Here is a 144,179-nt window from a genome sequence, read left to right on the forward strand (position 1 = left end):
CAGGCTAGTCTGCTCCCGGGATGATCATCGGGTTAGCCTGGCATCCGAGGGCCGAGCCTCGGGAAATTCCGCTCGTTGGTCGACCAAGGCTGGCGCAAGCCGAGGCGACCGGTCGGGGCTTCAGGCTAGTCTGCTCCCGGGATGATCATCGGGTTAGCCTGGCATCCGAGGGCCGAGCCTCGGGAAATTCCGCTCGTTGGTCGGCCAAGGCTGGCGCAAGCCGAGGCGACCGGTCGGGGCTTCAGGCTAGTTTGCTCCCGGGATGATCATCGGGTTAGCCTGGCATCCGAGGGCCGAGCCTCGGGAAATTCCGCTCGTTGGTCGGCCAAGGCTGGCGCAAGCCGAGGCGACCGGTCGGGGCTTCAGGCTAGTCTGCTCCCGGGATGATCATCGGGTTAGCCTGGCATCCGAGGGCCGAGCCTCGGGAAATTCCGCTCGTTGGTCGGCCAAGGCTGGCGCAAGCCGAGGCGACTGGTCGGGGCTTCAGGCTAGTCTGCTCCCGGGATGATCATCGGGTTAGCCTGGCATCCGAGGGCCGAGCCTCGGGAAATTCCGCTCGTTGGTCGGCTAAGGCTGGCACAAGCCGAGGCGACCGGTCGGGGCTTTAGGCTAGTCTGCTCCCGGGATGATCATCGGGTTAGCCTGGCATCCGAGGGCTGAGCCTCGGGGAATTCCGCTCATTGGTCGGCCAAGGCTGGCGCAAGCCGAGGCGACCGGTCGGGGCTTCAGGCTAGTCTGCTCCCGGGATGATCATCGGGTTAGCCTGGCATCCGAGGGCCGAGCCTCGGAAAATTCCGCTCGTTGGTCTGCCAAGGCTGGCGCAAGCCGAGATGACCGGTGGGGGCTTCAGGCTAGTCTGCTCCCGGGATGATCATCGGGTTAGCCTGGCATCCGAGGGCCGAGCCTCGGAAAATTCTGCTCGTTGGTCGGCCAAGGCTGGCGCAAGCCGAGGCGACCGGTCGGGGCTTCAGGCTAGTCTGCTCCCGGGATGATCATCGGGTTAGCCTGGCATCCGATGGCTGAGCCTCGGAAAATTCTGCTCGTTGGTCGGCCAAGGCTGGCGCAAGCCGAGGTGACCGGTCGGGGCTTCAGGCTAGTCTGCTCCCGGGATGATCATCGGGTTAGCCTGGCATCCGAGGGCCGAGCCTCGGGAAATTCCGCTCGTTGGCCACGCGCCTGTCGCTTGCCGCTCGACGGGATTTCTCCGTGGCCAGCTACGATCGTGTTTCTCCTATTCTCCAAGCGTCGCCTGGGGAACACCAGAAGGGTATTAAATGCTAATTGAGGCGTTACCTGGAAAATCGGATCGCCAGTTGCTGCTTGCAAGGAGTGTCAGTTAAGCGGCCGCGATACGCGCGCTCTTCGAGGCGGATGCGGCCTGGGCGCGAGCGGAGATACGTGGGCCGTGGGATACACACCGCCCGGAGTGTCCTGCATGAAGAATGCAATTAAGGAGAACGACGCTTAGGAGATCGTGGGAGGATACGCCTCGAGAGCTGGAACGGCTCCGGATTCGGTGCGCCCGCCTTTATTGGAGCCACCCGCATCGGAACGACCGGAGGGCCACAGTTTGGCTATAAATATAAGTGCAGGTGCGGTGGAGCCTCCCAAGCCGGAGCTATTCAGGTTGCCATGGATCGTGGACCTCCTCTCCGGCGTGTGGCTGGGAAACCCCTGCCGGAGGAACGGGAGGCGCGCCCCTCGCGACTTCCGCCAACTAGCCGTTTCATCTGGGATCAACAAGGAGGTTCTCTCCGGCGGAACTCCGCTCTAGGCGTTTCATCCGGGATCACATCCCCCCTCCTTTCAGCCCCGCCTCCCGATTGAGCTCTGCGCCAGACGCTTCATCCGGGATCGCGCCTCCTCGCGCTCTTCTCCCTTGTATTCCTTCCCTCCCCTTCTCCTGGGGAGGATCGGAATATCCCTTGGAGGTGGCGTTCCTCTGGAGGCAGCGGGAACTTCTTCTGCGGCGGCTCCTCATCTTTTTCGTGAGGCGTCGATGGCGCCTCCGGGGGGAAGCACCCACGCCCGGTGGGATTGCAGCTGCTTCGGATGGAGGGTTCGGGATCCCAGATCTTCAGCTCCACGGAGTCTCCACCTCTTCCTTGTTTTCTTTACTCCCAATTCCCCTCTGGGAATTCTTTGTAATCACACGAACACACCGTTGTAACCAGGAATTATTGAAATGAAAAGAATTGTACATTTTTCGAACTGTCTTCCTGGCTTTGTCGTTCTACTGGTAATACGCCCGCAGGTTAGCGGAATTTCAGCTCCTCGGAATTTCTCGACCATCTAGGGCCTCCAACTGGTAGGAGCCAGGTCGGTTTACCCAGCGAACCCTATACGGGCCTTCCCAATTTGGCGCCAGCTTTCTACCTTCCGCGGGTTGAGATGCTTTGGCTCGCCTTAGCACCAGATCTCCGATTCTGAAAAGTTTCGGTCGGACCTTGGAGTTATAATATCGGGCCACCCTCCGCTGATACATCGCCATCCGAACCTGCGCCATTTCTCTTGCTTCTTCCAAGAGGTCCAGGTTCCCTCGGAGTTGCTCCGAATTGGCCTCGGGTCAGTGCGCGGCTACCCGGGGCGAGGGGAGTCCGAGCTCCATGGGAACAACCGCTTTCGTGCCATAGGTTAGGCTGAAAGGTGTCTCCCCGGTAGGGGTCCGATGCGTGGTCCGATACGCCCAAAGGACATTCTCGAGTTCTTCGACCCAAGCTTGCCCCGTCCGACCGATTCGCGCCTTAATTCCTTAGAGGATTGTCCGATTTGTGACCTCGGCCTCACCGTTGGTTTGGGGATGCGACACAGATGTGAACCGATGCTCGATCCCGAACTCCTCGCAGAAATCACGGAAATGCTTGTTGTCGAACTGTCGACCATTATCCGAGATGAGGACTCGGGGTACCCCAAATCGGACAATGATGTTTTTCTTCACGAACTTCCGGACTTGCGCCTCCGTGATAGTGGCCAGCGGCTCTGCCTCCACCCACTTGGTGAAGTAGTCGATTGCAACAATCAAGAATTTCCGCTGGGCTGAAGCGACGGGGAATGGTCCGAGGATATCCATTCCCCACTGTGCGAAGGGCCAGGGTGCGGTGATTGGTGCCAAGGGGACAGAAGGGACTCTCTGAACGTTGGCGTGGCGCTGGCAGGCGTCGCATTTCCGTACATGATCCTTTGAGTCCTCCAACAAGGTAGGCCAATAATAGCCTTGCCTCATGATCTTGTGCGCCAAGGACCTAGCCCCCAAGTGCGATCCGCAAACGCCCTCGTGGACTTCGCCGAGGACGTAGGCCGCCTCCGAGGGGCGGAGGCACCTTAAGAGGGGGGCGGTAAACGAGGCCCGATACAGCCTCCCTTCATAGAGTACGTAGTGGGCGGACTTCTTGACAAGTCGCCGAGCTTGATCTTCGTCTTCAGGGAGGATCCCTTCGGCGAGGTAGGCGACGAGCGGGTCCATCCAAGACGGCTCCGGATCAATCGCCATCACCGCTCCAGCCTCGCCGATGCTCGGGGCCTCCAGGGTCTCCAGGTAGATTGCCCTCGACAAGTTGTGCGCCTCTGCGCTCACCAAGCGGGACAACCTGTCGGCCCTAGCATTTTCGCTTCTGGGGACCTGCTGGATGTCGACACTGCCGAGATCGGGAATGAGTGCTTGCACCTTCCAGACGTAGTTCTGCATGATCGGGCTCCGGGCCTCGAACTCCCCACGGACCTGCCCGACCACCAGCTGGGAGTCGGTGAAGACCTTCAAACGCCGGATGCCGAGCTCCCTGGTGAGTTTGAGTCCCGTGACTAGGGCCTCGTACTCCGCCTCGTTGTTGGTCACTGGAAATCCAAATCTCAAGGCATACTCGGCTATCACTCCATCAGGACTGGTAAGGACCAGCCCGGCTCCTCCACCCTCGGGGTTCGACGACCCATCGATGTGAAGCGTCCAGGTCGGGAGGTCGAGGCTGGGCGTTTCCGGCGGTCTAGGTTCCGCCTCCTGCACCGTGCACTCAGCGAGGAAATCCGCGAGCACCTGGGCCTTGATGGCGGGTCGAGGCTGGTAGCGGATGTCGAACTCACCGAGTTCTATTGCCCACTTCACCAGCCGTCCCGCATTTTCGGGGTTGCTGAGGATCTGTCGTAGTGGTTGATCAGTTAAGAGGGTGACAGAATGGGCCTGGAAATAGGGGCGGAGTCTCCTGGTCGCGGTCAGCAGCGCGAAGGCGATCTTCTCAGCCTTCGTATACCGCGTCTCGGCATCCCGTAGGACCCGGCTGATGTAGTACACGGGCTTCTGGAGCTTTGCCTCTTCCCGAACCAGCACCGCACTGACCGCGGTTGGGGAGACCGCCAGATAGAGGTAGAGCATCTCCCCTTCTTGCGGCTTGGACAGTAGGGGAGGAGACGCCAGGTATTCCTTGAGCTGGTCGAATGCTGCTTGACATTCGGCCGTCCAGAGGAAGTCTTTCGGGCGTTTTAACACCTTGAAGAATGGTTGGCAGCGTTCGGCCGATTTTGCCACAAATCGTCCAAGCGCGGCGACCCTTCCAGCGAGCTCCTGAACCTCCTTTACTTTGGTCGGAGGGGACATACCTTGGATGGCCTTGATTTTGTCCGGGTTGGCTTCGACACCCCGCTGGTTGACAATGAAACCGAGGAACCTCTCGGCCGAAGCGCCGAAGGCGCACTTCGCTGGGTTCAGCTTCATGCGAAACTTCCGCAAGGTGGTGAAAGTCTCCTCCAAATCCGCGATGTGCTGGTCTGCATGGCGGCTCTTCACCAGCATATCGTCCACGTACACCTCCATGTTCCGGCCGATTTGCTCTTTGAAGATTTTGTTGACGAGGCGCTGGTAAGTGGCGCCAGCATTCTTCAGACCGAAGGGCATTACCTTGTAGCAGTACAGCCCCCGGTCTGTTATAAAGGCAGTTTTCTCCTCGTCCTGTGGGGCCATCATTATCTGGTTGTAACCGGAGAAGGCGTCCATGAAAGACAGCAGCTGATATCCGGAAGTCGCGTCGACCAGTTGGTCTATTCGCGGAAGCGGAAAGCTATCCTTAGGGCACGCCTTGTTCAGGTCGGTATAGTCGACGCACATCCTCCACTTCCCGCTCGCCTTCCGGACAAGTACAACATTTGCCAGCCACTCGGGGTAGCTTACCTCCCTTATGAATCCTGCCTCCAAGAGCTTGTCTACCTCCTGGTCGACCACCCGGATCCGATCCGGGGCACAGTGTCTCTTCTTCTGCTTTATTGGTCGGTGGGTCGGGTCGACGTTGAGGGCGTGAGAAATGACCTCCGGGTCGATCCCAAGTACATCGGCCGCCGACCAGGCAAATACATCGGTATTGGCTCGGAGGAATTCCACCAACCGGGCCCGAGCTCCCGAATCGAGATTGGCGCCGACCCGGACCGCCCGGTCGGGGCGGCCTTCCTCGAGGGGGACTTCGACCACACCCTCGGCCGGCTCCCCCTGCCGCAAGGCCACCTCGTCTCTGGCATCAAGGGACTCGACGCTTAGGGCTTCCACGGGCTTCTTCCCTTTGAGGGTTGCTAGAAAACATTGCCGTGCGGTCGGTTGGTCACCTCGGACCTCTCCGATCCCGACCGCCGTGGGGAACCGCATGAGCAAGTGGTACGTGGAGACCACCGCGCGAAGGGCGTTCAGCCCGGGTCGCCCGAGGATAGCGTTGTAGGCCGAGGGAACACGGACGACCAAGAACCCGAGTCGCACCGTGGCTTCTGCGGGTGCGACGCCCGCAGTCACAGGCAGCTCAACGACACCTTCCGCCGGGACAGCGTCACCGGTGAATCCTACGAGGGGGGTGGACATTTTGTGCAACAACTGTCTGGACAAGCTCATCTTTTGGAAGGCCTCGTAAAACAAAATATCAGCTGAGCTTCCACTATCCACAAGAACACGCCTTACATCATAGTTTGCCATAGTGAGGGAGATCACCATGGCGTCATCGTGGGGAGTCTGAACCCCCTTTACATCCTCATCAGAAAAGGTGATTACATTGCTGACCCTCTGCCTCTTTACGACGGCCGTCCCTGACGCTTCCGTCGAGCCCCCTGCGTTCCTCACGGGCCGAGAGCAGCCCCCAGTGATAGTGTGGATCACGCCCGCAACGGGTCGATTCTGCTCCCGAGGCTCCGGAGGAGCCGGGTCGGCCGGACGCGGGTCTGCGGGGGGACGTCGGTCGCTCACATATCGACCGAGACGCCCCCGACGGATAAGAGCCTCGATCTCGTCCCGAAGCTGGAAGCAGTCCTCTGTGTCGTGGCCGTGGTCTCGGTGGTACTCACAGTACGCCCGGGAGGGCCTCTTTCCAGGGATCCTTCGTATCTATCTCGGGGCCGGGAGGTCCTCCCGCCCCTTGATCTCCATAAGGATCTGGGCCCGGGGAGTCAGGAGAGGGGTGTACCGGTTGAAACGTCGGGGCGGAGAACGAGGGCGTGGGGCACCGTGGTTCTTCGCCGGCGACGGGCTTCTGCGCCGACGCTGGGGCGTCGGGCTCCTCCTCTGGCGTGCCTCTTTCCGCCTTTTCTTCCCAAGCTTTGGAGGGATCTCGGCAGCCTCCTTGCTCCGGTGGGCGGCCGCCTCCTCGGCGTCCGCATACTGGTTCGCCCGGGACAACAGCTCTGGGAAGCTCCGCGGCAGGCGTTTGTCCAGGGAGAAGGTGAGCCTGCCCTTCCGGAAGCCACGCTTCAGGGCTGAAAGAGCTACCTCCTGACTCAGGTTCCGGACCTCCAGCGTAGCCCTGTTGAAGCGGGTAAGATAATCCCGCAGGCTTTCTCCCTCGTTTTGCCGGACGTCAAAGAGGGAGAGGAGGCCAGTCGCCGCCGGCTACTGACGGCGAAATGAGTGATGAAGAGGCGAGTGAACTGGTCGAAAGACCGGATTGAGTCAGCCTCCAGCCCGGCGAACCACGCCCTCGCCGAGCCACGGAGGGTTGCCGGGAAGGCCTTGCAGAGAAGGGGATCTGATGCTCCGTGGAGGAGCATAAGGGTCCTGAAACTCTCGACGTGATCCCGCGGGTCTGCCGCCCCGTCATAGGGCTCGATCGCCGGCATTTTGAACCCCGGGAGATTCGGGGTCCGCAGGATCCTCGAGGCAAGCGCCGGCTGGGAGGAGATCTCTAAGTTGGCGAAGGGATCTTTGGAATGGCCCTTCAGGACCTGGAGTTGTCGGTGGAGATCGTCCACCCGCCGGTCCAGGGAGCGCGACCGGTGGGTGGGAGACAAGGAGCGGCGAGTGGGGGACCGACTGGAGCGCGGGTTCCTCGAGGACTGGGGGGTCTGGGAACGCGCCCGGGCCCGCCTCTCGTACCCCGCGCAGCTCCGATGGAAAGGTCCCGGCAGAATAGACCGTGCTCGAGAATCCTCCTCGCGCCGGCGCTCCTCCCCATGGGAGAGGAAGGAGCGCGGGTTGAGGAGGACAGGCGAGCGCTCAGGGAGCAGTGGCTCCTGAGCCCGCTGCGGCGCCCGGGACATCGCACCCTGCAGATTCTGCACCGCCTCCGCGAGGGTGCGAACCTGCTGGGCTAGCTGGTCGAACTGGGCGGCTTCGACCGTCTGAATGGGCGGTGGGGTGGTGGAGTGTTGCTGAGAGTGTGTTGGAGATGCAGCGGCCTCCCGGCCGGAGGCGCGAGAGGCCCCGCGACCAGAAGCATTGGAAGCTCCACGACCACCTCGCCGTGCCATTACGATCGCTCTGAGATCCGGCCCTCCTTCTAGCGCCAACTGTTGCTGGTGGTCCAAACCGAGAACGATTGGCACAGCGGTGTGAACGGGGTTCCCTTTGAGTTGCTTTGGTTGCGCTCCGCCCTCCGCCGTGAAACCTGCAAGCAAGCCTCGCACCACCACCGGGGTAGTGGGGGCCCTCCGACGATCAAGTCAGAGGAGATCGAAGGAGAAGGAGAAGGAGAAGGTAGCAGGTGAGATGATACTCTGGAAGATATCTCTTACCCTCCCCCTTCCCCCCCAGCCTCATATATATCAGGCTGGGGGGTTTTTTCGGGGATTCGTCATCGTGTGGCACGATGGGGCTGCCACTGACATGGCCGTTATAGGGCGTCGTGGGGCAGCGCTGGGTACAGCCATGGCAGGGCATAGTGGAGCTCCACTTTGTACGGCTGTTACAGGGGATCGTGGGGCAGCGCCGGATACGGCCGTTGCAGGGAGTAGTGGAGCAGGGGGCCGCGGCGTGCCTCAGAGGAACAGTCTGCTGTTGTCGAGAGATTGCCGACTCGGGGTCGGATTGCTGGATCAAGGGGCAGCCGACTCGGGGTCGGGCTGCGGAGCCGAAGATATCCGACCCGAGGTCGGATTGCTGGATCAAGGGGCAGCCGACTCGGGGTCGGGCTGCGGAGCCGAAGATATCCGACCCGAGGTCGGATTGCTGGATCAAGGGGTAGCCGACTCGGGGTCGGGCTGCGGAGCCGAAGATATCCGACCCGAGGTCGGATTGCTGGATCAAGGGGCAGCCGTAGTCTTCCTGGGCGCGCGTGCCGGTCACGTGGGGCATGGTGGCTAAGTTCTCCCGTAACAGAGATTTAGAAGAGGAGGTGTATATGATGCAACCTGAAGATTTTATATCTACAGATGAGTCTAAGGTGTGCAAGCTTCAAAAATTCATTTATGGATTAAAGCAAGCTTCACGGAGTTGGAACATACGATTTGATAAGATGATCAAATCGTATGGCTTCATTAAGAATGAAGAGGAACCTTGTATTTATAAATGGGCAAATGGTTCAGTTATTATATTTCTTGTTTTGTATATGGATGACATTCTTCTAATCGGGAATGACATTCCTGCATTACAAGGAATAAAGTTTTGGCTATCATCTCAATTTGCTATGAAGGATTTGGAAGAAGCATCTTACATCCTAGGGATGAAGATTTATAGAGATAGATCTAAAAAATTGCTTGGATTATCCCAATCCACATACATTGATACTATACTGAAGAGGTTCAGTATGATTAATTCCAAGAAAGGCTATCTTCCGATGGGCCATGGAATTAACCTCTCTAAGAGGGATTGTCCGACAACCCCTCGAGAAAGAGAGAGTATGGATAGAATTCCATATGCTTCGGCAGTGGGATCTATAATGTATACCATGACATGTACTAGACCAGACGTGGCATGCTCACTAGGAGTAGTGAGCAGATACCAGTCTGATCCAGGTTGCAACCACTGGAAGGTTGTAAAAACCATGCTTAAGTATTTGAGAAATACTAAAGACCAGTGGCTTGTCTATAGTGATTCTGACTTAAAACTTGAGGAATATACCGATTCAAGTTTTCAATCAGATCAAGATGATAGCAAGAGCGTGTCGGAATATATCTTTACTCTTAAGGGTGGGGTCATCTGCTGGAAGAGTTCCAAACAGCATACAGTGGCAGATTCTACATGTGAAGCAGAATACATCGCAGCATCTGATGCCGCCAAGGAAGCTGTATGGTTGCGGAAGTTCATCACTGAGCTTGGAGTGACACCCTCCATTGATGGTCCAGTGACTGTATTTTGTGACAATACTGGAGCCATAGCTCAAGCAAAAAAACCCAAAGTACATCAGCGGACCAAGCATATTCTACGTCGCTACCACCTGGTTTGAGAGATCGTCGAACAAGGTGACATTGATCTTCAGAAGATTGATACAAAAGAAAATCTGGCTGATCCATTTACGAAAGTCCTCGGCATCAAAGAGTTCAACGAACACAAGTCGAAGATGGGAATTAGATACTGTGCCGATTGGCTTTAGGCTAAGTGGGAGTTGTTGGGAATTGTATCCTAAATGTCAATCGTCAGCATGTTGATGATTGAATTTTATAAATGAATTGACAAATTAATAAAGTGTTATTTAGCATTATTCATCATTTCATTGTACATCTTTAAATGAACTTTTATATGATGAAGTCCTTAAGACTTGTTTTACGATAAAGGAGGATTTATCTTCAAGTCCTTAAAACTGTTCGCGATCAAATGATATGTTGTTACTAGGACGACAGCATTATCAAGATTAGGTCGTTGTGTGACATATACATTGGTTATCCTCTTAACCAAGGAGTGTGGAGACACTGATATGTCAAACAGGTGAAGTGTAGGAGTACATTTCACTGAACGTGACCAATTCCGAAATGCTCTACTGTCAAGAGATGTTTCGAGTAGATATGGGTATAAGTTTGGCCCTCTGACCTGAAACCGCAACCTGTGACTAGCAAGCAACTCACTGTACTTTGGTACCGGACTATTTGAATTTCTAATTTAGTGACGGAAGATCACTAGGTACAGTCAAGTACTTGCGTAGTCAGTTGTGAGTCAAGATGGAATTGACCCCACCTGGAAACAGAAGATAATGCCTTGTGTTCAATTTAGCAAAATCTTGGCCAGGGTAATCCTTGTGAGGAGTCACATGATTTCTAAAGTTGAATCACATCATGGATGCACTTATTACAGAGTTGACAGAACTCTGAAGTCATCCTGGCATTTACGAGTCATAGGGATAAATTATACGGTAACCATAGTCCAAGGGTTCTTGAATGTTGCTTTGCAATCATTCGGCCTATCCGGACGTCGGATACCATTGCTAGATGGTCATTTCAATTAGTACAAGAAGTTGTTTTTGTGCTACCGGCTTATGTTCGAACCTATGGGGTCACACGCATAGAAGTTTCTAGGTTGATCAAATGGCTGATTGATGATTAAGAATCATTCAGGGGTAATTTGGTCAATTCAATTGACAAATTATCCTAAGCAAAAGTTGCATTAAAATAATTATTGAATTATTGAAGGGTTAATTAGTAATTGGATTACTAATAAATTCAATTTGATTGAATTATTGGACTTTAATTAAGCCAAATTGAATTAGATTCAATTTGGGCTAAATTAGGGTTTGACCTAATTCGATCGGGTTCGACCCAAGCCGATTGGGCATAACCTAATTGATCGGACTTGACCCAATTGGATTGGGATTGACTCAAGTCAATTAAGAGTCCTTATTTGATGAGGATTAATAGTCCAAATAATCAGAATTTATTTGAAGAAGAATTCCTAAAATTTAGGACCCTAACTTTCTTTCTTGGAGAAGAAAGACACCTCATCCTTATCCCTAAAAGCAGTGGTGCCTATCCTCTTTATTTTTGCCCAATTTTTGGCGTGAGAAAAGAGGAGGCGTGGGGCTATTTTTCAGAGAAATATGGCACCTCAAATCTTCCTAAAAAGATAGGAATCAAATCCCTAATTTGTAGGGACTGCATGACGCATCAAGCAGGGTGGCGTGCAGCTGAAGTTTGGGGTGCAATAACCTCCTGATTTTTAGGGATTCTTGGCATAATATTCAAGATAATTTGATCATCTCTTAGCAGCCGATTCACCAGAATTTTTTGGAAATTTTATCATCCAAATTCGTTTGCCAAAAGAGGTGTGAGGCGTGGGGGGTCTTTTGGCTATAAAAGGACCCCCACACTTAGGGTTTGTTAAGATGGTTTTTAGAAAGGGTTCTAAATTCTAAAAAAATTCTGAGAGCCAGCCAAAAGAGGTGTGAGGCGTGGGGGGTCTTTTGGCTATAAAAGGACCCCCACACTTAGGGTTTGTTAAGATGGTTTTTAGAAAGGGTTCTAAATTCTAAAAAAATTCTGAGAGCCAGCCACCTTCTCTCCTCCTTCTTCTCCTACATCTCCATCCTTCATCCTCTCGAAGAAGATTCAAAAGTTGAGTGTTTCGAGAGAGAAAGGTTCAGCTACTGCAGCACCTCTGCACGAGCTAGCACTCCTGCAGTTGTGGATCTTCCTAGAGCTTCGCGTGGACTATCCGTAGAGGTCGGACACGTGTGCGGCTATACAAGGTGATCAAGGCATCATCAAAGTTCTCAAAACAAAAAGGTATGAGATCTGATCTTATTAAAAATTAAAATTAGAAATCAACTAGGTTGCTGAAATTCTGCATGACTACATGTTAGACATAAAATCATGCCTACTTATTTAGGATAAATGTTTAAAGTTCTGGATCTATTTTTGTTGTAGAGATATGATCTCCAGCATGCATAAGAATTAAATAGTTTAATTCATACTTCCGCTGTAAAATTTTTAAAAATATATGCATGCGACCACCAGGGTTTCCAACAACACTAACACTATGCCATATGGAGAAGATCTTTCCTCCTGGGTTTTTTACTATTATGGTTCATCTACTCATTCACTTGGTTAGGGAAACTAAACTTGGTGGACCAGTTCACTATCATTGGATGTATTCTATTGAGAGGTGATATTCTTAAACTCGAATGTCCATATTTATATTTAATATGAATATGTATCCTATTATCTTCCTCGATGTTGATGTTGAGCATTAAAAAATTTTGTTGAAGGTATCTTGTGCGCTTAAAGAAATATGTACGCAATCGAGCCTATCCCGAGGGATCGATTGCTGAGGGATATATTGCTGATGAGTCTTTGACATTTTGCTCGAGATACCTTGAAGGTGTTGAAACTGCTTTTAATCGACCACAAAGGAATTACAATATTATACATAATGCAGATGAGTACAAGTTCTCATCTGGTGGAAGATTTGTTGGGAAAGCTGAAAGTACTGTAGTTCATCATAATTATTGGCACAGGCACATCGTTATGTCTTACTTCATAGTGACTTAATATCCGAGTATCGCAGGTTAGTATGGTTATAAGAAATCATAATTTACTATCATATCAGATATAATTTTCAAAACAAATAAATTTTTTCTCCTGCAGAGAATTTTTAGTGACTCAGCGAAGCGCCAACAATAACATTCATCCTACCCCAAGGATTGAGCAAAGATGGTTGGTTGAGTTATTTCCTGAATGGTTATTAAAACAGGTTAGACGTTGAATCCTATTAGGTCTTTTATTATATTCTACGATCAGAACTTTAAAAAATTAATTATTATCTGACTTAAATTTTTTTAGGTACCGACCATGATGGAGAGACATTGTTCCAATGAATTAATAGTCCTTGCTCGAGGTCCGAACAATATTGTCAATAGATATGATGGGTTCATTATAAATGGTTTTAAATTTCATACAAAAAAATGTGAAAAATTTAGAAAAATCCAAAATAGTGGAGTTATGGTCGAGGCGGACGGAAAAATTTATTATGGTGCCCTAATAGATGTTTATGAGTTGGATTATTACGGAAACTTTAAGGTAGTTTTATTTCGATGTGATTGGGTGAATATAAACTCATCTAGAAGTTTGAGGCAAGATATAAATGGCTTCACACTAGTAAATTTTTTAAGGTTGATACATATTGGTGTGCTATTGAAAAATGACCCATTTGTTTTTTCATCTCAAGCTCAACAAGTGTTCTTCGTGCAAGACTCGAAAGATAAAGATTGGTCTGTTGTTATTAAGACTAAACCTAGGGACTTGTATCATATGGAAAAAGGGTTAGCAGAGGAGGATGATGAGACTTATACTTAGTGTATGCCTTTTAATGTTGCGCCAATTGATGAATTGAATTCTACTAGTTTGGTTAGGATGGATGTTGAATAAGAGCTGGCTAGTTTCTTTATGGTAAACAAAATATTACTTTTATGCATTAAATTATTTTACAATTTATAAATTATTTCTATACTTTTAATATTTAACTAATATTGATTCTTTTTTGTGCATACTAGATTACTACATGCCGCAAGGAAAACGTTTCAGAGATATTGAGTTTCAGCACACATCCGTGGGATCTACTTCTGATCGTTCCTAGCAGCCTAATGAGCCCCATACTTAGTCCGGGTCCCAGTCTAAGCATGCGCCACCTGCAGCTTGTCCAGACACGGATGACGTGGACGTCCTGGGTAGTTTTTATATTAATTTCTCTTACAATCGTACTATTTTAAATTATTTGCCTTTAATGGACTTCTTATTTTATAGATGGACTGGGGAGAGTGAGGAGAACACGAGGGCGCACTCGAGCATGAGACGTATGGACCCTACCTGAGGATGAAAAGATTGTCGTCCATTGCAACAAACTAGGGCAGCCCATCAAGAATGCTGCAAGCATTTTATCCACTTTTTTAGGATCGGTTGCGCGGAAGGGACAATTGTGTCCGCTCAACTATATGAAATGAAATGAAATGCTTTCTTCGTATAAGATTGAGCTTCTTAGAGTTATTGAGGTAAAGAATTGAAGTTGCTTACTATCTTCAATTATTTTTTGATTTAACATTGATATAACATTTTTGACTTTGATGTAGAAAAAGTTTGTCCTTCCCGCAAATAGCCATGATTGGGTGCTGAAGTCCGTCAACCGCAAATGGAAAGAATATAAGGCGAAACTAAAGACGGATTGGAATTACGAGGGCATGACTGAAGAGGAGGTGGCCCGTGTTTGTCCTCCAGATGTAATCTCTCATTAGTGGAGGGAGCTTGTCCACTACTGGTTTTCCGAGAGAGCTCAGGTTGTGTATATTTTTTCAATACCTTAGATTGTATTTACTATTATTATAGATTAGAAATTTATACATTGTATAAATTATATTGTTTATTGTTTATCGGGGAAGACATATTCCAATATTGGTAGAGCTGCTCGAGCATCACAGACTGTTCCTCACACTTCAGGCTCCATGAGTTATGCGAGGCGTAGAGCTGAATTCGTAAGTTTTTTTGAAACTCTTTAAATTTATCTTAAATTATTCTATCGTGTAGCATGTATACTCTTGAAATATACTTTTTGTTGTAGATGGATGATAATAGGAGGGGGCCTGGTAGGGTGGAGTTTTATAAGATGACTCACACCCACCGAGATGGCAGCTTTGTCCGGAAGGAGTCAAGAGATATAGTTGATGTATTCATCTTTCACTTGTGCTGCATTTTTTTTTGGTTCTATTATTGGCATACATTCATTTGAATTTTTTTTTGAAAGATATAGGATAGGACAACAAATCTTATTTCAGAGCGCGTCGGGGGGTCATCATCATCCGACGCGACCAATCATATTGAAGCTCAAGTGCTCGCTAAATTGATGGGCCCAGAGCGTTATGGTCGAGTGAGGGGTTACGGTGTTGGAGTTACCCCCACTCAGTTGTCTTCAGTGGGCACATATACAAGAAATGCCAGAGAATCTAGTAATACTGCAGAAGTTCATCATCTTCAAGCAACTATTGAAGAGCTGAAACAAAACCAAGCAAATTTGTAGTCTCAGCTTACGAATATTTCATCCATGTTACAACGATTTCTTCCTTCTCAGGTAAATAACTATATATATTTGAATACTTTACATATTATCAATTATGATATATAAGTTAATGTATCACATTATTCCTAACTTCTAAGGTTTCTCTTTTTTTTTTTGTAGATTCCTGATACTTCAAACGCTTGTAGAGATGATGATGGAGCTGAATCCCGTCCCTTATGCATTCTAGATTATCTTTTATGAGTTTGATATGTATATGTTTCTTATTTTTTAAAATACATTGTAATTTGAAACTTATTAAGCAAAATTTTAATCAGATATGACAATATTCATATTTCGAATGATCGGAATGTTTGTGTCAATGTATCAATGTAATACAGGTTCATATTGTTATAATGTATGTTTTGTAATGTGTGTTTTATAATATGGATTGGTGTTTTATTTTTTTTAAAAAAAATAATTTCAGACGCTTTTAAGCGTCGGTAAAAGACGTCGTGGCACCGCACCGACATGCTTATGTCGACGCTTCAAACGCTTATGTTAGCGTCGGCAAATGAGGATATGCCGACGCTTTAAAGCGTCGGCAATTTGCGACGCTATAAAGTGTCGAGGAAAACCAGGAGGAAAACCGTGACGAAATTGTCCGTCAGGTTATCGGCGACGCTACTTAAGCGTCGGTAAAGCCCGGTTTTTGCCGACGCTTTGCTCCTGCGTCGGCAAAAACTTTTGCCACTCTGGTATCTCCCATGCTTTAGCGACGCTTGGCGTTGCGTCAGCGGTACTTTAACCGACGCTAAAAAGCGTCGCTAAAGGTCCAAAAAAGCGCCGGGATAGGTCCTTTTTCCTGAAGTGAACATATCCTTCCCACTCATCTAGTAGCCTAGCTATGGTAGGATGTAAAATAAGCTCGAGCCCGAGCTCGGCTCGGGCTCGACCTTGGGCTCATAATTGAAACGAGCTTTACGAACTCAAGCCCGAGCTTTTGCTTTGCCAAGAAAGCCCGAGTTCGAGCCTAATACAGAGCTCGGTACCAAGCCCAAGCCCAAGCCCGAGCCCAACTTATGTAAAACGAGCCGAGCCCGAGCCTGGGGAGGCTCGAGCTCGGCTTGGCTCGTTGACAGGTCCAGCGCCACTTGGGCATGGCTGTGTTATGTTTGAAAGGTACATGACAAAACCAAAATGACGCGTGAAGACCGGTCCGATCACCACCGCCTTCCAAGACTAGCCGACGATAGCGTTTAACCACGTCGATCTACAGCAACCACTGCTTTTTTTTTTTTTTTTTCCAGGTAACATACAGCAATCAGTGCTTCGAATGGGACAGAAATCTAAGTTGCTACACCAATGAAAACTAATACTCATGCAACCTCATCAAGTAAAAGAAAAAAAACAAAACAAAACAAAGCAAGATGGTTGCTACCTTCCATCAATATTAATTCAGCTGACAAATGGCAGTGGTCCTGCAAGAGTCGTAGTTATGTAGTGCATGAACTTCCAGCGAGAGCAAGCCGAAAAGAAAGGGACAATAAAGGCACTCGATCGGCCGTCGTCGCCCTTTGGACGCATGGCCACAACGAGTGAACCGCTGCTCTCCAAGAGCTCTCGTCCAGATGAGCGGAGCGAAGAGCATGGCAGCGCGATCGCCGCCGCCCATCCGTCAATGGTCTTCGTGGCAGAGATCGGAGAGCTCGGAGACATCGGCTCCATAAGAGGACCAGGAGATTTCTGGAGGGAGTTCGTAGTGGAGTCCAAGAAGCTATGGTACCTCGCCGGCCCCGCCATCTTCACCTCCATATGCCAGTACTCCTTGGGCGCCATCACCCAGATGTTCGCCGGCCAAGTCGGCACGCTCGAGCTCGCCGCCGTCTCCGTCGAGAACTCCGTCATCGCCGGCTTCTCCTTCGGCATCATGGTAACAACAGATACAAAAATATCCTATATAAGAAACGCGTAAATTAATTAAAAGTTTTACATGATCGTTGTGTGAAGTTGGGGATGGGGAGTGCTCTGGAGACGCTGTGCGGGCAGGCGTACGGAGCGGGGCAGCTGGACATGTTAGGGGTGTACATGCAGCGGTCCTGGGTGATCCTGAACACGACGGCGCTGCTGCTGAGCCTGCTCTACGTGTTCTCGGGGCCGGTGCTGCGGCTAATCGGGCAGACGGAGGAGATCGCAGGCGCGGCGGGAACGTTCTCGGTGTGGATGATCCCGCAGCTGTTCGCGTATGCGATGAACTTCCCCATCGCCAAGTTCTTGCAGGCGCAGAGCAGGATGATGGCGATGGCGGTGGTGTCGGTGGTGGCGCTGCTGCTGCACGTGCTGTTCAGCTGGCTGTTGATTCTGAGGCTGGGGTGGGGGCTGGTCGGGGCGGCGGTCGTGCTCAACGCCTCCTGGTGGCTCATCGTGCTGGGCCAGCTCGCCTACATCTTCGGTGGGGCCTGTGGCCGGGCTTGGTCGGGCTTCTCCTTGAAGGCATTCGCCAACCTTTGGGGATTCGTCAGGTTGTCTATCGCCTCCGCCGTGATGCTCTGGTAACGACCGGTTTCAAAACGCTATCATTTATTTATTTATCTTTGTTTTATCTGGCACGTCTCTTGTCGATAATTAATGTTAATTGCATACGTATATATCTGGGTTAAGGGTCTCTGCCACAAAGCGGTCCGGTGCCTTTAGATTATTTATTTGTTTGTTTATGTACTTATTTGGGTTTCAGCAACACGAGGTTGGTCATCAGGCAACTCGGATATCTTAGATTAAGAGAGCCCCGTAAGCGTAAATGGACTTTTTAAAACGGACACTGGTAATCTGAGTATATCTCAATCGATCAAGGCATCCTTGTCTTTTCTCGAAAGAAACCAGTGATGATATTAGGTTACTGGGAAATATTTTTTAATATGGGAAAGAAACTTTTGGAGCCATTGTAACGTGGCATTGGCAGCAGAGTGTAGGACAACTAAGCCCCGTTTCCCAAAGGTAGTTGGCTGCATAGCTTCCAATAATATAACTTTTTAAAATAGAATTTTTATAAAAAAATATTTACTATTTAGAAACTAAATTTTTAAAATACTATAAAATTTTAATATATATATTTAGTAAACAAACTAAAAAAAATACTTTTTGTTATGAGAAAATGATCATAAAAAATATTGTATAATACACTAGAGCAGAATAAAATATAATATGTATTAATACATAAATATATGATATAATATAATATTACTATAATATAATATAATATTATTATAATATAGTAATATAATATTATATACTATAGCATAATAATATAACATAATTTGATATTATATAATATAACATATCAATATATTATAATATAATATAATATAATATAATATAATATTTATAGTATAATATAATAATAAAGTATAAAATATTATAATTATTATTATTATTATATATTAATAAATATAAAAAAATATTTTTTGTAATTATAATATTTTATCATGAGTAGTTTGGTCTAAATAGAAAAAAAATTATAAATCAAAATAAGATAGGCTAAAAGTGCTTTGCCGAATAAGTTCTATTTTAGAATTTCTCTCGTAAATTTATTTTAGTTTTTTTGATAAAACTAAAACAGCTTCTAAATTTTTTTATTAAATATTTCTATTTTATTTAAAAATATTTTTGAACAGTCAAAAAATATTTTTTAATTCACCAAAAATCCTGTCGAACGGGGCGTAAAATGGTGCGGCTGAGGAGCCTACCGTATTAGACCTTGCTCGAGCTCCCACGTCATCAGACTGTGACAGCAGGCGACCCTTTTGTCGGAGTCCAATGACGATGAAGCGGCAGGTTAGGCCCTTTGTCTCTTTGCGTTTGGATTATTCGCTTCTTTCTTTGGTTAACAATTATTCGCTTCTTCAACCAATGCCCCCTGCGGGGATGAGAGAATTTTTGGATTATTCGCTTCCTGGACCTATGCAATCTAGGAGGACGAGAGAATTTAACCACGGAAATAATTTATTTAGCACAAGTGTCCAGCTAGAATAGATGATCGATTTGGTCGTCTCCTGTTTGATTACATTTGATTCTTGCACACAAATATCGCACAATAAGATTCACGTGTTAGTTCTTTGTCATATTTATAGTGTCATATAAGAAGAAAAACTATCTATGCACCAAAGAAGGTTGTATAAAGCGATCTTCCTTTTGTTCCACATATCTTAACTATTGCGTCCATCTTAAAGTGAAATTTGAAAAGTCAAAATTTGAACAGGAGGAAGACCTACTAACAAAGTTCATCCATTCCTCACTTAAAATAAAAAAGAAACAAAATGTGAAGCATAGTTTGTGAGGTCGTCCGTCTATCTCCGTCTCTTCTTCCTCATCAAATCATTCTTCTCTCTCCAACTATCCACAAGGCTTCCTCCTCCTTGCCATAGTTTGTGAGTCCTTTTCTTCTTCTTCGAAATATGGAGTCATTTTTCTCTCCATGATTCATGTTCACCAATACACAGTATATAACCAAGTAATACATATTTATAAATTAATCATCCAACGACCCATATATATGTCTAGGTAAATTGATACATAATTTTTAGAACATGATATTCGCCAGTACATAGTACATGTCCAGGTAATATATGTTCAACGGGTTTTTGATATACACTTTGAGTTTTTTTGATACAAACCCAACAATGGCCTAATACATATTTTCAGGTAAATCGCCACACATCCAGACAAATTAATACACAGTTTCCAAAACATTGTATTCATTAGTGCATAGAATATATCCAAGTAATACATATTCGACGGATTTCTGAGACAAACTTTAAGCTTTTCGATACATACCCAACAACGACCTATTATACACCTCCAGGCGTATTGATACAAATCTAGACAAATTGATTCACAGTTTCCACAACATTATATTTATCAGTACATAATTTATATTCAGGTGATATTCAAGCAATAAGTTTCTAGCGCATACTTTAAGCTTCTTTGATAAATACTCAAAAGCAACCTAATGCACACCTCTAGATAAATTGATACATAGTTTTAGTTTTTTTTTTTTTTTAGTACAACGGCGGCTCACACACAACGGGTGTGAATGCGGTATTTTAGTTCTTAGAATAGGATGTTCACTAATACACAATTCATAGCTATGTAATATATACTTGGAAGAAGATTTTGAGGAGGAAAAATAAACTTCGGGAGGAGTTGAAGGGCTTATGGATGGATGGAGAGGGACGGATGGCTTGGCAAGGAAGAAAAAAAGGGATACTGATAGATAGTCTCATGGACGATGCTTCACGATTTTTTTTTCTTTTTTCAAATCATGGGATGGACGGAGTCTGGCATTCCATTCAACTTTGACTCTTCGGTTTCTAGTTTAATATAGATGCTATAGGATATGCATCAACAAAGAAAGAATACTTTTGTGATCTCCTTTGGTGCATGCACTAAAAGATTTTTATTTATGATGTGATGTTTGATGCAATATGCAGTTTTTACACATGAGAATGCTTAGAATTCTAATAGGGCCTGATATATAAATGTATAGAAACTAAGGTTGAAAATGGGCCGAGCTGAGCTTCCATTTGAACTTGATCCAAAATTTCTTGGGGGACTTTAGGCCGAACTTAGGTCCAAAAATTTTAGGAATGAAAAACACTACAAATGATAGGCATGAAAAACACTACAATAGATAGGCATGGAAGACCAATTCACCAACTAAAGCAGGGGTTTGGGGTAAAAAACGTGTTGCATTTTATAATTTATATATGTAGCATTGGAGGATGTGACACAATAAGGAAACTTGTTGGCTCTTGGGCTAGCAAATCCCAATTAACCAACGACAAGTTTATCCCCCTGGAGCAGGTTTACCTCATCATAATGGTGAGCACAAATTATATAGGAATGGTAGTGATGGGGTTACAGCATGTATGTATGTATGTATGTGTGAGCGGGTAACACAAGAAGGAAACTTGTTGGTTCTTGGGCTACTAGGAGCCAATTAATCAACGACAAGTTTATACCCCTAGAGCAGGTTTACCTCATCATGATGGCAAGCACAACTTATATAGGAATAGGGATTATGGGGTTGCAACATATACACCAGGAGTCAAGTATAAAAGTTTCGAACCTAAACCTAATCCAAAAGTTTCAGTAGGTCTTACTTTGGAGTCATAACCAACCCGTTCATTGTCAGATCTGTATTAGATTCAAGGCGGGTACTGGCTTTGCAAGTTGGTTTGACAACCTTGTACACCAGATCAGCTTGGTACATTCTAAACCAGCTGGCTTATGATAGTACGGCAAACCTTAATATCACGTACATGATAGTATGAACTGCTGTAGACATGAAGACCACTTTTATCATAGGTGTTTATGATATTTATCTAGTCTAGAAGCACTCTATACAATGTTAACCATCATATAATTTCATTTACCTAAAAAAATAAATAAGCAAAAATGTATACATTTTTATACACGTGGGGCTTAGGTTGTTGCCATAATGCCTCTATTACAGCTTGTTAAATGACATCATGCTGCAAAATATCATCCATGAGAGTGTACAAGGAAGTAGTTAGAAAGAAAGTTATAAGCTTTGATTGAGATTTAATCCAGAGAAAGTACAGTTTGATCTAGGTTGTTTCATATATGTCTAGTTATAATTTATGGCCTAAATAATAATTTTATTAAGTTGTACTAGAAACTACGGGTATGATGCTAAGATTATTTCCTTTACAGTGTTTATGTAAAAAAAATTCAAATTTGATTAAATATGAGAAATTAATATTTCTAGTGGATTTTATTTTAAGACGCATGAATAGAAAGGCTCTCCACATATCCTAAGAGGTGGGTATGTTTCTTTTAATCATTTAATTATGGATTTATATTCTACTAAAGATCGTGTGGCACTACTACTAGCTACTAGAAGTATGTTAACTCCATTGGTACCATTTCTAAATGCTTAAATAAACAAAGGGTAAACATGTAGCTACATTAGTCCAACATATTATTTTAGTCTTTCATGCATTTGCTTTGAGATGCAGTGCGTATAAAACCATTACCTAGTTGTGTATCTGAAAAGAGATGTATTTTATTATTTCTATTTATTTTGCAGCTTGGAGGTTTGGTATTTTATGGCATTAATTCTTTTTGCTGGTTATCTCCAAAATCCTGAAGTTTCAGTTGATGCTTTGTCAATATGGTACGTCTCTCTCTCTCTGTTTTTCTTTCCGCTTTTTTTCAATTGATCTCTCATCCTTTTGTCCAACCTTTCTAAGACCACTTACCGTTAGAAACGAAACATCGGGATATAAGCTTCTGTAAAACCATATGAATACTAATAAACATGAATAAGTTGGTTATGTATATAATACTACCTCACTTATAATTAGCCAAATTCAATAGCAACATATAACATTCCACAGACACTTCAAATAATTTAAAATAGCAACCATTTTCCCTACATTTAATCTTGGTGTTGGAAATCTCAGGTTATATGGAAAATTGTGATTGAATACTAAAATCAAGCATTTGCCAGAGATTTTAGGAAATATTGCAATAAAAGAAATATGTGAACGAATTTAGCATGTTATATAATACCCTCATAAACTACAAATCTTAAGCCTCAAACCTGTTGATATTTTTAATATTATTTTATTTATTCTAAATTAGTAATTTTTTCTAGTTAGTTGTTTTTAACAAACGGTTGTCTTTCTCAATGGATATTTGTTAACTAAAGTACCTTTCAGAGTGTCTCCTTTTGGGGAGACACTATACCTTTCTGGGTCTATATCATTGGGATTCTATAAATAAAGCAAAATCTGGGATTGTCAGATCACTATCACAACTCGTTGGCTTTTCTTACTTGCATAAACCTATGTGTTGGAAGTTTTTTAGTGAGATGTTTGCGTGGGTTTTTTCAAGATTGCTACTTACAAATCATAGAAGGCTTTATCCTCCATGCCTTAAAGATTAATTCTCATTTTTATTTCTCACCTCATCCACCATCTCGTTCCTAACAAAACCTTCATTTAGAATTATATTACACCATAAGAGAGCAAAAGGAAATTTGTTATATTTCATTATAAATCCAAGAGTTGGAAGTTTTTGGCAAGAGTTTTTTGGAATTTTTTGAGGATTGCTACTTACAAATCCTAGAAGGCTTTGCAGTATCTTGGGGGTGTTTTACTATGTTAGCAAAGTCAAATATCTAGCATAGGCAAGTAACACCTTTAACAAATATCCTACAAGCCTTAAAACTTAGATTCTCAATTTATGTCTCACTTCATCCACCATCTCGTTCCTTAACAGAACCTTCTTGAATTACGCCATACGATTGCAAACACCAAGCAAAAGGAAAATCTTTAATTTCATTATTTTGGTTCACCACGGGATGAAAAGTCGGTGGTTGGCTGAGTGCAAGCAGGGCCCAATTGAGACGTTGCCACGTCTAGCCGCAGTCTACGACTGCCATGCCATGAGCGAACAGAGCTGTGATCATTTACGGGTCTGGAAATCTCTCTGGGGAATAATCATTTGGAGACTGCAGTTGAGATGACCTCCTCCATGCATACAATCAACCCCACTTAGATGACTCAAAATCTAGGTCTTTCTCATCCCATTTAAATTTCCACGGAAGCTGAAATCTCTCAAGTCAGTTCCTCAATATATTGAATCATCTTGAGCTCATGCCTCTCCATTCCTAGCTCCTCACATCTGTGAATAAATTTAAACTCTTGCCATCCCAACACCATGTCTTGTGAAAGTTCAAATTGCGAAGGCTATCAGCTGGACCAACAGGCCAGATGGAACCAGACCTGGATCTCACCTTTGTCTGACTTGAACATGACCTAGATAATGGACGACTTTATGTCAGGCATGAGTCCAAAGATAAACACATGAATGTTATTGTTCTGGATCCAAGTCTTGTAAAAACATTCCAAACTTGATTCAGATATGATAATTTACCATATATTGTATAATATAATTTATAAATTTTATTCTTATACTTTTCTCCTTCATAAATATATTAATAAACTTGAGTTTTTCCACCACGCCTCTTGCGTCACCTCCCCACTTGTGCAACCAACAGACCCAAACTTTCCGCCACCAATAGCAATCATTTATTATTATCTCATATTTCTTCTCCTCTTTATCTATAGTTTTTGACATGTATGCCTATTAAAACTAGTCTATAACCAATCTATACTAGGATCATAAACTCATCAGATCTTAATAGTCGCTGGATATTGGAAACATGGACCCAATGCCCTATAGGGTCCGATCCAAGTTGAATGGCACCTCAACCTGATCCAATCTAATAGCATCCCCGCAGTCTACTCTCAACCATCCCATTTTCACAAGTCCCTAAGTATCATGAGTTTATAGCCCACCATTAGCATGTCCGCGCTCTATCACTCCAATTCTCTCTGTCTCGATCTCTTTCTCTCCGCCCCCCTCACCCCTCCCCGTCTTACGGGATTTCCTTTTCTTCTTATCAATTTTTAATAATAGCTTGTAATTACTTCTACATTTCTTACTTATCAATAATTTATTTCATATCTTGATTTTCATTGTTTTCTCTTTTTTTGTATGCCTCCAACTTTAGTATTTACCTTGTAGATATAAGTTCATGGTCTTTTCTTGAACTCAAAATAAAAGAAACAATATTCTCACATAACCTTAGTGTCTTTAAACTTGAAGATGTTTGATGAATGTATTTCAGCCAAACTACATCTAGATTTGAGATTCCAGTTCATGAGTTCTTTATATCCTTTTTAATTTGTGTATTTTAGTAATTGATATTTATGCAAGACCTCAAGTGTCATGGCCACATATGCTATCTTGCACAAAAAATCTAGACAGACTAGAATTGGTCACAACACGGGAGAAATAATTAGAAAAAAAGCTAACACGTCTTCCCACAATTTTTAGGATTAGCAACTGGGGATAGGAATAGGGTTCGAGGGTTTTGGAGACAAAAAGACTTATTATGTGTTTTTGAAGGTATTTTAAATCTGGAAATGATATGCAGTATTTTGCAATCACACGTAGATTGCTCACAATTATGGTGGAAATAAAGAGTGAAGACAACGTTGGTGTATCTTGAGAAATGAGGAATCTTAGGATATTTGGGAAGCAATTATCAGGTGTAATGTGTTTCGGCAAAACGTTGACAACTTAGTAACTTAGAAAATCAGGAACAAGAGAACATGCACAACTAGGAATTAGTTTGTGATCACAATTTGATAGAATTGGTTGTTGCTAACCATAACTTTTTAAATTAGACTGGATCTTGCATGATTTGTAGAGAAGTTCTCTGCATATTAATATATCAGTAGCCTGTGATTTCATTTGGAAAAGAGATGAGAAGGAGCATTCTGAAGTCATTTATGAAGAAGTCATAATATGTTATAGTTAGTGGCCGAGGGAGTGGTTTTGGTTTTTGCTAATTTTTCATGAGTATTATTAGGTGAAATTAATTAACAAGGCCACATATATGGATTCTGGTTATGCTAAATCTTAGAAAAACATAAACTTGGAGTTCCGCCCTTAAAATAGGTATATTTTAAATTATACTATCAAACCTATTCAAGATCATTCTCATCCTACTACTACTTCTGCTAGTGTGAACTGAATGATTCTTCCCCAATGCACAACTAATATATGACTAAATGCATGATGGTGGTGAGTTACGCCCCATGCGATATGACGATCACAACGGAATCTCGCACGGGACATTGTTCATCGTATGAACACGCTACGGATCATAGAGTTCAAAAAATTTTTCTGGATCCAAATCCAAAAGGCCTTTGAACTCATGAGGAAGGAGAGATTAGGATCTGAAGGGATTAATTAAATATCACAAAACTAAAACAAAATCAGAAACAAAGGTTTGGAGATCCCATCTTCAAACTTTGTGCGGGTAGAAAAACACCGCAGCCTGATGATCTTTGGAGGTTCCTGTTGGAGCCACACACGCATTTGGCTTCTACAGGTATCCACACGAGGACTCGACTATCTGAGATCAGATCACCGGAGTGCTAGCTCCTTGCAGAGACCTCTCATGACTATCAATAATGATTAGAAGAAGATCAGCAACATACCTTCTTGAAAAGAACTCTTTCTTCTTCAACCTTACTCGTGATGGAGGAGGAGGAAGGAGGATGCTTTGCACCATGGATATTCCTTGCCTTACTACCGTAGAGGAAGAGGATGAAGAGGGCCTCTTGCTGCCATGGAGAAGGGAGGAAGAAGGCTTGGGTGTGGTAAGGAAAGAACCCTTCTTTTGGCGTGTTGGCTCCTCTCTTTGGTTCTCTTCTCACGCCTCCAATGCAACCTTGGAAGAGGAAGAAGGAGGGCTCCTTGCTGCCATGGGAGAAGAGAAGGAGAGGGAGAGGGTGGAGGCGTGGAGAAGGAGAGACTCCTATGAATTACTCTCATATGCCTCCAATGAATCCATTTTATAATTGGTGGCTTAGGGTTTTTCGAGGCTTATCAAAACCAAAAGATAGACTCTACCTTGCCACCCACCCTTGGATCAATGCCAAGTGTCCATGGCGCCATGATCAAGAGGATTAGAATCCTCTTAGGTGACGCCTCAAATCAATGCATGACATGTGTCCTTAAATCAAGAGATTAGAGCCTAATCACATTGGGCTTGGACCTCTTTCATGGTGCCTTGGATGGGTCCTAATCGCATTAGGACTTAGGCTAACTCCTAATCATATTAGAAGAATTAGATGGGGTACCATGCATCCTACAATGCCATGGAGACTTTAAAGTCCGCATGGTGTGAACACGATTTAATGCATTTTTATCCTACAATGCCATGTTACTTTAAAGTCCGCATGGTGTGAATACGACTTAAGGCATATTCCAAAAATATACCCTGATCTAATCAGGGTTAAACCAATCATGAGCCCAACTCAATTTGGGTCGAACCCAATTTGATTTGGCTCATCAAATCAACCCAATTTGCAATCTAATTGCAATCAATTCCACTTAATTCTTCTTCCATTAACTCATTAACATTTAGTGGGTTAATTCAATCACCAATCATATTGATAATTGACATCAATTATGATTCTAAATCATAATTACGATAATTTGACTAATCAAATCCTTTATGTGTACGATCCTGTAGGTTCTATTCTGTCTGGTAGTAAGACATATTGAGATCTCCATCTCAATATCACTGAAACTCCTTTTAGTGGACTGAAATAATTTCAGGTCTACTCTTAGGGTTTACTAATCATCAAGTGAATGCCTTCAAGTCTCACAATCCACTAGTGACACCTAGCAGTATGTGGTGGCAACCCAGCAGAATGGAATGTCTAAACCTCTTAGTGCAGTTAGCGCATGATACAGTCCTTTTATCATGGATCCCGACATGACAGAGGTTATGGATAACTCGTCAAACTCCATCGTCCATCATATGTCAAATTTATTTGACCTCTAGTTCGAGATATGAAAAACTCTTTTTCCAAAATATCTGGCTAGGAATTTATCGAACTGAGTCTCATAAATCACGTAGGATCACTCTTAATCTATCAAGATCGATAGATTCAATTTAGATGCAACCCTATTCCAAAATGAACCTACTATAGCCAATCCGCACCACAAGGATCCGAATGGCTAGGGTCCAAGTTTGTATACTCGTCAAACTACAGCAACCTCACAGTGAATAGTTGAGGCATCTTAGGTCCAAGAACCAGTCATACAACTGCAGCATAAGTAGTCACTGACGAGTGGATAGACATCCATGTAACTACTTTCTTCGGCCACGTTCAATACCTTGTTCTCTAACAAGTACTTGCACAATCACTCCAATGTCTCTACACTGTGGACTCGAGACTCATCCATCTGACTAAGTGATCTATGCACTAATCTTATCAGATCGATCACCGTCCCTCATGATGGATCCATCGATCAGGAACATTTAGAAATTAATCCCTAATGACACATGCCTCAAATTTTCAACTCCTTCAGAATATGTGTCATCATCTTATTAATTTTTTGGACGATTCATGGACACATACAAACATGAATGAATAATAATGTCCAATCTTATTAACAAATAATAAGGGCCAAGTACAAATTTATATCCTATATTATAAATATGTGTCAGCCATATTGGCTTCTAGGGCATACTTCTAACAATCTTCCACTTGCACTAAAGTCAATCAGACATGTATCTAAGCTCCATCTTCTTAAGATGGGCTTCAGTCTTCTGTTGACTTAGTTGCTTAGTGAATGGGTCCACCACGTTGTCTGTGGAGTCTACTCTCTGCACCTCTACATACTTCTTTTCGAGGTAGTCGTGTATCAGATGAAATCGTCGCCCTATGTGCTTGGACTTCTGATGAGACCTCGGCTCCTTAGCTAGTGATATGGTGCCATTGTTGTCGCGGTAAAGTGCTATGGCGTCTGATGACATAACACCTAGCTCTTCGACAAACTTCTTGTACCAGAATGCTTCCTTTGTAGCTTCCGATGCGGCAATGTACTCGACTTCCATGATAGAATCTGCAATAAACAATTGTTTGGAACTCCTCCAATTTACCGATCCTCCATTGAATAAGAATACATATCCTGATGTTGACTTTCTATCATTAGGGTCAGTCATAAAATCTGAATAAGTATATCCTTCTACTTTAATTCAGATCCTCCTCCAAAGACCAAAAATATATCCTTAATCCTTCTCAAGTACTTAAGAATATTTTTCACAGCTATCTAGTGCTCTTCACGTGGATTCGACTGATATCTGCTTGTGACACTTACAGCATGTGCTATATCAAGTCGAGTACACAGCATGGCATACATGAGGCTTCCTATTGCCGAAGCATAAGGGATCCTGCTCATGCGCTCAATCTCTTCAGATGTGTTGGGGTACATCTTCTTGGAAAGATTTATCCCATGCATTAGAGGTAACAATCCCCTTTTAGAGTTTTTCATGCTGAACCTCTTCAGCACTTCCTCTATATACATTTTCTATGATAGGCCAAGCATCCTCTTAGATCTATTTCTATAGACCTTAATCCCCAAAATATAAGATGCTTTCCCTAGGTCTTTCATGGAGAACTCCTTAGACAACCATAATTTGACCGATGTGAGCATGGGAACATCATTCCCAATCAGGAGTATATCATCCACGTACAATACGAGGAATACTATAGCCCTCCCACTAATCTTTTTGTACACACATAGTTCCTCTTCGTTCTTAATGAAATCAAATGATTTGATTACATCGTTGAAACGAGTATTCCAAGTCCGAGATGCTTGCTTTAATCCATAGATGGATTTTTGCAGCTTGCAGACCTTGTGATCACCATCACTGAAAGTGAAACCTAGAGGCTGCTCCATATAGATATCTTCCACAAGATATCCATTAAGAAATGCAGTTTTCACATCCATCTGCCGAATCTCATAATCATGATAAGCTGCAATAGCAAGCAACGTTCGAATGGATTTCAGCATGGCTACCGGTGAAAAGGTATCCTGATAGTCAATGCCTTCGCGCTGACTATAACCTTTTGCCACCAACCTTGCTTTATAGGTCTCTACCTTGCCATCCAAATCTAATTTTTTTTGTAGATCCATTTAAACCCAATTGGTACTATACCTTCAGATGGATCTACTAAGGTCCAAACTTGGTTGGAATGCATGGACTCTATCTCTGACTCCATTGCTTCCATCCATCTCTCGAAATCGATGTCGAACATCGCTTCATTGTAGGTTTTGGGATCATCACCATGTTCCTTTTCTTCCATGAGAAACACTTCCTTTAGATTCTCTGTAAGTATACCTAAGTACCTTTCAGGAGGATGGAGAATCCTACTAGATCTACGAAGTGGATGAGATTCTTTATGTATTGGCTCAATGTGAATAGGTTCACTAGGCTCAATCGCTCGTTGCTCTTCAGAGACTTTCTCTTCGAGCTCAGTTTTCGTCCCACTGCCTCTATCAAGGATAAACTATTTTTCCAAAAAGATGACATGTTGGCTCATAAATACTTTGTGATCCTCTAGGATGTAAAAATTGTATCCTAACGACTCTTTAGGATATCCTATAAAACGAGCACCAATTGTCCTAGCCTCTAACTTGTCCGCCTGTTGTCGCTTGACTTGGGCCGGACATCTCCAAATTTTGAGATAACCAAGACTCGATTTCTTACCATGCCATATCTCATACGGTGTGGTGGGAATGGACTTAGAGAGAACTCTATTCAATATGTAGATAGCTGTAAGTAGGGCATCTCCCCACAGAAATAAGGGTAAATCAGTGAATCTCATCATGGACCTGACCATATCCAATAGAGTCCGATTTCTCCTCTCTGACACCTCGTTGAGTTGAGGTGTACCAGAAAATGTCCATTATGAAACTATACCATTTTCTTTGAGATAATCGCAAAACTCTCTACTAAGGTATTCACCTCTAGATCTGATCGAAGAATCTTAATGAGTTTTTCTGTTTGTTTTTCTATTTCATATCTGAATTTTTTGAACTTTTCAAATACTTCAGATTTATGTCTTATAAGATAAACATAACCATACCGTGAGTGATCAACAGTAAATGTTATAAAGTAGAAATAATGACCCCTAGCCTACATATCTAATGGGCCATACACATCAATGTGTACTAGAGCAAGTATCTCAGTGGACCTCTCTCCGTGTCCTATAAAGGGTAATTTGGCCATTTTTTCTTAAAGGCAGGATTCACAAATTGGATATGACTCAGAAGTCAATAAGCCCAAAAGCCCATGTTTCTCCAATTTGTTAATTCTGTCTTCTTCTATATGACCAAACCTGAGATGCTACAATTACTTTTGATTTATCTCATCTCTAAATCTTTTGGATCCTATGGTACTCACTGTATGCTCAGATACGTTCACAGATACATTCATGTTGGGGGGAGTCTCCACTCCTACATGGGTTCGATCCTATTAAAAATAGGGTGACACCCATGTATACCTATCAGAGCACGCATCTCTATACGCCTCCGAACGGAGAGCCACGCTTCGTCACATGATCACGCGTGAGAGTTCCCGAAAATCGGTCACAACTCTTGGACCTTTGCTCTGATACCACTGTTGGGATTTCCAGTGCTGTAGGGCGCAGCGGAAGATACGGGATTATAAAATTTTCTTATAAAACCCATTATATGAAACCCTAATAAGCTAAGATCACCTTAATAGTATAACCAAATAATATAGAAAATATAATCTTGGTATAGAAGAATACCTATCACGCTATATCCAATATGTCTGAAGATGTCCTAAGGTGCCCAAATGTTCACCCTCCGATGTTGATCCACACAGGAATGGGTTCAAGACTCTAGCTCCACCAAAACTTGATTCTAATTGTTCAATCCTTCCAAAGGATTTAATTGGTTGATTTTCCTTCACTTCCTTCTTCCTTTCTACCTCTAAAACATTCACTAGCCTTTTTGTCCTAAAGAAGACCCTCTTGTCTTGGGTTAGGACAAAAGAGAGAGGCTTGTAAGAAAGAAGGGATAAGGAAGAGAGAAGGAGAGGCTTTTTCTTGGATGATCTTTAGAACCCCAAGGCACCTCCTTATTTATAAGAGATGGAGGGATGCATCATAAAGGGATGCATCCCATCCACACACCTTATCATGATGAGGCATGTGCCAAGAGAGGCATCCCATCATGATGAGGTGTTAAGGAGAAGGGTGTATCAACTTCTTTCTCACATCTCTCTCTTAAATCCTGATAATCTAAGGGCCCAAATGCAGTGAACCAAAGCCAATGGTCCAGATCTAGGTGCCATCTAATGGTCCAGATCAAGGCATCATCATCCAGGGTGCCATCCAATGGTCCAGAAGCAAGATGCCATCACCGATGGTCCAGATTATGGTGCTGAGCAACGGTCTAGATCTTTCATCCAGAGAGCCATCCAGTGGTCCAGATTCAGGCGCTGACCAATGGTCCAGATCCTTCATCCAGGAATCCATCCAATGGTCCAGATGAAGGCGCCAACCAGTAGACCAGATCCTTCATCCAGGAAGCCATTCAATGGTCCAGATGAAGGCACCAACCAGTGGACCAGATCCTTCATCCAGGAAGCGATCCAATGGTCTAGAAGTGAAGGCCCTATCAAACCCAATCCAATTGGGTTTAACCAACTTAAAGAAAACATTAAACCTAATCAAATCAGGTCTAATTAAAGCCAAATGGGTTCCAACTCTTGGCTAACCCATATTAGGTCATGATCTAATCATATTAGATTGTTGCCCAGATAGACAACCCAAGAGGGGGGGTGAATTGAGTTTTAAAATAATTTAGATAATTTAAAACGTTATGGATGATTAATTAAAAACTATTGCAAGTTATTTAATTAATTACTATGTGCTGTGAGTAATATGAAATGAGAAGAAGGAGAGACAATCAATCACAAACACAAGTTTTATAGTGGTTCGGAGCTAACCCTTGCTCCTACGTCCACTCCCCAAGTCTCACTTGGGAATTCACTATAATCCCCTTGGATTACAGGCGGTTGTTTTCCAAGCTCACAACCAAACTTGTTGTTTTACGAGCTCACAACGAACTCGGTCGGTTTTCCCAGGCTCACCGACTAGAACCACCCCCGATTGTTTTTCCGGGATCACAATCGAACCCTTACACACGTTGGTTTTAACTCGGCTCACCAACCAACCTTAATCCCCTTGATTCAATCCCCGATTGAACCAAGTAAATACAAGTTGTAGAAAGAAAACAGAAAATGAGCTTCTCAAAAAGCAGATGAAAACAATATGAACAATAAATGAAGTTAAGAAGCCTCAAACGCTTTTATATTGGAGATGAGGAATGGCTTCTTAAACTTCTGGTCTCCTCTTGAAAGAGTAGTCGACTTGAATGCAGGAGAAGGAGGCTTTAATTGCTGGGAAGATGTAGTTGGAAGCAGTAAATGCAGATCTTCCTCTTTTTCGTTGAAGAGCACGTTGCAGAGCTTGAATGCTTGATTAGTTGGAGTAAAATAGTTGTTCCCTTCTTTGCTACAGTCTTCTGTGGCTATTTAAGCCAACCCCCACGGAAACTAGCCGTTACACTGCTTTTTCTGCCCGTTCTGCACACTCTGCGCAGCCTGACAATATGACCGTTGGTGGGTTGGAGTCGACTCGCGCGATCAGGAGTCGACTCGGCAACTGTTCCAAATTTGAATTAAAGTTGCCGTCACGACCCGGAGTCGACTCGTCTTGACCCGGAGTCGACTCGCCAACTTCTGGAGCTGACCTGGCAATTTTGGAGTCGGCTCATCCACTGAAGTCCGTGGATCCAATTTTGAATTTTGTCCACTCGAGTCGACTCGACTGTCCTTGGAGTCGACTCGAATCTCAGAGCCCGAACTCCCGATTCTCTGTCTTTTGGCTCATCCAGTCTTGGAGTCGACTCGAACTTCCTTGGAGTCGACTCGGCTCTCAGTTTCCGAAAGTTGGTCTTCTGCCTTTTGACGTGAAGCTTGTCTTGGAGTCGACTCGAGCTGTCTGGGAGTCGACTCGAATCTCAGAGGCAGTAACATGGTTTTCTGTCTGTCGATGGTCGCACAGTCTCGGAGTCGACTCGCGTATTGCGGGAGTCGACTCGAATCTCAGAGTCCATAAAATGCTCTCTGACCTTTTCTTTGTGTACGGCTGAGAGTCGACTCTTGCTTTCTCTGGAGTCGACTTGCCAACCATCGGAGTCGACTCGCGTTCCACTGGAGTCGACTCGAATCTCAGACCCGAGAAACTGCTCTTTGACTTTTCTTTGTGTACCTCTTGGAGTCGACTCTTACTATCCTGGAGTCGACTCGTTGAACATTGGAGTCGACTCGCGCACTTCAGGAGTCGACTCGTTGACAGGTTCTGAGATGAGGCTTTCTGTTCTTCTTTCTGTTTTCAGTCGGAGTCGACTCGTACTAGTCTGGAGTCGACTCGAGCTCGTGCCAGTGAACTTGATACGCTTGGAGTCGACTCGTGATACTCGGGAGTCGACTCGAGTCTCAGACTTTGGTTCAGCAGACTTCTTAACTTATCCAAAATACTATGAACCAAATCTAGAGACACTTGGACAGGATTTTCACTGAAACACTCAATTGAATTCATTAGTAATCACAAGATATACTCAAATGCTTTGAGCTCATCAAAATCAAATGGGGTTTTAATCAATCACTCCACAATCTCCCCCTTTTTGATGATGACAAAACTTTGAGTATATGTAAAATGACTTGCTCAATAAATAATGAAATAAAATCCATAAATGAATTCAAATGTCTGATAATTTAATTTATCCAAGTTTGAAAGGAGTGAAACAGCAAATTTCGGAGTTAAAGCTCCCCCTTTCATTTGGAATTATATAAGCCTTCATATTATGCAATCAATTGTTTGGCTTATATGTCATTAATGATTTAGCTTGATTAAAATTCAGATTCTCTCCCTCAACATATGCATTCAACTATGTTTTGATTCTCTGAATTTTCTTTTAATGCTTTGAAGTTTTTGAACTGAATTTTTTGTTTTTAGAGGAAAAATCTGTCAATTTGTTCTTGAGTAGGATTCAACTAATCTCCGAATATCCCTTGAATAGATTCTGGAGATTACTCCATTAGGAGCCCCAAAAGAGAGATAATGAGCCTCGAGGTACCGAATCCACTTAGAACAAATTTGTGTGTCTTTTTATTGATTTTCATTGATTTCTTTTACATATTTCATCCATATTTCTTCCCTTTTACATATTTTATACATATTTCTCCCCCTTTTTGTCATCATATCAAAAAGGAGGTAATCACACACAATCAATGGCACAAATGGCACAACCAATCATCAAATGGCACAGAAATAAAGATAAGATGTCTACTCATTGTATTGATATGAATGTGAATACATTTGAGCATACAATAAGTAAAGCAAAATAATACAAAACAAAACAAAAAGAACATCTATGGTCTCCTCGAGGATGAAGATCCCCCCTCGAGGATGTATCTCCCCCTCTCGATGAGGTGGCTCCTCCTCTCGAGGATGTGGCTCCTCCTCTCGAGGATGGTGCTCCTCCTCTCAATCGGCTCTGCTCCATGAGGAGGGTGACTGCATCTGTAACATGTCCGAGCTGCGTGATGATAGACGTGGTGGCTCTGCTATGTGTAGTGGAGAGCTCTGTCACCGACGCCTGAAGCCCAGTCACCGATGTCTGAAGTGCGTCCAGCTTGTCGATGAGTACATTCGCCAAGCGCTCGGCCCCCTCGGTGGTGGTGTGCATGTCACGACCTATCTTCTCTCGCATCTGTCGAGTGGAGCTCGTGACCTCACTCATGCTGTGGAACTGGGCCTGGACCAAACTCCGGACATTGTAGATCTCTTCCCGTACATGAGCCGTCATGTCAGTCACGGCTGTCAAGAAAGGGACCAACTGAGAAGATACGGGTGCAGGAGTGGGAGCAGGCACCGCACCTCGGAGCTCCCGAAGCAGCTCATCCCTCACCTCTCTGACTATCTCCTGTCGCAGCTCCCGGAGCTGCTCAGGATCAATCCGGACCGCCATAGAGGGTGGTGCCGAGGAGGAAGGTCCGACGGAGGTGGTAGGAGCAGGAGGAGTGGATGGAAGGTCTGGATGGTCTGGACGGTCTGGGTAGTCTGAATCGGGCTCAGGACTGGGTGAAGGTCTGGTGGTCTGAGTGGTGAGGGTAGACTTCCTAACCCATACCCCCTCTCTCTTCCGAAATCCCATCCTGTGTAGGGTCCCCGCACGCGTGCGATCAGTCCATCGCAAAGCGCGAAAGGGCTCCCCCTCAGGAATGGGAACCTCGTACTCCCTAAACAGAAGGGTGAATATCATGCCATATGGGAGGGTGAGCCTAGGTCTATCTAGGGGCTCACACATGTATCGATATATGAGTTTAGGGAAGTTGATTGGGGTGTCATGAAGCATATAGAACATAAGAGCTAGGTCCCTCTCATTTACAAAATCAAATCTCCCTGTCTTAGGGAAGATGGACCTAGACAGTATACTCAAGAGGATTTGCATCTCAATCGGTAGTGAGCTGGCGGATACCTCGTCTACGGGTGACTGGGGTGGATGCCCGAGAACGGCCGTAAGGGCCTCAACTCTGTCCTCGGGATGTGTGGGAGCCACCCCTACTAGTGGAAGGTGGAGGATGTGGCCAATAAGATCCTCCGTGACAAACACAGGGACACCGGCTACTGTGCCCTCGATACCCCCATCTCCCCGATGGACGGTACCGTAAAACTCTCTAACGAGCCCTGGATATGTGGGGAGGTCCAATGTAAGGAAGAACTCTAAGCCCTGGACCCTAAGTCTTTCACCTATGGTGAACCCTTCCCGGGAGAGGAAGTCGAAATCGACATACCTCCCGGTGGAGACGACCTTCCCGGCCAATGGCCTCGCGGGAACCGCCCTAGGCGGGGAACGAGCCGGAGGTGGTTGCCTCGCGGGATCGTGCCGCGCCTTGGAGCGCCGCTCGGGACCGGCCTCGGGACGGGACCTCTTCCTAACCACGGTCTTACGTGGCATTTTGACCTAAAATGGAATGAAGAACCTAAAGGACGGAGAAGGGTCGACGGAGGAAGCTTGGGACGGACCGGAGACGACCTAGGAACGGACGAAAACCCTAAGAACCGGTGAAAAATCGACGGAAAAAGGGTTGGAGACGATCGGGGACGACCTAGGAGTCGGCTCTAGGGCTTTTTGAACAGTGGCGGCTTGAGAGAAAAGTGTTTTCGAAATGACAAATCTAGGGTTAAAAAGTCGGATCCCGACTGCGAGTCGACTCCCCTGAGTCGCGAGTCGACTCGACCTCGAGTCGACTCCAGAATATGCGCGAGTCGACTCTCCTTATGCGCCTGTAGACTTCGAGTCGACTCCCGACAATGTGCGAGTCGACTCCCCCTCAGCTGCCATCTTTGCGAGTCGACTCCCGCAAATGCGCGAGTCGACTCCCCCTTAGGAGCCGGCTCTGAAACTTACTCGAGTCGTCTCTAACCTTGGCACGCACCTAAAAGTCATACTATAACCATGCCAAATGAGGGAAAATCACCTAATTGGGATCTGATTTGATGATCATTGAATAGAAACTCTATTTTAACCGCATTCTAATCATCAAAATCAATTAATCTAGTGGAAACTCCCACTAGGATGGATCAATCACTCCTAATCCCCTCCTAAGCACGCTAAACCTCTCTTCACTTAGGGGTTTTGTAAAAATATCTGCTAATTGATTATCAGTACACACAAATTGGAGTGACACATCACCATTCAATACATGATCTCTTATGAAGTGATGTCTTATCTCAATGTGTTTAGTTCTTGAATGTTGAATTGGATTTTTAGTTAGATTTATGGCACTTGTATTATCACAATTAATGGAGATTTTATCTTGTTTAATGCCATAATCTTCTAATTGTTGTTTAATCCACAAGATTTGAGCACAACAACTCCCGGCTGCCACATATTCAGCTTCAGCAGTGGATAATGCAACCGAGTTTTGTTTCTTGCTAAACCATGAGATAAGGTTTTCTCCTAGAAATTGACAAGACCCGCTGGTACTTTTTCTATCAAGCTTACATCCAGCGAAGTCTAAATCTGTGTATCCTATTAAGTTTAGGCTAGATTCTTTAGAGTACCATAGCCCTATGTTCTTAGTTCCTATTAAGTATTTAAAAATTCTCTTAACTGCAGCTAGGTGTGTTTCTTTAGGATTAGCCTGATATCTAGCACACATGCACACACTAAACATAATATCAGGTCTACTTGCAGTAAGATACAGTAAAGATCCTATCATACCTCTATAAAGTTTTTGATCTACAGATTTACCAGATTCATCTTGGTCTAATTTGCATGATGAGCTCATGGGGGTGCTGATTGATTTGTTTCCCTCCATATCAAACTTCTTGAGCATCTCCTTGATATATTTAGCTTGATTGATGAAGATGCCTCCTTCAGACTGTTTGATTTGAAGCCCGAGAAAGTAGTTCAGCTCTCCCATCATGCTCATCTCAAACTCACTCTGCATCAAATCAGCAAACTCTTCGCAGAGGCGATTGTTAGTAGCACCGAAAATGATATCATCAACATAAATCTGTACTAATAACATATCCTTATTTTGCTTTTTCAGAAATAATGTTGTATCTACATTTTCCCTAGAGAATTCATGTTCTAATAGGAATTTGCTAAGCCTCTCATACCATGCTCTAGGTGCTTGTTTTAAACCATAAAGTGGTTTGTTTAGTTTATATACATGATTGGGATATTGATGATTTTCAAAACCAGGAGGTTGTTCTACATATACCTCCTCATTAATATACCCATTTAAAAAAGCACTTTTTACATCCATTTGATATAGTTTGAAGTCCTTAGAGCATGCATATGCTAATAATAATCTAATAGCCTCAAGTCTAGCTACGGGAGCAAAGGATTCATCAAAATCTATGCCTTCTTCTTGATTATAACCCTTTGCTACTAGTCTAGCCTTATTCCTTATAACAATTCCATTTTCATCTAGCTTATTTTTATATATCCATTTAGTACCTATAATTGGATATTCAGAAGGTCTCTCTACTAGATTCCACACTTTGTTTCTAGTAAATTGGTTTAGTTCTTCTTGCATTGCATTTATCCAATTTACATCATTTTCGGCTTCTTCTATATGTTTGGGCTCAAAGTGTGAAACAAAAGCTAGATGGTTATTCAAATTCCTAAGGGATGCTCTAGTCCTAACGGGTTGAGATGGATCATCTAGAATTAGTTCCTTAGGATGCCCATGAGCATACCTCCAAGCTTTAGTTAGCCCATGATCCACAATACCCTCTTGGCTTGATGATTCTTCTTCAATCAACTTTTGATTATTATCTTGAAATCCCATCTCATCTATCTTTTCTTCAAGTATTTCAACATCATCATCAAAATTAATCTTCTTACTAGACGAGATGTCACTAGAGTCATCAAAAACAACATGTATAGATTCTTCTATAACTAAGGTTCTTTTATTAAAGACTCTATAGGCTTTACTAGTTGTAGAATAACCTAAGAATATTCCTTCATCCGATTTAGAGTCAAATTTACCTAGACTATCTTTTCCATTATTATGAACAAAACACCTACATCCAAAAACATGAAAGTAATTAACTTTTGGTTTTCTGTTTTTCCAAAGTTCATAAGGTGTTTTCTTTATAATGGGTCTTAACAAAACTCTATTTAATATATGGCAAGAAGTATTAATGGCTTCTCCCCAAAAGTACTTAGGGAGGTTACTTTCACATAACATAGTTCTAGCCATTTCTTCTAGTGTTCTATTTTTTCTTTCCACAACTCCATTTTGTTGTGGTGTCCTAGGTGCTGAAAAATTATGGGTTATCCCCTTTTTACTACAAAACTCCTCAAATGACTGATTTTCGAATTCGGTACCATGGTCACTTCTAATAGCTATTACTGAGTTATCTCTAGCATTGGTTACTTCTTTATGGAATTTCTTAAAGACAGAAAATGCTTGATCCTTATGTGCTAGGAACATGACCCATGTGTACCTAGAATAATCATCTACAATGACTAGACCATATTTATTTCCACCTAGGCTTGTTGTTCTAGTTGGACCGAATAGATCCATGTGTAATAATTCTAGAGGTCTAGAAGTAGAGACACATTTTATGGATTTAAATGAGTTCCTAGATTGTTTGCCAAATTGACATGCTTCACATATTTTGTTCTTTTCAAATTTTAATTTTGGCAAACCTATCACGAAGTCTCTTTTAACTAGTTTAGTTATTGTGTCCATGCTTGCATGACCTAACTTACGGTGCCATAACCAACTAGCATCATTTTCTTTAGTTTCATTAACAACTAAACATTGGTTATGTTTTGCAAGATCTTCTAGGTCTATAACATATATATTTCCACGCCTAATCCCTTTAAAAACTAAACTATTATCATTAGGATTTGTTATAATGCATAGTGATGGTTTAAACATAACATCATATCCTTTATCACATAATTGACTAATGCTTAACAAGTTATGCTTAAGACCATCAACATATCTAACATTATCTATAAAAGTAGAAGGGGTGATTTGAACTTTACCAATACCAATGATGTGACCTTGGTTGTTGTCTCCAAAAGTCACAACACCTCCCTTCTTAACTTCGAGGATGAAGAATTGATCTTTATCACCCGTCATGTGCCTTGAGCAGCCACTATCCAAATACCAGCAGTTTTTGTTGACCTTGGCTGCAAGACACTCCTACACAAGCAAATCATGTCATCTTAGGTACCCAAGTTTTCTTGGGTCCTTCATGGTTAGTCAAGTTGGTTCCTTTTGGAACCCATACCCTTTTTATTTTCCTTTTTGTTTTACTTTTCCTATAGTCACATACATTTACCTTATGTCCGATAGTTCCACAACAAAAGCAGGTTATTTTCTTAGTTTTAGTTTCCCCAGCTTTAACAAAGAAGTTACTAAGAAGTTTTTGTTTATTTCTTGGTTTATATCCTAAACCCGCTTTATTAAATACGACTCGTTGATTATTAAGTATCATATTTAACTTTTCAGAACTATACGTAAACTTTTCAACTAAAGGTTTGTATTTTCCAAGTTCTTTAGTTAATGTTTGATTTTCTGCTTTTAAATCATTTAGTTCTTTTGTAAGATCCTTATCTAAGGTTTGTTTATATTTTTTAAGTTCTGAAAATTCCTTAGTTAGTTTTTCATTATCTTTAGTTAAGGTGTTAGTCTTTTGAGTTAAAAGTTGGTTGTTTGTTTTAAGTTCAATATTTTCTTTGGTGATTAAGTCCTTATCCTTAACTAATTTATCGTATTTATGTAGGTATGATTGATTAGCTATTTTCAGTTCTTTATTCTTAAGATTTATAGCCTTATATTCTACCATTAACTCATTAAATGCATCATAAAGTTCATCAAAAGAAAAATCAAGATGCGTATCGGAAGTTACCTCGTTTTCGTTGGCCATGAAGCAGAAATTGGCCTTCTCTTCTTGTTCATCATCTGATGAGGAGGATGATGAGTCGGAGTCGGATAGTGTAGTGACAAGAGCCTTCTTCTTCTTGTACTTACTCCCCTTCTTCAGTAAGGGGCACTCTGCTCTTATGTGACCCGGCTTCTTGCACTCGTAACACCCAATCCCCTCGTTTTCCCTTTCCTTACCTTTGTCCTTGCGGTAGAAATTTGAGGGGCCTCTCCTTTGATGATAGGACTTCTTGTGGTTGATGAATCTCTTGAACTTGCGCACAAGAAGAGCCTCACCATCATCTTCCTCATGTTCTTCTTCTTCACTGCTGCTACTGCAGGACAAGTCCTTGTTAGATGAAGTAGATTTAAGTGCTATTACCTTTTTCTTATGGGAGGACTCTTCTTCGCTGTGTTGCTTCATGGTTAGCTCGTGAGTCATTAGGGATCCAAGGAGCTCTTCGAGTGGAAGCTTGTTCAAGTCTTTAGCTTCTTGGATTGCCGTCACCTTGGCTTCCCATGACCTTGGTAGACAGCGAAGTATTTTCCTGACAAGATCACTGTTAGTATAGCTCTTGCCAAGGCTTTTTAGGCCATTGACAATGTCAGTAAACCTAGTGAACATGCTAGTGATTGTCTCATTAGAATCCATTTTAAATAGTTCATACTTATGAACCAATATATTAATTTTGGATTCTTTAACTTGATTCGTGCCCTCATGGGTCACTTCAAGTCTATCCCAGATCTCTTTTGCAGAGTTGCAAGTAGAGACCCTATTGAATTCATTTCTATCTAAGGCACAATAAAACACATTCATAGCTTTAGAGTTTAATTGTGCCTTCCTCATGTCATGTTCATCCCAATCCTTTTCTAATTTGGGTACCTTAACACCCTCTACATATGTGGATGGGATGTATGGGCCATTCACTACAATGGTCCACATCTCATAGTCTTGGGCTTGGACGAATATTCTCATCCTAGCCTTCCAGTATGAGTAGTCGGATCCATTGAAGAAAGGGGGTCTTTGGGTGGACTGACCCTCAATGTGAGAAGATCCAAATGGGGTTGTCATTTTGATCTTTTAACTCTTGAGTGGAAGAGTTTTTGGCTCTGATACCACTTGTTGCCCAGATAGACAACCCAAGAGGGGGGGTGAATTGGGTTTTAAAATAATTTAGATAATTTAAAACGTTATGGATGATTAATTAAAAACTATTGCAAGTTATTTAATTAATTACTATGTGCTGTGAGTAATATGAAATGAGAAGAAGGAGAGACAATCAATCACAAACACAAGTTTTATAGTGGTTCGGAGCTAACCCTTGCTCCTACGTCCACTCCCCAAGTCTCACTTGGGAATTCACTATAATCCCCTTGGATTACAGGCGGTTGTTTTCCAAGCTCACAACCAAACTTGTTGTTTTACGAGCTCACAACGAACTCGGTCGGTTTTTCCAGGCTCACCGACTAGAACCACCCCCGATTGTTTTTCCGGGATCACAATCGAACCCTTACACACGTTGGTTTTAACTCGGCTCACCAACCAACCTTAATCCCCTTGATTCAATCCCCGATTGAACCAAGTAAATACAAGTTGTAGAAAGAAAACAGAAAATAAGCTTCTCAAAAAGCAGATGAAAACAATATGAACAATAAATGAAGTTAAGAAGCCTCAAACGCTTTTATATTGGAGATGAGGAATGGCTTCTTAAACTTCTGGTCTCCTCTTGAAAGAGTAGTCGACTTGAATGCAGGAGAAGGAGGCTTTAATTGCTGGGAAGATGTAGTTGGAAGCAGTAAATGCAGATCTTCCTCTTTTTCGTTGAAGAGCACGTTGCAGAGCTTGAATGCTTGATTAGTTGGAGTAAAATAGTTGTTCCCTTCTTTGCTACAGTCTTCTGTGGCTATTTAAGCCAACCCCCACGGAAACTAGCCGTTACACTGCTTTTTCTGCCCGTTCTGCACACTCTGCGCAGCCTGACAATATGACCGTTGGTGGGTTGGAGTCGACTCGCGCGATCAGGAGTCGACTCGGCAACTGTTCCAAATTTGAATTAAAGTTGCCGTCACGACCCGGAGTCGACTCGTCTTGACCCGGAGTCGACTCGCCAACTTCTGGAGCTGACCTGGCAATTTTGGAGTCGGCTCATCCACTGAAGTCCGTGGATCCAATTTTGAATTTTGTCCACTCGAGTCGACTCGACTGTCCTTGGAGTCGACTCGAATCTCAGAGCCCGAACTCCCGATTCTCTGTCTTTTGGCTCATCCAGTCTTGGAGTCGACTCGAACTTCCTTGGAGTCGACTCGGCTCTCAGTTTCCGAAAGTTGGTCTTCTGCCTTTTGACGTGAAGCTTGTCTTGGAGTCGACTCGAGCTGTCTGGGAGTCGACTCGAATCTCAGAGGCAGTAACATGGTTTTCTGTCTGTCGATGGTCGCACAGTCTCGGAGTCGACTCGCGTATTGCGGGAGTCGACTCGAATCTCAGAGTCCATAAAATGCTCTCTGACCTTTTCTTTGTGTACGGCTGAGAGTCGACTCTTGCTTTCTCTGGAGTCGACTTGCCAACCATCGGAGTCGACTCGCGTTCCACTGGAGTCGACTCGAATCTCAGACCCGAGAAACTGCTCTCTGACTTTTCTTTGTGTACCTCTTGGAGTCGACTCTTACTATCCTGGAGTCGACTCGTTGAACATTGGAGTCGACTTGCGCACTTCAGGAGTCGACTCGTTGACAGGTTCTGAGATGAGGCTTTCTGTTCTTCTTTCTGTTTTCAGTCGGAGTCGACTCGTACTAGTCTGGAGTCGACTCGAGCTCGTGCCAGTGAACTTGATACGCTTGGAGTCGACTCGTGATACTCGGGAGTCGACTCGAGTCTCAGACTTTGGTTCAGCAGACTTCTTAACTTATCCAAAATACTATGAACCAAATCTAGAGACACTTGGACAGGATTTTCACTGAAACACTCAATTGAATTCATTAGTAATCACAAGATATACTCAAATGCTTTGAGCTCATCAAAATCAAATGGGGTTTTAATCAATCACTCCACATAGATCAACCTAATCTAAGAATCAGATTCGAATTTAATTTGAATCAGGAGCTAGGGTTTGCAACACGTGCTAGCATGTTCATCTTGCAAACATGATCTAATCCAATTAGACCCTTGATCAATATCCTTGTGTGTGACCCATTGAGTTCCTTATCTTAGCCAGCAGTAGGTGCAGGTGCAAGTTGACCTAACCTGATTAGAATACCTCTAATCCAATTTAGGTTCAATTTAGTGCTAAACCTGACTTAGCAATCAGAACCTTTCTGATGCTTTGATCTAATCAAACTCTTTGATCCGATCAACCCACAAGACATGATTGACGTCTAGCAACGTATCATGTCTACCCGGAAGATGAGGAACGTATTGGACAAATCCAAACATACCCTTCAGTGGCAAGTTACCGTGCAATTCAATTCCTCAGTCATACTACATCCTGAATAAGTGCATGAGTATGGATCAATATCAAACTCAATCACTTATTCATGTCTTTCTCAATCTTTTATATGATAATTCAAACAATGAAACATTAGAAACTCTTTCTAATATTCATTTTACTTTGATCAAAGGCTTCTTGAATCATCATAAGATTAGAGTAAGTAGGATGTTACATTCTCTTACTAGAAGTGACTGATTCCTTGTTGACCTACTCACAACCTTCGTACAAAATCCACCATATCCAAAATACCCCGTACATAATGCAATGTCGTGAATGAGGGTAAACCAAAACATAGCTTCAAGTGCACAAGGTACCATGGTGATCTCAGGTCTAAGGATCACTTGCACAACTCCCACTATGAGAACCATCTTTTGATAATTAAGTAAGAATCCATAAGATGTTCTCATGGCTGGTCATTTCAGTGAACTCATTCATCTAATGAGCATCCACATCTTTGTATTAGTGTCTCACACAAGTGATTGTGAGTTATTCACCCTCTACATCGAGCATACATAAGATGTGCCAGTCTTTCCAGTAATATTGATCCCCAACTCAATATACCAATTTGACTGGAAATATTCTAAATTAGGATTTTAGGATTTTAGGTCTCACTGGTATGATCTCATCATAACCCTAAAACCAATGTCCTAATTTATGGGGTTCATCATCCAATAATAAAACAGATAAGCAGCAAATGATGAAACACAATGCCTTTATTGATATATATCGAGTGTCAAAGTACGTGATTTGGAGGATTAAAAAGAGAAACCCATCAAATGATTGGCTTATAGGGCATCTACTCTTTCAATTCATATGTAAGTGATAGAGACTATCAATCATGAAACCACATGTAACCAATTTATTTCGCAAATAAATAGAATAATAGTCTTTATTGAAATTGAATTCAAAATGTTTCTATGCTAGACAAGATACAAAAATCAAATTTCTGCTAGCACTAGGTACAAAATAACAATATCTAAGTATCAAACTAAATTCTGATGGTAATCGCAGAGGATAGGTGCCCACAACAACAGCAACAACTCTTGCTCCATTGCCAACCTGTAGGGTTACCGTACCTTTCGTAAGCCTTCTACTTTTCTTTAGACCCTACTTGGTAGTGCACAAGTGAATATTAGAATTATAGTCTATAACCCAACTAGAAATAGAATAAACTGTTAGATTAGTTTCAATAATGAGCATATTAGACATACCTTCAGAAGGCATGTCTTCCTTCTTGCTCTTTATACTCTCCATGTAGATAGGACAGTTCTTTTTCTAATGGCCGTCCTCGTTGCAATAGAAATACTTAGCTTTGGGTTCGGCCTTCTTCTTAGGAACTTCCTTCTTCGGCTCCTTCTCGGTCTTCTGCTTCTTCGCAGGCTTCTTTTTCTTTTCAGTAGACTTTCTCTTGGAAGTAAAAGCCAGCCCAACAGCGAGAATTGTGCTCCTTAAACCTTTCAAGGTTCTCTCAGTTATTACCAACATGTTCAATAATTCAAGTTTGGTGCATTCAATTTTATTTATATTGTAGTTTATAATAAACTGCCCATATGAAGATGGTAAGGGTTGCAGGATCAAATCCGTTTGCAGATCCTTGTGCATGGTCATGCCGAGCTTCTCAAGCTCCTGAAGATCGTTGATCATGGTCAAGCCATGGTCATGGACAGACTGCCCATCGTGCATCTTGGCTTTGAAAAGCCTCTTGGATACTTCAAACCTCGCTATGCGACTCTACTCACTATACAACTCTTGCAGGTGATCAAGTATATCCTTGGCAGTCTTCATGCTCTCATACTAGCATTGTAATTCGTTGAACATAGATGCAATAATGTAGCACCTAACCTTATTGTCATCATCTAACCATTTCGCATGCGTCTCACACTGCTCATTAGTTGGACGGGCTGGTAATACTGGGAGTTCATTGGTTTAGAACATATGCTATCTTCTCACAACTCAAGACAATCTTCAAGTTGTGGAGCCAATCCTTGTAATTTGGTCCAGTCAATCTATTGTTATCTAGGATTCGAGTTAATGGGTTGGAAGCCATTATCATCTGCAGAGAGTAAAGATTCTAATTAGAAATTTGTACTTGACATTAATTTATTTTAGGAACTTTTAAAACAAAAGTGGATCAAATCCTACCACTATTTTTTGGATCTCTCAAACTCTCCGGGTAAGGATACGAAAACCTGCGACTTAGGATTTCAAGTTGGGTGCTACGGTCCCACCAATCTATATGCCACCTCACCTAACAGTTATGTGTGATATATAGACGATGAGTGTACAACTCTTGTACAATGTTTCATTAGCAAGTTACAGCTAACCTGGTTTCCAAGTCATAAGGACCTCACCTAATAGTTATTGACCCCATTTCTTAGTTAAGTCAGACCCTCGTTCCTTGGTCTCCTGATAGTCAATGTCTTCGCGCTGACTATACCCTTTTACTACTAGCCTTACCTTATAGGTCTCTACTTTTCCATCCGAACCTATCTTCTTTTTGTAGATCCATTTGCATCCAATAGGCACAATACTTTCTTGTGGACCCATTAAGGTCCAGACTTGGTTGGAATGCATGGAGTTTGACTCTGACTTCATAGCTTCCAACTATTTCTCAGAATCGATATCTGATATCGCCTCGTCGTAGGTTTTGGAATCCTGTATGTATTCTCTATCTCCCATGAGGAACATTTCCTTAGTATCCTCTTCAAGTATACCTAATTATCTATCAGAAGGATGGGAGACCCTACTAGATATGCGAGGTGGAGGAGGAACAACGTGTACTGGCTCTGTATGAATGGGTTCTATAGGATTCATGACTTGTTGCTTTTCAGAGACTTTCTCTTCAAGCTCAATTTTCCTCCCACTGCATTAATCAAGGATAAACTGTTTTTCCAAGAATATGACATGTCGGCTCACAAACACATTGTGATCCTTTGAGATGTAAAAATTATATTCTAATGACTCTTTAGGATATCCTATAAAACGAGCTCTTATGGTCCTAGCCTCTAGCTTGTCCGCTTGTAGTCGCTTGACGTGGGCCGGACATCCCCAAATTTTGAGATGACCAAGATTTGGTTTCTTACCATGCCATATCTCACACGGTGTAATAGGAACGGATTTAGAGAAAACTCTATTCAGTAGATAAATTGCGATAAGTAAGGCATCTCTCCAAAGAAACATAGGTAAATCAGTGAAGCTCATCATGAACCGGACTATATCCAATAGAGTCCGATTTCTCCTCTCTGATACCCCATTGAGTTGAGGTGTACCCGGAGGAGTCCATTGTGAGACTATGCCATTCTCCTTGAGTTAGTTCCGAAATTTTTCACTAAGGTATTCTCCTCCTCGATCTGATCGAAGAGCCTTAAGGGGTTTTCCAGTTTGTTTTTCTACTTCATTTCTGAACTCTTTGAAATTTTTAAAAAATTCAGATTTGTGTCTCATAAGATACACATACCCATACCGTGAATAATCATCGGTAAAGGTAATGAAGTACGAATAACGACCTCTGGCTAGCACATCGAATGAGCCACACACATCTGTATGTACCAGGGTAAGTATTTCAGTGGTCCTCTCCCCATGTCCTACAAAGGGCAATCTAGCCATTTTTTCTTGAAGACAGGACTCGCAAACAGGATATGACTCGAAAGTCAATGAGCCAAGAAGCCCATCTTTATCCATTTTGTTTATTCTGTCCTCTCCAATATGGCCAAGCTTGAGGTGCCACAAATACTTTTGGTTTATCTCATCCCTGGATCTCTTGGATCCTTTGGCACTCACTTCTTGCTCAGACACATTTACAGATATATCCATATGCAAATAATAGAGACTGTCAATCATAAAACCACGTGCAACTATTTTATTTCTGAAATAAATAGAATAGCAGTTTTTGTCAAATGTAAAAATATGACCTTCCTATGCTAGACATGAAATAGAAATCAAATTTCTGCTAGCAGCAGGTACATAATAACAGTCTCTAAGTAATAAACTAAAACCATACGGTAGTCGCAGAGGGTAGGTGTGTTGGAAATTGTATCCTAAATCCAATCAATTGTTGATTATAAATGTATTTGAATCAATTATAAATAACATGATATTTATTCATCACCAGAACATCTTCACAAACTCCGATGTGATGAAGTCCTTAGGACTGCTTTGTGTAATGAAATGTGATTTTGTCACACAGGTCCTTAAATGTTCATGACCGTATGATATACTATTAACAGGATGATAGTATTATCGGGCGTAGGTCATTGTGTATTGGAAGCCATCAAGGGTTGATTGCTTAGAGAAGTTCCAACCTTCAAAGAGAGGATCTCTGCAAGGGAGCTAGCACCCTGGTGAGATCAAGGTGCTTGGAGCGATCTACCTCGTGTGGATACCTGTAGAGGTCGGACGATTGTGCAGCTTCAAGCAAACCAAATCCGATAGCGGTGAAGATCTAACCGCTCAAAGGTAAAGATAGGATATTTACTTAGATTAATTGTAGATCTAAAATTAATCAAGTTATTAATTTTAATCTTTCCTTAAGATTTTATAATTTTTTGAATTAGAGAACTCAGAATTTTTTTGAAATCTACGTTTTCTAGGACGTTCATGAGATGAACGACCCCGCGCGTGCATTTTCGTTGTGATCATCGCAACGCATGTGGGGATAACCTGATAGATCAGGCCGGAGCGATTCAATCAATAAATCATAGGGCATGAACTCCATTAGGAACAAAATTAATCAACATGGTTCATCAATAAAGATTTTAGAGATATTTAATAGGGCCAGGATGATCGGTCTAGTAGGCAGCCTAAGTGCTAGAGCAGATCGGAGCCTTTTATAAGGATCAACTCGAATTCGTAGAATAGGTTGACAGGACCCAATACTGGGTTCCTTAGATCTTTTGGAGAGAGAAAGTAGAGAGAGAAGAGAGAAAGTGGACAGAAGAGAGAGAAAATAAGAGAGGGAAAGAGAGGGATGGTTCTCTCTCCTCTTCTTTTTTTTTCTTCTTTTTTTTCCTTCTTATTTTCTTTCTTTCTTGGTAAAACAGAGGAGAAAAGGAGGCAGACCGATGGCTGCCATGTCATGGTCCAGCAAGATTGCAGTAGGCTGATGGTGGCGAGTAGCCGGTGGCAACGACTGAAAGAGGAAGACAAGACCAAAAATAGGGACAAAATAGAGGCATTCTTGGTTTGGATTTCATATCCCTGCCTGCTCGCCGGTGGTTGGAGCTCTGGTGGAGGCCAAGGGCCAACACAGGGAAGAGACTGAGTCTCTTGGCGACGAATGTTGGCAGCGGCGGTGGTCAGAATGAGGAAGAAAAACTTGGCCAAAATAGGGAAAAAACACAGTCTTCTTTTGCCAGTCAATTTTCGGCCAATTTCTCGGTCAGCAGCTGCAATTCTGTCACGACCCCCGCCCTGTTCCCGGCGGGCCGCCGCGACGGTCCTAGGGTGCGGGTAGGCATAAGGCCACCAGCCACCACGTAGAACCCTACTACCTATCAATCATCAATAAATTCTGAAAAATTTTGGCATGATGCATGCACAAAATGATCACCTTTTCTATATTGAACTGTCAGGATTATCTCATTACATACAACAACACTACCTGTCAGAGCAGCAATCACATAATCTGTCACATAATGAACCTGGACAATATATATCAATACATCATCACAGGCATATAACTCATCTGTATAAAAATATGGTTTCCATTCCATCCATGGTCAAACCCATATCCACAACAGGATCTATGACTGTAACTATATACTATATACAACAGAAGATTTATAATACACCAAAAGGGTATAAACCTCTATCTACGTTATACTATACTATGGAGCGGCACAGCTAGCAGGCAACCACTAATCCTGCTCCTCTCTATACAATACCTGCCCTGCAATCAAAAACATCAAACTGGAGAGTGAGTATATCAATACTCAGTAAGTGGAGTAGAGAGTACTATGCACATGAGACAGAATATAATCATGGCTCGAGATGAAATCTCAAGATCAATAACAAGATGAACATGAACTCAACATAGAAAATATGGAGTAAATCATCAATATCACCACAATCACAATTAACTCATGTAGAGCACATATGGAATAATCAAGTAGTCATTTATGCTACTCATGAATATGCTCGACAGATCATAATACTGGAACATACAAATCGGGTGTCAATATGCTGAAACATTGATATATAGCTATCGGAAGGTGGGTCTTACGCCCCAGGCGAACCACAACAACTCCCTACTGCCATATGCATGCATAGATTATGACACCACACCAATATATAAATCCGGATGTCAATATGCAAAGTCATCACTGGACAGCTGTCGGGAGGTGGGTCTTACGCCCCAGAAGAACCACCACAACTCCCTACTGTCACATGCATATGCAGGATAAGACACCACACTGATCATGTAAATGCTGGCCAGTATCCATAACAGAAATCCATAGAAATATCTCACATCTATATACTAAACGGCACCTCGCGGGAATTCCACATCCGCGGAAAGCCATACTGCACCTCGCGGGGTCTTACTATGCCCAGCGGCAAGCAGAATATAAGTCATAGGACCGGCCGATCCTACGCCTAGGGCCGTGTCCCCCCTAGGAAGGGACTGGGTTCCGCCCATCCAGAAGGCTACTATGTGCACACAAGCCGATGTTCAACCCCATCGACTATAGGTGTCCTGTAGATACTGCCAAGCCATGCATGAATGCCATAATGCACCCTCCCAATACTCTACTAAAAAGGAGCATAATCAAGACTACCACTCACTCGGCCACGACCCAATCATAAGTAACATCAGGGTTGGGAGTGAGGAATCATGGGAGTGCAATTTAACTCAATATACCACTGAAAATGGCTCTACAAATCTTTGAAATAGAGAAAATGAAATCAATTTACAAAAGAAGTCATTTCACAATTCGGATCCAATTTAACTACTCATAAAGGAGTATAATCAAGACTACCACTCACAAGTCTTTGAAATAGAGGAAATGAAATCAATTTACAAAAGAAGTCATTTTACAATTCGGAATCAATTTAATTACTCATCTACCCCTCGTAATTCCTCTCAATGTTCCCTCAAATGCATGTACAGAATAATCAAGCATGGAGAACAAAACATAGAGGAATCTACCACAACAATTAATCAATAAGCTCAGATGGAATCAAGTCACACTTGACAACATTCATGAAAATGAATAAGGAATGTGCTCATGATGCAAAGTACATAACTCCCACTCACCTGCCGATCCGGCACGACCTCGATACGCCTCCAAAACTTTATGGTAGGCAGTAGGGAACTTCTTCCTCTAGTTCCCTAGCTTCTTGCCCAACTGATACATGCATTTACAATACATTTAGTTTTGTATCAAGGGCCATAATCTACGTGCCAATCATAAATATAGGAAACTTTAATTGATTCAACTCCTTCCTTTTTTTAAATCCTTCCCTTTTTCCCTTTTTTCCTATCAATTAATCTTCTCCTTATATGTATTATGATGCAAAAGCATCACACACACATCTTAGGCCACTGTCATAGGGTCAAGGTACGAGAAAGAGTCAAAATCCTCCTTCACTAAAAATTTCACTGAAGCGTGAGTCGACCCCAACCTCAGGAGTCGACCCCGACCACAGAGCCGTAAAACTTCATTTTCTGGACTTTCAGAGAGAGTCGACCCCTAATCTGCCCCGAGTCGATTCCAGTTGACCTCGAGTCAACTCCGGCACGTTTTGAAGCGACTCCCACCATTTTCTCACTTTTTTTCATCTCGGATGAACAGTAACCTGGACTGACAGTGGGTCACTTCATCCCGGTTTTGATCTACTTTTCGAACTCCAAATTTTATGAATTTTTACCTAACATTCTACACTCATAGAGGATTCCAAAGAGGTATCATGCATTACTATCGGAGGCCGTTTGACCTCCAAAACAATTCGCTGAAGTTGGGACTTCGACATAGTTTTTCTGTAGTGCCGGAAAAATTTGTCGAAATCCGATTCTTCCTCTTTTAACCACCTCTACAACTCTTATCCGACCCCTCTAGACTACATCCACCCTTTGTATAGCCTAATATCATCAAAAGACTAAATAGGGATGGATATTTATCTTTTTCTTTTTGGAAATCGAGGTCTTTGCGTAGAGGGGAAGGAGATCTACACTTTTGTTGCCCAGATAGACAACCCAAGAGGGGGGGTGAATTGGGTTTTAAAATAATTTTGCAATTAAAACGTTGTGGATGACTAATTAATGCTTTACCAAGATGATTAATTAATTGCTATGTGCTGTGAATGAAATGAGAGTAAAAGAAAGAGACAAACAATCACAAACACAAGGCTTTTATAGTGGTTCGGAGCTAACCCTTGCTCCTACGTCCACTCCCCAAGTCTCACTTGGGAATTCACTATAACCCCTTGGATTACAGCCGGTTGTTTTACAAGCTCACGACCAAACTTGTTGTTTTACGAGCTCACAACGAACTCGGTCGGTTTTCCCTGGCTCACCGACTAGAACCACCCCGATTGTTTTCTCGGGATCACAATCGAACCCTTACACGTTGGTTTTACACTCGGCTCACCAACCAACCTCTACACCCTTGATTCAATCCCCCGATTGAACCAAGCAAAGACAAGATGGAAATAATGACAACAAACAGAAAAACAGAGCTTCTCAAAAGCAGATAAATAACAATATAAACTAGAGAGAAGTTAAGAGCCCTCAAACACGTTTGAGTTGGAGTAGAGTAGGGCTTCTTGAACTTCGGGTCTCCTCTTGAATGTCTGGTCGACTTGAATGCAGGAGGAGATCTCTTTCAATGTTTGGGAAGAGGTAGTTGGATGGAGTTATGGCGCTCTTCCCTCTTTTCGTTGAAAAACCACTTGCAGAGAATGAATGCTTGATTACTTTGAATGGAATGGTGCGTCTCTACCTTGCTACAGTCCTCTGTGGCTATTTAAGCCATCCCCCACGGAAACTAGCCGTTAGACACCTTTTTCTGCCCGTTCTGCACACTCTGCACAACCTGACAATATGTCCGTTGGGGGTCGGAGTCGACTCGCACGATCAGGAGTCGACTCGGCTGTAGCGGGAGTCGACTCATGCTTTTCTGGAGTCGACTCGGCAACTGTTCCGGGTTTGAATTAAAGTAGCCTCTTCGACTGGGAGTCGACTCGTCTTGACCCGGAGTCGACTCGCCAACTTCTGGAGCTGACTTGGCATTTTCGGAGTCGACTCATCTCATGAAATCCATGGAGCTAATTTTCAACTTGGCCCACTCGAGTCGACTCGACAATCCTGGGAGTCGACTCGGCGCTCAGAGCCCGAACTCCCGATCTTCTGTCTTTTGGCTCGTCCAGTCTTGGAGTCGACTCGAACTTCCCCGGAGTCGACTCGGCTCTCAGTTTCCGAAACATAGGCTTCTGCCTTTTTGGTGTAGCGCTGCCTTGGAGTCGACTCGAGCTGTCTGGGAGTCGACTCGGCTCTCAGAGACAGTAAATCGGTCTTCTGTCTTTTTAGGGTCGCGCTGTCTCGGAGTCGACTCGCGCATTGCGGGAGTCGACTCGAATCTCAGAGTCCGAAAACTGCTCTCTGACTTTTGCCTTGTGAACCACTGAGAGTCGACTCTCGCTTTCTTTGGAGTCGACCTACCAACCATCGGAGTCGACTCGCGTTCCACAGGAGTCGACTCGAATCTCAGGGTCGAAAATCGCTCTCTGACTTTTCTGTCTGTAACTCCTTGGAGTCGACTCATACTACTCCGGAGTCGACTCGGTAAACATCGGAGTCGACTCGCGCACTTCAGGAGTCGACTCGCTGACAGGTTTTGAGTTGATGCTTTCTGCTCGTCTGTCTGTTCTCAGTCGGAGTCGACTCGTAATGATCCGAAGTCGACTCGAGCCCGTGCCAGTGATTCTGATACGCTTGGAGTCGACTCGTAATACTCTGGAGTCGACTCGAGTCTCAGACTTTGGTTCAAACTGACTTCTTAACTTATCCAAAATATTATGAACCAAGTCTAGAAACACTTTAGACAAGATTTTCACTGAAACACTCAATTGAATTCATTAGTAAACAAGAGATATACTCAGATGCTTTGAGCTCATCAAAATCAAATAGGGTTATGATCAATTACTCCACAATCTCCTCCTTTTTGATGATGACAAAACATTGAGTATATGTAAAGTGAATTGCTCAATAAACAAGGAAATAAAATCCATAAATGAATTCAAGTGTCTGGTTATTTGATTTATCCAATCTTGAAAGGTGTGAAACAATAAATTTTGGAGTTAAGGCTCCCCCTTTCATTTGGAATTATATAAGCCTTCATATCATGCAATCAATTGTTTGGCTTATATATATTTAATGATTTAGCTTTCTTAAAAATTCAGATTCTCCCCCTCAACATATGCATTCAACTTTGTTTTGATTCTCTGAATTTCCTTTTAATGCATTGAAGTTTTTGAACTGAAATTTTTTGGTTTTTAGAGGGAAAATCTGACAATTTGTTCTTGAGTTGGATTCAACTAATCTCCGAATATCCCTTGAATAGATTCTGGAGATTACTCCATTAGGAGCCCCAACAGAGAGATAATGAGCCTCGAGGTACCAAATCCACTAAGAACAAATTATGTTTGAATTCTCATTATTCCTTTTATGTTGATTCCATTTACATATCTGTTAAGTATTTCTCCCCCTTTTTGTCATCATATCAAAAAGGAGGTAAGCAGAACAAACAATCACTTAGAGATCAAAGTGCACACAATTGAAGAGAATATGTCTACTCATTGTATTGATGTGTATGTAAATACATTTGAGAATACAATAAGTAAAGCAAAAAAAAGGAATACATGTCAAAATAAAGCAAAAAGCAGCTAAGGTCTCCTCGAGGATGTGGCTCCTCCTCTCGAGGATGTGGCTCCTCCTCTCAATCTGTTCTGCTCCATGAGGAGGGTGACCGCATCTGTAACATGCCCGAGCTGAGAGATAATGGACGAAGTGGCCCTGCTATGTGTAGTGGAGAGCTCGGTCACCGACTTCTGAAGTGCGTCCAGCTTGTCGATGAGCACGTTCGACAAGCGCTCGGCCCCCTGAGTAGTGGTGCTCATGTCCTTCCGGATGTCATCGCGCATCTTCCGAGTGATGCCCGTGACCTCACTCATACTGGAGAATTGAGCCTGGATCAGGCTCCGGACGTTGTAAATCTCTTCCCGCACATGGGCCGTCATCTCAGTCACGGCTGTCAAGGAAGGGACCAACGCTGACGAAGGTGCAGGAGTGGGAGCAGGCACTGAACCCCGAAGCTCCCGAAGTAGATCATCTCGCAAATCTCGGACAATCTCCTGCCGCAACTCCCGGAGCTGCTCGGAGCGATCCGGACCTCCATGACCTGAGGAGCTGAGGAGGAGGGTCCGGCTGAGGTGGTAGGAGCAGAAGTGGAGGGAAAGTCAGGATAATCTGAGTCTGGCTCAGGACTAGGGGAATGTCTGGTGGTATGTGTGGAGGTGGAAGACTTCCTAACCCAGGTCCCCTCTACCTTCCGAAACCCCATCCTGTGTAGGGTCCCCGGACGCATGCGATCTGTCCATCACAATGCGCGAGAGGGTTTCCCCTCAGGAATGGGAATCTCGGCCTCCCTAAACAAAAGGGTGAACATCATGCCGTAGGGGAGGGTGAGCCTAGGTCTATCTAGTGGCTCACATAGATATCTATAAATAAGTTTTGGAAAGTTGACTGGGGTGTCCTGGAGAATATAGAACATAAGGGCGAGGTCCCTCTCAGAAACAAAGTCGAAGCGCCCAGTCTTCGGGAAGAGGGACCTAGACAGGATGCTCAGGAGGATCCGCACCTCAACTGGAAGTGAGCTAGCGGATACCTCATCCAAGGGGGACTGGGGTGGATGCCCTAGAATGGCCGTAAGGGCCTCAGTCCTATCCTCAGGGTGTGCGGGTGCCACCCCAACTTGGGAAAGATGGAGGACCTGAGCAATGATATCCTCCGAAATGAATAATGAGACACCGGCTACCGTGCCCTCTATACCCCCATCGCCCCTGTGGACGGTACCGTAGAACTCCCTAACTAGTCCAGGGTATGTGGGGAGATCTAAGGTGAGGAAATACTCTAAGCCCTGGGCCCTAAGTCTCTCTCCTATCGTAAAGCCCTCCCGGGAGAGATAGTCGAAATCGACGTATCTCCCGGTGGAGACTGCCTTCCCGGCGCACGGCCTCGAGGGAACCGCCCTCGGCGGGGAACGAGCCGGAGGTTGTGGCCTCGCGGGATCGTTCCGAGCCTTGGAACGTTGCTCGGTGCCGGTTGCGGGTTGGGGCCTCTTCCGGCTTGGGACAACGGTTTTACGAGGCATGGTCGACCTAGAATGGAGTAAAACGCTAATGGACGGTGAAAGGTCGACGGGAAAAGGCTTAGGGACGGCCGGAGACGATCTAGGAGTCGGCTCTAGGGTTTTGAACAGTGGCGGCGGTGAAAATAAGTATTTTCTAAACGATGGAGTTAGGGTTAAAAAGTCGGATCCCGACTGCGAGTCGACTCCTCTGAGTCGTGAGTCGACTCGACCTCGAGTCGACTCCCGTCTGTATGCGAGTCGACTCCCCCTCTGTTGCCATCGATCTCGAGTCGACTCCCGCAAATGCGCGAGTCGACTCCCCCTTACGAGCCGACTTTGAAACTTGCTCGAGTCGTCTCGAACTCTGGCACGAACCTAAAAATCATGCTATGTTCGTGCCGAATGAGGGAAAATCACTAAATTATGATCTGATTTGATGATCATTGAAACGAAACTCTATATTAATCACAATCTAATCATCAAAATCAAATGAATCTAGTGGAAAATACCACTAGGATGGATCAATCACTCCTAATCCCCTCCTAAGCACACTAAATCTCTCTTCACTTAGGGATTTTGTAAAAATGTCAGCTAATTGATCATCAGTACAAACGAATTGTAGTGTCACATCACCATTCAGTGCATGATCTCTTATGAAGTGATGTCTTATCTCAATATGTTTAGTTCTTGAATGCTGAATTGGATTCTTAGTTAGATTAATGGCACTTGTATTATCACAATTAATGGGTATTTTATCTTGTTTAATGCCATAATCTTCTAATTGTTGTTTGATCCATAAGATTTGAGCACAACAACTCCCGGCTGCAACATATTCAGCTTCAGCAGTAGATAATGCAACCGAGTTTTGTTTCTTGCTAAACCATGAGATTAAGTTTTCTCCTAGAAATTGACAAGACCCGCTGGTACTTTTTCTATCAAGTTTACATCCAGCAAAGTCTAAATCTGTGTATCCTATTAATTTTAGGCTAGATTCTTTAGAATACCATAAACCTATATTCTTAGTTCCTATTAGGTATTTAAAAATTCTCTTAACTGCAATTAGATGTGATTCCTTAGAATTAGACTGATATCTAGCACACATGCAAACACTAAACATGATATCAGGTCTACTTGCAGTAAGATACAATAAAGATCCTATCATACCTCTATATAGTTTCTGATCTACAGATTTACCTGATTCATCTTGGTCTAATTTGCATGATGAGCTCATGGGGGTGCTGATTGACTTGTTCCCCTCCATATCAAACTTTTTAAGCATCTCCTTGATATATTTGGCTTGATTGATGAAGATGCCTCCTTCAGACTGTTTGATTTGAAGTCCGAGGAAGTAGTTCAGCTCTCCCATCATGCTCATCTCAAATTCACTCTGCATCAAATCAGCAAATTCTTCGCAGAGGCGATTGTTAGTAGCACCGAAAATAATATCATCAACGTAAATCTGCACTAATAACATATCTTTGTTTTGCTTTTTCAGAAATAGTGTTGTATCTACATTACCCCTAGAGAACTCATGTTCTAATAGGAATTTGCTAAGTCTTTCATACCATGCTCTAGGTGCTTGTTTCAAACCATAAAGTGCTTTGTTCAATTTATAAACATGATTAGGGTATTGATGATTTTCAAAACCAGGGGGTTGTTCTACATATACCTCCTCATTAATATACCTATTTAAAAATGCACTTTTTATATCCATTTGAAATAGTTTGAAGTCCTTAGAGCATGCATATGCTAATAATAATCTAATAGCCTCAAGTCTAGCTACAGGAGCAAAGGTTTCATCAAAATCTATACCTTCTTCTTGATTATAGCCCTTTGCTACTAGTCTAGCCTTATTCCTTATGACAATTCTATTTTCATCAAGTTTATTTTTATAAATCCATTTGGTACCTATAATTGGATATTCAGAAGGTCTTTCAACTAGATTCCATACTTTGTTTCTAGTAAATTGGTTTAATTCTTCTTGTATTGCATTTATCCAATTTACATCTTTTTCAGCTTCTTCTATGCGTTTAGGCTCAAAATGTGAAACGAAAGCTAGATGATTGTTTAAGTTCCTAAGGGATGCTCTAGTCCTAATAGGTTGAGACGGATCATCTAGAATTAATTCCTTAGGATGCCCGTGAGCATACCTCCAAGCTTTAGTTAGCCCATGATCTACTATAGTCTCTTGGCTTGATGATGCATCTTCAATTAATTTTTGACTGTTATCTTGTAATGTCATCTCGTCAATCTTTTCTTCAAGAATTTCCGTATCATCATCAAAATTAACTCTCTTACTAGAAGAGATATCGCTAGAATCATCGAAGACAACATGTATGGATTCTTCTATAACTAGGGTTCTTTTATTAAAGACTCTATATGCTTTACTAGTTGTAGAGTACCCTAAGAATATGCCCTCATCAGATTTAGAATCAAATTTTTCTAGATTATCTTTCCCATTATTATGAACAAAACACCTACATCCAAAGATATGAAAATAGTTTACCTTTGGTTTTCTGTTTTTCCAAAGTTCATAAGGTGTTTTCTTTGTAATAGGTCTCAATAAAACTCTATTTAATATATGACAAGAAGTATTAATGGCTTCTCCCCAAAAGTACTTAGGGAGGTTACTTTCACATGACATAGTTCTAGCCATTTCCTCTAGAGTTCTATTTTTCCTCTCCACAACTCCATTTTGTTGTGGTGTCCTAGGTGCAGAAAAATTGTGTGTTATCCCCTTTTTACTACAAAACTCATCAAATAAATGATTTTCGAATTCGGTACCATGGTCACTTCTAATAGCTATTACTGAAGTATCTCTAGCATTGGTTACTTCTTTATGAAATTTCTTGAAAACTGAAAAAGCTTGATCCTTATGAGCTAAGAACATGACCCAAGTGTATCTAGAATAATCATCTACAATAACTAGACAATATTTATTTCCACCTAGGCTTGTGGTTCTAGTTGGTCCGAATAGGTCCATGTGTAGTAGTTCTAGAGGTCTAGAGGTTGAGACACAATTTATAGATTTAAAGGAGTTCTTTGATTGTTTGCCAAATTGACATGCTTCACATATTTTATTCTTTTCAAACTTTAATTTTGGCAAACCTATCACCGAATCTCTTTTAACTAGTTTAGATATTGTGTCCATGCTTGCATGACCTAACTTACGGTGCCATAACCAACTAGCATCATTGTCCTTAGTTTCATTAACAACTAAGCATGGGTTGTGTTTGGCAAGATCCTCAAGGTCTACAACATACACATTTCCACGTCTTATTCCTTTAAAAACTAAACTATTGTCATTTGGGTTTGTTACGATGCATAGTGATGGTTTAAACATAACATCATAACCTTTATCACATAATTGACTAATGCTTAATAAATTATGCTTAAGACCGTCAACATATCTAACATTATCAATAAAAGTAGAAGGGGTAATTTGTACTTTACCTATACCAATGATGTGACCTTGGTTGTTGTCTCCAAAAGTCACAGCACCTCCCTTCTTAGCTTTAAGGGTGAAGAATTGATCCTTGTCACCCGTCATGTGTCTTGAACAGCCACTATCCAAGTACCAGCAATTTTTGTTGACCTTGGCTGCAAGACACTCCTACACAAGCAGATCATATAATTTTAGGTACCCAAGTTTTCTTGGGTCCTTCATGGTTAGTCATGTTGGTTCCTTTTGGAACCCATACCCTTTTGATTTTTCTTTTAGTTTTTCCTTTCCTATAGTCACATACATTTGCTTTATGTCCTACAGTTCCACAACAAAAATAGGTTATTTTCTTAATTTTACTTTCTCCTGCTTTAACAAAGAAGTTACTAAGAAGTTTTTGCTTGTTTTTAGGTTTGTATCCTAGACCTGCTCTATTGAATACAGCTCGTTGACTATTAAGTATCATATTTAATTTTTCAGAACTATATGTAAATTTTTCAACCAAGGATTTGTATTTCTCAAGTTTTTTAGTTAGTGTCTGTTTTTCTGCTTTTAGATCATTTAGTTCTTTTGTGATACTCTCATTTATATGTTTATAGTTTTTGGGTTCTAATGTTTCTTTGTTCAGCCTTTCATTTTCTTTAGTTAAGGTATTATTCTTTTGTATCAAGATTTGGTTGCTTGTTTTAAGTTCTGCATTTTCTTTGGTGATACAATCCTTATCCTTAACTAACTTATCGTATTTATGTAGGTAAGATTGATTAGCTATTTTTAGTTCTTTATTCTTAAGATTTATGGCCTTATATTCAATCATTAATTCATTAAATGCATCATACAATTCATCAAAGGTAAAATCGAGATGCGTGTTGGATGTTACCTCATTTTCATTGGCCATGAAACAGAAATTGGCCTTTTCTTCTTGTTCCTCATCCGATGATGAAGATGATGCGTCGGAGTCCGATAAGGTGGTGACAAGGGCTTTCTTCTTCTTGTACTTGCTGCCCTTCTTTAGTAAGGGACACTCAGCTCTGATGTGCCCCGACTTCTTGCACTCATAACACCCAATCCCCTCATTTTCCCTTTCCTTACCTTTATCCTTGCGATAGGAATTTGAGGGGCCTCTCCTTTGATGATAGGACTTCTTGTGGTTGATGAATTTTCTGAACTTGCACACAAGAAGAGCCTCATCATCATCTCCCTCATGATCTTCTTCTTCACTGCTGCTACTGCAAGACAAATCTTTGTTAGATGATATAGATTTGAGAGCTATTACCTTTTTCTTATGGGAGGACTCTTCTTCGCTGTGCTGCTTCATTGTTAGCTCGTGAGTCATTAGGGATCCAAGGAGCTCTTCAAGTGGAAGCTTGTTCAAGTCCTTAGCTTCTTGGATTGCCGTCACCTTGGCTTCCCATGACCTTGGTAGACAGCGAAGAATTTTCCTGACAAGATCACTGTTAGTATAGTTTTTGCCAAGGCTTTTTAGGCCATTGACAATGTCAGTAAACCTAGTGAACATGCTAGTGATTGTCTCATTAGAATCCATCTTAAATAGTTCATACTTATGAACTAATATATTTATTTTGGATTTTTTGACTTGATTCTTACCCTCATGGGTCACTTCAAGTCTGTCCCAAATCTCTTTTGCAGAATTGCAAGTAGAGACTCTATTAAATTCATTCCTATCTAATGCACAGTAAAGCACATTCATTGCTTTAGAATTGAGTTGTGCCTTTCTCATGTCATGTTCATCCCAATCCTTTTCTAGTTTAGGTACAGTGACACCCTCTACATAGATGGATGGGATGTATGGTCCATTTACTACAATGGTCCACATCTCATAGTCTTGGGCTTGGATGAATATTCTCATCCTAGCCTTCCAATATGAGTAGTCAGATCCATTAAAGAATGGGGGTCTTTGGGTGGACTGACCCTCAATGTGGGAAGATCCAAATGGGGTTGTCATTTTGATCTTTTACTCTTAGGGTAGAAGAGTTTAGGCTCTGATACCACTTGTTGCCCAGATAGACAACCCAAGAGGGGGGGTGAATTGGGTTTTAAAATAATTTTGTAATTAAAACATTGTGGATGACTAATTAATGCTTTACCAAGATGATTAATTAATTGCTATGTGCTGTGAATGAAATGAGAGTAAAAGAAAGAGACAAACGATCACAAACACAAGGCTTTTATAGTAGTTCGGAGCTAACCCTTGCTCCTACGTCCACTCCCCAAGTCTCACTTGGGAATTCACTATAACCCCTTGGATTACAGCCGGTTGTTTTACAAGCTCACAACCAAACTTGTTGTTTTACGAGCTCACAACGAACTCGGTCGGTTTTCCCTGGCTCACCGACTAGAACCACCCCGATTATTTTTCCGGGATCACAATCGAACCCTTACACATTAGTTTTACACTCGGCTCACCAACCAACCTCTACACCCTTGATTCAATCCCCCGATTGAACCAAGCAAAGACAAGATGGAAATAATGACAACAAACAGAAAAACAGAGCTTCTCAAAAGCAGATAAATAACAATATAAACTAGAGAGAAGTTAAGAGCCCTCAAACACGTTTGAGTTGGAGTAGAGTAGGGCTTCTTGAACTTCGGGTCTCCTCTTGAATGTCTGGTCGACTTGAATGCAGGAGGAGATCTCTTTCAATGTTTGGGAAGAGGTAGTTGGATGGAGTTATGGCGCTCTTCCCTCTTTTCGTTGAAAAACCACTTGCAGAGAATGAATGCTTGATTACTTTGAATGGAATGGTGTGTCTCTACCTTGCTACAGTCCTCTGTGGCTATTTAAGCCATCCCCCACGGAAACTAGCCGTTAGACACCTTTTTCTGCCCGTTCTGCACACTCTGCACAACCTGACAATATGTCCGTTGGGGGTCGGAGTCGACTCGCGCGATCAGGAGTCGACTCGGCTGTAGCGGGAGTCGACTCATGCTTTTCTGGAGTCGACTCGGCAACTGTTTCGGGTTTGAATTAAAGTAGCCTCTTCGACTGGGAGTCGACTCGTCTTAACCCGGAGTCGACTCGCCAACTTCTGGAGCTGACTTGGCATTTTCGGAGTCGGCTCATCTCATGAAATCCATGGAGCTAATTTTCAACTTGGCCCACTCGAGTCGACTCGACAATCCTGGGAGTCGACTCGGCGCTCAGAGCCCGAACTCCCGATCTTCTGTCTTTTGGCTCGTCCAGTCTTGGAGTCGACTCGAACTTCCCCGGAGTCGACTCGGCTCTCAGTTTCCGAAACATAGGCTTCTGCCTTTTTGGTGTAGCGCTGCCTTGGAGTCGACTCGAGCTGTCTGGGAGTCGACTCGGCTCTCAGAGACAGTAAATCGGTCTTCTGTCTTTTTGGGGTCGCGCTGTCTCGGAGTCGACTCGCGCATTGCGGGAGTCGACTCGAATCTCAGAGTCCGAAAACTGCTCTCTGACTTTTGCCTTGTGAACCACTGAGAGTCGACTCTCGCTTTCTTTGGAGTCGACCTACCAACCATCGGAGTTGACTCGCGTTCCACAGGAGTCGACTCGAATCTCAGGGTCGAAAATCGCTCTCTGACTTTTCTGTCTGTAACTCCTTGGAGTCGACTCATACTACTCCGGAGTCGACTCGGTAAACATCGGAGTCGACTCGCGCACTTCAGGAGTCGACTCGCTGACAGGTTTTGAGTTGATGCTTTCTGCTCGTCTGTCTGTTCTCAGTCGGAGTCGACTCGTAATGATCCGAAGTCGACTCGAGCCCGTGCCAGTGATTCTGATACGCTTGGAGTCGACTCGTAATACTCTGGAGTCGACTCGAGTCTCAGACTTTGGTTCAAACTGACTTCTTAACTTATCCAAAATATTATGAACCAAGTCTAGAAACACTTTAGACAAGATTTTCACTGAAACACTCAATTGAATTCATTAGTAAACAAGAGATATACTCAGATGCTTTGAGCTCATCAAAATCAAATAGGGTTATGATCAATCACTCCACAACTTTTTCCTTCAACTGGCAGCGCAACCGGAATTCCCTTCCCTTCCTTTTTTCTTCTTTTTCTTCCTCTTCTTTTCTTCCTTTCTTTTCCTCTTCTTCTTTTTCTTCTCTCTGTCCGTCTGAGACTCCCACCTCTCTGTTTCAATCCAACGCCTCAGCCAGCTCAAACCCATGAATTAAGTCACATCAAATACTATTCACCCTTTATTTAATATTATTAAATTCTCATTTTGCCCCTAACACTTCAACATATCTACTGTTATGCCATTAACTTTTGATTCCTTTCTAATTTTACCCTTACCACTTCAACGCATCTACAACTATGCCATTATCTTTTGATTCCTTCCAATTTTACCTCTTATATCAATTTTAAAGGACTATTCTATCCCTTTTTATATAATTTTTTTTTTTTTTTGGGTTATTACATCCTCCCCCCCTTATATAAAATTCATCCTCGAATTTAAAAAGATAAATTACCTGATTACTTAAAGAGGTGAGGGTATTTGCTATTTATTGTTACCTTGTCAATCCTCGATAACCGATACATAACCTCAAACTTCCATCTTTCTTCTTTACAAACAATACTAGAGCTCCCCAAGGTGACACTCTAAATCAAATGAGGCTTTTATCAAGCAGATCTTGCAACCGTTCCTTTAATTCTTTTATTTTAGTTGGAGCCATTCTATAGGGGATTTTTGAAGGTTGGTGTGGTATTGGGAATCAAATAAATTGGAAGTGTTTTACCTTCTATCTCTACCACACAGGTAGGATACACATATTTCGCTTCTATACTATCCCCTACAGATGTACTAATAGCTAAGGGAATATACATTAATATCTTATCCTTAGCTAACTTTTTAGCAAAATAAGGAGACACAAATGAATGGGTAGCTCCATAATCAAATAACACTCTAGCTTTAATCTTATCAATGAGGAGCATACCTGTCACAGCTGCATTCGATGCCTGTGCCTCTTGTGGATTTACCGTGAACACCCTTCCTTGCCCTCTGCCTACTGGAGCTGATGGCTGAGATGGTCCAGCACTCTGCTGTGACGCTGGTGTCTAACCTCTACCTCTGCCTACAGGCCCCCTACTACTAGACCTGTCCATCTGCACAGAAGGGTAGGATGCCAAAGGTACAAACTGCTGGGTGGCACCCTGCGGGCATTCTCTGGCAAAATGACCCGGCTGTCCACATCTGTAGCACACTCCCTGGCCCATTCTGCATCTGCCAGGATGCTGCTTCCCACATATGCCACACACTGGCCATGATTGGAACCCGGATTCAGTTCTGGCCATAGTGACTGGAGGACGAGGTACTGATGGTAGAAAAGTATCTTGTGATTGACCTCTTCCCCTCCATTTTCTCTTACGTGGGGCAGGTGGAGCTGAGCGTACAGACTGCTCCGTCGGGCCCTTCGAGAGATCTACTCCCTCAGATCTACCTCTACTGCTTTGCTCCTTCCCCACACTCATTTTCCTCTGTTCTCTTTCAGCTCTTTCCTCTTTGTTTCTAGTCTCCCACTATTTTGTTTTATCTATCAGCCTAGACAAGGTGGGGACCTCTACTGCTAGTACTGCATTATAAAGCCTGAATCTTTCTATCCTGGCAGCTTCAGTGGGAATGATGTAAGGAGCATACTTCCCCAATCTAGTGAACTCACGAGCGTACTCAGATAAGCTCATTCCGGGCATCTGCTTCAGCCTCTCAAACTGAAGAGCCCGATTTTGCCTCTCAGCTGGAGACAAAAACTCATCCATCACTGCTTGCCTAAACTCTTCCCAGGTTAGAGGATTCCTACTGTACAATCTGTCCTCCACTTGTCTCTGGTACCAGTCCCAGGCATCTTCCTTCATGGTAAGCCCTACAAGTTCTATAGCTCTTGCATCAGAACAGGGCAGTCTCCGTATCATTTTTTCAGTCTCCTCCAGGAATCTCTGAGGATCTTCACCTTCTTTCTCCTTAAACTCCGGGGTTCTGAGCCTCAGAAATTCCTGTACAGTAATCCCTTTATCATCTAGAGCTCGCCTGGCCAAACTTCTTGGCACAGGTACAGGAGGTGGGATGGATACTACTGACGGGGCAGGAGGTTTCCCCCGAGCAATCTGCTCTCTCAGAGCCTGATTCTCCGCCAGTAACTGTTCTATCAATGCATCTCTACTTCCTACCTCTCCGTGATCATTAACCCTCCGTCTATCAGCAGGAGGAGATTTTTCTCTTTGGGGCTCGACATGTGCAGAACCCACATCCAATGCTATATCTAGCTCCATCCTCCTTCCAGGATGAGCAGGTCCTCTCCTTGGAGGTATTCTTTATATGTCTCTAAAAGAGTTAAAAAGAGAGGGTAGTCGTTACACACTGAGTCATAATATATTTTACTGAATTGTAAATGACTCATAAATTAACATAAAGAAAAATCCTATGCTCCATAGTATAATCCTATACTTAATCCTGACTCACCCTATTATTCTGACAGGACTCTTTTTAACCTTTGCTCTGATACCACTTCTTTGTCACGACCCCCGCTCCGTTCCCGGCGGGCCGCCACGACGGTCCTAGGGTGCGTGTAGGCATAAGGCCACCAGCCACCATGTAGAATCCTACTACCTATCAATCATTAATAAATTTTGAAAAATTTTGGCATGATGCATGCACAAAATGATCACCTTTTCTATGGTGAACTGTCAGGATTATCTCATTATATACAACAACACTACCTGTCAGAGCAGCAATCACATAATCTGTCACATAATGAACCTGGACAATATATATCAATACATCATCACAGGCATATAACTCATCTGTATAAAAATCTGGTTCTCATTCCATCCATGGTCAAACCCATATCCACAACAGGATCTATGACTGTAACTATACACAATATACAACAGAAGGTTTATGTTGGGGTATGTGGAGACCTTTGGTGATGAAGAGAATTGAAGGAAAATCAATTCTGCATAGTTTTCTGTCTGGCGGACTGTCGGAGTCGACTCGAGCTTCAGTCGAGTCGACTCGGGAACAGTCGAGTCGACTCGAGGTCTGTCGAGTCGACCCGAGAGGAGAAAGCCGCAAAAATCATGTTTCTGTCTGGACTGTCAGAGTCGACTCGAACTACAGTCGAGTCGACTCGGAGCATCGTCGAGTCGACTCGAGATACAGTGGAGTCGACTCGAGATCGTGCCAGTTAAACTGGAAGTTGTTCAGACGTGCCAGAGTCGACTCGGACTTCAGCCGAGTCGACTCGGGCTCGCGAAAAATCGTACGGACGATTTTCTTTTGGTGTTTTTGGTGGCGTTTCGACGGCTATGATCATCTGAAGGTCTTGAGACTATATATAGGACTCATGAGAGCCCTAGGGTAAGATTATTGGCCGTATATTTGAGAGAGACTCTTGTTTGTGAGGCTAGGGTTCTAGAGAAGAAGAGGATTGGGATCCTACTTCTTGTGCAAAGGGAATTCTGTGTGAATCTCTTGTAGATCGATCGCTTGTGATCGTTCGGGTGTGTGCTATCTCTGTAATCAGTTCATCCTTATTGAGATTTGGAGCGGTGGAGGACGTAGGCTATTTGTAGCCGAACCTCGTTACATTTTTTGTGTTTGCTTTGCTATTTTCTTCCTTCTTCTTCCTTTGATCTTTGATAATCCGTTGCGGTGCTCAAGTGTTTTATCCTACTGATACCACGGGGTAATCTTTTGCCCTTCGTAGGCGGAGCGAAGAGGTGATCCTTGAGTCCGGAGTCGAGGGAGCGAGAGAGTGCTTATCCGTTTGTATCTCTCTTGCTTGTCCGACGTCGGTGGCGGCGCTGGTGTGAGTGGGTTCCGGTGCGGGGCGCCGACAACTATTGGTATCAGAGCTATTGGTTATTCTGCAATGGCGGATGAAGGGAAGTTGCGAATTGAGAAGTTCAATGGCACGAACTTCGGGTTTTGGAAGATGCAAATAGAAGATTACCTTTACCAGAAGGATCTCTATTTACCTCTTGGAGGTAGAGCAAAGAAACCAGAGAAGATGTCCGATGAAGACTGGGAGGTCCTCGATCGGAAGACGCTCGGCACCATCAGATTGTCACTTGCATCCCAAGTGGCATTCAACATCAAAAACGAAAAGACGACGATGGAGTTGATGGCAACATTGTCGCGGATGTACGAGAAATCCTCAGCATCAAACAAGGTATTTCTCATGAAGAGGTTGTTTAATCTTCGTATGAAAAATGGCGGCAGCGTAGCAGAATACCTCAACGAGTTCAATGGACTCACGGCCCAGTTGGAGTCAGTGGAGATTAGTTTTGACGATGAGATTCGGGCATTGCTAATCCTCTCCGGATTGCCTGATAGCTGGGAGGGCCTGGTGATGGCGGTGAGCAACTCTTCGGCAACGGGGAAGTTGATTTTTGATGACGTTGTGGGAGTGCTTCTGAGTGAAGAAGCAAGAAGGAAATCTTCTGGAGCTACGGAGTCGTCTGGAAGTGCACTAAACACCTCTGACCGGGGAAGACAAAAGAAGGACGGTCGATTTCGAAGCGACTCGAAGTCGAGATCCAGCAGGTCTCGAGCACCTCAGAACAAGGGAGCGAAGTGCTGGAACTGCGGGAAGACGGGGCACTTTAGGAGGGATTGCAAATCTCCTAAAGGGAAGCAAGGCGACCACACCGAAGGAGTCAGCAAGGATCTGGCAAATCTTGCTGAAGACGGTGATATAGATGCCCTCGTTCTATCTTTGTCTACCTGTGACGAGTCTTGGGTGATAGACTCGGGCGCGTCTTTCCATGCTACATCCCAACGGAAGCTTCTTGGAGGATATGAGAAGGGAGACTTTGGCAAAGTCTACCTAGGGGATGGAGAGCCTTGCACCATACAAGGAAGGGGAAGCGCGGAAGTGAAGTTGGTTTCTGGATCTTCACTTGAGCTTGAGGACGTACGGCACGTACCTCAACTGCAGAGGAATCTGATTTCTGTTGGACAGTTGGCGAGCCAGGGGTACAAGGCTACTTTCACAGCTGATCAGTGGAAGATATCCAGAGGTTCGTTGACGGTGGCTAGTGGCAAGAAGGTTGGGACACTTTATGTCACCAACGGCACGGAGAACTCTATTGGAGTTGTTGCAGCAGATGTGGACACCAAGTTATGGCATTGTAGACTTGGGCACATGAGTTATCAGGGACTGGAGGTGATGCACCAGTTGGGAAAGCTGCAGGGTCTCAGGAGTGTTGAGATGGACTTCTGTGAGGATTGTGTTCTCGGAAAGCAGAAGCGTGTTTCATTCAACAAAGAAGGTAAACCTCGGAAGCAAGAAAAGCTAGATCTCGTGCACACGGACGTGTGGGGGCCTGCACCAGTTTCTTCCATTGGTGGATCTCAGTACTATGTTACTTTTATTGATGATGCTACCAGGAAGCTTTGGGTGTTCTTCTTGAAGCACAAGTCAGAGGTATTTGGGGTCTTCAGGAGATGGCAGGCGATGGTAGAACTCGAGACAGGAAAGAGGTTGAAATGCCTGAGATCGGACAACGGTGGTGAGTATTGTAGCAGGGAGTTTGAGGACTACTGTGCAGATGCTGGGATCGTCAGGCAAAGGACAGTTCCAGGAACACCACAACAAAATGGAGTTGCTGAAAGGATGAACAGAATAATTAATGAGCGTGCCAGGAGTATGAGGATACATGCTGGATTGCCACAGCAGTTTTGGGCGGAAGCAGTTAACACTACTGCCTACTTGATCAACAGAGGGCCATCAAAGAAACTTGAATTTGGGATTCCTGAGGAAGCATGGACAGCGAAGAAGATTGATTTGGCGCACTTACGAGTATTCGGTTGTACCAGTTATGTCCATGTTGATTCCAGTCAAAGAAGCAAACTAGACGCCAAATCAAAGAAGTGTATTTTCGTTGGATACGGAGGTCAACAGTTTGGGTACCGGCTTTGGGATCCCGAACACAAGAAGATCATTCGTAGTAATGATGTGGTATTCAATGAGAAAATGCAGCAGAGCACTGAATCAGAAATAAAACCTGTTGAGCCGTGTTTTGTGGATCCTGAAGAGGAGTCTACAAATTCTGGTCAGAAGACTCAGTCAGAGCAAGAACCTGAAGCATTGGCACCCCCTCCACAACTAAGAAGGTCCACTCGTAGTACTCATGGGAAGCCTCCTCAAAGGTATGATGGGACTCTTAGTTATTTGCTGCTCACAGATAATGGCGAACCTGAATGCTTCACGGAGGCATTGGAGGTTGATACCAGGAAGGAGTGGGAGTTGGCCATGGATGATGAGATGAAGTCATTGGAGCAGAATCAAACGTGGGATTTGGTGGATCTGCCCAAGGGGAAGAAAGCACTGTCAAACAAATGGGTTTACAGGCTGAAGGAAGAGCAAGGCGGGAAGAAGCGATACAAGGCCAGGCTGGTTGTAAAAGGATTTCAGCAGAGAGCAGGTATCGACTTCACAGAGATCTTTTCTCCTGTAGTCAAGATGAGTACTATTCGAGCGGTGCTGAGCATGGTGGCAGTAGAGGATCTTCACTTAGAGCAGCTTGATGTGAAGACGGCCTTTCTCCATGGAGATCTCGATGAGGAGATATATATGCAGCAGCCGGAGGGATACATTGCAGCTGGCACGGGTGACTTAGTCTGCAAACTAAAGAAAAGCCTCTATGGTTTGAAACAGGCACCCAGACAATGGTATCTCAAGTTCGATAGTTACATGCTTGAGATAGGATACAGGAGATGTCAGGAGGATCACTGTTGCTACTTCCGGGACTTCGGTACATCTTACATTATCTTGCTATTGTATGTTGATGACATGTTAGTTGCAGGAGCTAGCATGCATGAGATTGCAAAATTGAAGCTGAAGCTGTCAAGAAAATTTGCAATGAAGGATCTAGGAGCAGCAAAACAGATCCTTGGGATGCGGATCAGTAGAGATAGGTCTAAACATATCCTCAGACTATCTCAGGCGGAGTACATCAGCCGAGTACTCAGGAGATTCTGCATGGAGGGTGCCAAACCTGTTGGCACACCGCTGGGTGCCCATTTTAAGCTCTCAAAAGGGTAAAGTCCGAAGACGCGGGTGGAGGAGCTTAATATGTCAAAAATCCCGTATGCATCGGCAGTGGGGAGCTTGATGTACGCTATGGTGTGTACGAGACCAGACATTGCTCAAGCAGTGGGAGTTGTGAGTCGCTTCATGAGCTGCCCAGGCTTGGAGCATTGGCGCGCAGTCAAATGGATACTGAGGTATCTGAAAGGCACTGAGCACATGTCATTGTGCTATGGAGGTTCTGAGATCCGGTTACAGGGCTATGTGGACTCAGACATGGCAGGGGACTTGGACGGCAGGAGAAGCACGACAGGGTACTTGTTCACCTTGGGCAGTGGAGCCGTCAGTTGGATTTCCAGGTTGCAACCAGTTGTTGCATTGTCGACTACGGAGGCGGAGTATGTGGCAGCCACAGAGGCATGCAAGGAACTAATATGGCTTCAAGTCTTGATGAAGGAGCTTGGGAAGGAACAGAAGGATTGCATGTTATATTCAGATAGTCAAAGTGCAATTCATCTGGCAAAGAATTCAGCTTTCCATTCAAGGACGAAGCATATTGACATACGGTACCACTTCGTGAGGTCATTGCTCGAGCAGGGACTCGTCAAGTTGGAGAAGATTCATACAAGTCAAAATCCTGCAGATATGTTGACGAAGGTCGTCACGGTGGAGAAGCTGAGGAGTTGTTCAGCTTCTGCTGGTCTTCATGCTTGAAGACGTTGAGGAGGCATCGTACCTATTTCACTAGGATGATTTAGTTTCAGTGGGAGCACAGAGGAGAGCCAAGTAACAAGAGGATATACCCAAGGTCTCCAAGTGGGAGATTGTTGGGGTATGTGGAGACCTTTGGTGATGAAGAGAATTGAAGGAAAATCAATTCTGCATAGTTTTCTGTCTGGCGGACTGTCGGAGTCGACTCGAGCTTCAGTCGAGTCGACTCGGGAACAGTCGAGTCGACTCGAGGTCTGTCGAGTCGACCCGAGAGGAGAAAGCTGCAAAAACCATGTTTCTGTCTGGACTGTCAGAGTCGACTCGAACTACAGTCGAGTCGACTCGGAGCATCGTCGAGTCGACTCGAGATACAGTGGAGTCGACTCGAGATCGTGCCAGTTAAACTGGAAGTTGTTCAGACGTGCCAGAGTCGACTCGGACTTCAGCCGAGTCGACTCGGGCTCGCGAAAAATCGTACGGACGATTTTCTTTTGGTGTTTTTGGTGGCGTTTCGACGGCTATGATCATCTGAAGGTCTTGAGACTATATATAGGACTCATGAGAGCCCTAGGGTAAGATTATTGGCCGTATATTTGAGAGAGACTCTTGTTTGTGAGGCTAGGGTTCTAGAGAAGAAGAGGATTGGGATCCTACTTCTTGTGCAAAGGGAATTCTGTGTGAATCTCTTGTAGATCGATCGCTTGTGATCGTTCGGGTGTGTGTTATCTCTGTAATCAGTTCATCCTTATTGAGATTTGGAGCGGTGGAGGATGTAGGCTATTTGTAGCCGAACCTCGTTACATTTTTTGTGTTTGCTTTGCTATTTTCTTCCTTCTTCTTCCTTTGATCTTTGATAATCCGTTGCGGTGCTCAAGTGTTTTATCCTACTGATACCACGGGGTAATCTTTTGCCCTTCGTAGGCGGAGCGAAGAGGTGATCCTTGAGTCCGGAGTCGAGGGAGCGAGAGAGTGCTTATCCGTTTGTATCTCTCTTGCTTGTCCGACGTCGGTGGCGGCGCTGGTGTGAGTGGGTTCCGGTGCGGGGCGCCGACAACAGTTTATAATACACCAAAAGGATATAAATCTCTATCTACATTATACTATACTATGGAGCGACACAGCTAGCAGGCAACCACTAATCCTGCTCCTCTCTATACAATACCTACCCTGCAATCAAAAACACCAAACTGGGGAGTGAGTATATCAATACTCAGTAAGTGGAGTAGAGAGTACTATGCACATGAGACAGAATATAATCATGGCTCGAGATGAAATCTCAAGATCAATAACAAGATGAACATGAACCCAACATAGAGAATATGAAGTAAATCATCAATATCACCACAATCACAATTAACTCATCTAGAGCACATATGGAATAATCAAGTAATCATATATGCTACTCATGAATATGCTCGACAGATCATAATGCTGGAACATACAAATCGGGTGTCAATATGCTGAAACATTGATATATAACTATCGGGAGGTGGGTCTTGCGCCCCAGGCGAACCACAACAACTTCCTACTGCCATATGCATGCATAGATTATGACACCACACCAATATATAAATCCGGATGTCAATATGCAAAGTCATCACTGGACAGCTGTCGGGAGGTGGGTCTTACACCCCAGGCGAACCACCACAACTCCCTACTGTCACATGCATATGCAGGATAAGACACCACACTGATCATGTAAATGCTGGCCAGTATCCATAACAGAAATCCATAGAAACATCTCACATCTATATACTAAACGACACCTCGCGGGAATTTTACATCCGCGGAAAGCCATACTGCACCTCGCAGGGTTTTACTATGCCCAGCGGCAAGCAGAATATAAGTCATAGGACCGGCTGTGCCCCCTAGGAAGGGACTGGGTTCCGCCCATCCAGAAGGCTACTATGTGCACACAGGCCGATGTTCAACCCCATCGACTATAGGTGTCCTGTAGATACTGCCAAGCCATGCATGAATGCCATAATGCACCCTCCCAATACTCTACTAAAAAGGAGCATAATCAAGACTACCACTCACTCGGCCACGACCCAATCATAACTAACATCAGGGTTGGGAGTGAGGAATCATGGGAGTGCAATGCAACTCAATATACCACTGAAAATGGCTCTACAAATTTTTGAAATAGAGGAAATGAAATCAATTTACAAAAGAAGTCATTTCACAATTCGGATCCAATTTAACTACTCATAAAGGAGTATAATCAAGACTACCACTCACAAATCTTTGAAATAGAGGAAATGAAATCAATTTACAAAAGAAGTCATTTTACAATTCGGAATCAATTTAATTACTCATCTACCCCTCGTAATTTCTCTCAATGTTCCCTCAAATGCATGTACAAAATAATCAAGCATGGAGAACAAAACATAGAGGAATCTACCACAACAATTAATCAATAAGCTCAGGTGGAATCAAGTCACACTTGACAACATTCATGAAAATGAATAAGAAATGTGCTCATGATGCAAAGTACATAACTCCCACTCACCTGCCGATCCGGCACGGCCTCGATACGCCTCCAAATCTTTATGGTAGGCAGTAGGAAACTTTTTCCTCTTGTTCCCTAGCTTCTTGCCCAACTGATACATGCATTTATAATACATTTAGTTTTGTATCAAGGGCCATAATCTACGTGCCAATCATAAATATATGAAGCTTTAATTGATTCAACTCCTTCCTTTTTTTAAATCCTTCCCTTTTTCCCTTTTTCCCTATCAATTAATCTTCTCCTTATATGTATTATGATGCAAAAGCATCACACACACACCTTAGGCCACTGTCATAGGGTCAAGGTGCGAGAAAGAGTCAAAATCCTCCTTCACTAAAAATTTCACTGATGCGTGAGTCGACCCCAACCTCATGAGTCGACCCCGACCACAGAGCCGTAAAACTTCATTTTCTGAACTCTCAGAGAGAGTCGACCCCTAATCTGCCCCGAGTCGATTCCAGTTGACCTCGAGTCAACTCCGGCACGTTTTGAAGCGACTCCCACCATTTTCTCACTTTTTTTCATCTCGGATGAATAGTAACCTAGACTGACAGTGAGTCACTTCATCCCGGTTTGATCTACTTTTCGAACTCCAAATTTTATGAAACTTTTACCTAACATTCTACACTCATAGAGAATTCCAAAGAGGTATCATGCATTACTATCGGAGGCCATTTGACCCCCGAAACAATTCGCTAGTTGGGACTTCGACATAGTTTTTCCGTAGTGCTGGAAAAATTTGTCGAAATCCGGTTCTTCCTCTTTTAACCACCTCTACAACCCTTATCCGACCTCTCTAGACTACATCCACCCTTTGTATAGCCTAATATCATCAAAAGACTAGATAGGGATGGATATTTACTTTTTTCTTTTTGAAAATCGAGGTCCTTGCGTAGAGGAGAAGGAGATCTACACTTTTTCCTTCAACTGCCACCGCAACCGGAATTCCCTTCCCTTCCTTTTTTCTTCTTTCTCTTCCTCTTCTTTTCTTCCTTTCTTTTCCTCTTCTTCTTTTTCTTCTCTTTGTCCGTCTGAGACTCCCCCCTCTCTGTTTCAATCCAACACCTCAGCCAGCTCAAACCCATGAATTAAGTCACATCAAACACTATTCATCCTTTATTTAATATTATTTAATTCTCATTTTGCCCCTAACACTTCAACATATCTACTGTTATGCCATTAACTTTTGATTCCTTTCCAATTTTATCCTTACCACATCAACGCATCTACAACTATGCCATTATCTTTTGATTCCTTCCAATTTTACCCCTTATATCAATTTTAAAGGACTATTCTATCCCTTTTTATATAAAAAAGAAAATTTTTGGGGTTATTACAAATTCCTAGTCATTGGAAGAAGATGAAGAAAAGTGGAGGAAGGACAAGGCGTTACGTTGGCTTCAACGGCATCTGGTAGCCCTGATCTCCGGGGAGCACAATAACAGACAACCGTGAACTCAATGCGAAAAGGATGATGAAGGAGAGGGAAAGAAAGAATAGAGCTTGAGGTAGAGGGCTAAGGTGGGTGGGGAGGTGGTTATATAGAGGAAGCAAGCCTCCCTTGCTCTCAGAGGTCGAGTACTATGAGGAGTCAGATGGAGAAGAAGACTCCCATCCAGAGTCTTCCTCTTAGTTTTACTCTTTCCTTTTTCTTTGTGATGTGAGCTTGAGTTGGGCTAAGCTCGGGTTACACTACAAAAGAAGGAATAAATTTCGGCGGTTTTTTTTGTCTCTACCGATGCTTATAAGCGTCGGCGAATTCCCAGCCCGCACTTCACAAAGCGTGGGTCAGACGTCGGGCAGGTGGGCGTGGGTCGGGTTTAACCCGACGCGTCAAAAAAGCGTCGTCGGTCTATGCCGACGCTTTTAAGCGTCGTTCCTTTTATAAGACTCCGACGCTTAAAAGCGTCGGCGTACCTCAACCGACGCTTCCCACCGTAGTTTCCGTTGGGCTATGCCGACGCTTAAAAGCGTCGGCCTAATCTGCTTTACCGACGCAATAAAGCGTCGTTAATGGCGTTTTGCCAGTTCGTATTTCCGATGCTAAATAGCGTCGGCAATGGCATTTTTTTTTTAAAAAAATTTTGTAAATGCAATTTTTAATTCTCTGTATACATTAATTTCTAACAAAACACATACACTAAATCACATAGATAACAAATACACAACACAGACAAGAACTTTTCATTCAAAATCTCAATATTATCATATTTGATTACATTGTACTTCAAAAACATTCTAAAAACATCCATCTCAAATTCCTAAGTACACAATCTACGATGTATCAAGAGTCGACGGCATCATCTCTACGAGTAGATGAAGTATCAGCAACCTACAAGAAAAAAAATACTTTAGAAACTAAAAATACGAAAGTCATCACGCTAATACAAGAATACATTATAATTATATAAAATATTCAAATATATTTAGTTATGTACCGGAGGAGCAAATCTCTGCAAAAAAGATGAAATTTGGTCAAGCTGATCCTGCAAAGATTGTATCTTCAACTCTTGGCTCTGCTTCAACTCCGCCATATCAGTCATATGACTCTGCCTCATCTCCTCTATCCTTGTCTCATATGACTGCTTTATCTGTGCCATCTCTGTCTTCAAACTACAAATCTCTGCAGTGCTAGTACCTTGTCTGGCATCTTGGGTATATCGGCTCACTGCAAATAGCTGAGTGGGGGTAACTCCGATACCGTAACCCCTCACGCGACCATAACGTTCTGGGCCCATCAATTCGGCATAGACCTGAACCTCGACGCGACTGGCCGCGTCGGATGATGATGACTCCCCGACGCGCTCTGCAATAAGATTTGTAGCTCTTTCCTATATCTCTCTCAAAAAAACAAACAATCACATTAATAATTTAAAAGAAGTAAAATTAATTAAAAAATTATGATCAAATAAAAATGAATACATACAACTATATCTCTCGACTCGTCCCAGACAAAGCTGCCATCTCGGTGAGTGTGGGTCATCTTATAAAACTCTACCTTACTAGGCTCCCTTCCATGCTCTACTATTTACACATACGGAAAGTATATGGGCAAACTATATATCATGATATGTGCTATATGTTAGTAGAGTTTCAAATAGTTTCAAAAGAACTTACGAATTCATTTCTACGTCTTGCATAACTCTTCGAGCCTGAAGTATGAGGAACTGCTTGAGATGCTCGTGCAGCTCTACCAATATTAGAATATGTCTGCCAAAATAAAAGCACACAGTATAATATGATTCAATGTATATATTTGCAATCTATATTAATAATAAAGATAATAGAAGATATTGAAATAATTTACGTGACCTGTCCTCTTTCAGAAAACCAGTAATGAACAAGCTCCCTCCACTGCTGAGGGTATACATCAGGAGGAGTCACACGAGCAACCTCCTCCTCTGTCATACCCTCGCGCTTGAAGTCCGTCTTCAATTTGCTTTATATTCTTTCCATTTGCGATTGAGGGACTTTAGCACCCAATCATGGCTCTCTGGAGGGAGTACAAACTTACCCTACAACAAGATTCAAATATTTCAAATAATAATATTAAACATCTAAAATAAAATTATGATACTAAGCAAATTAATATACAGAAGGTGTCGAATTAAAAAGAATAAATTCAATTCATTACCTATATAAGTTTAAGAAGCTCAACCTTATACGAAGGAAGCATGTCATTCCACTTCGTATAGTTGAGTGGACACAGCTGACTCTTGCGTGCAACCGATCCTAAAAAGCTTGATAGTAGACTTCCAGCTCTATTGATGGGCTGCCCCAATTCGTTGCATCGGATGATGATCTTCTCACCCGGAGGAAGCTTCCACACATCCTTTGCTTGAGTGGGTCCCCATCTCGTCCTCACTGTCCCTTGTCCATCTATTCAAATTAAATAAAATGTCTTACAAAGTTGAAGACAAATATGAACATAACTTTAAATCGAATTACCCTGGATCCGGAGCTCATCCTCCGGACAATCAGCAGGAGGCTCGCGCTGAGATTCTGACTCGTGCTGCTGGTGCTCACATGACTGCTGGGACTGATCAGAAGTAGATCCTACCTGAGAATGCTGGAACTCCACATCTCTAAATCGTCTCCCTCGGGGCATATTGTTACCTGGTATGCATAAAAAAGAATCAATATTTGGTTAAATGATAAATTTATACTAAATAAAGGGCTAATAAACCCATCCAAACCCATCCACCAATATATTAACTCTTCATTAACTCTTCTTCGCTGTATGGCAGACAAGGTCCCTTTTTTAATCTTTGGGAATACAAGGTTTGGGGCCGCTAGATTAATACAATTCACAGGTTTTTCCACCATATTAGAAAGAAAATAAACAAAGGGATCAAGCTAAACATCAGCTGCTTGGTGACGATGCAAACATGAAGAGTCCTCCCAATGTCAAAAACTGCAATCACAAAGAAACAGGGATGAAAACCGAGATAATCCATGACTATGACATCAGAAAATCGGTAAATCTTAACACAATGAAGGTATCAAGGTCTGAACCTTTTAGTGGGGTTACTCCTGCTCGCGATCATTCAGGAAAATGTTGCAATGAGGAACCCCTTGTAGATGCTCATGAACTTAGCCACAAATGCTGTGGAAGACATTGTTGGAGAGATGGAAACAATAAAGAGTTACAGAAGGGTCTAAAAGTATATAATAAACTCACATACACATGGTGTAGCATAAAAACCAGGGGCATATTGTTACCAAACCCATCCACCAATATATGGCATCATACTTGGTATGTCAGTCCACTTACTCCTTGGTCATGACAGCATAGAAACTCGTGATGGGACAACTCCTAAACCACCTTCCATATGCAAATCACCAAACTCAATTTCCTTGTATTGCAGTCCACTTACTCCTAAAATCATCTAAGGTCCTCAAGTTTAATTACTTTTAAGTTCTCTAGAGAATCTGATGCATTATCAGAATCGCTTCTCATTGCAGACAAAGTTGCATCTCTGTTCTTTCACTTCGATCTCAGTCTTTTAATACCTCAAGCTCAGATCTTATATACACTGCCATCAAATCCCAAACCATCACCCTCGAACTTGACCACCACATATATATCAAAATCTAACACCTAAGTTTATGATATAATATTATAAAAATTATAATAATTAATATTATAGTAATTAATATCTTTGATCAATGCATCTGTGATTAGGCAAAGCACCATATTGCTTTTGTCAGTGAATTGGCACTACTTGTTTCCTTCAGCTGGGGCTACAAGGAGTGAGATTTTTCTTGCTTATGAAAGGCTTTGGCTGGAAAAATGGAACGTAGATCAAACCTTTTCAGGACAAAGTGCAAAGACCAGTTTCAGCCATCCCATAGCATGCTAAGATAAAGCCCTACAGCTTTAAGTTGTGTTTAAATAGAGAGACCAGTTTGTGGGTCAAAAGTTTGTGCTTTTGTTTGGGGTCAAAGCTATAGTACCCTACCACCCCTTCTCAAAGCCAACAGTTTAGGGCAGTTCCAGGTTTCCACCCTTCAAGAAAACAAAAGAAAAAATAAAAAAAAAAAATCAGAAAGTGGCTGGAATTCTTGACAATAAGTGTTATTCTCCATCATTATCCCAAGTTTCAAAAATCTGCCACCACTGCTAGAATTGGAAGGCATGTGGAGGCACATGCAATGATGCATTCCAAGATCCACAACCATTACACCAACCCCTTCTTAATCATTAAAAATCCAGCACCATCAATTATCCCCTAGTCCTCTCAATCCCTCCTATAGAAATCCATGCAATGGAGCTTTTTCAGCTATACACACAGTCATAGGGCCCTTCAAACCAGTTCTCACACACAAAAAAAAGAGACAATTTCAGAAACTAGTTGGAGATCAATACTTCCACCTCCTAACTTTTAAAGACAGAGCTACACCATTGGTATATTATTAACTTCAAACATTTTCTAAAGCCCACCAGTGCTCCGAAGACAGACAGCACGCAAGGAAAAAGGAACTATGCATAAAAAGAAAAGAAGCAAAGGAACTAGCTAACCATACTATAGACATGACCTAATCTTAAGATCTAGACAAATTCTTTAAAACCAAAAATTAGACAGAGTCTGCCATCAGATTTGTGGCATGTCAAATGGACTCATGAACAAGAAGAAGAATCATCTTGCACATGACATAAAAAAGCAACCCTTAAAAGGAAAAGAAGAAACAACCAAAAATTTAAATAAGAAGAAACCGGATCTTTCTTGTTCATACCAATACGAAATTAGGCTATCATAAAGTTGTGAGACGTATAAAAATGAATTAGAAATGAAATAATACACGAAAGCTTTGCGGAGGCCTGTTACTGGCTGCAGACACCAAATGTACAAAAATGAATGGGTTATTGCAGGTTGGTAATTTCTAATTTGTTGAAAGAAAATGTTGTCGAGTGTCATTAATTTTTGAAGAAAAAGGATCACTTACCTCAGACGACGGCGAGGTTGACGGTGGCGGAGTAGCTAGGTCTCGGGATGGAGGTCAAATGTTGGCACGCAGCTAGGGCATCGATCGAGAGGATGAGGAGAGGGGGCCGGGCGAGCGTTAAAAACAAGAAGAAAACAAAGAGGAGGAGGAGGAGGAGGAGGAGGAAGAGAAGGAGAAGGGGAGGCTTACCTCAGACGGCGGCGAGGTCGACGGCGGCGGAGAAGCGGAATCTTCGATCGCCGATCGGGGCTAGGGATGGGGCTCAACCGAGAGAGTATGAGGAGAGGGGGCCGAGCGAGCGTTAAAAACAAAGAGGAGGAGGAGGAGGAGGTCGACGGCGCGTAGCTAGGGCATCGACTGATATAAAATGAGGAGAGGGGGCCTGGTGACGGGTTGGGGTTTTATGTTTTATAACGACGCTTAACAGCGTCGTTGTGTCTCAAAGTTGTCACGACGCTCTAAAGCGTCGTTATTGTTGCAGAGTTACCGACGCTAGATCAAAGCGTCGGCAAAGGTTGGCGCTGAGCCAACCTTTCCCGACGCTTTTCCCTAGCGTCGGGAAAACATAGTCGGCAAAACTCACATTTCCTGTAGTGTTAGGCCGGTCAAGCAGATCGGGCCTTGAGTGGGCCATCACACTATATATAAAACTAGCTATTGTTTGTCTAAGGAGGCATCATATATTAGCCATAACTATCCAATCTTGCCCTAACTATTTGAGATAAAATTTATTGAGTCTTATTACCTAACCATTTGTATTAATTGCATTCTCATATGTTATTCACGCCATTCCATATTTTACTCTTTCATAACCTCTATCCAAGCTAACTTTGGTCTTCCTATCCATTTTTGACATCTTTCAACACAACATAATGTACTCCTTATTAGAGCCCCTTCGTATCTTTGTAATATATGGCCTAGCATCTATCTTAATTAGTTCACCTTTTCTTTGTTCTTAATTTCTGCAGCATCCTTGACTCCTCTTGAGAGGTTCAATCACCAAAAAATTTCATATACCTTTTTCTTTATAAATGCAAATCATACTAGATGATTGGGTATCCAAGTTTGCTTGCCTAAGATGAGTAACTCTATTGCTTTCCTTTAATAGAGAAAGTAGGCCTGTTGGATTATAAAAATGTCATGATAGATCCAAAATTTATATGGAAGGAGATAAAAGGAGGGAGGACAAGAAGATACAGAACTTCGAAAGAATAAAAGAAATAGAGTGGTAAAATGAAAGGATAAGAATGAAGAGAAAAAGGAGGTTCACTAACTATTTTACCAAACTTTATATTTCCTTATATAAATAGTAAAGAAGAAACCAAAACCCAAGACTAAATAGGCTTCAATGTGGTGCCATTGTCAACCATATTTATTTGTTACAATTTCTATGTTCAGATTCGAATACAAAGTTTTTATTTTGTTTAATATGATATCAAATTGACTTACCTAATCTCATATTTGAAACTTTGTTTGTTAACAGCATGAATATTCTTGGATGGACTATTATGGTTGCTATGGGAGCTAATGCAGCAACAAGGTTTGAATTTGACCATGATTTTTAAATCAAATTATGTTAGAATATTTATGTTTAATTCAATTATACTAATAAACATTTTTTCTTTTTCAGTGTTAGGGTGTCTAATGAACTTGGGGCAGGTCATCCAAGAACAGCAAAGTTTTCTGTTGTTGTAGTTGTTATAACTTCATTCTTCATAGGTGTTTTCCTTTCTCTTATCTTGATAATCACAAGGAAGCAATATCCGTCGGCATTTACAAATAATAATGACGTGAAAAGACTTGTTTATGCTCTCACTCCGTTGCTGGCAACATCTATTGTAATCAATAATGTTCAACCTGTTCTTTCAGGTATTTAACTAACTTTATCAATTGCAGAATTTCTTAACTTCCTTTTATTTGCACTTTATGTGACAATTTTTTATGCTTATGCCATCAAGCATTAACTAATATTAAGCCATCAAGTATTGGATTTTATAAAAAAAATCCAAGTTTTAGAAAAATTGTAAGGTAAGTGCAATGCCCATCGGTGAGGAAGGTGAGGAAAACAAAATTACATCCAAAATTCTTGCTCTGCTCATGGAACAGTGATTTATGATTTCCATGAAAACTTATCAGTATATTCTTTTCTATCATGATTTCTTTCTTTTGATTGATCAAATTTTAACATCACTATCATAATCATTGCAAGATAAATTTTGTTAATAGAAATACTAGAGAAATGTGGATTACCAAAATTGCCCTATATTGACTTATGCCATAAATTGAAAGAAAATAAAATATAATAATCAAAATATAGAGTTTATTTTTTCATATGTATCCAACTATAAGTAACAAAAAAAAATTTCTGACACAAACAAAATATCATATGTATCAAAATATCTTTACTTGACACTCATTAAAGTACACTAAGATTAGGAAGAATTTTTGGATTGAAGACAAAACTAGTCTCCTTTTTTTTTGTGGTAAAAACGGCTACTCATTTCATATAACTCTAATGTGAGTACATCCTGCCAAATCACAGAAAAATAAGAAATACAAAGGATAGAAAACATCCGAAGTAGATGTCCAAAGAAAATCTCCGGAGTGCCGAGCGACATAAGAGGCGACCCAGTCTGCTGCCCTGTTCACCTCCCTACACATGTGTGCTGTCTGAAAGCCGCCCAACATCTGAGCCATCCTGCGAGTCTCCTGGATAAGGGGATTGAGGATGATAGTATTATTTCGATGATTGACACAACCATTGAGGAAATATCAAATTAGAAATACAATTTAATGTGATACATTTAGAGAATGAGATAGAGATGTCTTCCAATGATTAATAACGAGATAAAATTTATAATAGAAAAGGGATAGAGAATTCTTAATTCTAATTCAGCAAGATTTCAAGTGAAATATACTCTTAAAGGAAAAACAGTGATTTTCATTATTAAAAGTATGTAGCACTACCATGGCATACACTCAAAATTACTTGAAATATATTTCATTGATTATATGGATTCCTCTAACCCTAAGATACAGCAAAGTGTGGAATGAGTGGACCCCAACATAAGTGGAGTCGACCCTGGTACATCATGAAACCATCTGGCACACCCCTGCAAAAATGGCACTGATGAACAGTAAGTGGAGTCGACCCCATGTATGCTGGAGTCAACCCCAGGAGTGGAGCCAACCCCAGAGAACCTTGAGTCAACCGCAGCCTCAAACCTCAAGAAAACAACTCTCTGGAATTTACTGAGAGAGCCGACCCCAGAAATACTTGAGTCGACCCCAATAGAGCCGACCCCAAGTGAACATGAGCCGACCCCAAGGATACATTGCTCAAAAACCATGTCTCTGGAATTCCTGAGAGGGTCGACCCTAATGGAACTTGAGTCGACCCCACTGTAGCTTGAGTTGATCCTAAGAAAGGTTGAGTCGACCCCAGTGAAAGAAGCTGAAAATGCAAGTTTCTGTGGTTCCTGAGAGGGTTGACCCCAGAGGAAGTTGAGTCAACCCCAAGCCCAATATACAGTAAGTTGAGTCGACCCCAGTAAAGTTTGGATCGACCCCAGCACGGGCAAGGGCATAACGGCTAGTTCTGCAGAAGTACCTTTTGACCTCCCAATAGCTAGTAACGGCTAGTTTTTGAAATCTAACCAATGGGGGGTAACCAATAGATGAGGAAAAGTATTTAAAGTGACACTATTCATCAGAGGAACATACACTTTTGCAAAAAGATCAAAGCTCATTCAAGAAAGAAAAAGCCCTAGCATTCTTCATTCAAGTGCTTCATTCAAAGAGCCAAAAGAAAGTGGTTGAGCAGATTCTGAGAGACACTAAGAGCTCCACCAACCCTTGAAGAGTGAAGCAATCTTGACAAAGAAGAAAAAAGTCTTATCAAAGCGATAACTATATTCTAAACTCTTCTTTGTAGTTCATAATTATTATATTTGCTCATCTAGGAGTTTCAACTTTCTTCTTCTTAATCACCTTGTAAGATTTGTTGGTGAGCCCGTAAAACCAATGGTGTAGATTTGTTGGTGAACCCGTAAAACCAACGGTGAAGGTTTGTTGGTGAGCCCGTAAAACCAACATAGGTTTTTGGTGATCCCGGAAAACCAAAGTATAAAGGTTTTTAGATTGTGAGCCCGGAAAACAATCCAACTGTATTCCGTGGGATTATAGTGAATTTCCAAGGGGACGCTTGGGGAGTGGACGTAGGTGGTTAGGAGAACACCGAACCACTATACTTCTGGTGTGTTTGCTTTGTGTGTCTTTCTATTTCCACTACATGCACTTAATTAGTATTAACTAAGCGATTCAATCTCCTAATAATTTAATTGAAAAATCAAAAATTTAGAAGAACCAATTCATCCTCCCTTCTTGGCTTGTCACTTTGGGCAACAAGTGGTATCAGAGCCCAGGTGCTCTCATAGTATTCGTTGATCTTACGATCAAAAGTCAAAGATCATGACAACTCAAGTAGGATGTTTTATGAATGAGGGACAATCCATAAATAGACCATCCTTGTTTAATAGCACTAATTACACTTTAATATATTGGTACATAAGTATGAATTGTTTAATGGAGTCCACTGAGTCCATAACTGAAATGTTCACTAGATTCACGGAAATCATAAATGGATTAAAGAGTTTAGGTAAGTCTTATACTAACTCTGAACTAGTGCTAAAAATTCTCAGGTCTTTACCAAGAGTATGGAATGCCAAGGTAACTGCAATTCAAGAAGCAAAGGACCTCAATACACTACAATTGGAAGAACTTCTAGGATCACTCATGACCCATGAGTTGACCATGAAGCAAAATTCAGAAGATGGGGTCAAGAAAAGGAAGACTATTGTCTTGAAGTTTACAACTCCAAAACAGAAAATTGAATCAGAAGAATCTGATGATGAGGAGGAATCTGATGAAGAAGGAATGGCTATGCTCGCAAGAAAATTCAGAAAGTTTATGAGAGAAATGAAGAAATTTCATAAAAGGAAGACCTTCCTCAAAGGTAGCTCGAGTAAGGAAAAGGGAAAGGACAAAGAAAAAGAAAGGAAAACGCCAATCTGCTATGAGTGTAACAAGCCCGGGCATTTTAAGATAGATTGTCCAGAATTGAAATGGATGGCAAGAAAACATAAAAAGAGGAACCTTATGGCTAGATGGATTGAAAGTGAGCAGTCAAGTTCGGAAGAGGAAGATCAACAAGAGACGACCCAAATCTGCTACATGGCTAATGACGATGAGGTAGATTCTAAACTTGAATGTGATTTTTTAGTAGAAGAGTTACATGATGCATTTTTAGAACTGATGGAAGAACACAAGAAGCTAATCAATAAAAATAAAGTTCTAAAAGATGAAAGTCAATCTCTTATCAAAGATAAGCTGAAACTATCTAATGACTATGAAACATTAAGTAGGAGGTTCACAAATGAAACCAAAAATCTAATTGCTGAAAATGTCAAGCTAAAAGAAGATGCAAAAAAATACAAATCCTTAGTGGACAAGTTTACACTTAGTTCAACTAAATTAAATATAATTCTTGATAGTCAAAAAGCTGTATATGATAAGGCTGGTTTGGGATATAAAACAAATAGGAAGCAAAAATACTTAAAGAACATATTTGTGAAAGCCAAAACTGAAAATATAACTTGTCATTGCTGCAATAAAGTAGGACACAAAGCATATGAATGCAATTTTAGAAAGCTTAGCTATAACAAACTGAGTGATAAGAGTAAGCTAAAGTCCAAAAAAATTTGGGTTTCAAAAGGAACATCAAGTATTAACCTTAAAGGATCCAACATGGTTTGGATACCTAAAGCACATTCTTGACTTTGATTGTAGGAGTGTGTTACAGCTAATAAGAGGGATAAACGATGGTATCTAGATAGCGGCTGTTCAAGACACATGACAGGTGACATAGAACAATTTGTCACCTTGGAATCTAAGGAGGGTGGAGTGGTAACCTATGAAGACAATGGAAAAGGACTTATCATTGAAAAGTATAAAATCTATATTACTCCATTCACATTTATAGAAAATGTTTTATTAGTTAATGGTCTGAAACATAACTTGCTTAGCATAAGTCAATTTTGTGATAAAAGTCTTAAAGTCACATTTGAAGCTTCAGTATGCGTAATTACAAATCCAAAAGATAATAGCATTGTACTTATGGGACATAGGCATGAAAATATTTATATGGTAGATCTTCATGATTTAGGCAAAAAAAATGGATTATGCTTAATTACTAATAAAGAAAGGAAAAGTGAAACAAGTTGGCTTTGGCACCGTAGACTAGGAAATGCTAGTATGGACTTAATATCAAAACTAGTTAAGAAGGATCTGACAAAAGATGTGCCAAAATTGATCATTGAAAAAGACAAAATCTGTGGACCATGCTCATTGGGAAAGCAAACAAAATCATCCTTCAAATCAAAGAATATAGTATCAACTACTAGGGCCTTTGAACTCATACACATGGATCTATTTGGGCCTACTAGAACTGCAAGTCTAGGAGGAAAAAAGTATGGACTAGTTATAGTAGATAATTTGTCAAGATATACATGGGTTTCATTTCTTACACATAAGAACGAAGCATTTTCAGCATTCTTGAAATATTATAAAAATATTATAACTGAAAAGAAGCTCTCCTTAATTGCAATTCGAAGTGATCATGGAACTGAATTTGAAAATCAACACTTTGAAGAGTTTTGCAATGAAAATGGTATCTCACATCAATTTTCAGCATCTAGAACGCCTCAACAAAATGGGGTTGTTGAAAGGAGAAATAGGACCTTGGCAGAAATGGCACGCACGATGTTGTGTGTCTTCCAAAGTACTTTTGGGCTGAAGCTATAAGTATTGTTTGCCATATTTTAAATCGTGTTTTAATACGACCTATAACCAAGAAAACTCCTTATGAACTTTGGAAGGATAAGAAACCAACTGCTAAATATCTTAGAGTATTTGGATGTAGATGTTTCATTTTAAACAATGGCAAAGAGGATCTAAGTAAATTTGATGCCAAGTCAGATGAAGGTATCTTCTTAGGATACTCTACATCTAGCAGGGCATACAGAGTGTTCAACAAAAGAACTATTGTAGTTGAAGAGTCAATTAATATCATTTTTGATGAGTCTGATAGTGAGTCTCTTAGGAAAGAAAATACTCTTGATGATGATGCAGGAATTATTGAGTTTGAAAAATTGAATCTTAATGACGTGCCAAATCAAGAAAAGGAAGATGATCGTGTGCCACCACAATCTCAAGACTTACCAAAGGAATGGAGGTATGCACATGGACACCCTAAAGACTTAATCATTGGTGATCCATCTCAAAGGGTAAGAACTCGATCCTCTCTTAGAAATTTAAATGACTATCTTGCTTTTGCTTCACAAATAGAACCTAAGACTTATGAAGAAGCTGAAAATGACATAAATTGGATTAATGCTATGCAAAAAAATTAAATCAATTTAAAAGAAGCAATGTTTGGACATTGACTGAGAGACCAAAGCATAACTCTATAATTGGTACAAAATAGTTTTTTAGAAATAAATTAGATGAAAATGAGGTAGTTTTAAGAAATAAAGCTAGACTTGTAGCTAAAAGATACAATCAAAAAGAAGAGATAGATTTTGAAGAAACATTTGCTCCCGTGGCTAGGTTGGAAGTTATTAGATTACTTCTAGCATTTGCATGCTTCATGGACTTCAAATTATATCAAATGGATGTAAAAAGTGCCTTCTTAAATGATTATATAGAAGAAGAAGTGTATGTAGAGCAACCGCTTGGTTTTGAGAATCATGAATTCCCTGATCATGTATTTAGATTACATAAGGCACTATATGGATTGAATCTATTAAATAATGATTTCAGTAGAGAAAATATAGATAAAACACTTTTTCTCAAGAGAAAAAAAATAAAAATTTGTTAGTAGTACAAATATATGTAGATGACATAATTTTCAGTGCCACTAATAATAGTCTTTGCAAAGAATTTGCTGAATTAATGCAAGGAGAATTCGAGATGAGTATGATGGGAGAACTGAATTTCTTTCTGGGATTGCAAATCAAACAAACCAAGGAAGGCATCTTTATCCATCAAACTAAGTACACAAAGAAAATATTAAAGAAATTTGAAAATGAAAATCACAAGAAAATAGGCACTCCAATGAACCCCACTAGTAAGCTAGACAAAGATGAAAAAGAAAAAAGTGTAGATATAAAGCTCTATAGAAGCTTAATTGGATCTTTGCTTTATCTTACTACTAGTAGGCCAGACATAGTATTTAGTGTGGGAATATGTGCTAGATACCAATCAGATCCTAAGGAGTCACATCTAAGTGCTGTCAAGAGAATCCTTAGATATTTAAGAAGAACCACAAATATTTGATTATGGTACTCAAGAGACTCCTGTCTAAATTTGCTTGCATATTATGATGCAGATTTTGCTGGATGCAAATTAGATAGGAAGAGCACTAGTGGAACATGTCAATTCTTAGGAAATAACTTAGTATCATGGTTTAGCAAAAAGCAGAATTCAGTAGGATTGTCAATGGCTGAGGCCGAATATATAGCTGCCAGGAGTTGCTGTGCTCAAGTACTATGGCTCAAGCAACAACTAGAGGACTATGGTATTAAACTAGATAACATTTCTATAAAGTGTGATAACACTAGTGCCATTAACCTTACCAAAAATCCGGTTCAGCACTCTAAAGCCAAACATATTGAAATAAGATATTATTTCATTAGAGATCATGTACAAAATGGGAATGTATGTATTGAACATGTATGTATCGAGAAACAATTAGCTGACATATTCACAAAACCTCTAAGTGAAGATAGATTCTGCATGCTTAGAAGGGAATTAGGTATATGCGACCCCTTTGATTGAAAACAATGAAGAGAACAAGTTGTCACGTGATACTCTCCTCTCATTTTGAAAAACTATGAAACATTAGTCAAATCAGTTATTTATAGATTCCTTACTCATATATCAGTGTCCCACAAAGATTTGGTAAGGATTGGAAGAAAGGAAGAATTTAAAAAAAAATAAAAAAAAAGCCTGAACTGGGCCCGACTCGAGCCAGAATGGGGTCGACCCCACGTTGAGTCGACCCAAGAAAAATCTGGGGTCGACCCAACGGCGGGACCCTGTTTTTAAAAGAGGGACCCAAGAGCCATTTTAGGACACTGTTTTCATTTGTCCTCTTCCTAAAATTCTATTTTCCACTTTTCAATCTCTTCCAATCACCTCCAAACAGTAGAAGATTGCTTTTCCAAGCCATTGGATCAAGACCTAAGGAAGCATTTGGTGAAAATGGGACCCAAGCGAGCCGTTGCTAAGAGATCCAGGAGAGTTTCACGGCCAACCCTTGTAGATAGACATGCTAGAGATTCTTCTACAGTGCCCCACAAGGTGAGACACGTGTAGAGTCTCCTCCTCCTCCTTCCCCTTCAGTTCAACTTGCAAAATATGCAGGAAGACCGGTAACTATGGGGAGAAGGATCCACTTCGAATTTTTGGATCAAGAAGGGTTCCGTTTGGGGGATTGGATCCAAAGGCAAAGATGGGAGTATCTTTGCTCCCTACATTTGGTGACCGACCCGGGCTTGGTTCGTGAGTTCTACGCCTTCCTAAAAGTTGGACCGGGAGGGCTTGTGTCTGAGGTCCGAGGAGTAAGGGTTAGGGTTTCAGAAGAAAGTTTGAGTGAGTTGCTTCAACTCCCCTACAAAGGAGCCACACTAGAAAGACAAGAAAACAAGTTGAGGGCTCTACAGATAATCTTTGAGAGAGATGACTTTGACTGCTCCGAAAATGTGATTGCTAGCTCTCTATCAGCTGAGATGAGGTTATTGCACAACTTCATAGGTCGGATTTTGTTTCTGAAGAGTGGAAGATTTGATCACATATCTGAGCGAGACATGGTCATTATGGAGCATGTCATTCAGGGTATTTCCTTGAATCTACTAGCTATGATGATCAGGCAGATGCGAGAGGCTATATGCAAACCGAGAGTTTCTTTGACCTATGGTAGGATACTCACCCTGATATTCAGGCATCATGACATATCTGTGGAGGGAGAGATATCTAGGCATCTGCTATTTACTGACACCTACACTGCACGGTCCCTAGTTCGCATGGGTTATGAGAAGGTGAACGGGCAGTGGGTGCGTGAAGGAGTAGGGATACATGCACCAGAGATTGGAGACTCTGTCCCTGAGCATGAGATACCTGCAAATCATCCTACGGCACCTTCAGAGGCTGGACCTTGGTCATCCGTACCTACGGAATGCACAGAGGAGTTTTAGAGTAGGATGACTGAGCTTGTGTCAGCTCAGGTGAGGACTCTTTCTGATGGGATGATGAGCAGGATGGATATTATGACTGCTGAGATTAGAGACCTCAGAGACTAGGTAGGAGCATTAGAGAGAGAGAGAGAGGCTCATGGTCCATCTGTGCCCCGAGCAGCTGAGTCGGAGGTTTCGGCACAGAGTCATCCAGCTCAGCAAGGTCCACGCCAGACTCAGTCCCATTAGGCTCGACCTCCCCTCGCCACTTATGCTAGGAGGATGAGGACTAGATCACAGCTCTTAGATTCTCCCTAGGCCCGATGTTAGCACTACAGTAGTCTATCATGTCTAGTGCCTAGGATTTATCTAGTTCTTATATGCATTTTACCTGATTGATGTATTTTATACCTTAATTGAAGAATATTGTACTTTTGGCATTAATGTACTACAATGTTCCATTTTGATCAATGAAATTTGAATTTTTATTATTTACTGCTTCTACTTATCTATTGCTATACACTTGTTTGATGATAACAAAAAGAGGAAAAAGTAAGAAAAGAAAAAAGTTGCAACATAAAGGGACAAATAAGTTTGAAAATAATAGCAAGAGATAATATTCATTTAAGGGGGAGCAATATGTAACAATGAAATTTCTGAATTTGGCATATACTTCTCTTGCCTCGATACATAACCTGAAACTCTTGCTTTATCTTAAATTTTTGAAGTTTCATCCTTAATAAAATACAAAAGAAAGGGGGAGAAAATCAAAAGTTCTAATTGGCAATATTTGGATGAAAGAGCGGGAGTTTTCACCTTCAAATTTGAAAAGCTGAAATTCAGCAACTTGAGCTCCTTCTAAAACAAAACTCCTAATTTCAATATAAGTATCAATCTGTTCATACTCAATATTTTATAATTATCAAAAAGGGAGAGATTGAGGACGATAGTGTTATTTCGATGATTGACACAACCATTGAGGAAATATCAAATTAGAAACACAATTTAATGTGATACATTTAGAGAATGAGATCGAGATGTCTTCCAATAATTAATAACGAGATAAAATTTTTAATAGAAAAGGGATAGAGAATTCTTAATTCTAATTCAGCAAGATTTCAAGTGAAATATACTCTTTAAGGAAAAACAGTGATTTTCATTGTTAAAAGTATGCAGCACCAAAATTACTTGAAATATATTTCATTGATTATATGGATTCCTCTAACCCTAAGATGCAGCAAAATGTGGAATGAGTCGACCCCAACATAAGTGGAGTCGACCTTGGCACATCATGAAACCATCTGGCACACCCCTGCAAAAATGGCACTGATGAACAGTAAGTGGAGTCGACCCCATGTATGCTTGAGTCGACCCCAGGAGTGGAGCCGACCCCAGAGAACCTTGAGTCGACCCAGCCTCAAGCCTCAAGAAAACAACTCTCTGAAATTTATTGAGAGGGTCGACCCCAAGCTTCCTTGAGCCGACCCCAGATGGAGCCGACCCTAGAAATACTTGAGTCGACCCCAATAGAGCCGACCCCAAGTGAACATGAGCCGACCCCAAGTATATATTGCTCAAAAACCATGTCTCTGGAATTCTTGAGAGGGTCGACCCCACTGTAGCTTGAGTCGACCCTAAGAAAGGTTGAGTCGACCCTAGTGAAAGAAGCTGAAAATACAAGTTTCTGTGGTTACTGAGAGGGTCGACCCTAGAGGAAGTTGAGTCGACCCCAAGCCCAATACACAGTAAGTTGAGTCGACCCTAGTAAAGTTTGGGTCGACCCCAGCACGAGCAAGGGCATAACGGCTAGTTCTGCAGAAGTACCTTTTGACCTCCCAACAGCTAGTAAAGGCTAGTTTTTAAAATCTAACCAATAGGGGGTGACCAATAGATAAAGAAAAGTATTTAAAGTGACACTATTCATCAGAGGAATATACACTTTTGCAAAAAGATCAAAGCTCATTCAAGAAAGAAAAAGTCCTAACATTCTTCATTCAAGTGCTTCATTCAAAGAGCCAAAAGGAAGTGGTTGAGCAGATTCTGAGAGACATTAAGAGCTCCACCAATCCTTGAAGAGTGAAGAAATCTTAACAAAGAAGAGAAAAGTCTTATCAAAGCGATAACTATATTCTAAACTCTTCTTTGTAGTTCATAATTGTTATATTTGCTCATCTAGAAGTTTCAACTTTCTTCTTCTTAATCACCTTGTAAGGTTTGCTGGTGAGCCCGTAAAACCAACGGTGTAGGTTTGTTGGTGAACCCGTAAAACTAACGGTGAAGGTTTGTTGGTGAGCCCGTAAAACCAACATAGATTTTTGGTGATCTCGGAAAACCAAAGTATAAAGATTTTTGGATTCTGAGCCCGGAAAACAATCCAACTGCAATCCGTGGGATTATAGTAAATTTCCAAGGGGACGCTTGGGAAGTGGACGTAGGTGCTTAGGAGAGCACCGAACCACTATACTTCTTGTGTGTTTGCTTTGTGTGTCTTTTTATTTCCACTACACGCACTTAATTAGTATTAACTAAGCGATTCAATCTCTTAATAATTTAATTGGAAAATCAAAAATTTAGAAGATCCAATTCACCCCCCCTCTTGGCTTGTCACTTTGGGCAACAGGAATGACCATCACCAAACCTATCCGCCACTCGGATCCAATCAATCACCATGGAGGAGGCTCCCTTGGGGTACATCCGCTTGGCACCAAGTACCAACCTCGCATAGGATATACCCTCCCAGGCTGCCTGCAGCTAAGCCCCCACTACTATAAGTCCAGGCGTGCGCCGTCCTCCTACTGCTATCATCCTACCAAGATGGTTCCTGATCACGAAACCAACCCCTCCAATCACACCATCCACTGACCTACTATGGTCGAAGTTTACTTTGAGATAGCCAAGGGGTGGGGTACCCAAGAAACAAGGGCAAACTGGGGCGCTGAAACATCATGAAGAGTACCCCAAGTGTCCTTAGCCATCCTAGAAGAAAACACATCGGCAGCCACCAAAACTTCCCTCGCATGTAACACTGCTCTATCCACCACCATCCTCGGTGACATCCTCCTCCCCTCAAACAGACCAGCATTCATGTCCAACCAAATATAGTAGGACAGGTATGCCATTAGAATCCCTGCCTCCGCAGACCAAGGGCTCCACATGGAATCTCTCAGCATGCGAGTTAGGTCATGCACCGAAACCACCGCGTCGGGAAGTGGGACCGGTGACCTCCTTCATATCTTTCGGGCTCTAGGGCACTGCACAAGAACATGCTCGATGGTCTCCTCAACATCTGCACAAGCCTCACAACACTGAGAGATCCGCATGCCACGTCGAACTAACAAACTCCTGGTCGGAAGGCAACCCCAAGCCACCTTCCAGATGAAGAGCGCCACACGGGGATGAATCCGCAACCTCCATATCCAGCCACCCTCAATCTGCCGATCTGGCTTCGTACTGAACATGGCGTGAAGATCTCTCGCTCGCACCCGCGACCGTCCCGTCGGCATCCATACTAGCCTGTCAGACTCCCCCCCGGTAGATACCAGTAGAGTCAAAACCAACTCTGCCAACTGCTCCCCAAAAGTCTTCCGAATCAGCACCTCCCACCAGCCAGCCCCCTCTGAGTCCAGTAAATTACTCACCCTACAGCCTGCTAATCTTGCCAAATCCACCATGGTGGGCATACAGCACATCTGCTGCTCGGTCACCCAACTGTCCTCCAGCACATCGATAGATCATCCGTCACCAATGGCCCATCTGATCTCCGGGAGCACCACCGCAGCTCTAGCGCACATCTTCCTCCAAACCGAAGAGTGGTGACGCCCAGCTCGCACACCTGGTACTAAGGCTCCATACTTGGCCCTCATCAACGAGGACCACATACTCTTCGGCTCTAACACAAATCTAACTGTATGTCTGGCCTCTAGGGCCTCCCGTCTCGCCACCAGGGACTGCACCCCCAGCCCTCCAGACCCGGTCGGCTGACACACAACCTCCCAAGCCACCAGATGGATGCCATCTCTACCACTGCGCCTCCCCCATATGAAACTCCTGAAGAGCTACTCAAAGGACCTCAAGACCACTACTGGAATGATGGCGTTAGAGAGTAAGTAGATAGGGACCGAAGTAAAAACTGATTGAACAAGAGTGATCCTACCCATCATAGAAAGTGTATGCACCTCCCACCCCTCCAATCTGCGTCTGATGCTAATCTCAAGAGCAGTGCAGTCCCTACTCCGAAGCCGCCGGCCGGAAATAGGGATCCCCAAGTATGTCATAGTACCCTCTTGCTCTCCCACCCCTAGAATCTCCAGTATAGAGTTTCTCACCAGCAAACTAGTCCTCGGGCTGAAACTAATAACTGAATTGGTCAGATTGACCCGCTATCCAGACACTGCACAATAATCTTGAAGAATCCGACCTATAATCCGGCCCGCCTGCCGAGACGACCTGACTAGAAGCAAACAATCATCAGCAAAAAACAAGTGAGAAATCGGGGGGGCCTCCGCCACCGGTCTGTAGGCCTCCAACTCCTGAGTGGCCACAACCTGCCTCAGGGATCTAGACAATACATCCGCACAGATAATGAACAGTAACAGAGAGAGGGGGCATCCCTGGCGCAGCCCTCCTGACGACACAAAGAACTAGGATGGCATGCCATTCACCAAAATAACAAAGGAAGGATCATGGATGCAGCCCATAACCCATCTGATCCATGTCTCATGAAAACCAAACCCCTGCATAGACTCCTGTAAAAAGTCCCACCTCATCCTGTCGTAGGCCCTCTCTATGTCAAGTTTGATCCCCATCAGACTCCTCCTCATCGGAGCCCTACCGAGATCAAACATAAACTCTTGGGCAATAAGTACATTGTCAGATATACTCCGCCCCTCCAGAAAAGTCCCCTGCTCCGGACTAATAAGTCTAGAGAGAACACCCCTCAACCTGATGGCGGGGATCTTCGTCGTAGCCTTGTACAGAGTCGTACAAAGGCTGATCGGGCAAAAATGATTCGGCTCTGTAGCGTCCTACTGCTTCGGTATCAAGGTGATGAAAGTCCTCTGCTAATCTGCCGCCAATCTGTCTAGTCTCCTTGACTAGACATAATTTGTTGACAATGATAATATTATACAGTTTTCAAACTTGCTGATTAATGCATTTTTTTTCTCCAAGTAAAGAAAGTTTATAGCTTCTGCGGGAAAATTTTAACCTTTGGATGATAAATTTGATGTCCCGAGAACTTTAGATAATACAAGTGGGTTTTATGTTGTCATAATGTTAGATATTAATAAATCTTAGAATGATATTTGTCACCATTGTAAGGGCAAGGAAACTGAAACTAATCTTATACTGGTTGAAAGGCATGGGTTCCAGTATCATTGATCTAGCCTAAACATGTCAAAAAATTATGATCTTATACCCATATACATATGCATATACATCATATTTGCATTTATGTGTATGTAAGTACACATACATGCATGAGATGACATACTTAGGAACCTTACATGCAAGGTAGATTGATAAGCCCATGGTAGAAATATTTGGTGGCATGCGATTCATTAGGTAGCAAGCCCCGTTCAAACTACTTTACTGCACTATAGAGATCCTATAAAGCGAATTTAACATTTTAATATGGAAGCAGATAGCAAGTGATGGTAGGGTCACCTCTACCTTTATGAAGAGCAAACCAAGGTAGTCTAGAGCCAAGCATCTTCAAAAAATTTGTATGTGTAATAAAAGTAAAGGGCTGCAACTCATTTGGTTCACTTAGAATCTCTATCAACAATACGGAAAAAGTAATAATAGAAGGTAAGAAAGTAGTACGTCTTCATCCATCTGGATAAAAACTTTGGAGAAGCTTAACATGAATGATAACAGCGGCCTCTATTTCATACTAGACCTATTCAGTCCTCCAAACTAGAGTCAGATTCTTTTATCGTTATAGAGATTGGTTTAACTACATATTTTGGATATCTAAATTGGGAGCGTGGGAGAGGATGTGGGTGAAGAGATGTGAAGCTACACGAAAATTTGGGGTATGGAAGTGTACGAAGCGAGCTTTCTAAGAGATTGCAAAGCAAGTGCAGCACCTTTTCTCAAAGATTCCATCCAGTAGGTATACATGGTAGAATGGATATAATATATGTAGTAGGAGGGTGTGCTCGGTATCGAAGTCAGCCAGGGCAGCTAGATGACATTTTTATCCACTTTCATTTCTTGTAATATCCTTGAATCCCTTCTAAATTAGGACTTGTGTTCCAGTCAAACTTAACAATGTGCAACAAGTGGAGTTTGACCGGCATTTTGAAACAACATGCTAACCCAACTGTGATTAAAATAACACCAACAGGTTTGCAGAATTGATATCATCATGTTGCTCGTTGAGGTCACTAATTGATACCTAGAGTGTCAAAATCAGATGTTGTGTAATAATGTAATGGGATATCCAGAAGATGCGCGCACCGGTGATCAAGGGCTTGATGTGCTACATCTTGCTCCTGGAGCCGTTCCAAATATGTATGATGTATTCTAACAGATCGAAAATAATATTATTCTCCTAGATCAGATTATAACACTTTGTTAATTATTTTAAATAAACAATACAAGACTAAATTTACAGTATTGAAGATGTTGACGACTTATAATACCACTATGCCTATTCTAGTTGTATCATATCTGATGCCACTGATGTGGGAGCCTCATAACCCTTTTACAATGAATTTTATTGCTAAAATCTTCAAAAGCAAATGACATATTACTGCCTTGATCTTCAAGTTTTCTATACTTTGATATGCAGGTAAATTCCAACTGGGGAAAATCATTTGTCAGGAACATAAAACACAATGAAGCTCTACATGAATCTTTTTGTCATTTTATTTGTGACGAAGAACTTTAATACGTATAGGTAAGAGTGAAATACAAGGATATACATCCCATGCACAAAACCAATCTTCAAGATTTATTTCTAATCCTATCAAGTCCAAAGGGACCAAGATTTTATCAATAACAGGGAGATGTGCAGAGACCTAAATGGATTAAAATGACATGGTGAATTGGTTAAACAATATAGAAAAAAAAAACTATTATGGGAATAAAGATGAACAGGCAAATGTATAGGAGGTTTGCTTAGGTAGAAAGTTAAAGGTTGCTAGAAGCTTTTCTTCCTACATCTGAACCTGGACAAATTATATACTTGCCTTGAAGTCTCTGGAAATTTATGTTAGAGAACATGACTTTAAAATTTCTAGAAGCAGCAATACATTGAATAGTAGTGAAATGTGATAACATCATACAAAATATCCTAAGAGATCTTTCAAGGTTATCTCATTGGACTTCTACATTTACATCAATAAAGAGGTATGTAGCAGCTGATCATCAAGCAAGATACAAATGACTAATAGATGAGACTGCATGATAAATGTGACTCGTTAAGATCTTCAAACAAGTACTTGACAAGATTATATAGTCTGTGCTGAAACTTATTTTGCATCTTTTCTTTTCATCACATAAGTGCACCTTTGTCTCTTGCAAACTTATCATGCATGAGAAAGTATCTCCTGTAGTCAACTTTGACAACCTAATCCATTTCTTTACTATATTGAATAATCTCATTACTATCCGATTGAACTATTCATAAAAATGGTCAATCATGTAGTTCTCTAACAAACATTTGTTTTAAACAATAGTATTAGGAAAATTGTTAAGTTTCTTATGTAGATATCATCCATGTTTTCCTTTATTCATTATCATATCATTTACCTAACGATAGTAATAACCGATGATAACAGGTGTGGCCATTGGAGCTGGATGGCAAGCATTGGTTGCATATGCGAACATTGCTTGTTATTATATATTTGGCATTCCCCTAGGCCTTATAATGGGTTATAAGCTTGACATGGGTGTTCGGGTAAATACTCTTCTCTTGCTCCTACTGTTGCAACTGGCTATTAGCTCACAATCGGTAGCAGTAGATTTCAAGACTTGAACGTATTAGCTTCCTCCATTATTGGGCCTCTAGCTCAAACAGTATGTAACATGAAAGAAACTAATGATTGTTACCTCAAAGAATTTCCAATTTATACCTTATCGACATCACTCTAACTGTGAGGCATATCCCAGTATTTTCTTATTTTTGCTTTTGATTAACTTTAATTTCAGGGAATTTGGTTTGGAATGTTATCAGGCACTATCGTACAAACACTAATCCTATTCTGGATGACATATCGGACAAATTGGAACAAAGAGGTACATAGCTTACATAATTTTTTGTACTATCAATACTGGTGTTCTTTAATATTTTGTCAAAAAATATATAAATTGAGATCTTATCTAGTAGCAGATCCAGTAGTAAGAGAACAAACAACACATTAATTTTATTCAAAGGTAGATGATTCAGTTTGGCCCTCTAAGTCAGCATGCAATGTCTGGTTTCTCACACAATACAAAGTAATCATCAAGTTGTTCTATTTATGTTGATATTTCATTATCAATTCACATCGATATATCAGGTTCTGTAGAATCTCATGTTTACCAGATATATGTATCATCAAAAATGATATTGCATTGCAGGCTTCAATAGCTGAGGAAAGGATAAGAAGATGGGGTGGAGAACCAGAAGTAAAGACAATGCTCTAGAGGATTGAAATAAAGGGCAAATAAGGCACATGAGTGGCCTTCAGGAATTCTCTTTAAAATTTTAGTTTATTTTTTTGAGTAGCAAACAATGTGTAACAAACATTTCGTTCACTGATCTGATTCTTACAAAAGGAACAACTTCTTTTTGGACTTCATCTCCTCCTTATACAAGCAGAAAATAGGCAAATATGTTCATAAATAACTTTCACGCTTTATATACATACATATATGTACGTATATATGCATATGTATATGCATGTTTTATATATATATATATATATATATGTATGTATGAATGTATGTATGTATATGTATATGTAGATATATAAATAAATACTTACATACACACACACATACATATACATACATACATTCATACATACATACATACATATATATATATATATATATATATATATATATATGAACATACATACATACACACATATATACATATACACATATATACATGCAAGCATATACATATACATATACATACATATACATATAAATAAACACACATACATATATACAGACATACATAAACATATACATATACATACATATACATATACATACATAGATAGATATATACATACATAGATATATACATACATAGATATACATATATACATGCATATATACATATATACATGCATATATATGTACACACATATACATACATATATACATTGTTGACTCATGGATTGATTTTGATGATTACAAAATATTCGAATAGGTTACGAATGATTGTACGTTGTAGAGCAGTTTAAGTTGTTTTTCAGGGAAGTCTTAGAAGATTGAATGTTTAGGAAAGTATGGAAAAGTTTTAAAAACTAAATTTTCAAGTTAGAGACAAGTTTGAAGAAGTTTGGAGGCTGCTAAAGCACAAAAACGGATTCTAGTTGGCTAAGAGTCGATTTCAATGTGTTCACCAGACGAAATGATGAAGAGTTAACACTTTGATCACCCAGAGTCAACCCAGGGTCTAGGAGTCAACCTCCAGGTCAACTCTAGCACTTTGGAGATAAGCAGAACACCTGGCACAGACAAGGAGTCGATGTGCAGGTCGGCTCCTTACATGCCATAGGAGAGAAATAGAGAGATAAAATTTCTGGTCTCTTTAGGAGTCAACCTTGAGATCGATCCCTAGAGCAGGAGTCGACCTGCAAGTCACCCCTCTACTCCAACAGTGTAACGGCTAGTTTTTTAGCAAGAAAGATGTGCATTTAGTAGCTTCTAACCACTCTCTAATGATCATCAATGACTAGTAATCACTCTCTAGCAACTTCTCTTTGTAAATAGGCTTCCAAAGGTGCAAAATAAGGAGAATTAAGAGAGAAATCATTCAAAGCAAGAAGAGCATTCATTGAGTGAGAGGCATTCAATGCAACTTTAACAATTACTTCAAGAGCATTCATTGAGCATTCCTGACTGAAGTGCACACCAAAAGGCTTCTTCTGACGATTCTAAAGAGCTTTAATGGGTTTTATTTCTCCTTATTAAGGAGTTTTTATTGTATTCATTATATATTCACTCTTTTATTATTGTATCTCTTTCTATTTGTGGGGATAAGTTTTGGTTGTGCTGAAACTTAGAAAAGGTTGATCCATACCTGAAAAAAGAGTGTGTATGGTTTTCTTATGCCCGAGAAATAAGTGATAGTTTGGAAAGAGCTAGGTTATTTGGTAGGTGATATCGAATGTTGTAGTCATTTGCAGACATTTAGTGGACTAGAATTCCTAAGTAGGGAGCTTGAGGAATGGATGTAGATGTTAGGTCTTGCATTTGTGGTGTTTTGATTATTTTCATTATGTATTTCATTTATTATTTTGATTATCATTTATTCTATTCATTGCAGATCACATTCACATTAAAAAGTTATTATTCTATTGCACTTATAGTTCATAAATTTTTGAAAAGCCCAATTCATCTCTCCTCTAAGGTTGTATGGTTGGGCAATAAGTGGTATCGGAGTTTGGTACTCTAATCCCACGTTGACCTAACCGTCAAAAGTAAAAGATCTATAACATCCCTAATTAGATCCTCTCTGGCCGAGGGACAGTGCACTAATAACCTCCTCTCTTGAATAGCCAAACTACACTTATTGGAAAGCACGTGTGAAAATCTTTATTCAAGCACTCGATTATGATATATAGAGTATCATAATTAATGGACCACACACACCTACTAAGTTGATTAATGGTGTGCACACTCCCAAGTTTGAAGGTGAATGGGATTAGTTTGATAAAAAAATGGCTCAGCTCAATGCTAAAGCTATGAATATCTTGTATTATTCTTTGGATGCTAATGAATTTAATAGAATTTCAACTTATAGTTCTGCAAAAGAGATTTGGCATAGACTGGAGGTAACTCAAGAAGGCACTAACCAAGTTGAAGAATCTAAAATTAACATGCTTGTACATAAAAATGAACTCTTTAAAATGAAATCTAATGAGTCAATTTCTAAAATATTTACATATTTTACTGATATTATTAATGATCTTAAAAGTCTTGGCAAATCTTACTATAACAGTGATCTTATGGTACTTAGGTTATTACAAAGATTATGGAAGACGAAGGTCGTGGTGATCCAGGAAGCAAAGGATTTTAACACTTTGCCATTGGAGGAGCTCCCTGGCTCGCTGATGATGCACAAGTTAACCATGAAGAAGAAGCAAAGAAGAAGACTATTGCTCTCAAGTCTACAGAGCAAGAAGAAGACGAAATGAATCAATTGAAAATGGTGATGATGATAAAGAATTGGCTCTAATCACCAGAAAATTTAAAAGATTCATAAGGAGAGGAAGACAAGAAATGAGAAAGAGGCCTATGGCTAAAAGGGAAGCCTAGCAAAGAGAAGGAGGAGTAGTCATTTGTGTCCTATAAATGCAAGAAGCCTGGTCACTTTAAAGCGGACTGCCCACTACTCAAGCAAGTTCCCAAGAAGTCAAGGAAGAAGGCAATGATAGCTACATGGAGTGATAGCGATGATTCTAAATATATTAATGATTTTACTTTTGATGATTTATTAAATTAATTAAAGAAGCTAGGACTAAAAAATAAAGATCTGAAAATAAAAAAATCAATGTTTGACAAATGAAAAGATAGAAATTTCAAAAGAAAAGATATTGTTAATAAAAGAAAAATAGAACTTAAAGAAAGAAGTAGATAGGTTTAAACCAATTATGAAAAAAATTATTTTTAAGTTTGGAAAAGCTACAAATTGTCACGCCCCGGACCCGGATCCATGACACGGCCGTGCTATTGCCGACTATCGCCCACAGTAGCACGCAGCCTCATACAGGGGTAACAGGTAGCCAAAAGGATTCAAACTTATATATATATATTAAAAGTTTGCAGTACAACCTTCAAGTTTGAAACCAAAAAAAATACAGAGCTTCTATGCTATTCAAATGTACAAAAGTATATAAGCTTCTCCAAAAATACGAAGCTCTGTAACAAAATAAAAACATATCTGATGGCGATCACTGATGAGGATCTGAAAGAAAACGAAGCATAAACAGATGTGAGCTACACGGCTCAGTAAGTAATCCTGCATAATCCTACCGGATCAACCAGTAGGCTAAACATGTAAATCAGGGTTTGAGAAGCTGACATGCATGTTTATCTAATAATCATCATGGCATAACATGTAAGCAAATTAAACAAAGCAGTAGTGCAAATCACAAAAATTTTCATAATATATGCATATCAAACCGTGCCCCCGGCATGCCGTGGTCTTTTTTCTCTCGGATGCTACTACGAAGTCAGACTCGACCACTGGCGGGGCCAGCTCAGTTACTATTCAGCCACTGGCGGGGCAGGCTCAGTTACTATTCAGCCACTGGCGGGGCAAGCTCAGTTACTATTTAGCCACTGGCGGGGCAGGCCCAATTCCAATTCAGCCACTGGCGGGGCAGGCTCAGTTACTATTCAGCCACTGGCGGGGCAGCTCAGTTACTATTCAGCCACTGGCGGGGCAAGCTCAGTTACAATTCAGCCACTGGCGGCTCAGTCATTCTCAGTAGCATCTTTGAGCCCATTATAGTGCCTCTGGGCTAGCTAAGACTTTATAAACTTACATGCATGATTAAAATATCAGTATCATCATGTTGCATACATAGCCATAGCTTCTGGGATCATGCAAGTTACTTATGCATTGTAACATATCATGCATGAAACATATATACTTAAAATAAATGCGTAGGAAACATTAATGACATGATCCATAACAGGATTAGGACAGGTTACTTACATTCTTCACTAATCATGCATACAATTCAAATTGTATAAAAAAATACTGGTTCATCTTATAAAACGTAATACAAGATCTACGATAGGATTAAGACAGATTACTTACAGCAAATTCGTTATCCAAGGTCTTGGTGGCAAATCGTTGATTCCTAAAACCACATTATAGGAATCATATTATTCTCTATTTATTATAGAATTTGGTTTATCTTATCATGGACTTGCTTGGGTCCCAACCAAGGATCTTAGCCCATTTTAATTTAGCCAATTTGAAGCCCTTGGTGTTCATTTAAAGCCATTTGGGTCCATATGGTTAATTGGGCTTTTTAATGACAGGGTTGGGCCTGATTTAAAACTAAGTCCAGCCTCTTTCAGCCAATTAGGCCCTCTGCCAATTTAATTAGCTTGGACTGGGCCTGATTTACAATTAATTGGGCCTGCTGGGATTACTATTGCATAAATGGGGGTTCAGGCCCAGCTCAATTGGGTTTAATTTAACCCATTTCATTCAATTGGGCTTGGTTCAGTTCCTATTGGGTTTGGATTTAGCCCAATCTACTTAATTCGGGTTCAATCAGGCTTGATTGGGTTCAGACTCAACACCAATTAGGCTTAATTGACCCGTTTAACTCGATTGGGCTGGAATCAATCCCTCATCGGACTCACCCAAATCGAATTAAAGGATTTAGGCCTAACGGGTTTTGGATCCGGACTCGGATCCGACCCGCTAGGCAGACCCGTTAAGGGCCTTTTCCAGGGGGTTCCAGAGGCTTCCGCCTCTTTCGCGCGCCCCTCTCCCTTCTTCGGCCTCCTCCGCCTCCGGTCCCTCCCGCTCTGGCCGAAGCCCCTTCCCGGCCTCCTCCGCCTCCAATCCCTCCCGCTCTGGCCGAAGCCCCTTCCCGACCGTCTTCTCTCCTTCGCGGACGACCGGGGGATGCAACGCCCCCCGATCCACCGGCCGAAAAAGGGTGCTCCTCCCTCGGGCAACGGCGGCGGGAGGCCGGCCCCTTCTTCCCTTCTCCGAAGTGTTGCCGGAGAAGAGGGGGGAAGGGCCGGGAGGTGAGATCGAGGCCGGACCTCCTCCGAGGGGGTCTTCACCGGCTCCGACCACGGCTAGGTAAGGCCGTGGCCCGAGGTAAGTATTTTAATATTTTTTTTTTTGTCTTTCTTCTTCTTCTGTTTCCCTCTTCCCCCTTTCTCCTTTTTCTTGTGGGGGTCTCGCCACCACCTCTCGGCCGGCGGAGAGGTGGGGCTCGGCTGGGGCTGGCGGCCTTGAGGCCGCGTTGTCGCCGGCACGGCAGACCCGGCGGCCCTTGGCTGCCCCTCAGCCCTAGGGCAGCCATGGCCGGGGCCTGTCACCCGCAGGCTGAGTCCGGCTGGGCTCGGCCCGGGTGGCGTTGGGCTCGGCTTGGGCCGTTCTCAGGCCGGCCCGCGGCCTGTTGGTCCGGCCCGCAGCCCGTGGGTCCGGCCCGCAGCCCTCCTCCTGTTTTTCTCTCCCGTGCCGGTCTCCTCCTCTCTGTGCCAGTCTCCTCCCCTCTGTTTCATCAGTGAAACAGAGGGGAGAATACCCCACAGAGGGGTACCTCCACTCTGTCCTTGCCTAGAGACCCACTTACAGAGCCTTACCTTGATTCGGTTGACTGGAGTTGGGCAGTATCTCCTTCTCGGCAACTCCCTCCTTCCTCTCCTAGGGCTGCAGGGTCCCTTCCGCCTCCAGCTCCATGGCTTGGCTCTCTGGTGCAGTAGATCCAGAGGGTTAGAGGTTTAGGGAGGGTACATTCAATTCGGGGTTAGCAAATCTTAGGGGTTTTAAATACAGGGCTTATGACTTGACCCCAAAGGAGAGGTGGCGTTCTCTCCTTCCTCACTGCTCCGGAAGCCACCAGCTGCCCCTCCTCCTCAGGCCAGCTCACAGCTCAGTTGCCGAGGGGGAGGAGGTGGCGGGCTCCTGTTTTGCATGCCGGTGGGGGTTTCTCCGTTGGCCATCTGGTGGTCTTGTCTTTTCAGCCCTCAGGCGGGAGATTATGGCCATCTTGGGCCAGTTAACCCCTCCCTGGCCCAATACTATTCAACTGGGCCCTACAGTATTGGGCCCGGTCTGTATTGGGCCCGGACATTACATCCTTCCCCCCTTAAATAAATTTCGTCCTCGAAATTAAGCATACCTTGGTTCTCGAAGAGCTGAGGGTAACATTGTCGCATCTCTTCTTCCAATTCCCAGGTGGCTTCCCTTTCAGTGTGATTGGTCCACTGGACCTTAACGTAGGGAATGGTGCGCCTTCGGAGGATCTGCTCTTTTCTGTCGACGATGCGCAGGGGAGCCTCCTCATAGGTTAAATCTCTATTTAATTGCAGAGGCTCATGTGGCACCACATGGCTGGGATCCGAGATGTACCTCCGCAGTAGTGAGATATGGAAGACGTCGTGTACGCCCGATAGCTCCGGGGGTAGGGCCAATTTGTAGGCAACCTTGCCTATCCTGGCAAGAATCTCGAATGGGCCGATGTAGCGAGGACTTAGCTTGCCGTGTCTTCCGAATCGGGTGATACCCTTCGATGGAGAAATTTTTAGGAAGACAAAGTTCCCCTCCAAAAATTCCAAGGCCCTTCTTCCTCTATCAGCCCATCTTTTCTGTCTGTCTTGGGCAGCCTGAAGCCTTTGCTTAATTAGTAGTACCTTGTCTCTGGTGTGCTGGACCAGTTCGGGGCCTAGCATTTTTCGCTCCCCGACATCATCCCAGTGTAAGGGGGATCGGCATTTTCTCCCATAGAGAGCTTCGTATGGGGCCATCTGGATACTGGAATGGTAACTATTGTTATAAGCAAATTCCACCAGTGGTATATGACTATCCCAATTTCCACCTAGGTCCACAGTGCAAGCCCTCAACATGTCTTCCAGAGTTTGGATTGTCCGCTCTGACTGGCCGTCAGTCTGGGGGTGGTATGCTGTACTGAGCCTCAGCCCGGTGCCCATGGCCTTCTGAAAGTTTCCCCAGAATCTGGACACGAATCGGGGGTCACGATCAGAAATGATACTCACTGGTACTCCGTGCAGGCGTACAATCTCGTCGATGTATAATTGGGCCAGCTTGTCTAAAGGAGTACCAATTCTGAATGGTAGAAAATGAGCCGATTTTGTGAGGCGATCAACAATCACCCACACTGCATCATTCTTTCTCACCGTTTTGGGGAGTCCTGTAACAAAATTCATCGTGATGTGCTCCCACTTCCATTCAGGAATTTCTATTGGTTCCAGCAACCCTGCTGGCCTCTGGTGCTCTGCTTTTACTAGTTGACAGGTCAAGCATCGGGCCACAAACTCAGCTATCTCTCTCTTCATCCCCTTCCACCAGTAACGTTCCCGAAGGTCCCGGTACATTTTAGTACTGCCTGGGTGAATAGAGAAACGGGATTGGTGGGCCTCTTCCATGATTTCCCTTCTTAGGTCAACATTTGCCGGTACACACAGTCGGTGGCCAAACCTTAGAGTGCCATCTGGGTGCATTTGGAGCTCGGGTCGCAACCCTTTCTCCACTTCATCCTTGAGCTGGCAGATGTGCTCATCAGACTGCTGGGCAACCTTTATTCTGTCGATCAAGGTTGGTTGTATACTCAAAGCGGCCAGCAAACTTCTTGTAGTTCGGGTAACCACCTCAACCTGCAGTTTATCGAGATCCCCCTGAATCTGTGGTTGAGTGGTGAGTAATGCGGCGGAGCCCACTACTGATTTCCTGCTTAGGGCATCAGCCACCACGTTGGCCTTCCCTGGGTGGTACTTAATGCTCAGGTCATAATCCTTCAGGAGTTCCAACCACCTTCTTTGCCTCATATTCAATTCCTTCTGGGTGAATATATACTTTAGGCTCTTGTGGTCGGTGTACACTTCACAGTGTTCGCCATACAAATAATGTCTCCAAAGTTTCAAGGCGAACACTACCGCGGCCAACTCCAGGTCATGTGTCGGGTAGTTCTGTTCATTGGGTTTCAGCTGTCTCGAGGCATAGGCTACCACCTTGCCATCTTGCATCAGCACACAGCCTAGCCCGTTCTTGGAAGCATCACTGTAGATGGTAAATTCTCCAGTTAAGGACGGCAATGTTAAAATTGGGGCAGAAACTAACCTTTGTTTAAGCTCCTGGAAGCTCCTCTCACACTTGCCGTCCCAGATAAACTTGGCCCGTTTCTTAGTCAAATGGGTCAAGGGAGTAGCTATTTTGGAGAACCCTTCCACAAATCGCCGGTAATACTCGGCTAATCCCAAAAAGCTTCTTATTTCCTTGGCGTTGGTAGGACGAGGCCAATCCACCACCGCTTCTATTTTCTTGGGGTCCACTGACACTCCTTCCTTGGAGATTATGTGGCCGAGAAATGCCACACTGTCCAGCCAGAACTCACATTTGTTCAGCTTGGCGTACAGCCTTTTCTCTCGAAGGATTTGTAGCACCACCCTCAAATGGTCTTCATGTTCCTTCCGGCTCTTTGAGTATATCAAAATGTCATCGATGAAAACTATCACGAACTGATCCAAATATTGTTTAAAGACTCTGTTCATTAAGTCCATAAATGCAGCCGGGGCATTGGTCAGTCCAAAAGGCATAACCAGAAATTCATAATGCCCATACCTGGTTCGAAATGCAGTTTTTGGCACATCCTCAGATTTGATCTTCAGCTGATGGTAACCCGACCTCAAATCTATCTTGGAGAAGACTTGGGCGCCTTGCAGCTGATCAAACAGGTCATCGATCCGGGGTAGGGGATATTTGTTCTTTATGGTTATCTTGTTCAATTCCCGGTAATCGATGCATAGCCGCATACTCCCGTCTTTCTTTTTCACAAACAGGACAGGAGCTCCCCATGGCGACGCACTGGGCTGGATGAACTTTTTATCCAGGAGTTCTTGTAGTTGTACCTTCAATTCCCTTAACTCAGCAGGGGCCATCCGATAAGGAGCCTTGGAGACTGGCCCCTCTCCTGGTGCGAGGTCGATAGTGAATTCGATTTCTCGGTCTGGGGGTAATCCTGGTAATTCCTCCGGGAAGACATCCGGATATTCTCTGACTACTGGAATATCTTCCAGTTTGGTCTCTTTCTGGGTATCCATTACACAGGCCAGATAGGCCATACACCCTTTTCTCAGAGCCTTTCCAGCTTTCAAGGCTGAAATAAAGTGTAGTGTAGGAGCACCTTGAAGGGGTATATCGCCCTGAAAGAAAAATTCTTGCTCCCCAGGTATCCGAAATACCACCCTCTTGTGGTAACAATCAATGTGGGCGTGATACTGTGACATCCAGTCCATGCTCAAGATAATATCAAAGTCTTGCATGTCAAGCTGTAAAAGATTTGTCTCTAATTCTTTTTCCCCTATCTGAATTATGCAATCTTTATATTTAGTGTCAACAATTGCGGTTTTCTGAAGGGGTGTAGCAACATGCCATGGTTCCACTAATTTCTCAGATGTGCTAAGTAATTGTCTGGAAAAGCTAACTGACACGAAAGAATGCGTAGAACCAGAATCAAATAGAATGAGGGCAGGAACCGAGTTGACCAGAAGTGTACCTGTCACCACCTGATCGCTAGCACTGGCATCCTGTCGAGTCAGTGCGAAAACTCGAGGGTTACCCCTCGATCTCTGGTCCTCTGGTGCAGTATGTCCGGGCTCGTCCTTCTTTCGGCTAGGGCAGTTGCGGGCGATGTGTCCTGTCTGCCCGCAAGAATAACAAGCTCCGGTCTTCTTCATGCAGGTACCCTTGTGGTTTCCGCCACAGGTGGGGCAGCCTCTGCTCTGTCTCTTCTTGGGCACAGACCCCTTGCTGCCTCCAGACCCACTACTCGGTGCTCCCAATGACCGGGTCCTCTTCAGGTCCTCCCTCTCTCTCCCGGATCGTATCAGGTCAGCCTCAACCTTCAAGGCTCGGTCCAGTACATCCTTGTAGCTTGAGAATAGATGGGAGGATATTCGGGACCGAATCCCGTACCTCAATCCCTGTTCAAACCGGTTCACCTTACTTCTCTCATCCTCCATGAACTGGGGGCAAAATCGTCCCAGTTCGTTAAATTTATTGGCGTACTCCAGAACGGACATCTGGTCAGTCTGGGTCAGCGTCAAAAACTCATTCTGCTTCGCCAGGTGAACTGAGTCCGGAAAGTATTGATTGTAAAACATCCTCTTAAAGTCCCTCCAGGTGAGTCCGTCAACGGCATAAGCCGTCTCCATGGCCGTCCACCAGTATTCAGCGTTTCCTGTCAGCATAGAGGTCGCCAGTCGGACTGTCACCTCATCAGGAAAGTGGAGGGCTCGGAACATCTTCTCCATCTCCCGGATCCATGTTTCTGCCGCCATGGGGTCAGACCCACCCTCAAAGGTCGGGGGGTTCAGTCGGCGGAACCTCTCATAGTAGGAGTCTGCTGATGGCATAGCGGCCAGCTGCATCATCTGCTGCTGTTGCAGCACTTGTGCCATAAGCTGATACACTCCGGCTAGGCCTGCCTGACCCGCTGCAGACCGTGGGGTATCCGGGGAAGCTGACCGCTCGCTGGGCTCCGGGGAGGGTGGTCTCCGGTCGTCGTCCATATCTTCCTAATGATCGCCTAGCAGTCAAAAATTTTAAAGTGAGATTATGATAAACTAGCATATTATAACATTTTCTATGACGGTGACATTCTTAACTACCCCTTTCCTTAGGCATTTTATGGTTATTCTATTGTTTAACCTAAGGCTCTGATACCACTAGATGTCACGCCCCGGACCCGGATCCGTGACACGGCCGTGCTATTGCCGACTATCGCCCACAGTAGCACGCAGCCTCATACAGGGGTAACAGGTAGCCAAAAGGATTCAAACTTATATATATATATTAAAAGTTTGCAGTACAACCTTCAAGTTTGAAACCAAAAAAAATACAGAGCTTCTATGCTATTCAAATGTACAAAAGTATATAAGCTTCTCCAAAAATACGAAGCTCTGTAACAAAATAAAAACATATCTGATGGCGATCACTGATGAGGATCTGAAAGAAAACGAAGCATAAACAGATGTGAGCTACACGGCTCAGTAAGTAATCCTGCATAATCCTACCGGATCAACCAGTAGGCTAAACATGTAAATCAGGGTTTGAGAAGCTGACATGCATGTTTATCTAATAATCATCATGGCATAACATGTAAGCAAATTAAACAAAGCAGTAGTGCAAATCACAAAAGTTTTCATAATATATGCATATCAAACCGTGCCCCCGGCATGCCGTGGTCTTTTTTCTCTCGGATGCTACTGCAAAAAGTCAGACTCGACCACTGGCGGGGCCAGCTCAGTTACTATTCAGCCACTGGCGGGGCAGGCTCAGTTACTATTCAGCCACTGGCGGGGCAGGCTCAGTTACTATTCAGCCACTGGCGGGGCAAGCTCAGTTACTATTCAGCCACTGGCGGGGCAGGCCCAATTCCAATTCAGCCACTGGCGGGGCAGGCTCAGTTACTATTCAGCCACTGGCGGGGCAGCTCAGTTACTATTCAGCCACTGGCGGGGCAAGCTCAGTTACTATTCAGCCACTGGCGGCTCAGTCATTCTCAGTAGCATCTTTGAGCCCATTATAGTGCCTCTGGGCTAGCTAAGACTTTATAAACTTACATGCATGATTAAAATATCAGTATCATCATGTTGCATACATAGCCATAGCTTCTGGGATCATGCAAGTTACTTATGCATTGTAACATATCATGCATGAAACATATATACTTAAAATAAATGCGTAGGAAACATTAATGACATGATCCATAACAGGATTAGGACAGGTTACTTACATTCTTCACTAATCATGCATACAATTCAAATTGTATAAAAAAACACTGGTTCATCTTATAAAACGTAATACAAGATCTACGATAGGATTAAGACAGATTACTTACAGCAAATTCGTTATCCAAGGTCTTGGTGGCAAATCGTTGATTCCTAAAACCACATTATAGGAATCATATTATTCTCTATTTATTATAGAATTTGGTTCATCTTATCATGGACTTGCTTGGGTCCCAACCAAGGATCTTAGCCCATTTTAATTTAGCCAATTTGAAGCCCTTGGTGTTCATTTAAAGCCATTTGGGTCCATATGGTTAATTGGGCTTTTTAATGACAGGGTTGGGCCTGATTTAAAACTAAGTCCAGCCTCTTTCAGCCAATTAGGCCCTCTGCCAATTTAATTAGCTTGGACTAGGCCTGATTTACAATTAATTGGGCCTGCTGGGATTACTATTGCATAAATGGGGGTTCAGGCCCAGCTCAATTGGGTTTAATTTAACCCATTTCATTCAATTGGGCTCGGTTCAGTTCCTATTGGGTTTGGATTTAGCCCAATCTACTTAATTCGGGTTCAATCAGGCTTGATTGGGTTCAGACTCAACACCAATTAGGCTTAATTGACCCGTTTAACTCGATTGGGCTGGAATCAATCCCTCATCGGACTCACCCAAATCGAATTAAAGGATTTAGGCCTAACGGGTTTCAGATCCGGACTCGGATCCGATCCGCTAGGCATACCCGTTAAGGGCCTTTTCCAGGGGGTTCCAGAGGCTTCCGCCTCTTTCGCGCGCCCCTCTCCCTTCTTCGGCCTCCTCCGCCTCCGGTCCCTCCCGCTCTGGCCGAAGCCCCTTCCCGGCCTCCTCCGCCTCCAATCCCTCCCGCTCTGGCCGAAGCCCCTTTCCGACCGTCTTCTCTCCTTCGCGGACGACCGGGGGATGCAACGCCCCCCGATCCACCGGCCGAAAAAGGGTGCTCCTCCCTCGGGCAACGGCGGCGGGAGGCCGGCCCCTTCTTCCCTTCTCCGAAGTGTTGCCGGAGAAGAGGGGGGAAGGGCCGGGAGGTGAGATCGAGGCCGGACCTCCTCCGGGGGGGTCTTCACCGGCTCCGACCACGGCTAGGTAAGGCCGTGGCCCGAGGTAAGTATTTTAATATTTTTTTTTTGTCTTTCTTCTTCTTCTGTTTCCCTCTTCCCCCTTTTTCCTTTTTCTTGTGGGGGTCTCGCCACCACCTCTCGGCCGGCGGAGAGGTGGGGCTCGGCTGGGGCTGGCGGCCTTGAGGCCGCGTTGGTCGCCGGCACGGCAGACCCGACGGCCCTTGGCTGCCCCTCAGCCCTAGGGCAGCCATGGCCGGGGCCTGTCACCCGCAGGCCGAGTCCGGCTGGGCTCGGCCCGGGTGGCGTTGGGCTCGGCTTGGGCCGTTCTCAGGCCGGCCCGCGGCCTGTTGGTCCGGCCCGCAGCCCGTGGGTCCGGCCCACGGCCCTCCTCCTGTTTTTCTCTCCCGTGCCGGTCTCCTCCTCTCTGTGCCAGTCTCCTCCCCTCTGTTTCATCAGTGAAACAGAGGGGAGAATACCCCACAGAGGGGTACCTCCACTCTGTCCTTGCCTAGAGACCCACTTACAGAGCCTTACCTTGATTCGGTTGACTGGAGTTGGGCAGTATCTCCTTCTCGGCAACTCCCTCCTTCCTCTCCTAGGGCTGCAGGGTCCCTTCCGCCTCCAGCTCCAAGGCTTGGCTCTCTGGTGCAGTAGATCCAGAGGGTTAGAGGTTTAGGGAGGGTACATTCAATTCGGGGTTAGCAAATCTTAGGGGTTTTAAATACAGGGCTTATGACTTGACCCCAAAGGAGAGGTGGCGTTCTCTCCTTCCTCACTGCTCCGGGAGCCACCAGCTGCCCCTCCTCCTCAGGCCAGCTCACAGCTCAGTTGCCGAGGGGGAGGAGGTGGCGGGCTCCTGTTTTGCATGCCGGTGGGGGTTTCTCCGTTGGCCATCTGGTGGTCTTGTCTTTTCAGCCCTCAGGCGGGAGATTATGGCCATCTTGGGCCAGTTAACCCCTCCCTGGCCCAATACTATTCAACTGGGCCCTACAGTATTGGGCCCGGTCTGTATTGGGCCCGGACATTACATCAAGCAAGTTCCCAAGAAGTCAAGGAAGAAGGCAATGATAGCTACATGGAGTGATAGCGATGATTCTAAATATATTAATGATTTTACTTTTGATGATTTATTAAATTAATTAAAGAAGCTAGGACTAAAAAATAAAGATCTGAAAATAAAAAAATCAATGTTTGACAAATGAAAAGATAGAAATTTCAAAAGAAAAGATATTGTTAATAAAAGAAAAATAGAACTTAAAGAAAGAAGTAGATAGGTTTAAACCAATTATGAAAAAAATTATTTTTAAGTTTGGAAAAGCTACAAATGATCTTAGATAATCAAAGAGCGGTGTATAACAAAGCCGGTCTTGGTTATAACCCACATAAAACCCAATTTCTTTTGAAAAACACCTTCGTTAAACTTTGCAATAATAATTTGCCAAATGTTGCTTATTTCAGCTATGGTAGATTAGGTCATAAATCCTTTGCATGCAATTCTAAAATACATGGTAATACTATTGTAAAGAAATTTTGGGTTCTTAATGAAGCCATACTATTGATGGATCTCAATTCATCACTCTTGAGGCAAAAGATGGAGGGATGGTCATCTTTCGTGATAACAATAAAGGAAAGATCATTGAAATTAATAATATTGGTATCACCCCCTCTATTTTTATTGAAAATATTTTATTAGTAGATGATCTTAAACATAATTTACTTAGCATTAGTCAGTTTTGTGATAAACATTTTATGGTTGTATTTGAATCTTCTATATGCATTGTTTCATGATTTTCAAATTCAGGTGGTTGTTCCACATAAACTTTTTTAGTAATAAAACCATTTAGAAAGGCACTTTAAACATTTATTTAAAATATTTTGAAATTTGTGTACCAAGCAAATGCAAGAAATAATTTGATAGCTTCCAATCTTACTACAGGAGCAAAAGTTTCATCAAAATCAATGTCTTCTTCTTAGTTATACCCTTTAGAAAGCAATCCAGCTTTATTTCTTATTACATTCCCATCATCATTTAGTTTTTTCTATAAAACTATTTTGTTCCTATTATTGGATAATTCTTTGGTCTACTTACAAGTTCTCAAATATTATTTCTTTCAAATTGGTTAAGTTCTTCTTTGTTGACCCTGTATTTGATTTTGATAAACACAAAACACTTGAGTATATATATCTTGTTGTACTAATAAATTTGATTAAGTGTTTCAGAAAAAATATCATAAAAATTCATCATGACAAATCTCAAGAAGTTTAAAGTTGAATTGAAAGAGTTCTGATTCTCAAAGTGCCTTGGAACAGTCCTTGAGTCGACCCATGAAAGTTTTGAGTCGACTCTGCACGAAAAATTCTCAAATGGCACACTTGGCATGCTCACAAGTCGACTCCCTCAGTGAAAGACAGAAACACAATTTCAGAAGAACAGTTCATGAGTCAACTCCCGCAGTTCATGAGTCGACTCCCCCAGAAAAAGACATAAACATCTTTTAGATGAACAATAGATGAGCCGACTCCAACAATCCATGAGTCGACTCTCTTAAAGAAAGCAGAAATATCTTTTAGATAAATAGTAGACAAGCCGACTCCAACAGTCCGTGAGTCGACTCTCTCAGAGAAAGATAGAAATCCAGTTTTGAAGATCCCGAGCTCGAGTCGACTCCTCAGCAAGCTCGAGTCGACTCCCAACTTAGCCGAGCTGACTCTAGGTCTGCATGAGTCGACTCAAAATCTGCTGGAAGCTCAACGACTAGTTTTGCACAGTGTCAAATGGAGCCAAATCCTTTCTAACGGCTAGTTCAGAAACCATAAATATAAGGGAACTATCTTGGATTAAGAGGAGAGATTGAAAATATTGAAGAAAGATCAACAACCATAAATCCAAATCATTAAGAGCTATCTAAAATAGAGCAAGAAGTGTGCATTCAAGTTTGAAGCATTCAAAACTTTTATTGCAGCAATCAAGATCAAGTTCTTGGCTCTAAAAGTTGGCTGATCTCCATCGACTTCATTTAAAGCGCTCACAACCAATTTATTGCTCATTTTTTCTGAGTTTGTGCATTTAATTGTTCGAGCAAGAACTTCTATGTTCTAACCCTTTTTATATGATTCTTGTAACAAGTTTCAAGTATTGAAACTTGGGGGAGGTTTAGTCCAAACCTGAATTGGATTGGGTAAAAGGTTTTAATTGGTGATCCTTTGGGAAGAAACCAACTGGATTCGTTGTGATTCTAAAAAAATAACGAGTTGGGTTGTAAACTCGGAAAACAATCACACTGTAATCAAGAGGTTATAGTGGACTTCTTAAGAGTCTTGGGGAGTAGACGTAGATGCAGGGATAGCACCGAACCACTATAAATCCATTATTTTTGTGTGTGTGCATTGCTTACTTTGTTTATTGTATTTATATTTCAGTCATTTACTTAGAATTTTTATTCTGCTGCACTTAGAAGAAAAGTTTTGAAAAACCTCATTCACCCCCCTCTTGGGTTGTCTTCTAGGTGACAAGTGGTATCAGAGCAGGTGCTCATTTAGTTTTTATCTTTTAAATTTGACCTAACCATCAAGAGCGAAAGATCAGATGGCAACTCAATCTTATTCTTCATTCTCTGAAGGATAATCAACTAATAGACCCCCATTGTTTAATGAAACAAACTATACATATTGGAAAGCTAGGATAAGAATATTCATTCAAGTTTTAGATTATGACTTATGGAACATAATAGTAAATGGACCACATATTCCCACACACACAGTAGAAAATATAGTCAGTCTTAAACCTGAAAGAGATTGGGATGAAAATAATAAAAAAATGGCACAATTAAATACAAAGGCTATGAATATGCTATATTGCTCATTAGATGCCAATGAATTTAATAGAATTTCTACTTGTATTTCGGCTAAGGAAATTTGGGATAGACTTGAAATTACTCATGAGGGTACCAATCAAGTAAAAAAATCTAAAATTAATATGTTAGTTCATAGATATGAGCTTTTCAAAATGGAACCAAGTGAATCCATCACTGAAATGTTCACCCAATTTACTGATATAGTTAATGGCTTGAAAAGTCTTGAAAAATCCTATGCTAACACTGAACTTATCAGAAAAATTCTAGGATCACTTCCAAGGTCATGGGAAGCCAAGGTGATAGCAATTCAGGAAGCTAAAGACCTGAGTGCGCTACCACTCGAAGAACTCCTTACCTCCACAGAATAGAGTCGTTGGCCTGTTTCTAGCTGAATAAAGACCTCAAACCAAATTATTCTCAGATTTCCCCCGCATCCGTGATTCATCTTCATCCTGTGAGCATCCCAAACAACTTGGTCCCAAGCTCATCCCTGCTCACGGATCCATCCAACCTTCATCCTCTGCTTTGGAACAACGTCTCAGATCCCATCTTCTTTGTGATCTTCTTCTCCCAGATAAGCTCCAATCCGCCGAACCAGCCGCATCTTTATCCATCATCCAAGATTTCTTTCCAACATCCATGCAACCTCCTCCGGATTCCTTTCACGGACATCTCCTAGCAAATCAGCTCATCTTCCCTTCTCCAAACATCCCAGCTCATGAATTCGTTTCCTCTTCCTGTTCGGAATTGATTCCATCTCCACAAGATAAAATCAAATCTCACAAACCTCCCAACATCAAAGGATCAAGTCTTCTCAGCCGTGAGCTTCATCCACAACATCCCAGCCAGCAAATCCTCTTCCAGATTCCTCTGTTTCGGGATTAATTCCAGCCGAGACCCCATCCGGATTTGCTCCCAACTTTACGAGTCTTCTTCCGCATCCCCTGCATCCATAACCAGCCAATGGCTGCATCCCAACCCGGATAAGCTCGGATTAACTTCATCTCTAGCCATGCTATCACCCATGGATAAGGTCCAAGCTTTTCAACCTCATCTCCTCCGCGGATCCGATCTTCCTCCCAGCCGTTCCCGAGCCTTCAGCCAAGTCCAACTTCCTCTGCTTCAAAACAAAATCTCCGGCATCATCTCGGATAAATCTATGCTTGGGAACAGAGCCACGTCTTCCGCAGTCCAAAGATCTCCTCCGGATCAGCTTCATCCCGAATTCCATGGATTAACAGCTTCAAACTTCATCCTATTCTCCGCATCCTCCCGATGGCTTCCTTCCATTATTCACGGGATGAATACCAGCAGCGATCATCACTATCCCATGTGCTCCCAGCTCGCCCACGCTTGTTCTAGCACGTCCGGAGATCAAGCAAGAATCTTTCAGCCTCATCCTGCTTCGATCCATCCTTATCTCGACTTGGAACAGAGGAGGAGAGGGGGAGGTATGCAATCTATAAAAGGCTCGACATGAAACCAAAGAGGGCATTCTTCAACTTCGGTTCGGTTCCAACTCTTCTCTCAGGCTAAATCCCATGGGAAGAAGAAGAAATAGAAGGAGGGAGAGAAGTTTGGGCATTTCAGGAATAACTTCCCATAAAAAAAAATAATGAAGTGTTGAGAGGGAATTTTCGAGGGGAGTCGCTGAAGGAAGAAAAGAAGAAATGGGAGCCCGCTGCTGTCGCCCATGACTCCATGGAAGGCTGATCTTCTCTCTAGGGCCGGATGCAGCCCTAACAAAAGGATAAGGGTTTTGTATTTTTTTATTTCTGTTCTTGGGGTTGTATGAACTTATTGTTTTTAATGAATATCTTCTTTTATCTCACATTTAATTTCTGTGATTTTAAATATGAAGTTTATACAATTGTTCTTCATGATCACTAAGTAAATATGAGATAGTTCATGCTTAAGGAAGATGTGGTGTGCTACCACCTTAGATTAGGATAGACATTTTATGCCAACTGAAGATGGATTATTTCCAAATTACTTTTGTGAATTTCTATTTAAATGCTTATTAGGCTTGTAGCCAATTTGCATGTTAATCCAAGAATAAATTAAAATACAATTAATCCTTGTTTCGATGTTAGTGGTGAATTCCTTGCCCTAGGTTTCTTTCAAACTGATATCATTTTAATTGCATTTTTTATTAAATTTCTTAGTTTAATTTTCTTCACAAACTCTTCCTTTTAAATATTTTTATTTTTAAGAAAATAACTGTACTCCAATCCCTGTAGATCGATATCCGTAATCACTATCCTACCAGATACATGCTATTGCATGGTGTTTAAAGTTGACTATCACAAGGCTCAATATATTATTGGCTCGTTCACCTGTTTTAGTAAAAGGTGATTTGGTCATCTTTCCGAGAAGACAGGATGCGCAGGTAGTCAATGATTCACAATCATCAACTTTGAGGATACCCTCTTGAGCTAACTTGTTTATCCTTTTCTTGTTAATGTGACCTAGCCTACAGTGCCAAAGATAAACATCGGAGACACTATCTATTCTAGGGTGCTTACTTGACGTGTACGTTACATTAACAGGTTGTGATAACAGATAGATGACACTGCTCAATTGTCCATTCATTACAGTAACATCATTCATAATGATATCACAAGTACATTTCTTTATTGTAATTTCATAACCGTTCATGGCCAAAAGGCCTACGGAAATTACATTCAATAAGAACATAGGACAATAGTGACAATCACTCAAGACAACTACATAAGAATTGAAAACAAGTTTGAGATTTTCTAAAGCTAGAAGTGGAATAGATCTTCCATCTCCAATATTTAGGAATCTCTCGCTGTTTCCAAATCTCTCATTGACCTGAAGTCCTTGCAACGAATTGCATATATTAAACGGACTTCCAGTATCTAATACCCAGATCGAATTATCACATATAGAGAAATTACAAGGTGTTATCATATAAATACCTTGATCAGCAACTGATTGCCCTTTTCTCTTGCTTGGCCTATTCGGGTCAAGTGACGCAAGGTACTGAGACAATTCCTCTTCCAATGCCCCTGCTTCTTACAATAGAAGCATTCTGCCTGACTCTGGTCAGCCTTAATCTTTTTGGTCTGACTATGCTGAGTTTTCAGCTTTCTAAGCCAGCTATTAAAGTTGGATCATGTCAGCTTATCACTATCCAATAGCGATTGGAGCGACAAGTTTGTGTCCATTTCTGCATAAAGAAAAATCATGAACTTTAGTCTAAAGGTTCTTCCACTATTTTATACAAATTGATAACCTCTACATTCAATTCGAAGAATTACTCTTAACCCTTTAGTGGGCACTAGAATCCATTTGATCACATATGGGCCTGAGTGTGGCTTGGCTAACCCATATGCATCAATAGGTAGGTTCTTAACCAATTATTTCATCCAAACAATTTCTAGTGTTAATTTGGCCTCAGGCACCTCTTCAGTAGGCATGTGATGCCTCCACTGAAAGTTCTAGTTAGATCCAACCATTAACATGACAGAATTTAATGTAACCCATTAACAAATGACCAGGCCCGAGTGTGGCTCGGCTAACCTGATTACCTATCAGAGAGCACAATTGAATCATCATATTATGGATGATAATTTCAATGGTCGATAAGCACCAGGTTCATGCGGCGCCTCCAATGATTATCGAACCATTGGACCCATTATCATTCAACTTAATGGGAGGCTTTGAGCTAGTTATCTCTATAACTATTTCATTCTATGGACCTAATAATTTTAGAGGATTTGATTCAATTGAGAAGAGAAGAGAAGAACCGGTTAATCTAGATCCTCCCACTGACTTCATCAAGTTAGATTAATAAGAACTAGATTCAATCCGGTTAAGGAGGCATCTAAATCAGTTAGACTGATTTTTCTTAAAGGCATGGGTCAACTCGAATCATTAAATAATCTAATCAAAAAATGATTGACCAAGTCGGCCAAGTAAGTGAGATCGGTGGAAGGGATATATCATTAACTCGACAAAGATGAATCAGTGCGAGTAGCTCCCAATTAAAAACCACCGATCAAGACTGCCAAACTTACCTTAGACACCGACTGGTTAATCAATTTTGATTTAATTACTCAAATGACTCGAGCTCAACCTCTGAGCCTCAATCAAGTTTCATCTTGATCTAATCATAGATATGAAATTTGATCAACTATAACTATTGTATTTGATCTAGAATTTTCTTGACTTAATCTAGTTACTACTTAATTAGATTTGATCAATTAATTCTAATTAGACCATGTTTGATTCTAACCCTAGGTCTAACCCAATCTTAAGAACTTGATTTGAGCTTACCCAAATACCCCAAGAATTATGCAATGTCATTGAATTGAGTTTATAATTTTAGATCTAGGTTTTCATATTACTTAATTCTTAATTAAGTGTAGGCTTATAAAAATTTCAGATCATTGCATATTCTTTTAATTACATATTAATTACAAAGTTTCAGTTCTTAAAACTTATTTTCATATTTGAGATTTGTAATTAATCATGTTTAATTCAGATTTAATTCATGTTTAAATCTTAAATGATTTATGTTCATATATCACATATACAAACTAATATGAATTAACTTAAACAACATACATCATATGCATTTGTTTTCAGATTTGATTTGTTATACAAAATCAGAAAATAAATGAATCATAAATTTCATTTAGATCTAATCTAAACAAGTGTATGATTTCAGATTTATTCATGTTCTTTATATCACATATACATCAACATGAATTTACCTAGATCTCATGCATCACATGCAACTGATTTTCAGATCTGATTAATCATGCAAAATCAGTAACTAAATCATTCATAAATACTCTTTAGATCTGATCTAAACACATTTATAAATCTCATATTTAATTACAAAGATTAAAATAGATTTTAATCTACCTTTCTTTGTTCATCTTCAATGATCAATCATAGTGGCACCCCTACATGCCAAAGGAGATACCATCGAATGGAAAAAGAGGGTAACGAACCCTTCTTTCTTCTATGACCAGACGACCTAGTGATTAATCCAATTAGATTACTAAACTACTCAGATTAATACAATTGTTTTAAGCATAAACAGTTTAAACATTTAATGAACCTGGCTCTGATATCACTGTTGGAAACCCTAGTGGTAGCATGTATGTATTTTTAAAGATTTTCCAGCGAAAGCATGAATTAAACTATTTAATTCCTATGCATGCTAGAGATCATATCTCTACAACAAAAATAGATTCAGGACTTTAAACATTTATCCTAAACAAGTATGCATAATTCTATATCTAACATGTAGTCATGCAGAATTTCAGCAACCTAGTTAATTTCTAATCCTAATTTTTAATGAGATCAGATCTCATACCTTTTTGCTTTGAGAACTTTGATGATGCCTTGATCACCTTGTGTAGCCACACATGCGTCCGGCCTCTGCGGATAGTCCACGCGAAGCTCTAGGAAGATCCACAACTACAGGAGTGCTAGCTCGTACAGAGGTGCTGCAATGGCTGAACTTTTCTCCCTTGAAGCACTCAACTTTTAATTCGTCTTCGAGAGGATGAAGGATGAAGATGAAGGAGAAGAAGGAGGAGATAAGGTGGCTAGCTCTCAAATTTTTTTCAAAATTTAGAACCCTTTCTAAAGACCATCTCTTGCAAATCCTAGGCATGGGGGTCTTTTTATAGCCAAAAGACCCCCCACGCCTCACACCTCTTTTGGCTAACAAATTTGGCTGATAAAATTCTCAAAAAATTCTGGTGAATCGGCAACTAAGACATGAACAAATTCTCTTTTAATCTTGTGCCATGAATCCCTAAAAATCAGGAGGTTATTGCACCATGCAGTCCCTACAAATTAGGAATTTGATTCTTATCTTTTTAGGAAGATTTGAGGTGCCATATTTTACTGGAAAATAGCCCCACACTTCTCTTTCCTCATGCCAAAAATTAGCCAAAAATAAACAGGATAGGCACCACTATTTTTAGGGATAAGGATGAGATATCTTTCTTCTCCAAAAAAGAAAGCTAGGGTCCTAAAATTTAGAGATTCTTCTTCTTATCAATTTTTGAATTTTTGAACTTAGAATCCTTATCAAATAAGGATTTTTAATAGGCTCGGGTCAAGCCCAATCCAATTGGGTCAAGTTTGATTAATTGGGTTGAGCCTAATCAACTTGGATCGAACCCAATCCAATTAGGTCAAACCTTGGTGTAGCCCAAATTGAATTTAGCAATCTAATTACTAATTAATCCTTCAATAATTCAGTAATTATTTTACTGCAACTTTTGCTTAGGGTAATCTGTCAATCGAATTGACCGATGTACCTCTAGATGACTATTAATCGTCGATCAGCCATTTGATCAAGCTACAAACTTCTATGCGTGTAACCCCATAGGTTCGAACCTAAGCCGGTAGCACAAGAACGACTTTCTGTACTAATCGAAGTAATCATCTAGCAATAGTATCCGATGTCCGGATAGGCCAAATAATTGCAAAGCAATATTCTGGAACCCTTGAACTATGGTTACTGTATAATTCATCCCTATGACACCAAATGCCTAGGATGACTTCAGAGTCCTGTCAACTCTTTAATTAGTGCATCCAAAAATGTATTTCAACTTTACTAATCCTGCGACTCCTCACGAGGATTATCCTAGCCAAGATTTTGCTAAATTGAACACAAGGGCATTATCTCTTGTCACCAGAAGAGGTCAATTCTATCTTGACTCACACACCGACTTCGCAAGTACTTGACTGCACCCAATGTCCTTCCATCCCTGAATTAGAAATTCAGCTGGTTCGGTACTAAAGTAAAGTTAGTTGCTTGCTAATCACCGTGGTGATCTCAGGTCTGAGGGACATATATATCGATATCCACTTGGAACATCTTTTGACATCAAAGCGTTCCGAAATGGTCACGTTCAGTAAAGTATACTCCTATACTTCACCTATGTGACATATCAGTATCACCACACTCCTTGGTTAAGAGGACAACCAACGTATATGGCACACAATGACCTAATCTTGATAATGTTTTTGTCCTAGTAACAACACATCATTTGGTCGCAAACTATTTTAAGAATTTGTAGATAATTCCTCCTTTATCATAAAGGAGTCCTAAGGACTTCATCTCATAACAAGAGTTCATTTGAAGATGTATAAATAAAATGATGAATAATACCAAATAATATTTTATTAATTAATCAATTCATATACAAATTCAATCATTAATAGGCTGACAATTAACTTTTAGGAAACAATTTCAAACACGAAGCACCGCAGGTCATTGGACTAGTCACACTACTGCAACATCAAGTAAGTCACTGACGAGCGGATAGACATCTAAGTGACTTCTTACGTTGGTCATGCTCAGTACTCTTGTTCTCTAACAAGCACCTGCACTATCACTTCAGTGTCCCTACGCTGTGGACTCGAGACTCGTCCATCCATAAGAAAAGCGATCTGTGCACTGATCTCATCGGATTGATCACCGTCCTTATGATGATCCATTGATTAGGAGGCTCAAATTCTCAACTCTTGAGAATATGCATCATCATCTTATTAATTTCTTGGACGATTCATGGACAGATACACAATATGAATGAAAAAGATACCCATTTATTATTCAATAATAATAAAGTCAAGTACAAAACTATGTCCCAAAATTTATAATGTGTCAACCAGATTGGCTTATAGGTGTTGCCCAGAGGTGCAGCCCAAGAGAGGGGATGAATTGAGTCTCTTTAAAAAAATAATTAAAGATAAAACGTATAGAGAATATGGGTTACTGTTATCTTACAGATTCAGCAGCGGAAATAAGATTGCACAAATACGATAGTGAATAAAGTTTGGAAAGCAGTCAGAAAAATGCAGAGGAAAGGAAGAGAAGAACGACAATCACAAACACCAAGGTTTATAGTGGTTCGGTGCACTCCCAGCACCTACGTCCACTCCTCAAGCCTAGCTTGAGATTTCACCATAATCCAGCAGATTATAGCCTAATTATTTTCCGGGCTCACAATCCAAACCCAATCGGTTTTTCCAGGCAACCAACCGAAAATCTTTTATTTTTCGGGATCACAAACAACCTAGTTGGTTTTCAGATAAACCAACCAAAAACTTTACACCATTTGTTTTCTCGGGATCACAAACAACTTAGTCGGTTTTTCGATAAACCAACCAAAAACTCTAAACCTTGCTGAATGTTCCCAATTCAGCAACTTCCAATCGAGGCTTGGAAGAGCCTTTACAAGTTTCAAATCAATGAAACTGTTACAACAACAATTAATCCAACTAAAAGAATATTGTAACCAGTAAACTTAAAGCTTCAGAATATAAAGAGTGAATCAATGAAAATAAAAGCTGAAGCCGATGAAGAAGTTGGCTGTGGAAGGATGTTCCAATGTCTAAACAGCAGCTCTTCACGTTGCAGTGAGAAGCTTCGACTGATTTCCTCACAAGAGAAAGTTTTTGATTCAATGCCGGTGAGGATGATGAACTGTTAAGTTTTTCTTCTCTTTTTCTCAGTGGAAATCTTTTTGTTTTCTATAAAATCTTTTCCCTTTTCTTTTTTGTTTCCATTCTGAGGTTCCTTCGTATTTATAGACAAATTCTTTGGTGGGATTTGAAATTCTTTCTTCCCGTTCTGATGAGAATCTTTTTCTGTTACAGAAGAAGACAAAAGTCGTTCAAAGCTTTCCGTTGTGGTCCCAGCAGTACAAGGGTCGATTCATGTAACTCAGGGGTCGACTCATGTTCATTCTGGATCGGCACTTCAAAATGTCGAGAAGGCTTATGCTGTGATATTTGCAAAGGGTTGACTCTTTATCCTTAAGGGTCGGCTCATCTTCATCAGGAGTCGCCTCTTTAAACACAAGGGTCGGCTCATGCTTTGGTTTTTTGGCCGGCGCTGAGACTGAGCAGGGGTTGACTCTTCAATTTCGGGGGTCGACTCATTTTGAACAAGGGTCGACTCTTCAAACTTTGTCTCAGACGGTGAAAGCTTTCTGTTTACTTTTTAACCATACAAGGGTCGACTCATATTTTGCGGGGGTCGACTCATTGACTGTGTTCCTTGAATAAAACATATCAGAATCAACTTAAACTTATCTTTTTTTGCTTAGGGGTTGACTCAAGTCTTTCAAACAGAAAACTTTAGACTTCATCTCTGATCTCCATGGACTAGATTAAGATTATTTTCTTTTAGAACATGTCCAATAAGATATTTGCGAAGAACTTAAGATTTTGCAGTGCTTCAATTCTTCTGATTTTTCTTAACTTATAAAACTTCACAATTAAGCCAATGTCATTAGTACACAATATCATCTCAAGCGTTTTGTAATCAGCAAAATTCATCCTTTAGGATTGACAATCTTCTCCTTTTTGATGATGACAAAACCATTGAGTTGAAAAGAATTTTGCAATAAATTTCACAACAATTATCAGAATTTTATAATGAAGTTCAGAGCAAATATGACATTCGGAGATATATGCATAATTTCACCAAATTAAAGAGAAAAGTCTCCCCCTATCAATTATAAACATTTGAATTATGCAGAGTTCTTGTTCTTCATCTTTTCTTAAGTTTTGTTTACCATCATAATTTAAATCTCCCCCTATATATTATCTTTAATGTAGAGATTGGTATTCTGAATTCTTTTCACATTTCTTATTTCTCAGATTAGAATTCTTTTTCCTATATTTCTTCCAATTTGTATTCTGAATTCTTTTCACATTTCTTATTTCTCAGTTTAGAATTCTTTTTCTTATATTTCTCCCCCTTTTTGTCATCAATAAAAGGAAGGAAACTAAAAATAATATATGACACCAACATTAAGGATTTTGATACCATTACAGATTTTGATAGGTATCAGAGCAGTGTATAAACTAATAAAGACATATACTTCAAGAAAGATAATAATTCATTGTGAAGTACATTTGATAAATCAGAAGATTACAATTGTATCAATTGGTATCAATCAGCATACAAGTGTGCCAAATAAATATGAAACTCAGCTTAGTACAAGATTATATTTTGAAAACATGGGTTCCAGTCTAAGTTCAAGTTAGGTTCAGTCTAAGGTCAGTCTAGATTGAAGGTTTTGAAGATGAAGGTCCAGACTGATCTTCCTTTGGCTCTTCCATCAGCTTGTCAATTTTACTGTTTAGTGCAGTGATGGAGCAATTGAGCTGAGTGTGTTCTTCTTTCAATTCTTGAATAGAGCCTTGAACAGTATTTTCTTGTTCTTTTAACTGTTTTTCAATCTCAGTAATTTTCCTCTGCTGGTTAGCTGCTAATTGCCTCAATCCTTGCAGTTCAGATTTTACTTCTTTTACCAAATCAATGAGGTCAATAACCTGATTCCAGCATACTCCAGAGTTGAACATTACATTTATGATGTTATCTCCAATGAACTTTAATTGCCATTTCTCAAGTCTAAGTGGAGGATCTGATGGCCTTTGAATAGGTGGAAGCTGATTGACTGGAGATTCTGTTGGAGGTACTTGTGTAGGAATTCTTTTGCCTTCGTGTGGTGTAGGAGTGTCTTGACCATTTTCATCTTGAGATCCTTTTTCTTTATGAGTCCATTTTTTCTCAGATTTGACAAATCCCATCCTCTTCAGTGATTTGTCATTGTAAACATCAGAAGACAATAATTCTTTCTTGGTTTCCCCTTCTAGATTTACATTGAAGTTATAGAGGACTTGAGTTAAGACCATACCATAAGGAAGTGAAGCTCCTTTTCTCTATCCTTGAGCTTCCATGTATCTAAGAATCAGGCAGGTAGGTTCAGTGGGAGTCTTTGTAAAATATGATGCATTACTAGTATATCCCATTCTGAAACATAATCAAATTTTTCTGTCTTCGAGAAGAATATTTTGTTGATCATGTGATGCAGTAGACGCATCTCTACATTCAGCTGATTGGCACTGATCTCAGTCCAATCTCCTGTGACTTCTCTATTCAGAATGGTACTTATCCCTTCATTTCTATTCTCTAGGTAATCTCTGTTTTCTCCATCATTTGGAATCCGAAGGGTATCTCTAAGAATCTCTTTAGTAATCAGAATAGGTACATCTTTTACCTTGGACGAGATATGTCCTTCTCCATATCTGGCATTGTTGTAGAACTCTCGTACTAGGTCTGGGTAGGTTGGCACATTCAGGGAGCATAAGTATTCCCAACCCATATCCTTTAGATTCTGCCCTAGTGGGAAGTTTTCCTTTTCCAAGAACTCAAAATCCACTCTTCTTCCTGTGGATACATTTCTTATGGAGAGAGGTCCTTGTTTCAAGACCGAGGACGGAGGTGACAAAGGGGCTGTGACAGGTTGAGGCGGTGGCGTTGCTTGCCTTTGTGGATTCATCTCCTTTTCTGCCCTAGCCTTCGTTCTTCTCTCTGTGTGTGAAGTGGCATTCTTCCTCTTAGGTCCGGATGTCACTTGCTTTACCCTCAACATTGGAAGATCAATCAAAACCTTGGAAAGATTTTCTAGGATTTTTGGAGGTTTTTGTTTGAAGAAAAGTTTGAAGACAAGAAAGGCGCTCTAAGGGGTATGAAACGTTTTAGGTTCAACGTTTCAGAGAAAGAGAGAAAAAACCTTTTAGAATATGTTTCCAATAGTTTCCTCTTTAGTCAACTCATTCAACTCATGAGTCATCTCCTATAAACTAGGAGTCGACTCTTTTAACTTAAGAGTCGTCTCTTGTGAGTTAGGGGTCGACTCTTTTAACTTAAGAGTCGTCCCTTACTACATGAGTCGACTCCTCATTTACATGAGTCGTCTCCTCAGACTGTTCAAGAGACAAAATTATTTTGAATAAGATTTAAAACTCAATTGTAAACCACGGATCAAATCAACTAAAATTCAACTATTAATAGTCAATCAAAATACACAATATATCATTCATAATCAGTCATCAAAATGGATCACAAATGCATAATTCACCTCTAAATTTACAAAATACTTCTTCATTAAGAGGTTTAGTAAATATATCTGCAATTTGTTTATCAGTATTTATAAATTCCATTTTTATATCCTCATTTTGAGCATGATCTCTTATGAAATGATGTTTGATTTCTATATATTTAGACCTTGAGTGTTGTATGGAATTTTTTGTAAGATTTATGGCACTAGTATTGTCACACCTTATAGGAATTTTATTTTATTTTATGCCATAGTCCTCGAGTTGTTGCTTAATCCATAGAATTTGAGCACAGCAACTTCCTGCAGCAATATATTCAGCCTCATCTATAGATAATGCTACGAAATTTTGTTTCTTGCTAAACCAAGAAATTAAGTTTATTCCAAGAAATTGACAAGTTCCACTTGTACTTTTTCTATCTAATCTACAACCAGCAAAATCATCATCTAAATATCCAATTAAGTCAATTGTAGATGTCTTAGAATACCATAAGCCTAAGTGTTGTGTTCCTTTTAAGCATCTTAATATCCTTTTAACAGCAATTAAGTGTGATTCTTTAGGATTTACTTGATATTTTGCACACATACAAACACTATGCATTATATCAGGTCTACTTGCTATAAGATAAAGTAAAGATCCAATCATTCCTCTATACAGCTTTGAATCAAGGAATTTACCATGCTCATCTTTTTCTAATTTACAAGAGAGGCTCATAGGAGTACCTATTGATTTTGAATCTTCCATACCAAACTTCTTTAAGATTTTCTTTGTGTACTTGCTTTGGCAGATGAAGATTCCATCTCTTGTTTGCTTAATTTGGAGTCCAAGGAAGAAGTTGAGTTCATCCATCAAACTCATCTCGAACTCACTTTACATGAGCTTAGCAAATCCTTCACATAAACTTTCATTAGTAGCACCAAATATAATATCATCAACATATATTTGAACAATTAGAATGTCAGCATTTTTCTTTTTAATAAACAGAGTCTTATAAACATTTTCTCTTGAAAAATTGCTCTTTATTAAAAAGTTGCTTAGTCTATCATACCAAGCTCTAGGAGCTTGCTTCAAGCCATAAAGTGTTTTGTTCAATTTAAAAACATGATTTGGAAGTTTATGATTTTCAAATCCTGGTGGTTGTTCTACATAAACTTCTTCTGTTATGAAACCATTTAGAAATGCACTTTTGACATCCATCTGAAATAATTTAAAATCCATGAAGCATGCAAATGCAAATAATAATCTAATAGCTTCAAGTCTAGCTACAAGTGCAAATGTTTCATCAAAATCAATTTCTTCTTCTTGATTATACCCTTTAGCAACTAATCTAGCCTTATTCCTAATTACAATTCCGTCCTCATTTAATTTATTTCTGAAAACCCATTTTGTTCCAATTATAGAAATATTTTCAGTCCTTCTAACTAAATTCCAAACATTGTTTCTTTCAAATTGATTCAGTTCTTCTTGCATTGCCATTAACCAATTGTTATCTTTTTCAGCTTCTTCAAAAGATTTTTGTTCTATTTGAGAAACAAATGCAAGATGATTACTAACATCTCTAATGGACGATCTAGTCCTAATGCCTTGTGAAGGATCACCAATTATTAAATTTCTAGGATGACTATGTGCATACCTTCATTCTTTTGGGAGACTAGTTTTACCTTTAAGCATTTGATCTTTTTCTGCTTGATTTTCATCATGCTTTGAATTTTCAGATGCAGAAACATCCTTTAGGATTAATTCTTTGACTTGCTCATCTGGTTCTTCTGCATCATCATTGAGATCTACATTGTTCCTTGAAGAAGGGTCATTAGATTCATCAAAGATAACATGTATTGACTCTTCTACGACTAGAGTTCTCTTGTTAAATATGCTATATGCTTTGCTTGATGAAGAATATCCAAGAAAAATAGCTTCATCTGATTTTGAATCAAATTTTTCCAAGTTGTCCTTACCGTTATTTAAAACAAAATAGATGCAACCAAAAACATGAAAGTATGAAAGATTTGATTTCTTATTCTTCAAAAGTTCATAAGGAGTTTTCTTTAGAATTGACCAAATAGTAACTCTATTAAGAGTATGACAAGCTGTATTTATAGCTTCAGCCCAAAAATACTTAGGTAAGTCACTTTCACATAACATTTTTCTAGCTATTTCAGTAAGAGTTCTATTCTTTCTCTCTACAACACCGTTTTGTTGTGGTGTTCATGGTGCAGAAAAGTTATGATCAATATCATTTTCAGTGCAGAAATTTTCAAAGTCATGTTTTCAAATTCAGTTCCATGATCACTTCTAATCTTGATGGTCTGCAGTCCATGTTTATTTAAAATCTTTTTATACAGTTTGGTAAAAGCTGAAAATGCTTCAGTTTTGTGTGCCAAGAATAAAACCCATGTATACCTAGAAAAATCATCCACAATAACAAAGCCATAATGCTTTCCATTTAGACTTGCAGTTCTAGTTGGTCCAAATAAGTCCATATGCAGAAGCTCTATAGGTCTATTTGTGGAGACAGCATTTTTAGATTTGAAAGAGGTTCTGGTCTGTTTTCTTAGTTGGCATGCAGAGCAGATTTTATCTTTTTCAAATGACAATTTAGTCAAGCCGAAAATAAGTTCTTTTCGGATAAGTTTTGAAATTAAGTCCATGCTTGCATGAGCTAATTTTTGATGCCATAACCAGCTAGTTTCACTGTTTTTGATTTTCATTGCTACCAAATAGTCTACGTTTTTCATGAGTATTTGATCTTAATCAACCAAATACACATTTCCATGTCTATGTCCAGTAAATATTATACCACTATTATTAGTACTAGAAACTAAGCACATTGATAATTCAAAAGTCACAACATATCCTTTATCACAGAATTGACTAATGCTTAGCAAATTATGTTTTAATCCATCTACCAATAAAATATTTTCAATAAAAGTAGTTGGAGTAATCCGAATGTTACCAATACCAATGATTTTGCCTTTTTCATTATCACCAAAGGTAACCATTCCTCCGCCTTTCTTTTTGAGGGACATGAATTGAGATTCATCTCCTGTCATGTGTCTAGAGCATCCACTGTCCAAATACCATTTTCTGTTTGATGCTTGGGATGCTAGACACACCTGCAAAACAGAAGTTCAATTCTTTATCTTTGGTACCCTAGCTTTCTTAGGTCCTTGAATGTTAGCAATGATGGTTTCCTTCGGAACCCATATCTTCCTAACTGAAACATTACTTACCAGTTTTTTGCTTTTAGGATTACATGTAGTGTATTCTTGTTTCAGTTTATCTAACTTAAACAGTGTAGATTTCGATTTTACATAAGTTGGCTTTACAAATATGTTCTTCAATGATTTCTGTTTCTTCCAAGGATTATATCCTAAACCAGCTCATAAACAGCTTTCTGACTTTCTAGAATTAGATTTAATTTCTCAGAGCTTAGGATAAATTTATCAACTATAGGTTTTAGTTTTTCAACTTCATTTACTAACTTCTGATTTTCTTCATGCAGTTTCTTCTTATTATCCAGAAGCAGAGTATTTTCTTTTTCTAATGATTGGTTCTTAATCTTCAGTTCATTGTTCTTTAAGTTAAGCTTTTTATATTCAATCATAAGCTCAAAAAAAGCATCTTGAAGCTCATTGAAAGTGAAATCATATTCAGTATTCAGATATACCTTATTTTCGTGTCTCATTAGACACAGATTTGCAGCTTCTTGTTGCTGCTCTTCTTCTTCAGAGCTAGATTCATCACTGTCACTCCAAGTAGCCATCATAGCTTTCTTCCTTAACCTCTTCGGAGCTTTTCAACAGAGGACAGTCTGTTCTGAAGTGTCCAGGCTTTTTGCACTCATAACAAACATATTGTTTCTTATTTTCTTTGGTTTGCTCCCCCTTGATTACAGGCCTTCTCTTGAAGTTTTCTTTATTTCTTCTAAAGAATTTTTTGAACTTTCTTATAATCAGGGCCATTTCCTTACTGTTATCAGATTCAGAATCCTCGCTCTCATCCTAATGTAGAGTGGATTTAAGAGCAATAGTTCTGCGCTTCTTGGGTTTATCCTTCTTAAGGTTCTATTTCATTAAGAGCTCATGAGTCATTAAGGAACCCAGCAGTTCTTCCAGTGGCAGAGAGTTGAGACCTTTTGCTTCTTGAATGGCAGTGACCTTTGCTTCCCATGATCTAGGAAAAGACCTAAGAATGTTTCGAACAAAATCACTATTAGAGTAAGATCTACCAAGATTTTTCAGGCCGTTTATAATATCAATGAATCTTGTAAACATTTCAGTTAGAGATTCACTATTTTTTATTTTAAATAATTCATACTTATGCACTAGCATACTGATTTTAGATTCTTTGACCTGGTTAGTGCCTTCATGTGTAACTTCCAGCCTATCCCAGATTTCTTTAGCAGTCATGCAAATAGATATGCGATTAAACTCATTTGCATCTAAAGAACAGTAAAGAACATTCATGGCTTTTGCATTCAGCTGAGCCATTCTTTTATCATGGTCATCCCATTCAGTCTTAGGTTTGAATAAGGTGATGCCATCAACAATTTTAGTTGGTGTGTGAGGTCCATTAACAATATCAGTCCATAAATCATAGTCAAGTGCTTGAATAAAAATTCTCATACGAGCTTTCCAATAAGCGAAATTCGTGCCATTGAAAAGAGCCGGTCTGTTGGTAGATTGCCCTTCGGCAATAGAGAATCCCATAATGGCTGCCATGACTTTTAACTCTTGATTGTTAGATCAAAAAATTTTGTGAGTACTAGGCTCTGATACCATTTGTTGCCCAGAGGTGCAGCCCAAGAGGGGGGGTGAATTGGATCTCTTTAAAAAAATAATTAAAGATAAAACGTATAGAGAATATGGGTTACTGTTATCTTATAGATTCAGCAGCGGAAATAAGATTGCACAAATACGATAGTGAATAAAGTTAGGAAAGCAATCAGAAAAATGCAGAGAAAGGAAAAGAAGAACCACAATTACAAACACCAAGATATATAGTGGTTCGGTGCACTCCCAGCACCTACGTCCACTCCTCAAGCCTAGCGTGAGATTTCACTATAACCCAGCAGATTACAGCCTGATTGTTTTTCGGGCTCCCAATCAAAACCTAGTCGGTTTTCCCAAGCAACCAACCGAAACCTTTTTTTTTTTAGAATCACAAACAACCCAATTGGTTTTCAGATAAACCAACCAAAAACTTTACACCGTTTGTTTTTTCGGTCTCACAAACAGCCCAGTTAGTTTTCAGATAAACCAACCAAAAACTCTAAACCTTGCTGAATGTTCCTGATTCAGTAACTTCCAATCGAGGCTTGGAAGAGCTTTTACAAGTTTCAAATCAATGAAACTGTTACAACAACAATTAATCAAACTAAAATAATGTTGTAACCAGTAAACTTAAAGCTTCAGAATATAAAGAGTGAATCAATGAAAATAAAAGCTGAAGCCGATGAAGAAGTTGGCTGTAGAAGGATGTTCCAATGTCCGAACAGCAGCTCTTCACGTTGCAGTGAGAAGCTTAGACTGATTTCCTCACAGGAGAAAGTTTTTGATTGAATGCCGGTGAGAATGATGAACTGTTAAGCTTTTCTTCTCTTTTTCTCAGTGGAAACCTTTTTGTTTTCTATAGAATCTTTTTTCTTTTCTTTTCTGTTTCCATTCTGAGGTTCCCTCGTATTTATAGACAAATTCTTCGGTGGGATTTGAAATTTTTTCTTTCCGTTCTGATGAGAATCTTTTTCTGTTACAGAAGAAGACAAAAGTCGTTCAAAGCTTCCCGTTGTGGTCCCAGCAGTACAAGGGTCGACTCATGTAACTCAGGGGTCGACTCATGTTCATTCTGGATCGGCACTTCAAAATATCGAGAAGGCTTATGCTGTGATATTTGCAAAGGGTCGACTCTTTATTCTTAAGTGTCGGCTCATCTTCATCAGGAGTCGCCTCTTTAAACACAAGGGTCGGCTCACGCTTTGGTTTTTCAGGCGGCACTAAGACTGAGCAGGGGTCGACTCTTCAAATGCAAGGGTCGACTCTTCAATTTTGGAGGTCGACTCATTTTGAACAAGGGTCGACTCTTCAGACTTTGTCTCAGGCGGTGAAAGCTTTCTGTTTACTTTGAACTATACAAAGGTCGACTCATGTTTTGCAGGGGTCGGCTCATTGACTGTGTTCCTTGAACTTAAACTTGTCCTTTTTTGCTTAGGGGTTGACTCTAGTCTTTCAAACAGAAAACTTTAGACTTCATCTCTGATCTCCATGGACTATATTAAGATAATTTTGTTTTAGAACATGTCCAATAAGATATTTGCGAAGAACTTAAGATTTTGCAGTGCTTCAATCTTCTCAAGATGGGCTTCAATCTTCTGCTGATTTAGCTGCTTAGTGAACGGGGCCGCCACATTGTTCACGGAGTCTACTCTCTACACCTTGACATATTTTTTTTCGAGGTAGTCACGTATGAGATGAAAGCGCTGCTCTATGTGCTTGGACTTCTGATAAAACCTTGACTCCTTAGCAAGAGTTATGGAGCCATTATTATCGCAGTAGAGTATTATAGCATTTGATGATATTACATCTAACTCTGCAATGAATTTCTTGAATCAGAAGGCTTTCTTTGCAGCTTCAGGGGCGGCGATACACTCAGCTTTCATGGTAGAATCAGCAATGATCGGTTGTTTGGAACTCTTCCAATTTACCGAACTACCATTGTGTTGGAATTTGTATCCTAAATGTCAATCATCAGCATATTGATGATTGAATTTTGTAAATGAATTGATAAATTAATAAAGTGTTATTTGGCATTATTCATCATTTCATCTTCAAATGAACTCTTATATGATGAAGTCCTTAGGACTTATGTTATGATAAAGGAGGATTTATCTTTGAGTCCTTAAACTTGTTCGCAACCAAATGATATGTTGTTACTAGGACGACAGCATTATCGAGATTAGGTCGTTGTGTGACATATACGTTGGTTGTCCTCTTAACTAAGGAGTGTGGAGACACTGGTATGCCACACAGGTGAAGTGTAGGAGTACATTTCACTGAACGTGATCAATTCCGAAATGCTCTACTATCAAGAGATGTTCTAAGTGGATATGGGTATAAGTTTGGCCCTTTGACTTGAGACCACAACCTGTGACTAGCAAGCAACTCGCTGTACTTTGGTACCGGACTACCTGAATTTCTAATTTAGTGACGGAAAGTCACTGGGTGCAGTCAAGTACTTGCGTAGTCAGTTGTTAGTCAAGATGGAATTGACCCCTTCTGAAAACAGGAGATAATGTTTTGTGATTAATTTAGCAAAACCTTGGCCAGGATAATCCCAGTGAGGAGTCATGGGATATCTAAAGTTAATCACATAATGGATGTACTAATTATAGGGTTGACAGTGAGCTCTAAGTCATCCTGGCATTAAGAGTCAAAGGGATTGAATTATACAGTAACCATAGTCCAGAGTTCTAGAATATTTGCTTCGCATGTATTCGGCCTATTCGGACGTCGGGTACCATTGCTAGATGGTTACATCGATTAGTGTAGGAAGTCGTTCCTATACTACCAGCCTAGGTTCGAACCTATGAGGTCACACGCATAGAAGATTCCTGATTGATCAAGAAGGCTGATGAATGATTAAGAATCATTCAGGGATAATTTGGTCAATTTGATTGGCAAATTATCTTATAAAATAATTAAAGTAATTATTGGAGGATTAATTAGTAATTAAATTACTAATAAACTCAATTTGATTGAGTTTGATTGTGCTAAGGATGAGCCAAATTGAATTGGATTCAACTTTGGGCTCAATCAGGGTTGTGACCTGATTGGATTAGGTCGGAACCAAAAAGGACTTAAGCTGATCAAATTAATTTTAAATTAATTTGTGCTTAATTGGGAATTGACCTAATTGGATTAGGTCCAACACAAAGTAATTAATTCAATTTGATTGAGTTTGGATGAGCCAAAAAATGAATTGCATTCAATTTGAGCTCAATCAGGGTCTGACCTGATTAGATTGGGTTCAACCAAATTGCTTTATTTTAATCCGAATTTGACCAAATTTGATTAGGTGCAACCCAAGAGGATTAGGCTTAGATGATGTTGCAATTACTGGTGACATGGAATTGGATTTCATGAATTTTAAATAAACCAAAATTATTGCATGGCGCATGGATCCATTGCTTGACACATGGCGACATAAAATGATTTCATACATCAAATAACTTCCCTAGATGGCGTGTGAACCTCTAAATTATTTAAATTTGAATTTCAAATAAAATATATACGACAAGAGGAAGGAAAATTTTGCCGCATGGATTTCAAATTCCTCCCCTCTTGCACATGTGTTTAAAATTTGAATTTAAATCAGATTTGGTTGAGATCTGATTTGGGTTGTTCCTATTCCTTTGCATGTGCCAACTAAAGAAGGTTTTTTGAAGATAAATTTCAAATTTTGAATGAAAATTCGGAGGCCATTAAAAGGGGTCAAATATGGGCACCGAAAATATCGATTGTAGCCTTCTTCCTCACACGCCTCCTCCTCCTCTTCTTCTCCATTTTAGATAAGGTTTTCAGGGTGAATATCTAGAAGATTCAAGATCAGATCTGAGTCCTCTACTTTTCTTACAAACCTCATCTCCATCTGCTTCAAGAGGATTGATCAAGAGTTGATTGAATCCCGACGAGCAAATTTCAGCTTTCAAGTGTTCTGCAGCTGCTAGCACTGTTGCGGAAGAAGATCCTTCAGGGCTTCGCGTGTACTTCTCGTAGAGGCCATTCATGTGCATGGTTGCGAAGTCAAGAATCAGATCCATAACTTTCATCCATCATAAAAGGTATTAACCTAGCATTAATCATTTATTATGGTGTCAAGGTTTAAGTCCGATTCTCCGAGGTTTTACCCTCTTTTGGGGCTCCTCACGGAGATATCTCCAGAATCCATTCGATGGATATTCGGAGATTAATTAGAATAGAGTTCTTAAATTTCAGATCTGATAGTTAATCATGCATAAAAGTTTTAGCATAATTATTTAAACGATTCCGGCATAATCCTATGTGTTCTTAATGTGCTGATTTCTAGATTTGATCTTGTAAGCATGCATGAATTAAATTGTTTGATTCATTTTTCCACTACATTTTTGAAACTTAAAAAGAACTACGTGTGGCTTGATCCCCCTTGTGAAGGGGTACGTAGGCAACCCGATCAGGTTCAACCATGGTTTTCAAAAAAAAAAAAATCAGCATGCTAAACACCAAAGAACCTAGGATGCACTTTCATATTGCACAAGAACATATATCTTGATGTAGACTTTCTATCATCAATATCAGTTATGAAGTCTGAATCTGTGTATCCTTTTACCTTTAACTCTGATCCTCCTCCAAATAACAAGAACATATCCATAGTTCTTTTCAAGTACTTAAGAATGTTCTTCACAACTGTTCAGTGCTCCTCGCCTGGATTCGACTGATATCTGCTCATGACACTCACAGCATATGCTATATCAGGTCGTGTACATAGCATGACATACATGATGAAAGTGAATCCTAGGTTCTTCGGTGTTAAACATGCTGAATTTTTTTTTTTAAAAAAAACCATAGCTGAACCTGATCGGGTTGCCTACGCACCCCTTCACAAGGGGGATCAAGCCATACGTAGTTCTTTTTAAATTTCAAAAATGCAGCGAAAAAATCGAATCAAACAATTTAAGTCGTGCATGCTTACAAGATTAAATCTAGAAATCAGCATTGTAAGAACACATAGGATTATGTCAGAATCGTTTAAACAATTATGCTAAAACTTTATGCATGATTAACTATCAGATCCGAAAGGTAAATACTCTATTCCGATTAATCTCCAAATATCCATCGAATGGATTCTGGAGATAACTCCGTGAGGAGCCCCAAAGGAGGATAAAACCTCGAAAAATCGGACCTACACCCTGACTCCAAAATAAAAGATTAATATAGAATTAATACCTTTTATGATGGAAGAAACTTGTGGATCTGATCCTTGACTTCACAACCACGCATACGAATGGCCTCTATGAGAAGTACACACGAAGCTCTAGGTAGATCGTCTTCCGCGGAAGTGCTTGCTCGCGTAGAAAAATGTTACAATGGCTGAAGCTTTCTCCTTCTAAACACTCAACCTTTAATTGTTCTTTAGAATTTTTTGAAACCTCTAAATATTGTATATATTGAACCCTAGGCATGGGGTCTTTTATAGCCAAAAGACCCCCCCACGCCTCATACCTAATTTAGCCAATTAATTTGGCTGATAAAATCCCCAAAAAATTTTGATGATTTGGCAGCTAAGAGAAGATAAACATATCAAAATTTTGTGCATTTTGGATCCCTAAAAGATAGAAATTCATGCATCCAAAGTTCAGCGGCAAACCACCCGATTTCATGCGCCATGCAATCCCTATAAATTAGGAAATTCATCTAAATCTTTTTAGGAAGTTTCGAGGTGCCATTTTTATAGAAAATATACCCCATGCTTCCTCTCTTCTCATGCCAATTTTTGGCCAAAAATAAAGAGGACAGGCATGGTTAATATTGGGGATAAATAAAGGTGTCATTCTTCTCCAGGAAGATAAGAATGGGTTTCTAAAATTTGGTCAAACCCTGATGCAGCCCAAATTGAATCCTATTCAATTTGGCTCAACCTAAGCCCAATTACTCAATCAAATTGAGTTCATTAGCAATCTAATTGCAAATTAATCCTCTAATAATTCAATAATTATTTTAATGCAACTTTTGCTTAGGATAATTTATCAATCGAATTGACCAAATTACCCCTGAATGATTCTTAATCATCAATCAGCCATTTGATCAACCTAGAAACTTCTATGCGTGGGACCCCATAGGTTCGAACCTAAGCCAGTAGCACAAAAACAACTTCTTGTACTAATTAAAATGACCATCTAGCAATGGTACCCGACGTCCGGATAGGCCGAATGATTGCAAAGCAACATTCAAGAATCCTTGGACTATGGTTACTATATAATTTATCCCTTTGACTCCTAATGCCAGGATGACTTAGAGCTCATTGTCAACCCTATAATTAGTACATCCATTATGTGATTAACTTTAGATATCCCGTGACTCCTCACTGGGATTATCCTGGTCAAGGTTTTTCTAAATTAATCACAAGACATTATCTCCTGTTTACAGAAGGGGTCAATTCCATCTCGACTCACAAACTGACTACGCAAATACTTGACTGCACCCAGTCATCTTCCGTCACTAAATTAGAAATTCAGGTGGTCCGGTACCAAAGTACAATGAGTTGCTTGCTAGTCACAGGTTGCGGTCTCAGGTTAGAGGGCCAAACTTATACCCATATCCACTCGGAACATCTCTTGACAGTAGAGCATTCCGAAATTGGTCACGTTCAGTGAAATGTACTCCAAGACTTCACCTGTATGGCATACCAGTGTCTCCACACTCTTTGGTTAAGAGGACAACCAATGTATATGTTACACAACGACCTAATCTCAATAATGCTGTCATCCTTGTAACAACATATCATTTGGTCGCGAACTGGTTTAAGGACTCGAAGATAAATCCTCCTTTATCATTAATAAGTTCTAAGGACTTCATCATATAAGAGTTCATTTGAAGATATAAAATGATGAATAATGCCAAATAACACTTTATTAATTTGTCAATTCATTTATAAAATTCAATCATTAACATACTGATAATTGACTCTTAGGATACAATTTCCAACAACTCCCACTTAGCCTAAAACCAATTGGCACAATATCTAATACCCATCTTCGACTTGTATTCGTTGAACTCTTTGGGTCAACCAGATTTTCTTTTGTATCAATTTTCTATAAATCAGTGTCACCTCGTTCTATAATCTTCCGAACCAGGTGATAGCGTCGCAGAATATGCTTGGTCCGCTGATGTGCTTTAAGTTTCTTTGCCTGAGCTATGGCTCCAATGTTATCACAAAATATAGGAACTGGACCATCAATGAAGGGTGCTACTCCAAGCTCGGTGATGAACTTGCGCAACCATACGGCTTCCTTGGCTGCATCAAATGTTGCGATGTATTCTGCTTCGTATGTAGAATCTGCCACTGTGTGCTGCTTGAAACTCTTCCAGCAGATAGCACCACTCTTAAGAGTAAAGATATAATCCGACACGCTCTTGCTATCATCTCGATCTGACTGAAAACTGGAATCAATATGTCCTTCAAGTATCAAGTCAGAATCACCATAGACAAGCCACTGGTCCTTAGTATTTCTCAAATACTTAAGGATGGTTTTTACAACCTTCCAGTGGTTGCTACCTGGATCAGACTGGTATCTGCTCACTACTCCTAGTGAGTATGCCACGTCTGGTCTAGTACATGTCATGGCATACATTATAGATCCCACTGTCGAAGCATATGGAATTCTATCCATACTCTCTCTTTCTTGAGGGGTTGTCGGACAATCCCTCTTAGAGAGGTTAATTCCGTGGCCCATCGGAAGATAGCTTTTCTTGGAATTAATCATACTGAACCTCTTCAGTATAATATCAATGTATGTGGATTGGGATAATCCAAGCAATCTTCTAGATCTATCTCTATAGATCTTCATCCCTATGATGTAAGATGCTTCTCCCAAATCCTTCATGGCAAATTGAGATGATAGCCAAACCTTTATTCCTTATAATGCAGGAATGTCATTCCCGATTAGAAGAACGTCATCCACATACAAAATAAGAAATACAATAACTGAACCATTTGCTCATTTATAAATGCAAGGTTTCTCTTCATTCTTAATGAAGCTATACGATTTGATCACCTTATCAAATCGTATATTCCAACTCCGTGAAGCTTACTTTAATCCATAAATGAATTTTTGAAGCTTACACACCTTAGACTTATCTGCAGATATAAAACTTTCAGGTTGCATCATATATACCTCCTCTTCTAAATCTCCATTTAGAAAAGCGGTTTTTACATCCATTTATCAGATTTTATAATCTAAGTGTGCTGCTATCGCAAACATAATCCGAATGGACTTGAGCATTGCCACAAAAAAAAATGTCTCGTCAATACCATAACGTTAGCGATATTCCTTGGCAACCAGACGGGCTTTATAGGTCTCCACCTTTCCGTCTGCGCCCCGTTTCCTTTTGAAAATCCACTTACACCCTATGGTGAGGATCCTAGTGTAATTTTGATGTTTCCAAAGCCATTGAGGTCAAATGGAAGTACTAATGCTTTCAATTCAATTGATCTAATACATAAGTAAGTAAGGAAGAAAGATTTGATACATCCTTGATACGCTTTGCTTGATATATTTAAAAGAACTTTCAAGAACACATCTAAAACAAATTATATTGGAAGAACTTGAGGAAAGAACTAATTTAGAGTTTAATATACCTTAGAGTCAAGTTCTTTTGATTGAAGCTTAACTCTGTCATTTACATGCTTAATACGCTTAAACTTTAATGTGCCAAGTATCCTAAGGAGAAAGAAATGATTTGCAATGTTGTTACTTCTTTTATATGTTTAATGTGCAAATCTAACCTAAAGATGCAGAAAAATAGGGTTAGAGTCGACCCCATAAGAGATGGAGTCGATCCTGGCACAATTTGGCACATTCTGGCACAAATGGCACAGATCTCGGGCCGACCCCAGAAAAGCTCGGGCCGACCCCAGCTTTAGACATCAGAAAAACAGCCTTCTGAAATTCACTGAGAGGGCCGACTCTAAGAAAGTTGGAGCCGACCCCAAGTTGAGCCGATCCCAGAAAAGTTTGAGCCAACCCCAGGTTGAGGCGACCCCAGAAAAAGTTGAGTCGATCCCAGATTGAAATGTCAAGAAAGCAAGTCTCTGGATTTCCTGAGAAGGCCGACCCCAGAAAAGCTTGAGCCGACCCCATCCTGATGAACAGTAACTTGAGCCAACCCCAGAAAAGCTTGAGCCGACCCCAGCCTGATGAACAGTAACTTGAGCCGACCCCAGATTTGCTCGGTCGACCCCAGCACGGCTGACAGCATAACGGCTAGTTCTGCAGAAGTACTTTTTGAGCTCCCAACGGCTATAAACGGCTAGTTTCTCCATTCCAACGGCTAGAAAGTCATCTTTGGAGGTTGGAGAAGTATTTAAGAGCCACTATTCTGTTGGAAGTTGTGTCCCAAAGCCAATTTTTAATTGTAAGAAATTGGATTATGTATATATATTTTATTAAAATGAATAAAAATTTATTCTGGTAATTTTCTATTCATCACAAGTGTTGCATCTTCAAATTGAACTCCTGTGTATTGTGATGAAGTCCTTAGGACTAATTTAGTGGATAAAAGAGGTTTTATCATTTAGTCCTTAAACCAGTTCGCGACCAAATGACAAGCTGTCAATTGGACGATAGCTATGTCAAGTATAGGTCATTGTGTGCCATTTAGTTGGTTGTCCTCTTAAACCAAGGAGTGTGGAGACACTGTATGGCATACAGGTGAGATGTAGGAGTACATCGTCACTGAATAGTGACTCACCTGCGTAGCACTCCACTGTCGGGAGTTAGCTCGTAAAACGTATGGGCATAAGTACCCCTTAGACCTGAGACTGTCACGGTGACTTGCAAGCAACTCACTGTACTTAGGCACTGGATGACCTGAATTTCTAATTCAGGGATCGGAAGGATGCTGGGTGCAGTCAAGTACTCGCGAAGTCTGTGTACGAGTCAAGATGGGATTGACCGCTCCAGATTAGAGGAGTTGATGTCTTGCTGTATTTCAATTCAGTAAACCTTGGCCAGGGTAAACCAAGTGATGGTCACTTGATTTGATTAATTGAAATATACTATGGATGACTGGATCCAGAGTTCGACAGTCCACTCTGAGGTCATCTTGAGCATCGAAGGTCATAGGGATGAATTATGCAACAACGATACGTCTAGGTTCTTGAATGTTGCTTTGCATATTTGACCTATCCGGACGTCGGGTATCATTGCTAGATGGTCACCTCGATTAGTGCATGGAGTAGTCCATGTACTACCGGCTTAGTGTTCGAACCTATCGGAGTCACGCACATTAGTCAAGCTGAGTAGGAAGGTCTTGACCCAATTTAATTAAGAATTAAATTATGGGTCATTTGGAATTTGGCTCTGTCTATGTTCAGCTAGCACTGAACATGAGGTACATGCTAAATTTCATGGATGAACAACTAATTAAGTCTGTATTTCGGGTCAATCAAGTTTTAATTAATATAATTGAACTTGATCAGGACTCAATTGTTGAGATTGGATTTGATTGGGTCTAAATTAGTGTAATTGGGCTCGATCATGA

General features: G+C 41.5%; 1 protein-coding gene and 1 long non-coding RNA gene across 11 annotated transcripts; one reads left to right on the top strand and one right to left on the bottom strand.

The window, feature by feature from the left end:
* The first annotated feature begins 16,549 nt into the window (after positions 1 to 16,549).
* LOC103724117 (protein DETOXIFICATION 29-like) lies at positions 16,550 to 103,130 on the top strand. Of its 10 annotated transcripts, XR_016400215.1 has the most exons (10): positions 16,552 to 17,069; positions 17,147 to 17,688; positions 22,245 to 22,331; positions 82,539 to 82,595; positions 82,686 to 82,924; positions 85,756 to 86,305; positions 88,244 to 88,398; positions 99,135 to 99,253; positions 99,505 to 99,591; positions 99,916 to 100,136. XR_016400215.1 is itself a non-coding variant. In XM_088719771.2 (8 exons), the coding sequence occupies exons 1-7, from the start codon at positions 16,644 to 16,646 to the stop codon at positions 99,548 to 99,550; spliced, it is 1,491 nt and encodes a 496-aa protein (XP_088575897.2). In that variant the 5' UTR covers positions 16,552 to 16,643; the 3' UTR covers positions 99,551 to 99,591; positions 102,536 to 103,130. The 10 variants fall into 10 exon arrangements, 5 of the variants coding, with proteins under 5 accessions (XP_088575897.2, XP_038974832.3, XP_089786217.1 ...); XR_016400214.1 differs by lacking the exon at positions 85,756 to 86,305 and having other exon boundaries at positions 16,550 to 17,069; positions 99,530 to 99,591; positions 99,916 to 99,989; XR_016400213.1 differs by lacking the exon at positions 85,756 to 86,305.
* LOC149753680 (uncharacterized) lies at positions 77,677 to 78,503 on the bottom strand. Its single transcript, XR_016400216.1, has 3 exons — positions 78,243 to 78,503; positions 77,921 to 78,123; positions 77,677 to 77,818 (listed from the first exon to the last, which is right to left on the bottom strand). It is a non-coding gene; the product is annotated as an uncharacterized LOC149753680 (long non-coding RNA).
* Positions 103,131 to 144,179: the final 41,049 nt, after the last annotated feature.

Source organism: Phoenix dactylifera, chromosome 4 (assembly GCF_051530095.1).
Source record: "Phoenix dactylifera cultivar Ajwa chromosome 4, Ajwa_hap1_PhDact_Kaust_v1.1, whole genome shotgun sequence".
Classification (NCBI taxonomy): domain Eukaryota; kingdom Viridiplantae; phylum Streptophyta; class Magnoliopsida; order Arecales; family Arecaceae; genus Phoenix; species Phoenix dactylifera.

Bases quoted from the DNA above. Each gene is read 5' to 3' on its own strand.
- LOC103724117 (XM_039118903.3), top strand. From the start codon at position 16,644: ATGAACTTCCAGCGAGAGCAAGCCGAAAAGAAAGGGACAATAAAGGCA. The intron at 82,596-82,685 runs GTTTGAATTTGA...TTTCTTTTTCAG, and splicing joins GGAGCTAATGCAGCAACAAG to TGTTAGGGTGTCTAATGAAC. The intron at 99,254-99,504 runs GTAAATACTCTT...CTTTAATTTCAG, and splicing joins AGCTTGACATGGGTGTTCGG to GGAATTTGGTTTGGAATGTT.